This window comes from Dama dama, chromosome 30 (genome assembly GCF_033118175.1).
Source record: "Dama dama isolate Ldn47 chromosome 30, ASM3311817v1, whole genome shotgun sequence".
Classification (NCBI taxonomy): Eukaryota; Metazoa; Chordata; class Mammalia; order Artiodactyla; family Cervidae; genus Dama; species Dama dama.
The window spans coordinates 55859629-56003807 of NC_083710.1; the positions used below are offsets into that span (position 1 = coordinate 55859629).

At 40.5% G+C, this 144179-nt stretch overlaps 2 protein-coding genes and 1 non-coding gene across 3 annotated transcripts; 1 reads left to right on the forward strand and 2 right to left on the reverse strand.

The window, feature by feature from the left end:
• Nucleotides 1–30534: 30534 nt before the first annotated feature.
• POU4F1 (POU class 4 homeobox 1) lies at nt 30535–34883 on the reverse strand. Its single transcript, XM_061133023.1, has 2 exons — nt 34718–34883; nt 30535–34033 (listed from the first exon to the last, which is right to left on the reverse strand). Exons 1-2 carry the CDS (start codon nt 34838–34840, stop codon nt 32891–32893), a joined length of 1266 nt encoding a protein of 421 aa, XP_060989006.1. The 5' UTR covers nt 34841–34883; the 3' UTR covers nt 30535–32890.
• Nucleotides 34884–44457: 9574 nt separating this feature from the next.
• OBI1 (ORC ubiquitin ligase 1) lies at nt 44458–84925 on the reverse strand. The gene is made up of 6 exons (XM_061133887.1): nt 84477–84925; nt 72239–72374; nt 70057–70148; nt 67328–67576; nt 63972–64060; nt 44458–47210 (listed from the first exon to the last, which is right to left on the reverse strand). Exons 1-6 carry the CDS (start codon nt 84546–84548, stop codon nt 45695–45697), a joined length of 2154 nt encoding a protein of 717 aa, XP_060989870.1. The 5' UTR covers nt 84549–84925; the 3' UTR covers nt 44458–45694.
• A 55702-nt stretch (nt 84926–140627) lies between these two features.
• On the forward strand, nt 140628–140734 carry LOC133049803 (U6 spliceosomal RNA). The gene has a single exon (XR_009691482.1). It is a non-coding gene; the product is annotated as a U6 spliceosomal RNA (small nuclear RNA).
• The last annotated feature ends 3445 nt before the right edge of the window (nt 140735–144179 follow it).

Consider the following 144179-nt stretch of genomic DNA (forward strand, 5'->3'; position numbering starts at 1 on the left):
TGGTGATTTTCTAATTTTATCATTCCTTCCACACTTAATACTTACATTTTTTCTAAGAAAGAATTTTCTTGTGCTTTGTCTATTTCCTCCTCTTCTCTAATTCAATGATCATTTTTAATATTTTATTTTTTAGCCTTCATAACATCTCTAACGTAAGTAATATCATCCGTGTTTATAAAACAGTGATGAAACTGAAGCACAATGAATCCAGTAACTTGCTCTAAATAGCTAGTAAGTGGCAGACACAGACGTGGAACTTAGATCTCTGATTCATACTCTTATACAATGGCTAATAAATACATCATAGTTATCTCATAATATATAGCCTCCATTGATATGAGGCATCTGTGTAACCCCTCAGTTACCAAAGACTTTTTTCTCCTGAAGTACCTCTACTGTGGAACTGTGACTAATCCTCTCCTTAGAAAATTCCAAGAGCTGATATATAAATGTTCCCAGTATAGACTGTATTGTTTGGACTATTATAAATGAAAAATAGAAAATAGGTGATGTGCTGGCCAGGAATCGGGATGACATTCCTCACCTACTTCTCCAGTAACTAAAAATCACACTAAAAAAAAATCTGGGAGGCTCTTGGGGAGCAGGGATGGAATATTGGCTCACCCACAGGTTTTAGACTGAGCTCCTTGAAACCAGCTTCCAGATAATTCCCTATTGGCATTGACCTTCACCGGGTTTGGCTGGGGAAAAGATGATTTTTTTCACCATGAAGCTAACTTTGTTTTATTATAATTAAAACTACAAATGTTGGACGTATTTGCACCTGGGAGACAAGTACAGTTTGAATCTCCCTATTTTTTCCCCACCTCCCTTTTCTCTCTTATCATTTCTTCATCCACAAAACAGTTATTAATGAGAACATATGAGATTATGTAAGACAGTACACAGCATGCTGACACTACTTCTCTTTATTTAAATTCCTTTTTTCCTTCCTCCTATTTTTCCTCTGTCTTACTCTATATCTATTACTCCTAACTGGAAAGAAGCAAAAAGCTTATAGCCTCTTGTTAAAAAAAAAAAAAAAAAGTGATTTAAATTTCTTCTTCTACTAACAAGCATTTACTACTAAGATTTAATGATTAGACAGGTAAGGTATAAGGTAAGGATTGTAGAGAAATAAAGTAGTGAAAATTTTCCTAGAAAGTGTCAGAGAAAGCATCCTTTAGAGTGTTGTAAGTGCAAAAATTAAGATCTGCATCTGCACAAGGGCTTGGAGAGTTATTGAGGAAGAAATGTCCTCAACAACATTGCTCAAAGAGCTTTTGAAGGTCTGGGTCTCCCATAAACACTAATTAGGGATGAACAGCTGATTTATTTCCTTGTAACAAGAAAAAAAAATGTATATGATATTCTACTTTAAGTCAATAAAAATCTAAAAGTGGGATTAATATGAACATGAATTTATCTCAGACAGAAGACTTGTAGGAAAAGGTTTCTTGAGAGATGTGTTGGAAAGTGAAAGCAAAGATCCAGAACCCGGAAATAATCTTCATGAATAGAATTTACACAGTCACAGTCCTGGACAGATCAAAGTAGTTCATTCCCAGAATTATTCTTTCAGCTGTCAGTGCCACATTTGCTTCACATCCTTCAGTAGTAAGGGTAGTCATTAGGAGATCTCAAATCAAAATCAACCCATATTTAAACAACAAAGCCCAAAGATGAGTCAACCCCCCTGGGGAGACTTTGAGCCCATTGTAGACAGCTAGTTCCTAAGGTTTAACCAAGTCTCCTCCACAGTGAAGGAGACAGCGCTCTTGCCTGGAGAATCCCATGGACGGAGGAGCCTGGTACACTGCGGTCCATGGGGCCGCTAAGAGTCGGACACAACTGAGTGACTTCACTTTCACTTTTCACTTCCATGCATTGGAGAAGGAAATGGCAACCCACTCCAGTGTTCTTGCCTGGAGAATCCCAGGGACGGGGGAACCTGGTGGCTGCCATCTATGGGGTCGCACAGAGTCGGACACGGCTGAAGCGACTTAGCAGCAGCAGCAGCCTCCACAGTGAACTTGCCTGGGCAACTGTGAGTGAGCCACTTAAGATGTCTCAGTTTCCTCTTTTGTACAGTGAGGACAAAGATGCTGACATTCTTCCCAGACCCACTTTGAAGAACAACTCATTAGCAATCATAAAGTACTTTGAAAATGTAAATGCTGAATTATAATTTTCATCAACAAATTAACCTTGGTGCTTCCCACTCAATCACTGCCTCCTGGGTAACTGATCAAAACTGTTGGCTGACCCAGGTGCTTCTGAGCCCAGAATTCACCCCTACCTCTGCACAAAGCATGGCTCCTCCAGAGACCCACTGGGAGCCCTTCCATGCCCCTGTCACCATGCTGCAGAAGTTTTTCCACCACTGATCAGGACATAAGGACCCCAAATGTGAAGGATATTCAAGCTTGTACTTAACAAACTCTTCAAGGAAATTCTCATAAAGAAAGCAACAGGCCCAGCCCTGGGAAAATGTAAATCATGTTTTCTCTGGGTTTTGAAAGTTTCCAATTATGAAAGCATGAATTTATTAATTTATTTTTAACAAATATTTGCTGAGCACCTAAAATGTGCACATTAGAATGAAATTCTTTATTGCTCAGCCAGTAGAAATCCTCTAGAAATCAAGGTCAATAATCTATGACCCAGTGATCCATGTTAGAAGATTAAATCACAGTCTCAAAGTCAGACAGTCATGTGACACACACATCCAACTCTTAATAAGGGGAAGAGGGTGGAGAAGTGGAGGAGACAGGACAGTGTAAACACCCAAGTCTCCACTGGGTCACTGGGTGCCTGACTTTACCCAGTTCTCAGATCTTTCAAAGCAGTTAATCAAGCACATCTTTGTACAAATGACTACCTTATTCTAGATAAAGCAATCACCAAGTTGTAGATTGGATTTTAACTGGATGTTCTCCAGGATGGGATAACAAGTGTGCCAAGGCCTGTAAAGCAAAATGTACTTTAAGCTGAAACCAAAGGTGCTTCCTTTATCACTTGTTAAGTAAGTTGGGCCATAAACCCAAGAGGAAATAAGTGTGGGGAATATATCCCATTAGTAGGACTTGCATAATTTTACTTGAATATTCATTGGAAGGACTGAAGCTGAAGCTCCAACTCTTTGGCCACCTGACGCGAAGAGCTCACACTCTGGAAAAGATCCTGAAGTGGGAAAGATTGAAGGCAAAAGGAGAAGAGGGTGGCAGGTGAGATGATTAGACAGCATCACCCACTCAATGGACATGAATTTGAGAAAACACTAGGAGATAGTGGCGGACAGAGGAGCCTGGTATACTACATTCCATGGGTCACAAACAGTCAGGCACAAATTAGCAACTGAACAACAACAAAAAATGTTACTACACTTAATTGACAGCTGCAGATAGAGTAAAACATAGACTCCTAGTTTAACTGGTGTTATTCCTTTCACAATTAACCTGAGCCATTCGAATGTTCACGCACTTATCTAAGTCATTCAACATTTTGACACTTATTATTATTCATCAATTTGGAGTGATTACATCTGTCAAGAATTTGTAAAATAGAAACAACCTGTGGAATCTGGACTGAGTGTTAGTATATAGATTCAGGACCCAAGCATACCACTTTCTAACCCCCTGACTAGGAGAGTCACTTAAATTCTCTTAGCTTGAATTTACTCCTCTATAAAATAACAGTAAATGTCCCTCCTAATTTCAGGGCCATTGAGGAATGGAATTAGGTGGCACAATGGAATGATACACATGAAAATGCTTTGTGAACTATAAATCATTCTACCAGTTTAAGGGATTATGATATTGACTATTTCTATAAGATCTTCATGGAACAGGTGAATTTGGAAACCCTTCACTGAATAAATTAAAAAAAAAAAAAAAGATCTGTAGATGCCTGGGTGAGAGAGGAATTTGGGGGAAAATAGATACAGGTATATGTATGGCTGAGTCACTTGGCTGTCCACCTGAAACTATCACATTGTTAACCGGCTATACTTCAGCACAAAATAAAAAGTATTTTTAAAAAGTCTGTAGATAACAGTACAATGACTATCGGTAATTATAAAGACCCATTGGTTATTATGAAGAGGAGAAAAAGAAAATAAGCTTTTCTTCAGATTCTGTCTTTGGTTAAAAAGATAAAACTGGCTTCCCATTTTCGGTGGATTTTCACAGCTATCACATTTATGTTCTTTACAATTAACTTCTAAAATATTCATATTCAAATGGCATGCCATAAAAATAAAGGATTCAGAAAGTTACCATATGTGGCAAGAATAAAGAAAAAAACAAAATATTTCTCCTTATCCTAAGAAGCTTCAGAAGTTTAGGAGATATGGTTAATAAAATTCAATATGCTCTCAGACAGTATATCCTCATGAATAGGATATCACTTTAAAGATAGTTGAACTCCCTGGTATCACCAAAGCCTGCAAAGTATTGTTCCTATCTTTCATGAGATAGAAAATATAGTAAACATACAGGCAGGTGAAATGCAATATAAATTTCCAAAATAGAGCCATGAAACAAGCTTACACATAATAGCAAATATTTGCAATTATTAGTGTAAACAAATTACTATAAGAACAATAAATAACAAAATGAAATTATATGCAATAATTCTTATAACAATGTAAATTTAGTCTTTGCCTCACTTTCTTAAGACGTTTTTATGTTTTTCTAAATATTCTTGAAAGCATTCATGTGCCATCTCTTATTCATTCAGAATGCTGCAATTTCTTATAGTTTTTGTATTATTTTATATAACTGCCTTTATGTATTTGAAGACACATTTGGAAGCCAGTATACATTCAAGTCAGCTCCTCAACCCTGCTATCTCAGAAGACAGGGAAGATAAAAGTTAGAGTCCTTGATGGAATAGAAGGAAAGACAGGGTCAAGCTCTCCTCTCCTTCTCCCACCCCACCCTCTTCTCTCTCTTCTTCTACTTCTCTCTCTCTCTCTCTCTTTAGGACCCTCATCAAAAATATTAGCAGAAGCTGTTAGGGGAAAAACACCTCTAGTTTTCAACCATTTTGCCCAAGCATTTTTTCCATTTAACAGTGTATTCATTATCTATTGCTACATAACAAATCACCCCAAAACTTAGCTTCTTAATATAACAAACATTTAGTATTTTGCATATTTTTGTGGGTTGGGTATCTAGGTATAGTTTAGCTGGGTACCTTAGATTCAAAGTGTCTATGAGGTTACAATCCAGGGATCAACTGGGGTTATTTATGGCCATCCCAAGTCCCAGTTAGGGCTGAAGGATTAGCTTTCCAGCTGCCTTGCATTGTTGGAGCCAGGCTCAACATCCTCATGTGCTTTGGACTAAGGGCCTCAATTCCTTGCAATGCTATGTGGGTATCTCCACAGAGCTACCCACATCCAGACAGCACACTTCCCCTAGGACAAGTAGCCCTAGAGAGGGTACGAGAGAGCACCACAAAAGAGGTCACAATCCTCTTGTAACCTAAGCTCAGAAAAGCCATCCCAACACTTGCCACAATCTATTCAGTAGCAGCAAATCACGAGATCCAGCCAACACTCAAGCAGTTTAAACAGCCCTGCATATCAGGTGTAGCGCATGCTAGAAAGTGCAAAACAATGACAGGTGAGTTTATTTCTACTGTGATGAAACAAAATTGACATGTTTGGCATGACTAACTCCACTTATTAAATGACTTTGATGAATCCAATTCTCCCCAATCCCCCCCAAAAAGCTGATTTTTTAAAGCCATTTTCAGAATCATTTCTCATCAAACCCATAAACAGTAAAAGATGTGCCAGGCACTGGGCTTGGTGCTGACAGCAGAAAGACAGAGAGAGCCTTCATGAGATTTTTAGTTTTGACCTCGATTGTTTAATTCCACACCTTTGAACATTGTTTTTAATCTTTTAGTTATTTGGATTTGGTTTGGTTTTGTTGAAGCAAGGAACAATTACTCCACTAAATGAATATGCACTTACATGCCCTTCCAAAGAGCTCCAAAGTACTGAGCAGTCAATATCTCCCTGGACCTTAACTCTCTATATAAACAAGTGGAGACTCAATTTACTTTTATACAGACCAGCATATGGAAGAATTAGGTTCCTGTCCTACAGCACAAAAGTAAAAACAGATGATGAAATAAAAGAATCCATCCAAACTGAGGGTCTATTCATTTTACTCCTCACTAGGAATTACTGCATTTCTCTGAGCTCAACAAGCTGGTTTAAAATCAGCATTAATTTCACAAACCTACTTATGTAGCTCACTCTTTCCCTTTAACTTCTTTATCCCTTGATTTACCATAATCTCAAAAGCCCTTGTATTCTGTGACTCTGCAGGATTAGCCCCTTCAGCTTTCACCCGCTCTTGCCCTTGCCTGAAAGCACGGAACCATTGTACCACACTGTTCTTCCACATCTCTGCTCTTTCCTTCCAAACACATGGTGCTTTGCGCTATATCTTTGAGACCACCTTGAAAAACCCACGTCAGATGTGCTTTTGCCCTTTGGAAATCTTGTTCTTCCGTGGACTTGTAATCAGCTTGACTTTGATGAAGTCCCTCTTAGCTGACAACAGCCTCTTTCTATACTAAAGGCCCCCGAGCTTCATCTCCACAATATAAACCACATCATGCCTATTCTAACCATTAGAATTTCCACGATCTCCAAGGTTTCTGTCCTTATCTGAAATCAGATAATGGGAGAATCTGCGATGTAATAGTTGGTGAGGCAAGATACCTGAATCCTAAGTCAGAGTTAGTTAGCTCTTTAATTCAAGGAAAATTATAATAACATGGTGTGCTGAAAGCCCACTTACATAAAAGTGATTTCGGGTGTGTTTCCATCATATTTTAGCATGACTAGGTGAAGGTTACTGAGCACATAGTTAAAGAATACTACTCCATTGATATTGTTATTTACTCAGCATTTCCACGGTGATACAAAATGCCATGCGAGGTGCATTTCTGGTGTTTGACACCACATCTGTCTAAGCTTGGGCCACTACTGGTCTAAAATGCATGTGAACAAGTAGGCATAACAAGCATTACGATTTTTGGGGATCTGGAATTCTGAAAAACTTAAAGAGGAAAACATTTCCGAAGACAGGATTATAAACCAAAGATAGTTGCACACCCAATTGAATTTCACAAATATCACTGGGCCCATAAGTTAATACCAGAAAATCTCAATGTGTCATAGCAGTGAGTGGTCATAAGAGCATAATGTGCTGTCACTGACAATCAGGCCATCGGGGACCTGTAGAGAAACTAGATGACTTCATGGCTTCTACTGTGGTTAGCAATACACAGTCAAGAGCAAGGCCGGGCCTCCAGAGGCAGTCTGCAAAAGGAGCAGACAGATGTTCTGAATCTTAGAGTCCAGCAGGAGTAAGTGTATTTAGGTCAAGGAATAAGGTTGAACAAGGAGAGAAAGAGCAGAAATGGAATTTGCTATGTGACCTCTAGAAACATTTTCAATAGAAAAGTGTCTTGATGTGTGCATTCTAAAAGAGAAATGAGATTAGCTCTGAACCACAGTTACACTAACATCAAAAATCTAGATTTAAATGGAATTACATTGGAAATATTGTGGTATTTGAGGGTACTATGGCATAGTCCATAGAAAATAAATTGTTTTAGAAAACAGAATTCAACGCACCAAGGAGCAGCATGGTTTTTTTAGGTGAAGTTTGTTTTATATCAGTTGTTTGGTTAAACTTGCTTAGAAAAATCATTTCAATTTGATATAGCCTTCCTCTTCCAAATAATATCCATGTAAAAATATGGAAACTGACATATTCAGTAAAAGTATGAGTCACATGGGAGTGACTGGGATTTACTTGTGTGTGTGTGTGTGTGTGTGTGTGTGTGTGTGTGTGTGCACTCAGTCACTTAGTCATGTCTGACTCTTTGTGATCCCATGGATCACAGATGGCCCACCAGGTTCCTCTGCCCAGGGAGCTCTCCAGGCAAGAATACTGGAGCCAGTTGCCAGGCCCTCTTCCAGGGCATCCTCCCAACACAGAACTGAACCCACATCTCTTACATCTCCTGCACTGGCAGGGGGGGTTCTTCACCACTGAGACACCTGGGAAGCCCAGTACAACTATATATATATTTGTATCTATTTACATTTAATATCTATTTCATATTTAATCTTTTCACATATATAGACATATAAAATTAAAATTGCTTGATTCTTCAGTGAGACTAAGAAACATGGGTGTAGAATCCTATATGAACTCAGCCTGTATGTATCTTAGATGTACTCTCACTATTCCTACACAGGAGGAAATTGTCATAACAGATGTCTTCAGATAACAGAATTATTTCCTTTTTAAATGTATTTTATTCATTTTATTTTTGGCTGTGCTATTGTGGCAAGTGGGGACTACTCTTCAGTGGGGGTGCATGGGCTCCTTATTGCAGTGGCTTCTCTCATTGCAGAGCATGGGATCTAGGCATTTGGGTTTCAGTAGTTGCAGCACATGGGCTCAGTGGTTGGGTCTTGGGGGCTTAGTTGACCCAGCACATGTGGAATCTTCCCCAACCAGGGACTGAACCCATGTCTCCTGCATTGGCAGGTGGATTCTTAACCACTGGATCACCAGGGAAGTTCAAATAACAGAATTATTTAAGCAATTATGCTGGTAGCTATGTTACCAAATTTCCATCTCTTTCCTTTACCCCAACTTAACACTCTCTTTTGCCCACTATCTGCCTTCCAACCCCTGCCTCAGATACACATAATACTCACTCCAGGCTGGATCACCTCCATAGACTGTGGTTGGGTTCTAAAAAATCCATCAAGTCTATATGATTATTGTATTTCTAGAGTCTACATCATCCCTACCCCTAAACTCTCTCCATCCTTATCATGAAGAAAATGAGAAAATGACATCTGTTGTCCCCACACAGCAGAAGATCCATGCAACTTTTCATGCTTTGATCAACTCATGCTTTTTGCTCAATCTTCCCTCCATTTTTGGGTGGTCCTGAGGATGGTTTGCTGATATTCAGGTACTATCTCCACAGAAGTGGGCCTCCAGTCATGTAGAGGTTTCAGCCTGGACTATTTCTTCCTGTTTCTGAAAAGCACACCAAAGAATAACATTGGTATATCAAAATATCACTGTCTCACAAAGTGACCTGTTGTGAGAAAAATAAAAAATATGTTTACACTCATACACTATGTTTCTAATCCTGTGTTTGGAGCCGTGGAATTCAGGAATATGACAAATAATATATTATTAAAATATAAAATGATGACTTAATAATCAAGAAGGGCTTCCTACTCCTCTTTGTTGTAATGAGAGTAAAAACTTGGCTCTCAGTTGAAATTTTTGGAAAAGTGTGGCTAGTTTAAGGCATGAAATTTTTGTAATTCAGATATAAAACAACAAAATCCTTGAACATTTAAGAAAAAAATGAAAGAAAAAGAAAGAAATTATTCCTATCAAACACCAAAACTGAGTTTTTTCTACTTTTATTGCAACCCCCCAATTGTGGTCCTAGTTTATGCATTCTGTTGACCTAGTTTACAAATTACTTTCTTTTCTTGGTTCAAAAACAAGTCAAAGATAAGTGGGTGCTGCCTCACCCCTGTGGCAGCTGCAGCGTGGGCTGTGGACAAAAATTCAAATTCTGAATCAGTAAGGGGTACAGGTGCTCATTTTTCTCTTGACTTCTGTTTAGGGCTTAGGGTTGTTCATAAGATTCAGTAACACTCTTGTTAGTATAAGTAACTCATAGACTAACATTCATGGTGAATTTTTCTTGCCATTTGGCATATTAGAAAAGACACTTTAATTTAATTGACACAATCAATCCATAAGCAGGTGGTTATATGCCTCTTTGTTCTTAGTTTTCTCTTGGCACTGACAGGGATGGCTAAAGAGAATAAAAGATGACCTCTGCTTCTATTGTGTAATATATGACTGAACAAAAATACAGAACACAAACTGTGACAGACACAAAGTACTCATTCTAACATGCATGCACTAAGCACCCTAATTATAATACCCCATTAAATTCTCCCACCATCCAATGAAGTAGAATACATGATTATCTCCACTTATCTGATGGGAAAAAGTGAAACACAGAGACTCTATATAACTTTCCCAAGGTTATACAGCTAATAAATTGCAGATCCAGGATTCAAACCCACACATTTTGATTCCCCAACCTTTGCTCTTCACTAACATGTTATACTGACCCTTAAAACACCTGAGTATTATAATAATTTACAGAAAAGAAGATAAATGGGGGTTGGAGAGGTTCACAGAGAAAGTGGACTAGCTTGGAACATGGCAAATGAAGAGACACTAGGCAGGCAAAGAGCAAGAATTCTGACAAAGTGAAAGAGCATGAAGCGCCTGTGGGGGAGTAATGAGGCCAATTTGGCCTGGGAGGGTAGGGACAAGGAGAAATCAGATGAGATACGTACAATGGGGAAGTTTATGGAAATCCGGAACACTTTCAGCGATAACTGATTTCCTAGGAGGGTGAAGTTATAATTGGGTTAAAAGCCATTATCTCCAAGATGTATTTTGTTATATTCCAACACAAACACAGCTTCTCTCAAGTGTAGTGATCTCTAATCGGTTCACTATTGGCAAAATTGAAGAGGGGGAAATACCAACTGCGAGGTCAGGATCAATGCAGGCTTATTTTTAGGTAGTATGGGATGGCATCCAAAGAACCAGAGCTTTCAGTACTGATGGACAGTCCATTTTGATTTGGCCTCCGTCTGTGATCTTTGTCTCCTAGACAGGAATCAACCTTGTTTTTAGGCTAAACTGCAGTTACAGCCATCGAGGTGTGGCCTGAAGGAGAAGCAGACTGAAGGAAATTTTCTCAGTGCCATCTTCTGTTTGGAAGATCAATCCTAAAGGAAAATCAGCAGAGAGGCAAGGAACTAAAAACAAAAACAAAACAAAAAAAAAAACCTGTGTCCTGCCTGCACAAAGTAGCAAGGGAGGCAAGGGCAGAGAAACAGAAACACATGTAAATCATCTCTGGGGAAAAGATGGCACTACAGATGAGCTGGGCAAAATCAGGCTGAAGCCGAAGAAGGCAGGGGTGTCTAAATATGTCACCAGAAAGTTAGCAAAGAGGAGGGAGGAAGTAGGCTACTCAGGAACATAGCCAGAATATTGGAAGGAGAACAGGGAGCAATTTCATAACCTCTCAATGTCTCCAACTTCCTACAGTGTTCCAGAGAAGAGAAAATGTGCTTGAGAAGGGTGATTTATTGGGCAATTATCTCTTTCCGCCCTCTGCTCTCTGAATGTGGACAGCAGAGAAGTCGACTGAATTATATTTGTAGAGTTCTCCGGATGGGCTTCCTCTCAAGGACACACAACTTTCCAGTTACTCATGAGGCAACTCTACTTTCTTTCTGCACAACATCTGTAATTTTCATTTTGCCTTTCTCAGCCCATACTCTCTCCCCACTGACTGAGGACTGTTCACTGCACCAAGTCATGAAAATCATTGCATCTACGCCTTGCATGTTTATCCAAAGTCCTGGCTCCCTTTTTGCTTCTCCCCTCGTTCCTTCATGCTGATTCTACTCTGGACTATCTGCTCCCCAGAACATCAAATCCCTCATGTGTGCCACCAGCTTTCCTCCCTTTTCCTCCAGCCATACTTTCTTGGTTTCCCCATCTGCCTCATGGCAAATATCCCACAAAAAAACGAGCTTTTCTGGGCTCTCCTTCCCTAGGAGGTCTCTTCACACCCCAGCATCCTGAGCCTCCACTTACTCTGGTCTGTCCTTGGTTCTTATGACTGTTGTAGTGACCAGAGATGAGCCAAGAAGAGAGGAGCAGAGGGAAAATTGTGCTTTGGGCTCAGTAATTACTCAGATTTCATCTACACAGCCTGAGAGTGCTGAAAATCTGTTTGTATGGAACATGCTACAGTCCCAAGTGTGGAAAGCCAATCTCATTTTTCACCTGCTGTCATGACTAACTGGGAACTTGCAGGCATGGGGTGACTGGTTGGTATCTCAAACATGTGCAAGCAAACCAGTACATGAAGAATGCCAACAGATTCTAGACCATCAGGTCATGGTTTAGTAGAGAAGTTATAGCAGGGAATATGTACCAAAGAGATCAAACCAGTCAATCCTAAGGGAAATAGTCCTGAATATTCATTGGAAGGACTGATGCTAAAGCTGAAACTCCAGTACTTTGGCCACCTGATCCGACTCATTGGAAAAGACCCTGATGCTGAGAAAGATTGAAGGCAGGAAAAGAAGGGGATGGCAGAGGGTAAGATGGTTGAATGGCATCACCAACTCGATGGACATGAGTTTGAGAAAGCTCTGGGAGTGGGTGATGGACAGGGAAGCCTGGCATGCTGCAGTCCATGGGGTCACAAAGAGTTGGACACGATTGAGCAACTGAACTGAACTGATGTACCAGCACTTTAGATCAACTTCAGCACACTGTTTATTTTAAACCTGTGTTCCAGAGCTATCAGGCACTCGATCACTTTACTGTTGTCTGCATCACAAAATGAAAGGAAAACAGTTTGGGGCTGAGTATTTTCAGTGTTACCAGTGACTCAGTACCAGGTACAAGACTCATTTTACTTAAGATTGTAGGTTGAACTCAAACTGGAGTCCTTGAAAAGAAAGACCAGTTCTTTATCCAGTGCATTAAAGAAAGTATTTCTTATTTCTATGAAACACTCAGGAAAGAAAATATTGTGCAACAACTAGAAGAGCACTGCAAATATCAGGGTTACCAAGAGTTACCCAGAAACCTTTAAAATAATTTAAAGTGGTGGTAGAACAAGTAACATACGGTGTCTCTATTGATACAGTAATCCTTACCCCTTGAACCTAACTTGTACTTGTGCTAAGAAGTCAGTAGAACTGTCTCTGGTTGATCTCCCAATGCAATTGCCCATGGTTTAGTTGAGTGGGAGTGGGGCTGATGATTTTCTCATTTATTTATCCACAAAACACTAAAAAATGTGACTCTGATGGAATTACCCTTCTACGAAAAAAGAAAAACTATTTAAAGAAATGACTTTAATAAATGAATCAAGATAATGCTATACCATGAGATTGAAATATATCAGATATGTGGACCAGAACTATGATGTTCTCAAATCTTTGCAGGTACCAAATCAATTCCAAGAAGTCTTGTTTTATTAGAAGCTGGCTTTTTAAAATATTATCCATGTAAGTTCACAGTGAGCAGACAACTACCTTGGAAGTAGGGTTAAGAAAAAATAAAATTCAAAGGTTGAAAAACAACAAAAAGAGCAGCAAACTGCTTTGAATCATTAACAGTACTACGCATGCACACAGAGACACAAAAACAGCTAAAAAGGAAAAGACAAAATTAAACAGTAATGATGATTTATAGCAAGATACTCTGAGACATGACAGAAATCTCAGTACACCAAAAGGAAAATCTTGTTTGCTCAAATTATTTGTTTCTTCTGTCTAATGAATGTAATTCTAATATACAAGTGATAACACTGGCATTTCTTTGAAATGTTGATTCAGTTTAATTATGAAAATCACCAAGGTATTTTCTAGCTGCTGCATCACTCCCTGTACTAAGATTAATCACATCAACATCATTCATTTAATCTTCAAAGAGGAAGCAGTTGTCCACAAAAGCCTTCAAATAGCTTCATTAGTGCAATTTTTCAGTCTCAAACACTTAGCTGGCAGCATGTGATGGAGAGTAAGGTCATTATATTCATCTATTTCCTAATCTAATTTTTTTTAATGTTTCCACATTTAATGTAGATTTGTGTAAGTGTGGAGTCTTTGCCTTCCCATTGTTTGGCAAACAGCTCAAAATATGAAGAAAAATATGGATGGTGATTAACAAAATATTTGGTCCTTGTGGTTTCAATTCATAAAATGTAATGTTCAGGCCCCAAACTGGTACATTTTCCCTTTGGGGGTTTGTTTAATGTGAAAAGGACTGTGCTCAGAAACCCTGTGTTTTCTCATATATTGTAGACAAAGAAAAACTTGCTGCATGAGAGACATTTCTCAGATGAGGAACTAGAGTTAAAACAGTCATTACAAATAGAAATTCTTTGGTGTTTTAAAATGCAAGGTGGATTTTATATTTAAAAACAGAAATAATCAAATGACATAAGTTTATATTACCCACTTATAGCATCCTTCCCCTTGTCGAAAGCAATAAAAATTGTTTCCTGTATTGAAAACCAACAGGCATCAGTGTCCAAGAAAATCACATTGTAACATTTGATGCACTGATGAAATCACAGTACCAGTCACTAAAAAGTACTCAGCTGCAATCAAAACCATTCTCAGAGATATATAGAGCAGAGGCTGGCACCGAAAGGGCTATGGAAGTTGAGTCATTTGCAATTACTGTACCACTTTGAAGGGTTATAAAATGTGTCAGAAAGTAAAATTTGCTGAGCCCCATTACCAAGAAGCAAAACTTGCTAACTGGCGCATTAAACTTTGCATCTTATAAAGGAATGATTTATTTAACTTTTGACTGGTCCACTTGCGGAAATCACTGCTTTGCAATATTCAGTGACTACACAAAGGGGAAAGAAAGAAAGAATCACGCAGAGACATTCTCACGTTAATACCTGGCAAGCATACAATGCCAAATTTTTAAGGTACTATCTGGATCCAAGGGGACAAATAACAGAGTATGTTGGGATTTCAGGCAAAGAGACCGAGGTTTTGAGTCATGGGAACTGTCCACAGCAAGTTGCAATGATATGAGGCCAGGGCACAAATTCTGTTTCCACAAATTATATGAAGACAATTACAATATTTCAAATATCAACAGCTTTTAAATCACTTAAAATAAAATTATAATGAGCTTTGTGGAACTGAATTCTAGTTGATAAAACATAATTTTAAGATAAAATATAAAGATGAGAATAACCTCAGCCTGAAAAGGTCAGTGTTGCCATTTGTCCACTGTGTGTGAAATCACCAGGGTAACATGCAATTATACAAAAGAAGAGCAAGAAACTGCATTATTTACACACAGGTTCAGTATGGTAATCAGGAAAAAAAAAAACTTTGCATTTCTTAACTCATGTATTTATGAAGTTTTATTACCTACCTTATGTAATACTGTGTTAGACATTCTGGGAAATAGAAAGGTGGAAAAGATAAACTGTCTTCTCTTGAGAAGCCTTTAACTATGGTAGAAAAGCAAGAGAGCAAACATGACTTTATGACAGAAGGCCAAGAGACCAAAAAAAGGGAAAATGTGTCTCAGAATTCACAAATAGTTTTCTTCCTGGTCAGAAGATCACAGAAGGCTTCATTGCATGACAACACCTGTGCTTCTGGGGATGTACTCGTCCCTAAGATGTTGAAAAAAACAAGTTTGGGAAGAAGATTACATTTTAGAATTTAAAGTATTCTATCTACCCTTCCAAACATTTAATGCATTTTCTGTCATCTGCAGAGGACGATAAAAGCTCTTTTCTTTTCAGAAGTGTCAAAGGATTTGTATAATAATATATAAATAAATTTATGAAGACTCGATGCTCATTCCAGCTGGTTTTTCTGAAACTGAGCCTAAAATACCCATTTTAATGGTTAATGTCAGATATTTAATGCAATTAATATAAAGTGTGATAAACATAAAAAACAAAAAATTGTAACACGTGCACTTCAACATATTCTGGAAAAAAGAGGATGTGTCTACTTTTCAAATAACAAAATAAGCTTATTTCTTTCATGTAAAATCTGGCAGGAAACAAAATGATCATAATTTAGAGATATTTCAGACCCTGAATCATGCATTTCATAGATTTTATTTTTTTTATTGTTTCTTCTCTCACTCTCTAGATGGAGAGAGACAGAGATATATTCAATGTCTGTCTGGTTGCAGAGGTAGAAATTCAGTGGTGAAGTAAAGTGAATCCCATCTAAATACCTGTAGTAATGTTAAGAACTCAAATATTATATTCAGTAAAGGGCAAAAAACAAAGCAAATAATTAATAGAGTTTACTGAATTCATCTAACTGACAAGCACTTCTGGTATGCTTCTGGTAATTTCCATCATCACCCTAAAAGTAAAGAACCTGTCTTGCAGAGCTAGATAATATTGGGAAATCAACAAACTAAAATAATGGATGTGTTTTCTTGTTTGCAAGCATATAAAGGATAAATACAGGTGGCTCGACAAAATACAAAGGGTTCAGGAACAAAAATAATCATATACAAACTAATACCTGATCTGAGTCCTATTCTGACATCTGGAAAGGGTCTCACTAATATAAGAATGTGCAATGGCTCTTTTAACTTCGAGTAACTGAGACGCCTCTTTCACAGAACTCTAAGGAGCTCAGAATCACCTTTCTGACCATCTTTCCTGTCTTCTATATATCCTCATAAAATATTTACTGTTCTTCTGAATGACCACTCTGATTATCCTTAGACTCCTTTCAGATTCCCTGATGATGTCATGGAAATGTTAAACCCATTATGCTAAGTTAGGACCTCCATCTGCAGTGACCTCTTGGCACGAGCTTCGAGGACAGCATGATATTTTTACATAAAAGTTAGTCTTCATTCAAATCCTCGAGGTCTGATCCTGAAAAGAACACTGACAGCTCAATCAACCCTAATAAATACTTAACAAGGTCCATGGAAAAAAATAATAATACGATTCCTCCAAAAAATCCATTATACATTCACAATTGAGTCATAAAAATGTCTATTAAAAGTACAATTATTTTACCACATTTTTATTGGAAAACAAGCATTTATCCTAATTTACAGATTTAACCCAAAGGTGGTACATGACATTCCTTTTCATTAAGCTATTAGAGGAGTGAGGAGTGATGGTGCCCAGCTCTAATTATCTTTAATGTAGTGTTTCAAATTGATCATGCATAATGCAATTACAAATCATAATTAAATTAATTTGTATTGATTTAAGATTTTATAAGTTGCTAATAACTACAGTGTAGTACATCTATTTCCGCAAGCTAACATTAATATTTTCAAACTGCCAAAGTACTGCCTCCTTTTCACTCCAGTTTTGTTCTCATTAAAAAGTTCACAAATTTATCAGTACTTCATGCAGGTAAAAGCTAACATCAAAACCCTCCTATAGGTAGAAGCCTTGAGTATTTTTAAATCCTCCAAAGGTTTCTCCAAGAAATGATGTCTAATACATCTGCAAGTATAGGGTCACCTGCATTTAAAACTATATCTCTTTCTGAAATATTTTTCCCTCATTAAGATTGAGGGCAGGAGGAGAAGGGGGAGACAGATGGATGGCATCACCGACTCAATGAACATGAGTTTGAGCAAACTCTAGAAGATAGGGAAGGACAGGGAAGCCTGGGGTGCTGCTCTTCATAGGGTCACAAAGCGTCGGACACAACTTAGCAACTGAACAATAACAACAAATCTCCCAACTATCCCACCAGACACGACTACCTTCTTGCACTTAATTCCAGCTTCTGATAGAGTGACTACCTGTGGGAAACCAAAGGAAACCCATGGAAATGCAGAAGTTCCTTCTGTAATATTCCAGGAGACGGAGAAGTACCCACAGAAATGCAGAAGTTCCTTCTATAATATTCCAGGAGACGGAGAAGTATCTGAGAACCAAAGGAGGCCTGACAGAACTTTGTCCAGCAGGAACGCCCAGGGAGCTGGGCCTTCCTAGATACTTACCATGTTTCTCTAGCCTAACCACACACAAGGAATAGAGTTCCCTCAGAATTCCACATCTGAAGGCAAAACAGAGAATCAGCTAGGAGCCAGAGAGCGCCCAGACCACTAGGAACATCTCCTCCTCTGTTTTTCTTCAGAACTGAGGGGAAGTTGGAAGAAGGAGGGAATTGAGACATGACTCCAAAAACCCCATCAGTACATTTTCACTACAGAAAAAAATCTTGAACAAATTTGCCAGTTCAGTCAGCCCAATTTCGTCACATAATAAAAGAAGGATTCCTTTCCCCTCCTCATTCGGGAATTTCATCCAGCAAGACCCACTGGCATAAACCACAGAGACATAATCCAGTCCTTCCATCCTCCACAAGCCTTGGAACTGGGAGTAGGTCGTGTAGATGGTTCCTCTCTCACCAAGCGTGGTCTACAATTGAGGGTGTTTTTGTTTTCTTCCCAGCGTCTTTCTGAATATATTAAATGAGGAGCCTGGTAGGCTACAGTCCACGGGGTCGCAAAGAGTCGGACACGACTGAGCGACTTCACTTTCACTTTCAAGTTCCAATGAGGGGGGAAATGAAGTAATCAATGTTTGGGAGGGCAGGCTTGGAAATGGAAGTGAAATGTTTATGAGAAAGCCTCAGAAATGAATACTGCAGGAAGTTTCCCGGATCGCAGCTGCCTTCTCCTAGGACTGGTCAGTAGCAGGCATCCGCGAAGCTTAGGGAGCGAGCGCAGGATCACTGCCAACTTGAGGCAGGAAAGCCGCTGCTCACTAGCGACCCCTCCAGGTCTCAAGGGGAAACGAGCAGAAGCGGGAGCACTTCCGGGACACTCGCCCCGGGCCAGGCGGGCCCGAGACCGACCCATCCCCGAACCCATCCCCGAGGCTGCTACCGGCCCGGCATGGACTGGGCGCCAGAGCCGGGCGCAGGGAAGCCAGCTCGCGGGCCGCCCGGGCAGGGGAGCGCCGAGATGTTGGAGAGGAGCACCCCTCTCGTCACCACCGTAGAGAAGTTTCGGGGGATCCTGAGCGTAAACTGGGCAGGAGAGGGAAAAGTACTAACAATAAACTCAGGCGGAACCCACGCGGGGTTCCAAGGGAGGGAAAGCCAGGGCAGAGGTTGCAGGGGTTCAGGGACCCTCCCCCTGCACTGGCCGCGCTGGGCTTGAATTCGCTTGTGTATGGGGTCGACCATCAGGACGGTTTCAGATACAAACGACTTTGAACCACATTTCTGCACGTTATCTCCCAGTTATTGTATAATACACACACACACGCAGGCAAGAAAGTAAATAGGGTCGAAAACAAAGAGGGTCCAAAACTTGAGTGAGTTTCCAGGTCCTGCTCCTCTCTCAACCAAGGCACAGCCAGCAATACATACACCCCTCTCTTCCCCGCTGAGCCGGAGGGACAGCGTGCGCAGGACACGCCTCGTGGATAAATGCATGCGTTCGGTTATTCCAGGGTTCCGAGGCCTCAGTTAGCTGGGATGAGTCCCCAGCTGACCAAATCAGTTCTTCGGTCTGATTCTGAAGACGTTCATTTCCAGTCAAGCACTTTGCCGCAACAGATGGGATCCTGGTGGTGACTCATTCTCCCAACACTACACAGAGAAACTCTCCAATGGACCTTTGAGTCTTTGCCAAAGACTTCGGAAAGATTCTCGAGTTGTGAAGGGGCCTGGCAGTAAGATCGGGTAGGAGTGGAACAAATATTTTAAAGTAATCTCCAAACGCATTGCTACGTCGGAGGATAAAATTAATTCAACCAAACGTATCACCTTCTTTTCCTTGACTAATAATGTTCTGAAATGTAGACGTGGACGTCCTAGATTCTAGCTACAGTCTAGCAGTACGCTTGAAACTGCTGCCCTGAGATTGAAGTGCCAGCCATGAATTCTCCTATGTGTGCTCTCTCTGGAATTGAGATAATAAAGCCCTACCCTCCAGGAATTAGAACATTTTCTGGGGGTAAAAAAATCCAACCACATGAGAGCTATTTGAAGATAAGAAAAAATAAGACCCTGATTTTTATAAAGTCTTACAATGGAGAACGAATTTAAGTGTTTGTTTGAAAAAGATGAGTTTGATATTTTGTGGTTTTTTTTTTTTTTTTTTGGCATCGGTATGTGTGACCAGCAGCGCAGGTTGTTAAATTTCCAAGCAGGAATCAGCTTAAAATGCATGGATTCTATTATATGTACAATTTAATCACAAGGTATTTAAAATAGACATTTCCATCTAAAATCCAATCAGAAATCAACACAGTTCCTCCAGGCATTAGATGATCATCTCGATTTTGCATTTGTAAACTGGGAGAAATAAATGTGACTTGTGGATACCAAGAGGTCAAGTACGGCTGCTCAAATATTTTTCTTACAAAATGACGGATTTATTAGACAAATAAGTAGCCCGGCTGATGCAAAACCCCCAGTGATTGAATTTTGACGTTAAGTCAACAACAACTCGAACTACATCAGTGCTTCAAGATTTAGTTATGATGGTAGAGATTACTGAACAAATAAGAGCCCGAAATGAATACAGATTTCTGAGGCTCTGCCCTGGCACCCTCTTCTTGACATTCTCCTCCATATGCTCCCCCTATTCAGACTGTATTATAATTAAAGGACTTGCTTATGCCTAACGATTGGAAAAGAACTTTAAAATAATTAGGCATATTTTTTCTGTTAAAAAAAAAAAAAAAAAAAAAGGACAGGCTTGGGGGAAAAGCCAATTGAGTTTTATTATAAATTCCTTCGTGGCCTGAAAGTCACCCACTATTTTCTAATAGCGAGATGCAGTCTGTGTTTAGTTTTTTGAAAGATCTTATTTTCATTAAGAGTTTTAATAACCTACTCTCCTCTCCTCGCCCCCCGCCCACCCCGTCCTATCTCTTCCTTTAAAACACAGCTTTCCAAAAGATTTGAGAACTTGGGCCACGTTGGTATCCCACTCGTGGATCTGAATCCACCGCTAAATAATTAACCTGCCCCTAGAATTCAGAAGTATTTAGATTTCACCTTTCCTGGGTCAATGGCTACCCTCCTACTCCCCCGCCCCTGGCCTCCACCCCCACCCCCGCAGTGCCTCCCGGGAGCTGGCCACGGTGCTGAAAATCCTGCGTGAATCTTGTGGGAAGGGAAGGCTTGGCTTTTGCTCATGAAAGGGGGGCTTAAATAATTGAGACTATATTTAAGCATAAAGTGGTTCACTTCTCCTCTTTACCTGGAGAAGGGGCTAATCTGCTCATAGTGTGAAAATCTGCCTTTTATTTATTCTACGTGTGACTGTCTTATTGTAGTGGAATTGGTGACTCAATTTCCATTTAAGTCTTGTTGAGTCAGCCAAGAACTCATTCCTTACACCTTCTCCTCTTGTTTCTCAATTTTCGTCTATGTTTTGACTCCCCCTAATCTATGGACCTGCTTATTTTGCAGGGACAAATCTGTATTTGATTTTAAAGCTTCGTGTGATCAAGAGCTTAAGACAATTCTTTCTGTAGCCAGAAATTTGCTTTCTGGGTATCCCGGCAGAGACTGCTAGAGGCAATAAGCTGGTACCAGATCTTTATCCCAGATTTTATTTAAATGCAGTAATAATTGCACTCTGTAAAATAAGTTGTCCATCTGGGGGCTTCTCTCCCAGTTTGTCATGTTCCCCTTCCAGGTATGCATGTACCCATACATAATTTTTTACAGATGTTTTTATCATGCTGGTTTTTAAATCATCCATTGTATTAGCTGTTTTCCTAAGTAAATAAACCTGGAAATACAAAATTGCTAGCCCTGAAGTAGCAATAGAATTCATAAATAGAAAAGAATGTTTCATAATTATTTTGTCACTCTCCAGGACTAGGTAATAAGTTATGCAATTGAAGCTCCACTATAGGGTGGGTGGATGGGGTCAGGTTGTAGTTCTCCATTTTTTCTTTTTTAATACTGAATAGTACCTTCAGTCCAATAATACATCTGTTTACAGTTTGCCTGAACTTGTTTCTGGATTTATATTTCAATATGCTCTTTAGGATGCAAAATTCCTGTCAAATTAAAGAGTGCTCATGTCTTGCCCGCTTCCAGCAAATCACTTGCAGCATCTAATAAATCCAGCTGGCGTTCTTTCTGTAGCCCAATGCTGCCGAAATCATTATTGTCCTGCCTCGTTTCATGTCAGAGGCCTCTTCGCCTCATCTGTCATGAAACCAATTTCACTTTATTTACATCCATTTGCTAGTTTAATTACTGTGCTGATGAATAGCCTGAAGGAATTAAGTTACGAGTCTTTGGAAACCCAATGCGACAGATATATGGGCTACCTTTTAACTACAGGGAAGGAAATGAAGGCTCGTGTGGCATGCACCAAAATTTAAAGATAATAAGTGTTTCTCTGTATGCAACTACTCTTGAGATTCAGGATGATCTGACTTTATGTATTCATCATCTCCTGAGTGAAATACAGTGCTTTAGAACCCCTCATATTTACAGACTGACTGCAGTTCTCTACAAGACAATTTTCTGTTTTAAATGCTTCTTTTTTTCTTTTACTGAAAGAGTTATAGATGATTTTTCAAGCAAACCAAACAACCTAATGGGTGTTTTTAATTAAAGGCACCTAACAATGTTAACGTTTCTCTATAACTGAGGACTTACTTCTATATGAACACAAATAGATGCAGTGGTGAAAATTTAAAAAAAATTAATATATCCAATCTGATACACAGTACAGAGTACTCTATTTACATACTCTAAATAATGTAACAGATATCATTTATATTTTTGTTTACACTGAGTAGTCTCACAAGTATCTTCTTTAATGTATTTTTAAATCATAAAAAAAAACATTTTGCTGCCTCTCTCTTCTCCATGTCCAATATATAGAGTGCTATGAATCTGTTAATGACAGAGGATTTGTGGAATGAGTGAATAATCTTTGTTCTCAATATATATAAATAGTCAATCACTTGCATATAGATATAGACATTTAAACCTAAGCTGCGTAAATTTTTCAGTCATTTCACTATCCTATAAATACTTTAGTATAAGCCTATTATCATGGCAACATTAAAAATCATATTCAAGGGTATTCTTTCTTAAATCATATCAATTACAGGTTGTAAATTTAAAATGGATAATCCAGAAATTGAGTCTTCACATGGGTCATAATTATTGATTATCAAGTTAGAAAATAATGATACCTAAATGAACATCTGATTTTATATTTTTCTCTATCCCTAGGTAACACATGAAAAGAATGGAACTTTTAAATCTAAGTGCCTTTATGTTTTCCTCTTACTGCTGTTTCTGAGAGTTTTGACATTTTAAAATCAGTACTTTCATTTGATTTCCCTAAAAGTTCTAAGTTTGTGGCACATGGCAAACATATTCACTGCTTCAAGAAAAAAAATGTAAATTTTTCTGATAGACTTACTGTCCTTTTTTTATGTATGTCATCTCCATGTTGAGTACCTAAGATTGTGCAAACTTTCTAAAGTATTTATCTAACCAAAATTATTTTAAAGTATTCAAGCGGCAGAGATAATTGTAAATAAACCAGAAGTGAGAAATAAGGGAGTTTTAAATGTTTTCCTATTTCCTCTCCTCCTAAAAGAATTACTTTTTGCACCCTGTAGACTCTGCAATTTCATTTATCATAAAGCCAGCTTAAAAGAAGGGATAAAAATGTAAACAGTTTACATGTACTATCAGAAGAACTAAAGGTGGTGCAAACTACTGTTAGTGCAGATACACACTGATGAATTATATATTCATTACAAATTCTCCAGACACCTCCCTCTCTGGCCCCGCTTCTATCCCCTAAACACTCATTTGCCTCATTCCACCTTTCCTACTACTTTTAATAAAGTTCGTCTACAAAACAAACTTACGTAGCAAAAACAACTTTTTGTATCAAGAGTCTTGCTTATAAAAGTTTTGCAATAGAGGAACTCTAAATAGGACTCTCCAGGTAAAATTAACTTCTATATTAATAGAACCAGATAGTATTCAAGATCTTGTGGTAGGGATTTATGAACCATCTTTAACTTGACAGAAAGGAAATCTGCAGTGGATGAGTCTTTAGTTATTTTTGTTCATTTTTCAACAAGAAACACAAATGATGAGGGGTTTTAAATGCTTTCTCTTTCCCTCTCCCCCCTCCCCCATTACTTTCATTCGCTCCCTTTCCAAGACCCTCTTCTCCCTCTCCAGCTCTTTTTGATTAATAGATCCATGTGGCTAACGGCCTGACATATGGTGTTCGAAGCAGCTTGAGATAGTACCTTAGGCATCCCCTACGGCCATTAACATATTAGGGGCTTATGTGCAGTCAGACAGTCAGACCTCATCTAGAGCCCGCGTGTTCAGAAAGGCTGCACCCCAGAGCTGTTTGATAGAGGGTTGCAATAATGCACCACTCTTCAATTTTAAGGGAGATGCTTCTGGTGCTGAAACACTGGGGCAAAACCAGAAGACAGTTGAGAGATATGACTCCACCACACTCAACAACAGTAAAAAATTGTGCTTAGTACAATACAGTAAAAAAAAAAAAAAATGTTTGTATAGAGATATGCACGTGGAGGCGCAGCTTCAAGCTCACAAACACGCACCAGCTCCTGAGTATTATCAGTAAACAGGCAACATCAGCTGCTTGGATTTATTTTGTTTAAAGATTTATTTTGTTTAAAGTCCTCTTTATACTGGGAATACGAACAATACAATAACACTACAGTTACTAATAGAGATGATTCAAAAGTGAAAACAAAATACAGCATAATGTTAAGGAAAGGAACAACTCTTAATCATGTAGCTTGGTGTTTTCCCCTAGTAGATGAAATTAAGTGCATTTTTACATCTGTAGCCTTGAAATAAGAAAGGGGAAGATAGTGATGAAACCTTGGGTTTTAAAAGGTGTGATTATATTTTAAATACATTTGCAGATCAAATTCCTGGAAAGATTACTATTATTGCTCTACAAAACCTAAAGTTACAAAGTATTGACAATAACTCTGAAAGGTGGAGGAAGCCTCTAGGATGTACATATATGTGAAAACATATATATATACACATAATGTATACACGTGTGTATATATACAATCTTGGCGAGGGAGATGATACTTAAAATCAAAGCAGGCATCCCACTTGAAGCTTATTTAATTCACTTTAACATCGTAACTGAAGCTTGAAATTCCCTTTACTCAACGTTCTTCTCCTTCCAGCCTCCTGCTGATAAACCGCTGTACCCCTTTTGAACTGTACTCTGGATGTTTGCTTGGCAAATAAATGCTGTTCCGCCCTATTAAACCTTTTAGGTAGTTTCATCTTCGGATTTCTCAAATACGGAGCTAATAAGGAGATGCTTTGATGCTGTTTTACTTTCAAACTATAGCCTCGAGGCGTTGAAAAGCGCAAAAGGTAACCGAAAAAGTAAATTGCCACGAGCAAGACGCACCCTCCCTTTCAAAATCGCTCCGACCCTCTGCATCTCACTGCGTGGCAGCCGAAAATCGCCTGTTCCCGTGCAGAACTGCGTCCTGTTGGCAGCCCCCGGGGTTCTGAACCCGTGCCACGTAACCCGGAGGATGAGGAGAGGGGGAAGCACTTTTAAGTTTAAAAGCCCTGGGATCCCTTGAGGGAGGATGAAGACAGGAGGCAGAAAAGGCAAAGCTTCCCCAAAGTTGATTCTAGACAAAAAAATATCAGACGGGAAGTGAAGATTAAGAAAAGGCAACCTGTTTAATCACTCAGTAATCAAACTTTTGCATAAGGCGTGGCGACGGAGCACAAGAGCGTGTTCTTAGGCGCTAAATCTGCTTTCAAATCTCGGGCTCTGATTACACTTTGGAAGGAAGACCCCGGCGCGCGCTAATGCCTTTCACACATTTGATTCCCCTACAAACCCAGGCACGCGCGCGAACACACACACACACACACACACACACACACACACACACACACACACTACCTCTTAGTTGAATATAAGCAAATGAAACAATTGAAACCATATCTGTTTTCTTTAAAACTGGGATGAAAGAGACACCCCCTCAAAGGCGTCATGGTTCCTCTTATTTAGATATCTTCTCAGAAGAAATGAAAGCCCCCGGGAGATACCTCTGCCCAGAGTCAAACGGATCCTACCTGCTTTTTAAAATGCCTGTTTTTTCCATTGCTAACTCATAAAATACATTTTAAGCAGGGTAGCTGAGCTCCAGTCTCAGCCTCAGAGCTCCTTGTCACATTCTGCTTCTCTTTCTTTCCCTTTCTTTCATCACAACGCCTTGGTAAAGTCGCGTAAGTGATCAAAATTAACATAAATCATTATTAGTTATTAGGATTTGCTCTAAATTACACTGTGACTATCGCACCAGCCCCATCTGCCGCCCCTGCTCTCACAGCAATAGATTGCAGATAAAATAAATGTCCTTACCCCATTAGAAGGTTCCTGTCTCTGTAGCCAAAAGCCAAACAAAAGCAATAAATACCGGGCTTTTTCTCTCCACTATTCAGCTGTGACTCTTTTCATCAGCTCTTCTTCTAGAAAAGCTCGATAGCTGCCTGAAAATATTGCATTTTATATCACCAAAGGGCGATTAATATTGCATTAACTGTATTTAACATTTTTTTTTAAGCGCGAGTACTCTACAATGAGTTAGTTTCCGTTAATAAGTACAGGGGGTATCAGAACTACTGCAGATCACTTAAGATATCCGTATAAACACATTATTTGTCTCACACTTTGTATTTTTACATATATGTAATGTTACAGTGTAGCGCGCGGTGTTTGAAGTAGAAGCCGTGCTAATGGTCTGCTTAAAGGATTCAGACACTGACTGGAGACAGCCAGATCCCTGCCTTCATTAAATGTTTATTGTCAACACTTGGCGGGGGCGGGGAGTGGGGGGCGCGGGAAAGACTCTAGCAAGAGAATTTCCAAGGTGGGAAACTGTCAACACTTTGTTTTATTCTGATCATGCCTACAAAAGTTTGCATGCGTTATGCTGCCCTGAAGCCAGGTATCAGAGCTACCAAACTTTGGTTTGCAATTCGATTTACCTAATCAATGCAAGGAATCTGCCTCTCTTTCTCCTGCATCCCTCCTTCGCCACTTCTCTCCAGGCTTCCCTACTTTCCCTTCTCTTTTTCCTATCCTTTTATTTTTCTAAATCGGAGAGAAGCGACCTCCTGGGCACTAGGGTTGGGGGCAGGGGGTGGGAAGCAGACGCTCCTCGCCCCAACCCTGGGGCTCAGGAACTGAACACTGGTCCCTCTACTTGAGCTTTGCCAGCACCTCTCGGGCCCGAAATTTTCATCCTCCGTGTTTCAATCCAGAACTCCACAGAATCCTCCGGGACGAATGCCCAGCGGCCAGCCTTCCTTCCGCGCCCGGTATAAGTTCTTCCCTAATAAGGTCAAATTAGTAGCAGGACTTTGCTGGGTGCATCCTAACAGCAAAACAGAGACCAAGACCTTATTGCTCCCCGTTCTTTTACAAAAATGACCAGTTTTGAAAGTTTTGCGGTGTTTAAGACGTCTGTTGACTTTAAGCAAACGGTGGGGAGGGGGAGTCTTTTTTAATCTCTGTGAGAGACTAGTCCATTCCCCTATTCTCGCAGGACGTCCTCAGAAGCACTTACAGGGTGGGAAAGAATATTCCAGGAGCGCTTAATTACCAGCTGCTGAACTCCGGCACTATTCTCGGAGGTGATTTTTGCCCACGCACTGCGCATGCGCGAGCTCGGCGCACCCGCTGTACGTCCGGAGTGCGCCGGGTCCGCCTGGCGCTCCCAGCGGTCCGCACCCTGCCGGTCACGCCTGCGCACGCGCGCCGGACGCCGGGGACTCGTTCGTTTGACCTGCTCGGGTCATCCGCACGGCCTGGCTGAGTCGCGGCCGGGGCCAGTGGGCGGTGGCTCTCCCGCCGTCCGAGAGGAGCTGCGGCCTCGGGCATCTGGAAGCCTCGGGACCCGAGTGGCGGCCGGCGGCGGAGGGGCGCAGACCCAGCGTACCCAGGGCGCTCGGCCGCGGCTCGCACGCCTCGGGCGCTGGGGTGCCCCGCGCGGAATGTCCCGGTGGAATGGGTGTTTCTAGGGAGAACGGGGACCTTGCCTGGTTCCGGGGAGAGTGGGTCCCCTCCGGGCTGCAAATTCTGACACAATCAGCTCTGCCCGAGGTTTGAAAAGGTCCCCGCCACTCCACCCGCTCCAAAGTCCAGCGGGGAGGCGGGCGAGATGCCTTAGGGGGCTGGAGGGGAGGGAGCAGCATCACGGGGCCGCCTCTGAAATCACTCCCGGAGCGGGAGGAGCGTTTGTCCGCTCGCGTTTCGAGGCCCATCCGGGCCCGCGCCCCCCGGCCCTGCGGAGCCACGGGATTTCGAGGAGTTGGGGGAGGGAGGGCTGCCAGTCTCCCACCAAGCTGACTAGACAATTACGAAAGTTTTTAATTAGCTTCTTGTTATCATTCATTTTATTAATTTCCAGAACTCTCAGGCCATGAATTATTCAAAGGACAAGCCGACCCGAGTGGGACTGCTGGGCGCCCCAGCCGCACGTTCCCGGCTCGGCTCGGGCCTCGCCGCTTGCCCGCTGCCCCGCGAGGGCGGGAGGCGGCCCAGCCCCGCCAACCGCGGTGGCACAGAGGTTTGATCAAATATTAAATAACGTAATTATTACGACAAGACTTATCTCGCAGGTGGGAAAGAGGTCCCCCGTGAGATTTAGAATTCGGCTGCTATTTTTAAAAAATCAATTAAGCTTGCGTTCTCCTTTGAAACCCAACTCGAGAGGACTGGGGCTAAGACTGCAGCGGCAGGAACACCCATCAGCTCACCCACACCAGAGTAATTGTGATCATCACCTTTGTCACCTCGCCGGCCGCCAAGACCATTCGAATGGGGTGGGGAACGCTGCTTTTAGCCAGGTCAAAAGTCACAATTCCAACTTCATAGATTAGAGAATGAAAGCCAATCCAAGTGAAAGACGGGGTGGGATGCTGCGGACAAGACTGGCAGGAAAGACCAGGACGACGGGGCAGGGAGTTGAGGGCGCTAGCTGGCCAGGTGAGACCCAGGGTACCCTGTCCTCCTCTGGCGCAGCCCTGTGTAGGAACGGGGCCGAAGTCATCTTAGTATCACAAGAAATTAAACATCGATACAGTCACGGCAGTGAGTGCCTACGGTTTATTTATGAGAGTGTAATCGAAGTTGAGAGCAATTTCAGAACACGCATTAAACAAAAATCTATTCAAAAGTTAGTTGAAGCGTCTTAAGGGCATCATTACCTAGACCGACAGAAGGAGCGGGCCCCAGAACTAGGACTGGGTAAAAGAGGAAATTTAAAACGAATGGATGACTTAAACGTAGCAGATGCATTTTATGTTTGCTTTTCTTTTACCTTTCCTACTCCACCTCCGCCTGGATTTCCTGAGAGGCTGAAATGCAAACACAGCACAATTTCCCCACTCTCTCCAACTTATTTTGACATTATTTAAAAGATTCCACTCAACGACTGGTGCAGGAATTCGCTTGAAGTTCTGCTCTTCAGAACCAGAAAACTTTGAAAGGTTAACTACCACTGAGTAGCAAGCCTTAGCACCCTCTCCAGGAGGACATTTGTTTGCTTGTTTGTTTCTTCATGTTAAAGGTATCCTTAGAGTTACTTGACAGTTAAAGGTATCTTAGAATAGTCTTATTATTCCTTGGGACAGTACACAGATCCACTTACCAGATAGCAAGACATTTCTTGTTTTGCACAGTTTCCTACTGTTTTGCAGAGGAAACTCTGCAAAGCCTGTATTTTCATGATCTGTTTTATTAACATAATATTGTCTTCTCTTTATTTGGTAAAGATTTTACTTAATACAGAACAAATGCTTAGGTTCTTATTACATACATTGATCATCATTATATAATACAAATATATTTGCAACATTTCCGTTTGGGGCAGACTTTAAAAAAAAAAAAACAGCCTTTGTAAATCTGTTTATTTGTTCATTCCTGTTTTTCCAACAATGAGATCTGGTCACATTTTTCTATAAAATAACATTTTTAAAAAATGCATTTTATTTAAAACTTTGATGACATTTCAAATTAATAACACAAATCAATTTTGATGGAAGAGATCTATTTTTAAAAATACCTCTAATGCTTTTTTTTTTAAAAAAAATTAACTTTAAAATCACAGCTTTTAAAATGTACTCTTCTTTTTTTTTGAACATCAAGCATTTTGTTTCACAGATTTGCCGGTGAAATTAAAAAGATTTGGCTAAGGTGGGATGACTTCAGAAGATATAAGCCTAGCTATTAAGAAACTTGATACATTTGGCATCTGATCTAGTCCCAGGTCACCAATAGGGAATCTCTAATCCCTCCAGAGCAGTAGGTGGCACATTATAGTTCCAAATGAACAGAGGCATTTGACACCATGGCTGGACAGATCAGTGGATGGTTTTTATTTATGTTAACCTCCAGAGAAAAGTTATTTAGTTACAACATCTTCTTAGAAACGGTTTTTTTTTTTTTTTTTTTTTAGGCTAGAACAATACATGTAAACCTCCAAATGCCTTTGCCCCTGAATCCTGATTCAAATATTTTGAAGGTGCCTGGCTATTACCTTCCACCACTCTGAAGTGAGGGCTGTGCTTGAAGAGATTCTGCAGTTAGAAAAGAAAAAAAAAAAAAAAAAAAAACTTTGATAAACACAGACAACTAATATAGAATTCATTTTATTCAAGAGCACCGCTTTCACATGAGTTATCTGAAAGTGAATTCTGATTCAGCAGAAAAATACATCATTCTCATCCTTTCCCCTCTTTTTTCGCCCACCCCCCCCCCCCCAACTTAAACATCCTCCCCTTCCCTGTATTTTTGGTTGAATTGAGTCTCATTTGTTGACTGGCTCTACTGGGACTTGGCCCAGTAGAAACACAAAAATGCACCCAAATCATAAAACTGTTCTTCTTTCAGTTATGTTTTATTTGTAAGTGTACTGGGACATATCTCTCTGTTGTATTTTGGTGCACAAAAGTGGTTCTGATAAGGGAGGAGGGAAAGATAATAGAGCAAAGACAAAACCAAGGAAAAAGCTCAGCAGACATTGATGGACAGGTAGATCAATCCGTGAGGCATTTCAGGATTAACACTGGCAGTTTGTAACCACTGTGTGAGTGTGTGCATTCAAGAAAATATTTACAGTAATCTTCCTTTTTTCCTTTTCCTCTAAATACAAGAATATGACAAGAATGTTGTGTTTTCGGTGAAAACAGGCAGTCGACTGTGAAATCACACTATCCACAAAACGGTCTATCAGAAAGCTAGCCCAGTTTAGTGCTCAGTTTCAAATGCATAGAATGTTTGCGCTGCAAACAATGATATACAACATAATTAAATAAATAATGCCTAACCAGAGTGAGATCTAGTTGTGTTTCTTCCTGCACCTTTCAGATCATGCATGGTTTCAGTCTTGTTTCTTTTTTTATCTGTTCTCAGTTTTTTAGTTCTTACTAAAGGATGGTAATAAACCATCTCCACCCAATCAAGATCAAGGGTGTCTTGTGCACCAAGCAGGCATTTAACCTAACCACCTTCAATTGTTTTCTCTCTTTTTAATCCATAAGCAGTTCATAAAGTACCTTGATTATTACTATGAAATACTATACATGATTTTCTATTTGGGAGACTGATAGTGCAAATTAAAGTTCTTGCTACCCAACATTTATCCCCAGCAATAAATTACTTTTGGATAGTAATAATAATGAAACAGTTGTTCTGCTTCCCCCCCTCCCAACATGCAGACCCTTTTGAAATAAATGGAGGGCTTTAAACCTGTCTTTCTCTCATCTGGGATTTTAGCTGATTTTCTCACAGCCAAGTCCTGCTCCAAGTGAAAGCAGAAACTTCTCACTATTTCAATGATTTCGTGTTCTCCAAAAGAGAAGGAAAGGGGACCTTGAAGAGTAAGATGGGTCTTGATCTGTGGAGAAAACGGGTCAGAGTATCTCTCCTACTGTCTGCCACCCCATCAATCTATTTGAATCAATAGAGAGGAAAAAAAACAAACAGTAGTTTAAAATAAGCCACTTAGGAAAATAAATGAAAGGGCAAGCAAGTTCTATGAGTGGAGGGAAAAGCTTATTTTGAAATGGTCTGTTTTCTAGATCTTAGCAATAAGAGCGCATATAGAAAGAGAAAAACCTGGCTTAAACGGTTTTATTTTCCTAAATAAATATTTATTTCAGAGCCTCTAAAATTCTGCTTTTTAGTCAGCTCTCTCCCTAAAGACCATCACCGACCAATCAGGCCACAGGAGTATATAGGCTGGGTCACTGAAAAACTTGGACTTCACCTAAACAAGCAGCCACTCCCGCCTCCTTCCTTTCAGCTGGGCTCCCACTGCCTTTCTGGCAATGGAGAGCAGTCACCGGAGGAGTCTTATTGAAAAAGAAAAAATAAATCAAAGAGGGTTTGGATGGGGTGTAAGACTTAGAAAATTAAACACAGTGACAGAACAACTAGCTTTGCTACCCAGAATTTCACCTTCGGGTTCGTCTGGTTTTTTTGGTCTTTGACTCAATTCATGTGCTTAAGGTTGGGGCGGTGGTAATAATCGTGCGTGGTGCTCTTTTTTTCTCTTCCTTAAGAGTTGTGGGGGGAGGGGGGTGGAATGAAGCTGCAGAATACGGCTCTCTGGAGTTACATTTCTAAAGTATTTTTTTCTTTGCTTTTGTTCTGTTTTGTTTTAGTTTGTCTTTATTTGTCTAGTTTTTGGTGGTTGGTAGGTTTTTTGTACATTGTTCCTTGGTCCCCAGGAGATTCTGATAAGTGTCTCTGGTCAAAAACAGTCCATTTCCCTACCCTTCCCGTCTTCCCCCCCCCCCCCTCACCCCCAGAACCATCCTGCTCCTCAAACCCCCTTCTCCAGTCTCCTCTTTCCTTCCCCCCACTCCCCCTCCCCCAAATGCTCCCCCTTCACCTCCACCCTACTCTGCCGCTTACACACCGGGCACCCAGTCTTTTAGGCTGGGGAGGGTAAGGACGGGGAGAGCACAGGGGAGGTGGAGAAGGAGCGCTCGAGGAGGGACTCCTCAAATGCAAGCAGGATAACGGCCGCTCTAAATCCGGGGGAGTGGGGGTGATGGTGGTAAGCAGGCTCGGGGAAGGCCCCCCCTCCCGGCGAAATGCCCCTTCGGCTCCCAGCTCTGCCCCGCCCGGTCCCCCCCATCTCCCCCTCAGTAAGTGGCGGAGAATTTCATCCGCTTCTGCTTCTGTCTCTGGTTGCAAAACCACACCCGCACCACGTTCTTTTTGAGGTCCAGTTTCTCAGCGATGGCGGCGATCTTCTCGGATGAGGGCCGGGGCTGCACGGCGAAGTAGGCCTCGAGGGAGCGCTTCTCGGGCGCGGCGATGGAAGTCCGCTTGCGCTTCTTCTCGCCGCCGTTGAAGAGCTCGGGCTTGTTCATTTTCTCGCGCTGCGCGCCCTCGGCCTCCTCCAGCCACGCCTGCAAGATGGGCTTGAGCGCGATCATGTTGTTGTGCGAGAGCGTGAGCGACTCGAACCTGCAGATGGTGCTCTGGCTGAGAGAGCCCACGCCCGGGATCTTGAGGTTGGCCAGCGCCGAGCCCACGTCGGCCTGCGTCACGCCCAGCTTGATGCGCCGCTGCTTGAAGCGCTCGGCGAACGCCTCGAGCTCGCGCGGGTCCGTGTCCGAGTCGCAGATGGACGCCAGGCCCGCCGCGCCCACCACGGCTGCCGCCGCCGACGCCGCCGCCACCTGCCCGGCCGCTGCCGCCGCCGCCGCCGCCGCCGCGCCGTGGTGGGCCGCCGCCGCCACCAGCCCCGGGTGCGGCAGCCCCGACGGCATGTTCATGGCGGCCGCCGCCGCCGGGTGCGACAGGTGGCCCAGGCCGTGCATGTGCGGGTGCGGGTGCGCCGAGCCGCCCAGCAGCCCGCCGCCCGGGCCCCCGCCGCCGCCCCCCGGGCCGCCGCCGCCGCCGCCCCCGGGGCCGCCGCCGCCGCCTCCGGGGCCGCCGCCGCCGCCGCCCCCCGGGCCGCCGCCCCCCGGGCCATCGTGGGCGCCGCCGCCCGCCGCGCTGGCGCCGCCCGCGCCGGCCATGAGCGCGAGCGAGGGCGACGAGATGTGATCCAGCAGGTCGCCGGGCTCGAGCGCCTGGTGGTGGTGGTGGTGGTGATGGTGGTGCGCGAGCGGCACGGTGGACGTGGACGTGCAGGGCACGCTGTTCATCGTGTGGTACGTGGCGTCCGGCTTGAACGGGTGGCTCTTGCCCTGGGACACGGCGATGTCCACGGCCGCCAGCGCCTCGGCCCGCGCCAGCAGCGTTTCGTCTAGGCTGGCGAAGAGGTTGCTCTGCAGCTGCAGGCGACACAAACCAAACCAAAAAACAAAACAAAAAAACAACAACAACACAAAACCAAAAAAAAAAAAGCAAAAACACGGAACAAAACCACACAAGCCGAAAAGCACAGCGAGCCAAAGGCAACACACAAAGCAACCAAAATAATAACAACGGGAGTGGGGATAGTGGAGACCGGGAAAGACAGAATAGGGACACGTTGGGGACGAGATAGGGGGTCAGACGAGAAGGGACGGGCGTGTGCGGAGAGGGGGGCAGATGCAGAGGAGAGAGGGACATGGGGACACATTCCGGGGACGGGCGTGAAAGACGAAAAAGGAGGGGGAAAGAAGAAGAAATGAAGATGTAACTCGCAGCCGGGGACCGTGTCACGCACCCGAACACGCACAGAGACCGCCTTTCCAAGGCATGAAATCAACAGAGAAAGTGGAGGGAAGTCGAGAGACCTGGCCCCAGCGCTCTCCATTCCGATCGCCGGCGCCCGACACGGAGGCGGAGGCGACGGAAACCCGACATTAAGCGCCACGGTACAAAGCCTGCCTCGCAGCGGGATTCTTCTAAAAATCCCCGCCCGCGAATCCCCGCACCGGGATCTGTGCACATATCAGTACCCGACATGCAGCGTCTCGGAGACGGGGAGGGGGCGGGCGCGCGGGCCGGGTCCGCGGGCTTGGGGCGCTTACCGGCGGCGTGGGCAGGCAGGCCCGCCGGATGGCCTCGGAGCTGGAGTGCAGCGACGGGTACTTGTGCTCAGGGAGCGTGGGGTGCATGGCAAAGTGAGGCTGCTTGCTGTTCATGGACATCATCTTGATGGTTTAGCATGTAAATCCACAACTCCGAAAGTCCGCGGCAAAGTGCGCACGCCGGCTCCCCCGGCCTCGCTTCGGAGGCTGCAGCCGCGGCGGCTGGCGGCGCGGAGGCGGCGCAAGCGCCGGGGGCCGCTGCTGCTTCTGCCGCCGCCGCTCTCGCCTCGCGCTCCCTTTGACCGCGCAGATCGCCGCGCACCGGCCTCGCGATCCCACTTCTCCGCGAGCTCTAGCCCCGTGCGCCGACGGGATGCACTCCTCTTACACCTGAGCCCCAGTTCTCGCGGCCGGTCCGGGGAGCTCTCGCGAGAGCTCGCGGGCCAGCCGTGCTGACAGGCATCAGCTGTCTCCGTCTGTCTGATGCGCGCTCTCCCTCTCGGCGGCGCCGTGCGTCTGCGCGCGCGCGCGCTCGCCGGGCCGCGACCGGCGCGTGGGAGCCGCTCTTATAGTGACCACCAGCTAGGACAGCGCAGGTGATGCACCTGTAGCTACCCGGACATGCGCACTGCACGCCTCACCTTTCCCATCGCGGGTCTGGAGAAGATCAAAAGGGCCAGCTATTGTCTGAGGGTAGGCACCTTTTAGGGGGGAGAAAGACAAGATGCTCCCTGGCCCCTAGATGGTTTCCCTCCCTCCTCCGAGCCCGGACCCAGACTGCTAGCCCTGAATATATGCGCATCACTCGGGCACACCTTCTCTCGGGGACGTCTAACAAGCTGTTATATAATGTATACAACTGAGCATTTGTATGTTAAATTATGCCCGCGCGTTCCTCTGTCTACAGTATAAATAACACAGAAATGCAGAAGGTGCTGTCTTTTGCTGCAAGAACCTGTTTCTTTTCATGGTTTATAAATAGGTTCCTGGAGAATAATCGCGGTGACAGACATTTGTTTGAAGCAGTCAGCTGGTATTGATTTCCATATAATTTAATTTCCTCCGCACACTTCGTTGTTGTTGCTGCGACTATAACTGTATCAGGCACCGACAGTGACAGCCACTTAGGAGCCACAAGGATCGTGTGCGTTCTACCAGGGAACGGCTGTTGAAATGAAATTGTGAATTTCTCTTATTGTTTGTCTGCTTTAACCGTGTACAAACCCACATTTCAAACGAGCTCCGGGTGATCTGAGGCTTCTTGTAATCAAAAGGAAAAATAGTTTACAGGGTGTAGTTGGGATCCTTACCTCGCTTCAGCGTACACACACACACACACACACACACACACACACACTCACACACACTTCATGTTGGAAACTCCAGGAAAAGGAAATCGCTTCAGAGAAAAGGGAATAAGATACTGAAGAGAACTTTATTTTCCTTTACATCGTGTTGGACTGTTTGCCTCTTTCTCTATGCATCTATCTATAGATAGATGTATATACACACACACTTTTTTTTTCTTCAATAGGAGACAGAATCAAGCCAGTTTATAGAAAAGCATGATTAAAAAATTAATTCAAATCAATTTAAAAGAACCGGACTCAAGCTCTGTTCCAGCCTTTAATTATTTTTATTTTTTTATTATTATGAAATCAAAACGTAAGAGGGATAAATCAATTAGCCAACCTGCTATATGGCTCTTATGTGGCAGACAGATCAAGGGGCTCCCGGGGGAACCCAGTTCAGGTGCCCGAGTCCCCAGGGACTCAGCGCTTGCCCAGGGTGATAATAACAGCCCAGATGTTATCGCATCTGCGGCGAGAGAGCTGGAGAGTGGCAAGGGGCTGCTTGTGGGAGGCAGAGATCAGATAGATAATCTTTCTGGTCTGTCTCACACCAAGGAGATCTGTATTTCCACCAAAGATTAGATTCATTTCTATAAGCCTAATTTGCGTTCGCGTGGATCTCTGGATAAACGCGAGCGTGTTTAGCGGACCCATTCAGTACTCACATTCCAAAAACAGCCCACAGGCGTCACCAGGGCTTTCCCCCTCTCTTTCTTTTCTTTTCTCGCTACCTTTCTCTCTCCCCCACCCCCTTGCAGCTCTAGAGGGGAGTAAGAAGGATGCTCACTTGCTAGTGTGAGAAGGAACCTTGTTTTCATCCATTACGCTGTCCCCTGGGACTGCTAAATGCAACTTTATCTCTACGGGGAAAGGACGGCGAGCAGGACATCGCTGGAGGGAGCGAGTGAGTCTATGGTAGTCGTCGCACCGGGTGTCCAGGCTTAACTTAATCCTTCCTGACACCTTTGGCGGCGGTTCCTTGAGCTATCCGGCGAGGGAGGGGGTGGGTGGCGGAGGGTGGGGTGGAGGAAAGGCCCCGCAGAGGAGGAGTGCCTAGATCCTGTCTCCCCCTCCCCTCAGGGAAACAGTGGCTTTTAGGGACCCCAAAGAATGCAGGGGAGAAACAGAAATTTAAATAGCTACACTACATGGACTATACGGTTTCGGGCTCCATGGACCTTGCGTTAGGCGGGGGGCGGGGTGGGGTGGGGGGCACCTGAGTCCCCGAAGCCCATCTCAGTTTACCTTCCAATTCTGAGAGGGTACCAACTAACCCACTGGTAAGTCCCTGGCCTGAGGGCAAGAGTTCACCATCTTGTTGAGACTCCTCCTAGTTCACTTGAGTGAACTGGCCCAGTTGGGGGTGGGGGTGGGGGGCAGATCTTTGCCCAGAGTATCTCACTTTTCTCCAGGGTTGGGTACAATTACCAAGTCCCTACCCACCCCTCCCAGTAATGGATTGGAAGCCCATTTAGAGCACATCTGTGTGTACCCTGGCACTTAGGAAAATGCCCCATAGAACAATACATGTGTGTAAGAAGGAAGAGAAGGCAGATGGGGAGGGGCGGGAGCAAAAGGAAGTTCAGCAAGCCAGGGTCATTGGGGTGGGGGGCGGTGAGGAGGGGGGCCAGAGGGAAGATCACTGAAGTGGTCTCCTCTCTACCTAAAAAGGGATGCAGATTCGAACAGAAGGGCCTGCTGTCCCCAGGTAGAGCTGTGTATCTTGATTCCAGACAGCTCTTTCTCCGAAATCATTTATTTCATCCCTCCCTCATTTACTTTCTACCCTACCTTCCTTCCTCAAATACTTGCTGAGCACCCATCTTGGCCAGGGCAAGACACTGGAGATTAAATGAAGTATAAAAGTCAGGTATCTGCCCTCTGGGCAGTCTATGATAGTGAGGTAGCTACAGGTGAAGGGGTGTTTTTTTGTGGTCCAGGGCAAGACCAAGGTGCAAAGAGAGGGAGTTGGTGGGGGATGATGCTTGGGAAAATTAACCTGCCAGCTCCCTGCCAGGCCTCAGTTCCAGGCTAGAGAATGGGAGATGGTGGTGGATCTGCAGGCAGTTCCTTGGATCTTATCAAGCCTTTCCCTAGTGCCCCAGAGCAGTGAAAAGAAAGGGTAGCCAACTGGGGCTGAGTCCACCCATGTCACTGCTTTGTTTTCCAGGTTTGGCCAGTGCAGTAACTGGATGGCCCATGCCTGAACTAGTGATACCCTCATGGGATCAGAGCCCTGGCATAGAATTCTGGGCAGGGTTGTTTTTTTTTTTTTTCCCCTGTTTAATGACCAGCACAGATTCCCTCCTTCCCCATCTCATAGCTTTGCATTTTATCAAGAGGGAGGTAATGAATGCACAGCTATTGATTTCCAAGGAATTTCTGCCCCCAGGGACAGGGAGTCTATCATCTGGATCAGAGACACATTTCTTTCCCTCATTAATTAATTTTCTCCTCCTTCTTTGGCAGGCCCCACTTCACGTTTCCTTTGGCAGCGCCTCTTTCTCCAACTCAGGGAGCAGACGTTGGTCGGTGGGAGTGAACACCGGCGGGAGAGAAGCGGCGCAAGGGAGGGACCAGACGGGGGTGAATGCCCCCGCCTTTGACCACCCCGCCCGCTCCACAGCTGCCACTCTCGGGGCAGCCTTTCTCTCTCCGGAGGAGCGCGGGGACAGCCTGCCCCTACCCACCCCCCACCGCCCCATCCCCGCTGGGGTTGAACCCGATTTATTAATCCACATTCAGAGACGGGGATGGGGGTGGGGGCGGTCCTGAGGGATGTCCACTGAAGTGAGTGGAGATTGTGTGTGTAGAAGTGGAGGAGGTCGGACCCCACGTTCTTGCCCAAACCCGGGGAGCTGGTCCAACCTGCAAGCCTGGGCGGCCCCAGAGGGAGCTCTGCTCCTCGCAGATCCGGGGCGCCCAGTTTCCTCGGGGCTCCTGCCCAGAAACTCGGCCCATTCACTGCGCAGCCGGCGCCCTGCGCGGGGGAAAGTCGCCAGAGCCGGGAGTTGGCCGGCTTCCGAGGCCTCCTGGGTTGTCTTCAGCGATGAGGCTGAACTGGTCAGCAGGGAAGTAGCAGGCCTAGAATTGGGGGTGGGGGGGTGGGGGGGTGGGGATCGGTCGTTGGAGGAGGGAATGCACTTGGGCGTCAGACCCCCTTCCCCTCCGACACCGCCTGTCCGAAGAGTGGGGCGGAGGAGGGACTCCGGCCGGACTTTCGCTTCCCCTCCGGCCGGCGGTGTGAGCGCCAAGGCTGGGCTGCTCTGACCTTGGGCCTCTCCACCCCTCGCGCATTCCGGCCCAGCCCTCCCGCGGGGTAGGACTGGGCTCCTGGCCCGCCCGGCCCGCTCTGCCCGCCAGGCCGTCCTGGGCGGGTGCCCAGTCCTGTGCCATCCCCGAGGCCCAGCCCAGCTCAAGGCGCGAGTCCACAGCCAGGCTCTCGTACGTTTCCCGAAGGCCTCTTCCTTCCTTTTCCACCTCCTCTCCCACCCGCACCCTGGCCGCTTGTCCCGCTCGGTCCCAAAAGGCCGTGGGTGAGTTATTGAGGCCGGTGGTGATCAGCTCCTGTAAAGCTCCGGGCTAGGACCCGCGGCGGAGGTTCTCGAGGAAGCCGATGGATAACCCACTGCTTTCATTCCTCTGGCCGTTTAATTCAAAGGCAACGTCCGTTGGGAACATTGCGACCACCCCACTCCCTGATACACTTGCGACCTGGGTGATGAGGCAGTAAAGTTCACAGCCGGTCATTATTACTCTTGGCCGTTACATTTGTAGATATCTACATTCGTAGATATATACCTCCACCCTAACCCCTCGGTGGACTTAAACCCACCTACCTTGTGAAAGCCCTAAGGATGTTGCATGACCACGTCTCCGTCCTGACAGGGGCCGGCCTCCCCCGCCCGCTAGTTGCCAGAACCAGTTTCGCTGTCCGAGTGACAAGGGTGGGACCGCTAAGCTTGGTCACGGGGCCCCTGGGGTTTAGGTCCCAAAGGAAGCAGAGCTCCCCCGCCCCGGCCCCTTCCGAAAAGGGAGATCGCGCTGGTCAGAGAAGGGGCTTCGAGGTCTCCTGGTTAATTAAGAACAGCAACGAACCCATCAGCTCTACAGCAGACACCCGCTTCCCTGACCCCACGCGACGAGAGGGAAGTTGTGTCGCCTTCCTGTCCCCGGAGAGCCGCCGGCGCAGCGCTCCTACCCGAACGCGCGCTCGCGCGAGCTAAAGGAGACCGGAGGACCCCCAGCCCCCCGCGAGTGCAGTTCCGGGGACGGAGAGACGAGCGCCCATCGCACTCCGTAGGCTAGGCTCTGCCTGCGGGAGCGGGATCCCCAGGAGGGTCCCAACGCCGCGAAGCAGAGCGCTAAGCCGAGTGCGCACGCCGAGGTGCGGAGCTGGGTCCTGCCGCCCGGCTGCAACGCTCGCCCGCGCCGTCGTCAGCCGCCCCTCCTCCCCGCCGCCTGCACAAATCAAAGCCCCTTGCGAGGGACTGGGAAATAGTTGCCTTGTCATGTAACACATTGCCCTGATTTATTATAAAATTTTAACGAAATCATGCATATTTTAACAGCCTTTAATCACTGCATGAAAATTTAATTCATGGACTGTAGCGCGTTTAAATAGATGAAGTGTTAATTCATTAGGATTAATTAATTTGTTAAAGGATTGTGTGCAAGGTTAAGGTGGAAAGAAAACTCTTTGTTGGTTTCGCGTCTTAATCGCCAGGTTTCGCGAGTAGTAATAAAGTGAAAGGAATCCTCAGCCCGGGTCCCTTCTTTGGGTGGAGCCTGAACGGGAGCCTCTGAGAGCGCCCTCAAGAGCGCGGGAAACTCGAGCTGGAGGGGCGCGGGCAGGTCTGTTGTCCCGGGAGCGTTGGGGAGGTAGGGGAGCGTCACTGGCTTCGAGAAACCGGGAAGGAGGGGTTCGCCGGAACCAGAAGAAAGCAAGCGGGATCGCAGCCCAGACAGACGGGCCAGACCTCACCTCCCCGCCCCCAGCACAAAGATGACCCGGTGAGTGAAGCGAGGTCGCGCCTTCTGGCCCTCGGAGCGCCAAGCCTCGGCTTAATGGACAGATGATGGCCCAGCCCTGCCACCTCCTGAGGCTTCCAGCGCCCAGAGAGTCACAGTCTCGCCGGCAGGCCGCCGGTTCTGGCGGCGAGGGCGAGCCTGGGGTCTCAGGGGACGCTCAGAGAGAGGAGGCGGACCACAGCCAAACTTGACAGCGCAGGCTGAAGCAATCGGGAAGCCTTTGTCCATCAGGAGCCCTATTAGGGTTTCTTCAGCACCTCTTCTGAGACGTCTGAGAAATAGGCGCCCACTTGCAGGAGAGCGGATACACACGCAGAAGTAGATGTTCTCTTCTGCATCAAGCTCTTATCCATCCTTAAAGACCCAATACAAGTAGCACTTCGGAAGCCATCAGCTTTCCTCTCTGCTCCAGGCTATCCCCGGTGCAGACACTTTTGTACTCACCAATTTTATAGAAGAATTAAAGTGGGCCAGACCTAGGTCCTCCTTGGTATATGTCTATGTGAAATCCTTGCCCTAGGGTATGGGATCTTTACATCCTCAAATTATGTGTCACACTAGGCGCACACTTCTATACACTTGGTTAATCCAACTAACATTAGAGAGGATCTACTCCCTGTTAAGACAAATCAGACCTAGGAATGTACCTAGTTTCAAGAAGTGGAGCCTCAATCAAAGGTATTCTAGACTGCCTCTGTCACAGCAGACTGAACATCAACCAAGCCTAAGCTTCAGATGGGTTCTTAAAAGAAAACTGCAACTTAATAGATGCTTCCTCTCTGAGTGGGGTTCCGAGAATTAGGCAATAAATGTTCACTATGCACTCTGAGATCGTTGCTTAAAAGGTTTTCTCTCTGCCAAGTATTATTAAAAGGATCGGGTTACATCATGATAGGCAAAGACTGTGGTAGGACTCCCTAGAATAGGAACAGAGACCTTCTTATGAGGCTTCAGGAAACCCTTCTAATCTAATAGGCCAAACTCCATGAAATGAAACTGTTCTCTACAAATATCATCCACAGGTACAAAAATGAGGAAGGGAAATTCTAATGCATGAATTACACTTTGAATAACTGAATACCATTCAAGTATATAGAAACAAGTTCCTGAAACATCGTAAGAATCAAGACCCAAAGTTCTTCCCTTGTTCAGTGGTACCTTTAGAGGTTTCAAACCAGTGTAAATATGAGTTTATAAGAAAACACAGCAGATTTGATATTAAGGGACTATATATCTTAATGTCTGCCGTTTTAAGTCTCAGTTGATCCATTAAAACAGGAAAAAGACATGTAATTTTGAATGAGATGGAGATTTTAAACATTAAAAGATAAACACTAAAGGTCATGTCAAAAAAATAACTAGCATCTTGCCACATTTGCTTAGCTATAGCATTTTAAAGAGATGAGCAGTCAAAAGGTACTGTTTTATAAAGACATGAATTGATGTCTTTTCCCTTTATCACTTGCACATCTTTTTCAAATATAGCCTTAGTGCTATTTTGAAATTCATCTAAATGTCAGAGTTAATGTGAATCTTTATAAACTTAAAAGTGGCACACACACAATTCCCATCCCTGAGCTTCCATTTAGGAGCAGCCTTAGATCCAGGGCACAGGCAGGAGTTAAATGCTACTTGAAAAGAAACATGCTAATACTTCCAATGTAAATCCATGGCTGATTCATATCAATGTATGACAAAACCCACTGGAAAAAAAAATAATAATAATAATAAAAATTAAAAAAAAAAAAAATCCTTGGAAATTTCAAATCCATTCACCCTTTGGCCTGCAAATGTGAGCTCCCATGCATCTGATGCTTGAGGGATGAATGCTACAATCTCTGGAGTCTGAGGCCCAGCTCCAGGACAGGGTTCTAAGTCCATTCTAGCTGTGTGATCACTAATTCTCAATTCACTGATTGGTAAACTGGAGAAAATTCTTGGCTCACAGAGTTTGAAAAGATTACACAATACAGAGGCTAGCAGAGTACCTGGTATCAATAAAAGGTAGCTTTTGTTTTGAGTGTGTATATACAATAGATACACTTTAAATGGGACTGGGCCTCCCTTGTGCCTCAGTGGTACAGAATCCGCTTGTCAATGCGGGAGACTCGGGTTCAATCTGTGGGTCAGGAAGTTCCCCTGGAGAAGAAATGGCAACCTACTCCCGTATTCTTGCCTGAAAAATCCCATGGACAGAGGAGCCTGGTGGGCTACAGTCCATGGGGTTGTAAAAGAGTTGGATATGCCTGAGCAACTAAACAACAATAAAATGAGACTACCATATCTGTCATGATATTTGAGATTATGGTAAAGAGGTTAGGAGTACAAATGTGAAGGATCATTAAAATCAAATCCTGCACAGATTATTTCCTTTAATTGAGTAATGTCAGGTTATTTTAATATGATACATGAGATAGTGTTTTGGAGAAGATAAAGCAGTGTTTCTGAAGCAGCTGGGAAATACTCCAGCCCAAGAGAGACACCCTCACCCCCATTAGGCATTAGTCAATCAGGCTACACACTCTGCATTTCCATGACACAGTGTCAGTTTGTATTGAAAACTAACACACTCATGGTGAAAAAAAAATTACAGACAGAATTAGAGTGAGGTTTACCCCCAAGTTTACTCTATTCAGAAAGATTTTAGATTTCTACATTTAATAGAACTTCAAATGCATATCCAATTGTCAAAGATATTTAAATGGCAGTCTCTATGAAAGTTTATCCACTAACTTAAAGATTATCAGAAAGACAAAGTCATGCACAAATACTTATTGGAAAAAATATGATAGAACAAAAACTACCCTTTACATTAAGCCTTTTGTCGGGGTGGCGGGGGGTGGGGGAGATTCTTATTAGTTCTAAAAGCAGAGGTCATGATTTTTCAACTCATAAAAGTGATTTTTTATACTTCTATGGTTTCATTGAATCTTGAGTCAATTATAAGAAAGGTCAGCAAATTTCTCCGTAAAAGGCCAAATAGTAAATATTTTAGGCTTTGTGGGCCATATGGTCTCTGCTGCAACTATTCAGCTCTGCTCTACCAGTGCTAAAGCAGTCCTATCAGATAAAATGTAAAATGTGTAGCTGTGTTCTAACAAGACTTTGTCTAGAAATATTGAGATTTAAACCTCATATCATTTTCCTGTGTTATGAAATATTCTTTGGATTTTTAAAAACCATTAAAAATGTATAAAACATTTTTGGTTTACAGGCCTTTCACAAAAACAGGCATAGGCCAGAATTGGGACCACTGGCCACAGTTTGCCAACCCCTGTATAATAAGAGAAATACAATAAAAAATGCTAAGTTGTACTGGTCTTTGCAGGCTAATTCAACATGGGACAACATCAAGGATTACAGTGTTTATGACATCCTTTATTCAGTTCACATAGAAAAGCATGCAGTATTAATGTAAAACAATACAGTATTAATGTAAAATGTTCAGTGCACATTAGATAAACAAGTCATTAACATACAAACCATTTTTAAAGGCCTATACGGGCATACCAAACATGTTTAGAATATACTTTTTAAGAACCTAAATTAAAAATTGTGCTTAGCTCACCTATTTTCACCCTCCTCTCAACACTCTTCATGAAAAACAATCTTTTTTTTTGTCCTACATAAAAGATAATCTTTTAGCCAACTGAAACTTCTTTTTCTTAAGTAAGTAAAACAGTGCAAGCAAGACCACTACCATGCATACTGAGTTTCCATAAAGAACAGTAACATGCAAACAAGGACTTTACCACTCCAAAGAAAGCTCCCCTGGGACATAAGTGGATCAAGAACTTGGCAATGAATGCTTTTGCACCTGTCTATCTGAAATAATGAAAAGCTACCATGTTTAATCTTCTCCAAACCCAACTGTTCCCTGCCTTCTTGCTAAAGTAGGCAAATTTCTGACTTTCAACACACACAAAAAGATAAAAGAATGAAAGCTACCGGACAAAAAACAAATATTTTCATACAGAAAATGTACTCTCTCTTACCAGCAACACATTTTCACAAAAACTGGACAAAACACACTGTTAAAAATGCAAACATATATGTAAAATCTAAAAAAAGAGCCAATGAATATTGGACTAAGGTTTGAGTGCTGTTTCTCCATCATGGCCTTGAATAAAAGTTAAGACTATCATTAAACATAAATAAAAAGGGGCAGGAAAAGTAATTTCCACCCTAGGAAGCTTTAAAGAAAAATGTCTTATGAACAGTACATAGACTGCACCAAAGCTTTTATTTAAGAAATCCAAATTCTGAAGATAACTGAGGCTTACTAATAGGTCATTGTATCCGAATAGATAAATCAAGATTCAAGAAAACAAAATATACCCAAAGCAGACACAAAAGGAACCCTCTCCCTAACTTCTCTGGTCAAAAAAGATCCCTAAATGAAAATGAAAAGACTAAACTCTTCAAAATGAACAAAAGTATCCAGGGTACAGGCTAATTCACCATTCTGACTTGACACCTGACTAAAGATTATCAATTCAAAATTGTACAGAGCTTTCATGAGGGGAAAAAAAAGTAACTTTAAAACCTTATATTCCTCTCAGGACAAAAACATAAATGACATCTTTCTAATTTGTCAACTTTTAGTTGCTTTTGATGGGCTGGCATTGGAAAGGCTGCTCTGGATTTTTCTTTTTGCTGACTGATTCACATTTTTATTCCTCTTTTCAGGCACAAAGGAAGTAGACCAAGGAGACTGAAGGTGGTTATGAAGACCAGGCATCTCTGAGGACATCTTAAACAAAGATGAACCAAACCTTTGATCCTCAAATAGCCGGTTTGTACTGCTTAACAAAACACCCTGGGAAAACTCAGTCTGAAACAAACAACTTGGTGGTTTGATTTCATTGGTTCCTGGGTTTGAACTGGAATGGAGTGAAAAATCTTCATTCATTTCTTGGTCAGATGGAGAGAGGAGAAAAAAAGAATTGGGTTTCCATTCATTTCCATTTTCTAACTGATCAGTAGCTAGAGAACCTTTAGAAAGGTTTGGTTTAGTTCTTTCTTCCAACTTATCTGTTTCCTCAAGGAATTCACTGCACTGAGATGACTTTGATAACCCATCCAAGTCCAGCGACTTAAAACCGTTATTACAGGGGCTCTTGCTATTGTCTGACTCTGACATCATTGAATCCAGCTCCGAGATTTTGTCAAGGTAAGCTGCATCCATTGATGCTTCACTGGATGTTCTTGTCCGATTCATTTCAAAAGAGCGGAGAGAATTCAACCTCTTGGATAAACATGAACCTGGTTTCTCACTCAATTTTGAAGAAATTTCTCCAACACAATTTGCTATTGTGTTCTCCTCTGAGCTTTCAAAGTCCAAGCTGGGGGCATAGCTTGTGGAACAACAATCCCAAAACCCTGTCTTTGGGGAAGTGAAACACTCTGATTTCTTTTCACTCTCACTTCTATCATCTTCTGAAGAATCTTTATTACACACATTCGGAGAATCACAGAAATCATCAAACATCAATTTTCTGAGATGGTTTGACTGCTTTTTAGACCCTCCTGCTTTGACCACAGAGCTCTCTCTATTATCTGGCGTATTGAGCTGAAGACAACTAAGGGACAAAGGAGTACAGGAGGCTGGAAGATCATAGAGTTCTTCATCTTTGTAGGGCACACAATCACTTGGCTTATTTCCCCATTCTCTTTCCAGATAGGTATCCATACTTGTGTCTGTCACAGTGAGCATTGTTTCCACTCGCTTCTGATACAGGTCTTGGTTCTTAGAACAGTTTGCTTCTGTTTGGCTGCTGCCTTCCTGCCTGGCAGAACTGCTGGAAGGTTTTGCCAGATGAGAACTGGAGGGGGCTGAGCCGAGCTGCTTCCTGGCACCATCACCTTGGTTCTTGGATGCCACATCCTCCTCGGTGCCTTTGTTCCCCTTGCCGTCTGTAGAAAGTGCTCTCTGACAAATGGCATTCATCGCTTCCTTCTCGTCACTTGAATTCTTCAGCTGTGTAATTTGAGACTCCAGTTCCTCTATATATTTATCACTTCGTTCCAGTGCTTTCTTGAGACGATTGGTTTCACGTTCATATTGCTCTACTTTGGACTGCAGAGCAGCCACTGTAAACCTTCCAAACCTGCAAGGAATGGGAGGATAGTTAACCTCACAGTTTAAGCTTTCTTCTTTCTAAAGTTTAAGAGTGCAAACTGTGTCCACCCGTCCTAATTTCATGTAACAGTGACATTTCAGACTGCTCAATGAACAGGATAAGAGCAAGGACAGATGTAGTATCTTCAAAAGAGGGTTTCCCCATTTATGTAATTATAAGCATATGATAATAAGAGGAAACACCTAACAGGATACTTCTGTGGTCAAATCACACTAGTGCTGACAGTGAGGCAGAAACTTGCTGATGATTTCCTTCCCCAAGAGCTGGCGCTATCAATTCAGCTCATATATGCATGAAGAGTTATACCCTAAAACAATGGCAAAGATTTATGATAACATTTGAACAGTGGTCCACATCTTGAAATATTTACATTCAATCATTTTCCTATTGTACAGCAGTGTTTTACAATACATTTCTTATACAATGTCACCTTGTCAAACATAAAATGCCAATTTGAAATTCAGAAATCTTAGCAGTTCCAGCAGGGAGTGGTTTTAAATACTTATGTGGACCCTTTCAATTACAGCTACCCTTGATCTGAAGTTTTTACTTGGCCTTTCTGAGTACTGGGCTTTAACTCATTTCAGGTCTACTTATTTTTGGCATTTTACAACCGTGTGGGACATCAATCTCATTTCTTCCAACTTTGAGATACAAAGCCAGTGCTTGAGGTTCCAATGTAATACACATAAAAACATTTTCAGATTTTCTGAAAAGTATGAGAAAAAGAACACAACAATAATTCACTCCCCTCACTTGGGATTATCTTGTGTTCACTATTCCCTTAAGAATGGGTACTGGGTTTGGCTCAGAAAGCAGTTTTTGAGCACCTAGTATGGCTGCTGGTATATTTGGAGCTGATGATAAAATGATTGGTAGGACTGTCCAGCTCCAAGGGATGTAAAATATCTACCTTAAATTCTATCTGATCTGACCACCAAGGAAAATTCTATCTTTCAGGAAACTGCTTCATAGGAGTCAATAAGCATGGGTTTTATATTCTAATCCCACGGAAAATAACTTCTCTCCACAAAAGTATTTTAAAAGGCTTTTTATTAGTCATCTTTTCAATGACTTAAATCCATCTTGAAGAATTCAGGGATTGTCTGTTTGGAGCAAGGTACTTAAGAAAAGGTGATTTTTAAAAATTGTTTTAATCTATGGGTTTATATTTCTCTTTTTTTCCCTAATTACAAAAATAATTAAAATTAATAAAATGTACTAAGTATTAAAAAAAAAAAAAAAAGGAGAGGGAGTCAACAGTAACTGTACCTCTTTGAGTCAACCATTGTAAGTTCTATGACTCCCACTCAACACCCATCACCTCCTCCTAAACTAAAGCCCAATTCACTCCCCAACTCTCCCCTAACATGATTCCTGCTCTTGTCACTAAGGGATAAGAATAAGGGCAAAGGTAAATATAGACTCATAAAATCTCAGAATTAGAAAGGACCTTAAAAGACAGGTTGCTGAATATTCATCTATTCCCTGCAATTAACTGAACTCCAAAAAAGAGCATATTCCCTTCAAGTTCTAAAAATCAAGCAGGCACCATGAGTATAACAAAAATAAAAGCAACTACAATAACTAGCCTCCTTGTTTTAAAGATAAAGTTTACAATTACGAGTATTTGGTTAAATCAATGATGGCTGGTTTTCCTTTTTCGCCAAAGAAAAATAATTTTGGTTTGTAAAGGTGGTATTTGACAGAGCAGCAGTTTCTGCAAGAGAATTTTAAAAGGTAGATAAAGATCTTTAAGTTCATTCAGCAAAAATATATGTGGGTTTGGGGACTTCCCTGGTTGTCCAGTGGTTAAGACTGTACTTTCAATGCAGGAGGTGTGGGTTCAATCCCTGGTCAGGGTCCAAAGACCCTGCACAGCTTAGTCAAATCAAAGAGTTAAAAACAAAACAAAACTGTGAGTTCCTGACTTTAACTACTCTGGCATAATCAAACCCACATATTTTTTAACAGATAAAATGTGTAGCATGTTTAGTTAATGCAAACTGCAAAAGTGACAGCTTTAAATTTGCTTACCAAGATAAAACTTCTTTTTATTTCTGCAATTTTTATAATAAAACTATCCTCAGATGAAATATCAATAACCTCAGATATGCAGAAGACACCACACTTACAGCAGAAAGTGAAGAACTAAAGAGCCTCTTGATGAAAGTGAAACAGGAGAGTAAAAAAGTTGGCTTAAAACTCAACATTCAGAAAACTAAGATCATGGCATCCAGTCCCATCACTTCATGGCAAACAGACAGGGAAACAATGGAAGCAGTGACAGACTTTATTTTGGGGGGCTCCCAAATCACTGCAGTCATGAAATTAAAAGACGCTTACTCCTTGGAAGCAAAGTTATGCCCAACCTAGACAGCATATTAAAAAGCAGAGACATAACTTTGCTAACAAAGGTCCATCTAGTCAAAGCTATGGTTTTTCCAGTAGTCATGTACGGATGTGAGAGTTGGACTATAAAGAAAGCTGAGTGCCGAAGAATTGATGCTTTTGATATGTGGTGATGGAGAAGACTCTTCAAAGTCCCTTGGACAGCAAGGAGATCCAACCAGTCCATCCTAAAGGAAATTAGTCCTGAATATTCATTGGAAGGACTAAAGCTGAAACTCCAATACTTTGGCCACCTGATGCAAAGAACTGACTCATTTGAAAAGACTTTGATGCTGGGAAAAATTGAAGGTGGGAGAAGAAGGGGACGACAGAGGATGAGATGGTTGGATGGCATCACTGACTCAATGGACATGAGTTTGAGGAAGCTCCGGGAGTTGGTGATGGACAGGGAAGCCTGACATGCTGTGGGCCATGGGATCACATTGGACACATCTGAGCAACTGAACTGAACTGATCCTCAGATGAGGAAAAAAAAATCAAATCAAATCAAAATTATTTGATTTTAAATCATTATTTAAAATCAAATAATGTTACTAGATATTAAGTCAGCTATTCCCACAGGATGTCCCTGGGGACTCAGTAGTGACAAACAAGGAATGTTTCCCAAAATATTAGCAGCTTCTTATTCTAGGTTTTAGCCTGAAATTCAGATATAATGTCATTTTATGATGCTATATTTGATGATGCCCCTCATTTTTTTATTATTATGTTTTTTTTTTTTTAAGTTAGTTAACAAATGTTCTAAGTTGAAGTCAAAATGATAGCCTAAGTGTAATTTTTGTATTACTTTGGAGAGAAGGCCAAAGTGGCATGAGAACTAACAACAGAGGCCAACAACAAAGCACATCTGAGAGGGACAAGCAAGGAGGAGTCACTGATGGAGCTGCTGTTTTCTAAAAGGTCATTGCCCTCAATTCTCCAAAGTTCTACTTCAGTACTTCATAATACTTTGAATAGTACCTTTTTACCATGCTACTAAGGACCCTGGTCTGGTGGGCAAACCAAAAGATATATATAGTGAAAGTCAATGAATTGATCAACTAAATTAATTGAATCATGTAGTTTATCTGTTTTCTGTCTCTTTCTCATTAGAACATAAGCTCCAGGAAAGCAGGAATCATGGTTAGCTCCCTACAACAATCCTTAGTACACAGTAGTTTCTCATTAAATATTTCTTGAATAAATGTTATTTTCTTACTTTAAGATACATCAATGCTTTACATTAAGACAGAGCCAACACCATAGGATAATCCAAAGGTCCTTGGGCCTCTTTTACATGTATTGTGAGTCACTATATTAGTAAACTAAACGTTCCATATGTCTGACTGTTTATTTCCTTTTTGTCACTGACACCAATCCAAGGAAAGCAACAGAGAATGAGACACACAGTGGAGCTCCTCTTCTTATACAGGCGTGCTGCTCTACACTCCACTGAAAGTAACTTTCCACTTTCACCTTAGGAAGAGAAGGAAAACGCATGAGACTTCTGACATATTTTTGGCTTACCCTAGATACTGATATTAAATTTGGCAAAAGACACTTTACTTGCCCATACAGAAATAGCAATTAGAGATGCATAACTGATGCTATACTTCCATGGAAGAAACCAATGAGGATAAGAGCTTATTTACCTTGGGTTTTAATACTTCCTTATTCTCTAATTCCAGATATTTCCAGAGTACACAGCATTAAATGAATCAATACCAAGGCAAGCTAGAGGGATTTCTAAAATCATATATCATACTTCCTTTTCCTGAGCAAATTTCAAAATGGAGTATTTTTATAAACATTCCATTAGAGACCAAAGGCTTTGATTTTCAAAGTGGCAGTGATGGCCAAAGGCTTCATTATGTCAGAGAAAACAGAAAGCAGTTTGAGAGCTGCATCTGATATCAGAAGTATGTTTTGCTAGAATCTAAGAAGTTTAAGGGATTTTTTCTCTTGCAGTGTTAACTGATGTACACATTCTGGCTGAGGGCTCTCCTGTTCAAAAAACGACATTGGTACAAGAGCGTTCCTGTCCCTACTGGAAGTAAGAGAAATGAAAAGTCCTACTGGTTTGACCTCTGAGGTATTATAACTAGAATAAGGGCATCTCTAATTATGAAAAAGTCCCAAGACCACATTTTCTCATAGCTTATCACACAAGAGGAAAAGAATGTGTTTGAAGGGGTGAGAAGAAGTAAATGTGGTAAAAGAATAAATGCCAGAACCAGGTGTGAAAAGAATGAACCTCTAGAGCTCTGCAGCCATTAATGAGCTGTGAAACTTGAGTGACTGACTTTGCCTCTCTAGTTCTCAATGGCAGCCCGAACAAAATGGATTAATGCAGCAAGCCCAGTAGGTTGCCAAGACCACTAAATTTCAGAGACATCTTCTTGAGGAACAAGAGGGCTCTGGGGAAGTGAGCCCCTCTGCTTCATGTACCTTTGATTTTATGTCTTTTCCTAACTTGGCACCTGAGCTAAGAGCGAAACAAAGTAAAAGTAATCTTTGGATCTGGGCCAGCGTTTGTGATCCAGCCTATCTGTGACCAATCAGGTCATTTCTCTCCAAGTTTGAAAGTGACTGTGCACGCATTACCCACTTCACACACAGACAATAAAACACAGAGTTGTGCTGTGACATGACATTTTACAGAAATGGAAACTCAAAACTGGCCAACAAAGATGAGATGTAGCAAAGAAATCATAAAGTGATTAATGTTACTAGTCAGTCAGTTGAGTTGCTCAGTTGTGTCCGACTCTCTGCGACCCCATGGACTGCAGCACACCAGGCTTCCCTGTCCATCACCAACTCCTGGAACTTGCTCAAACTCATGTCCATTGAGTTGGTGATGCTAGTAGTAAAGTTAGAATCAAACGGAAATATAGAGAAGAATAGCTGACCGTAGGAATGCTGAAAACTGTTGCTATTTAAGAAAACCTAGGGAAGCCAGAGGAACTGGAAAAGGCGAATTTACGCAAACTTAGGAATACGACAATTTGTTGAAGTGTAAGAAAAACTGCTGCCTTTATTATCATAAGCTATATGATAAGAAGGCAAGCACAATTCAATTATCCCTAAGTTTTCAATAAAGAAATGACATTCCAATTCTCAGTGCTTCTAATGTACTATATATAATTCATTGTACTATATAAAGTACTAAATAGATAATCAATTTTACTATTTTTCATCTTTATATACATTTATAGAGATTCAATGTTTTGATAAAATTATTAAAGTTTATAGATCAATCTGATCTTTCTCACTGATATTATTAAGATTGCTTTGCATGGTTTTGGGTTGAATGGTCATTTTTATGGTTTTGCACAACATGGAAAGTGAGGATTACCTGTACTAAAGTAATGCTTGGTATGTGGGAAAACCAAGTAAACTTAAGTGAGTCTTAATAATTGTTTTTTAAAGAACTATTACACATACCTAAGAAAAAATGACCCAGTCATAGAGCAAATTTTATTGAAGCACTGCCTGGCTACATAGCTGCAGTTGCATACCTTCTCATTCCCTGACTTGCAGAGATACCAAGCAAGTATCTTCTTCACTTTAAACATGGAGGAAAGGTAGAGCTTCAGGGGAAAACACTTTCTATTGTTCCCTTCCCTCAGTATTTTCTCATAAAGCATGCATGATATGTGAGCTGGACATTCCTTAAGTCTGCAAATGCCTCTCTTTGATTCAGTTCAGTTCAGTTCAGTCGCTCAACTGTGTCTGACTCTTTGTGACCCCAAGAACTGCAGCACACCAGGCTTCCCTGTCCATCACCAACTCCTGGAGCTTACTTAGACTCATGTCCACAGAGTTGGTGATGGCATCCAACCATCTCATCCTCTGTCGTCCCCTTCTCCTCCTGCCTTCAATCGCTCCCAGCACTGGGGTCTTTTACAATGAGTCAGTTCTTCACATCAGGTGGCCAAAGTGTTGGAGTTTCTCTTTGATTAGACGTAACTTAACTGAGTAGTGTGTAATAGGAGCGCCCTGGGACCTGGGTTAGGGTGTAAGTGGGAAGGAGAGGAGAGGCCCCAGTGCGTGCTTTGCACTGCGCATGTGTGCAGAGGATGGGGAGGGGCGTACTCCAGGAAGAGCATACAGGGGACCAGCACTGAGGCAGCTCAAGACTGTATCTGCTGGTGGGGGCCTTTCTCTTACCCGCTCCCAATGACCTGCCTGTGTGTGACCCGTATCTATTCTCATCTCTCTGTGTGTAACAGCAGGACTGGGGAAAGTGTTCTGTCTTTAACTACAAGAGAAGCTTTGGGAAGTGCCCTAGACATTTTCAGCCACTGCTGAACCCAATGACTTGCCAGGGTTTCTTCAAGAGAGTTTTCTCAGTTTAAAATGGAACACTCAGTTATGAAAATGCTACATTCCTTGAGACTGTGGTAATCATAAAAGTTACTATCTATGGCCAGTCCTGTCACAATAGTTGAGTCCACAAAAATTTATTAAGCCATATGAAGCCTACTGAGAGAGAACTGGAAAAAACCTTCCCTCCTGAGGATCCAAAACAATGTTTCTATTCCCTGGCCCAACATCCTAATAAATAAATAAAAGTGAACTCTGGGGATGGAAATTACCAAAAGTATAACAGGTAAATCTGCAGCAGTGTAAGTGACGACTAGTGACGATGATGGTGACAGTAACAGCAGCAGTCACAACTTACTGAAGTTTACTTGTGTCAAGTACATTGCTATATACTTGATATATATTGTCATGTCACCTTTATGAAGCATAATCTATGTTTCTTATTCTAAGGATGAAAAAAACGAGACACTTAAAGCACTTGTCTCTTGTCCCAGGTTATACAGAAAGGAAGCAGCAGGAAGCCAAGCCTGTCCAAGTCCAAATATCATGTATGAAACCATGAGGTGCCTGGACGTGAGATCCCTGCTTAGGTAACATCAGCACCTATTCATACTCTGATGCAGGAAAAACACTAGCATGTCTACTGAGTGCCAAGTCTAGCACCGTTGTAATATTTATTAACACATACATTTGCTAATAGAAATATGGAGAGGAAATAATAAGATGTAGGAAGACATTCAGATATGTCTGCACAAAGCCAATAAACATTTATCAAACATCTGTCATGTTCTAGACATAAGTTCAAGAGAAATTTTCAAGCTGCCAAAGATCATTTATTAAAATGGCCTTCCTGGAAACGGTAGCACAGATCAACCTGGCAAATGCCAACCCAAAAAGGGTGACTATTTTAACCAGACATATGTAAACTAAATCTGAACTAGAATCATAAATTGGAAGCTCCATCTTTAATTGTTCTGTGTATAAAAAACATACATGATCTTGTCTACCTCATGCACAATCAGCAGGCATTTTCAACTACAAAGAAACAAAGCTACCGATGAAATGAGGAAATTTTTAAATGCAAAAATTTTAGGACCTAAACATCACATAATACTTACTTACATAGAGGTCTAACATAATAAAAAACATAAGCTATGCTATACTGCCTCTTAGTTTTATCCCAAAACAGAATGTGCTCCAATATTTGCAATTTAACAACAACAACAAAAAAAGCCACAGTTTCTCCCTAAAGACAAAGGTCAGCTGTTGCAGCCATTCCTTTTTCCTCCACCTCTCAAAAAATAAAGGCAGTGTCTGGATTTGCAAGCTTTCAAACACAGAACCGAATTTAAAAATAATAGCTCATATTACTAATATGACTTTAAAGAAAGCTTTTTTGTGTATGTTTATTTTATTAAACTAATCATGCATCTGCCATTTCAATTCTACCTAGAAATTCTTAATAGAGAACACTCAAGTGTTGGGCACTATATGTAAATTGAAAAGGAATAAGTTACTGTGAAATAAATTCCATTCTATTTGATAAATATATTTCAGTTCCATACAGGGGAATACCGTATTTTTCTATTCTCTAAGAGCAGCCTTGAAGTTGACATGACATAAATGGCAATCCTAATCTTTCATGGAAGGAGAGAACCTTGAGACATGCTATTTCATATCTTTTTACAGTCCTCAGAGGAATAAAGGATTTCATACCTTTCCCCAAAGTATACTAACCTTAACAACAATAAAATCTCAATAGTATAAGAGAATACAACTGTGGTTGGGGGAAAAAAGCATACTTAAAAATCTCTGGACTAATACGATCTATACATTTGTCACTACAGTTAAATCAATCTCTCTCTCTCAGCATGAGGAACAATATGAAACAAAATAAAACAAAAAACTGTGATCCAGCCACCCTGTAATTATTACTCAGATGACAGTTACTGAAGACTAATATATGCTGAGGGGCGATGAGGAAGAAAACAAAAGGACATTATCCTTGTTCTCAAGCAGCTCCTAATCTTTCTGACAACCTTACCGCTTAGTCATTAGCATGCACTGCAGGCTCCTAAAATATCTTATCAATACAATAAAGACGAGGTGACAGAAAACTGCAGTAACTGTCCACCCCCAATTAGCTGAATATCCAGAGAAGGGCCCCTCGGGCGGCTGAGGGGCCTGAGCACACCCAGCTGTCACAGCCTGGCCCCAGGGTATCATCAGGCTCCCCTGACAGTCTACAAGTTCCCCTTCCGGGAAAACCAAAGGGCATAGCAGAATCAGTCAGCGGATCAGGCTGGGGTCAAATACCAGGAATCATTGTGTTTGTCAGAGCAGAATCACGAGAAACAAAAAAGGCCAGAAAAGGTCAGGAAGAGAGAATAGCCGAGGCCAGCAAGAGCAGAGATGTTGCTGAGGAAGCTGAAGCCAGGCACGGTACTGGTGGTATGTCTCGAGACACAGCTGAGGAAGAGTTTAGACCTGTGAACTAGGAAGGGGCACAGCTCACAGTCAGCATGGAGACAGGTAAGAGCAGGAAAACCTGTCCAACTGAGGAGACTCAGACTCAAAACACAAGCCCTGACACTGTCTCCTCTCTTCCTCTCTCAAACTCTCAGTCTCTAGGACAATTTTGGAAGACTTCAGGAAATCCCTCTGCTCTCCTCATTTGGAGAATGCCGGGAAACCCTATATACCTTAAGCTTCAAGAAAGCTCCAGTCTTAATTCCCTGGGCCGTTCCCTCCACGCAGCAGTGTAAAGCATTAGAGTGTGAGAATGCTCTGTCCTTTTGCTATGTCCCAGAGGAAAATACACATACACACTTTATATAGATACACACTCAGTTCATCATACACACAAAAAAAGTCTTGGGAATTCCCTGGCAGTCCAGTGGTTAGACCTCTGCACTTTCATCGCAGGGGTATGGATTCCATCCCTGGCCAGGGAACTAACTTCCTGCAAGCCATATGACATGGCCAAAAAAAAAGTCTTAATTCCAAGGAGTTGGAAGATTAACTGAGCATGACAGTCAAGGAACTGATCAGTATACAGCATAATCCTTAAAACAATACAAAGAACAATAGGAAATCTTAAGAGAGCCTTATAGACAAAATGACAACTGGGCTCAGTCTCAAAGGATGGGTAGGGATTAATCAAGCTGAATAAAAAAATGAAAGGCTAATGGAGAGGACCAGGGGCAAAGGAAAAGACATGAGCAAAGGTACATGTCACCACATGCAAATCCAGGCCCAGTGAGAAATTCATCATGGCCACAGCAGCGTACATGAAGAAGAAGGCTAAAGAGAGGCTAAGAAGGCTAAGCTAAAGTCCTATTAGTAAAGAGGCTCATGTACTATCCTAAGAAATCCTGCCTTCAATTTATGAACAATGGGAAATCGCCCAAGGTTATTAACAAGAGTGAGATGAGCAAATTTATATTCTAGAATTCAGGCAACATTCAGCACATGCTCCAGAGCTGTGACAGGACAAGAGCAATGAGTCAGAGGGCTATTAAAACTGGCTAAGCACGAAACCATGTGGATCGAAACTAGTGGGAACAAGAAGAAAAGTCATTACATAGGAATTTAATGGATAGGATAGAATATACTGGACAATAAGGAATGGGATGAGAAGAAGTGGTGGAAAACACAGGAAAGGAAGACTGAGGTTGTTATCTTGGGCAACCAGGTAAGTTGTAGAGCCATTAACGAGGACAGAAACAAAGCCAGAGGATAAACAATCTCTAGTGTGGGATGGATAACAGATCCAGTTATTTAGACACAGACCTCTACCAGTTATCTGTGCTACCTGGTGTGCCAAGGACATACAATTATTTCATCTTCAAAGTGGTACATTATACGCATTTTACATAAAGAAAGTAATGGCCCCAACAGGTCAAGTAATTTATCGAATGTTATTTATCTATTTATTTAATTACTCAACAAGTATGTATCACGTGCCTTTCAGGTGCTGGGGTTTTGCAAGTGAAGGAGATGGGCAGCAAGGCTAGAATCAAGTCATATAGGCTTCATTCAGATTTCATGTCACCTCAGAAGAGTTACTTGAGAACAAGCCTTCTGTACTTCAAGTTAGTTGATTTGAAATATTTAAGAATTGCTAACAATGTATTTGCAAACATTAGTGTGGAGTAAATTAAATTTCATGTTGAATATTTTCAAGCATTCACCTCATAAAGCCACCGTTAAATGTTAAAGAAAGGGAAGGAACGAAGGGAGAGAAGGAGGGAGGGAAGCTAGGAAGGAAGCGGCCCTCTGCTTCTGCACCTTCCACTTCCTGACTCAGTCTTAACTGCAGTGATAAAATCATGGCATGGTGAAGCAATACAGCATATGATTATTAGCACAGACTCTGGAGTCAGACTCTCTAGAGCTGAACTCTGGCTTTGTCTACCTTCTAGCACTGTGATTTGGGGGAAGATATTTAAACTTTCTGTACTTCAGTGTTTATCTTGTGAAATGGAGCTAGTAGTAGTACCTATCTAATAGGTGGGTGAGGTTAAATGAGTTAAAACTTGAGATGTACTTATAACAGAGCCCATAGTTAATGCACAACCAATGTTACAGTATTACCTGTCTTCTTAGCCCTTATTACTGTCTGAAATTACCGTGTTTGTTTAGTTGATTGACCTCTTGTTCTGTCTTCTCCATTCTAAACTCCACAAGAGAAAGGTCATAGGGACAACTTCAGAGGTCTGCTTTAGATGGAATGATCAGGAAAAGCCTCTCTGAATCTGATAATAGGAGACAGCCATATAAAGATGTGGACATTCTAGGAGAGGGAAAAATTCTAGCATGTTTTAGAAACAGAAGGCAGCCAGTATGGCTAGAGCAGGATAAGCTACAGGAATGAGATGGAACAGGCAAGCATCGTGACTAGATGGTAAAGTGTCCGGATTGTATTTTAGGAAAACACTGGACAGTTTCAGATAAGAGATTTAACAGTGTGATTTACACTTCATAAAAAAACATTTTGAGTATAGTGAAAATTGAATTGGGTAGGGGAAGGAGAGAGTGGAAGAAGGGAAACTTGAAACCAGGTAGTCTGTCTCCAGAATTAGGCATTTATTTAACTCTTGTGCTGTGCAGTAAATTTAAGGTATAGGATCTTGAGTGAAAGTATAAAATAAACAGAAGGAAACATGAATCTACAGTTTAGGAGAAAAGGCAAGGCCAATGATTTAGATTTTATTTTGTAATCGCTGACATATTAAGAAAATGATTATTAAAGCCATGGGAGCTGATGAGATGGCTCAAGGAACACAAACACAGCAAGAGGGGAAGAACGTACAGCTTATGATTTATGAAGTCTATTCTGTCCTACTCAGAACACTTCTTTTCATGTCCTAATAGAATACTGATCACCACCCAGGAGTATCTGGAGCATTCATCTTCCTCCAGAAGTTGCTGAGGCATGGGTAAAAACGGATCCATAATGATAAGTCTTAGTGTTGCTGGGCAGTAAAAATGATGCTTGCAGAGAAACACTATCAAACCCACAGATCTCACTAAAGATACAATAACATTACCGAATACATACTTATAGAAAGGAAAGCCATTATTAATCCAATTATAACCAAGTTTGATTTAAATGACCTATGGAATTCTATGTATACAAAATTTAGTATATGTACATATATATTTCATACCCTACACTATTAACATAAGTTAGAAGCTAAGGGCATAGGCCAGCTGCTCTGTTTAAGCCTCAAAATAGGTGGCAACATGGCACAAACTCTGCCCAGTGAGACTAGAGCAAAAAGAATGGCACAAGTGAACAGAGTGGCCTTGGAGACGGGGCTTCATACTTTCAAATGCTTTACAAGTCATTAATAAGCTTCCTAATATTTGAAGCTAAAAAATCATTAAGGAACTCCTAACTCTATCACGGACAAATATATCCACACTTCTAGGCACAGTTTAGGAATAGGAGAAACGCAGTTCTACCTTCCTTCAGCTTCTTATTTTTGTTTCTTACTATGTGGAGGTGTGACACTCTTGGGATCCCCCATTAAATGGGAGATGGAGAAGAGGAACAGGAAAAATTACTCAATTTCTTCATTAAATCTTTGGCAAAATGGAAGGGGAATTCTCTCAGGAGCTACGTTTTTATTCATTTACTCAACAGATATATATTCTAGGAGCAGAACTCTATAAAATGCATGGCTATAATAGTGAATAAAACTATAGTCCTCGCTCAGAAAAATATGAAATAAGTAATAGTTGTTGTTCAGTCACTAAGTCATGTCTGACTCTTTGCAATCCCATGGACTGCAGCATTCCAGGCTTCCCCATCCTTTACTATCTCCTTGAGTTTGCTCAGATTCCTGTCCATTGAGTTGGTGATGCTATCTAACCATCTCATCCTCTGTCACCCCCTTCTCCTCCTGCCCTCAGATCTTTCCCAGCATCAGGGTCTTTTCTAATGAGTCGGCTCTTAATATCAGATGGCCAAAGTATTACAGCTTCAGCTTCAGTCCTTCAAATGAATATTCAGGGTTGAATTCACTGGAATAATTACACAAAACTTTAATATTCATTGAAATAAATACACGAAACACTAATTATTAGTAATTGTGATTATGTGTTAAAAAGGGAAAGTACAAGATAGTAAGGGGAACCTAACCAACTTTAGGGGTCAGAAACAGTATTTTGTACAGTTCAAAGTATCTAGGATACTGTCAAGTAAATACATGTTCAGTATTTCTGGGCTGGCTGGAAGAATGGCTTTTCTTCATATACCAGTCTTGCAAACTAAAGGACACTATCACCACCTCTTGAGTTCCAAATATCAAATAAGTCTTAGAAGCCCATGTTAGAGAAAACCGAAAGGGCAGGCAGATGGTTTTCTTCAGGTAAAACAAATTAGAAGAGAGAGACTAACTCAGGAAGTGGCTACATCAAGTCAAGGAAAAAAATTGCATTTTTCTGGACCACCAGTTCAGCTATCAGGACAATGAAGTTTTGACAAAGAACAGAAGAATGGATATTATTGAAATCCAGAAGAGTATGCTTAGTAGGATAGCTGCCACACTGCACAAAAGGGTTTCCAAGCTAAAGTTGAAAAAGGAAAAATATCCAGGTACACATTGAGATTGAATATAATGGAGGGTAAAAGTTAGACTAGAAAAACAATAGGAGCAGAGATAAATGATAATCCAGATTTCATTTTAAAGATTATACCACTGTTTTTAAAAATTATAAAATACATTACTTTTATACAATACTATTTACTTGAAATCAATGTAAATGTCTAAGTTCCCTTTGTTCACACTGGACTGTAGTCTAGTTTTGGGGCAACAGCATGATATTTGCTCGACTGTGCTAAAAGGGGGGCTTCTCAGGTGGCATAGTGATAAAGAACCTGTCTGCCAATGCAGGAGACATGGAGATGCAGGTTCGATCCCTGGGTCAGGAAGATCCCCTGTAGGAGGAAATGGCAACCTGCTCCAGTATTCTTGCCTGAGAATCCCCACAGACAGAGGAGCCTGGTGGGCTACAGTTCATGGGGTCACAGAGAATTGGACACAACTAAGCAACAGAGCACACACACAAGTCCTTAAAAGAAATACCTTCTGCTATGTACTGAATTGTGCTCCCATTCTTCCCCCACTTCCCCACCAAATGCATTTGTTGCAGCCCTAACCCTCAGGATGACTATATTTAGAGACAGGGTCTTTACGAGGTAATTAAAGTTAAATGAGACCATAAAGAGGAGGCCTTAATCCAACAGGACTGGTATCCTCATAAGAAGAGAGACCAGAGTACACACTCTCTCTCTGACATGCAAAGACATAGTGAGAAGGTAGCTGACTGCAAGTCAAAAAGAGACCCCTTGTCAGAAACCCAAACTGCTGAACCTTGACCTGGGATTTCTAGCTTCCAGAACTATAAGCAAATAAATATCCAATGTTTAAGCCACCCTGTCTATAGTATTTGTTATGGCAGCCCAGCTAACAAATGCACCTTCCTAATTTTTTTCCCTCTCTAGTATTTAAATTTTAAAGCTCTCTTTCTGCCTGATTCGTAGAGTATGTCTGAACAACCTGAAAGATACATTAGACACTCAGGCCACGTATGTAAAAAGTACACCTTTGACAACTAACCAAGTAGAGGAGAAAAGTAATCGGTCAAGGCACTTCCTAATCAAGGAAATGAAATGGAATGGATGGCTTCTGTTTGCTCGCATTTACTTTTAAACTCTCGAAATTTCATATTGTTTTCAATACAAGTAAGAGTGTTCCTCAAGTGAACCAGATCTGGATATTTTCAGCTGCGGTCAGCGTCTCTCTGACTTCCACTGGGGTTTGGTGATGCAGAGGTAAACAGATGCCATGCTTCTAATACCTCAGTGCATCGCAAACTGATCTGGAACAGGGGTCAGTTCAGATCGTTTTTAAACCTGTTCCCTTCCCCTGAAGGGAAGCAACGGAAGCTAAAGACAGCAAATCCCAAAGTTACATGAGATTCAGAAGTGTGACTGCTTGTGAGAACAGAGGTGAGGTTTCTTTAGGTGAGATTCTTCAGCTGTTTATCAGGCAGGAATCAAGGATATTTAAAAACAAAACATCCTGGTGGCTAGTGCCAAATCTGAAATCTGGTGGGCAACTTTTCAAGAAATAAAAGCTACGAACAAAATGGCTTTAGTTCCATTCAGCCTGCTGTGGGAAATGGCTAATGGACAAACATTATTATGACTGGCAAGGCGAGCTGCCAATAAATAAGAAGAGCAGAGATTCAAACCACCATATATTAATGGCAACACTTCCTAAACTTATTTCACTAATTCATCAATGTAGGACATTATCTGAAGTGAAAAGAAAAATGAGGTTGGAGAGCACAGGGGAAGGAACTATTTAAAAGTAAAAGCTATGCTTCTTTCTCTATTGGTTAGTTATCTCTGCTTTGAGTAATTATGGTTTACTTCTACCATTTCCTGATACCACAGTTGGTTTTACTGAGGGCAATATTTTCTCCTTTTCAAATGACAAGCAGAGAACTACCTCTGGTAGGATAAATTTCCATTGTTTGTTTATGCCTTTCTTGTCTTTTTCCACTAGGAGAAAATGGCTGGACAGGAAGAAAGTGTGGAGTTCTGATATGCCACTCCTCAGAGGGATGGGGGCCACATTTTCTTTTCACTTGTCTTTTTTTTCCCCCCTAGAAGAGTAACAACCTCAAGTGCTCTCTCTCATGTTTTCTTAATCTTCAAGTCTTAATTCTCAACTGTTTCTCAGCATTTTAAACTAACTGTTCAAAATTGCAATCTCGTATCTTTTGGAATGGAGTGAAAATATCCCCATTATAAAAGAATTCATTTAATTGTACAGTTCAAATCAGTACAAAATTCAACAAATGAAGCCTTAAATTCTATTTCAGATAGGTTTTTTAGGGTAATGGGTAGTGTAACAGCTTTCAGTGTAATGTAACAGATCACAGCTCTGGGGCTAGACTACCTGGGTTTGAATCCTATTTCCACCACTTACTAGCTGTGAAGATTTAGAAAAATTAATTTGATCTCTACACCTCGATTTAATCATCTGTAAATGCAGAAGAGTAGTAGTTCTATGTCACAGATTGCTGTACCTGCTAAAGACAAAGCAATGGGTGAGTTTTAACTATCATTAAGATTATTTCAAAAAATATCCAAAAGGCATCATGTTAGTCTCCCTACTCATTGTTAGGATCATTAAACAGTTATATGTAAAACCAAGTGGAGGCTCACCAGTCTTAAGTCACATAAAACAAACCTCTTGATAATTAGGTAAAGGAAAAGGATAAGAAGGAAATCCTTTCTTCCGACACTAGCGTTAACTGAGACTAAGATTTTACCAATAACCTAAATATACACTTGACATTTACAGGTAAGACATTCTATTTAAACTTACATATTTCAACAAAGAATCCAGTGAAAAACATAATGTAATAGCAGCTTATTCTAAAACATTGACATAACCTGAAACATTGCTCTATGAGCAAAATACATACTTCTGAGGTGATCTGTTATCAACTTCAGCTTTCAGTCGTAAATTCTCCCTCACCAGGCCACTATTTTCCAATTTCAATTTTTTATTTGCCTTAAAAAAAAAAAAGTGTTGAAAATAATTAAAGCACAAGTTAAAAACAAATGTGTAAAAATTATGACATGAGCCATCTGTATTTTTTAGAGCAACAGTATGAGAAAACTGAATACTAGAGCATGTCTTCAGAAACTTAAAATCACCATTGGGAATGACTTGGGAAACAGAACACGATCACGCATTTTTAATCCAAATTCCCCAAGCACTTTGCAAATCTTCTATCCAGGGAAACAAACAGAGCTATGTTAGTTAGCTTAGAGTCGTTAAGGGACTAAACTAACGACATTTTTTTTTTTTCCTTTTTCACATAACTGAATACTCTAAGCATGGTAACAATATACCACATGCAATTATTCACAAAACTAATGGTTAAGTATCTTGCACTATGAGATTGATTTTTGGTTGCTATTTAAAAAGTTTTTAGTGATAACATATCTAATATTGTTAAACTATTTGCTTACTTTCTTCAAAATGGCTTTCCCAAATGCTCTGGCTCACAACTTCTTGGATCAATATTTTCTAATAAATTGTATGGATTCTCTTTTGATTTTTTTTTTTAATCCCAAGTATAATTTCCTTTTTTGAGTTGCATGATACCTAAAAACTGCCTGACAAAATATTTATTGCTAGAAAATCTAGAGGCTCAATATTGATCTAGGGCAGCCACAAAAGTAGAGTGTCTGTTGTAGAATCTTCTTAAAAGTGACTTCTTTTAAATCTGCTAGTCACTGTGTTTCTGAATTCCAACAAAAAATAAGACTCCATAGGCTAGGAACCAATCTCACTAACCTAGCAAGAGAAATTAATTGTCTCACTATTAACATTCAATGTGTCAGAACAACTGTCAACAAAAAGGTTTAAACTAAGAAAATCTGAAAACAGATTTTAAAAATCTGACCAATAATTTCTAGAATTTTTGACTATATTACTTGCCTATCCACACACAAATGCCCCAAGAGGGTGACAAGAGAAGCAGGACAGAGGACACTCTTTTGAACACCAAGCTTAACTCTCTCAGATGTAAACAGGTTCCATTTGGATTCTGAGTACCTGCTTATCTTCATGGATGCAAACCAACCAGGACTGTGGAGAGTTAATTCTTTAAGTGACTGATAAACACCATTACTGCCCCTCTGAAGACATAGGAAAGGTAATATACTTACACACACACACACACACACACACACACACACACTGAATTAAGCCCTCAAGCATAGCACTGTAAGAGAAGGCACTTAGTGAATGCTTTTTGATGATGAATGACAAGCTTAAATTAGAACCTCATTTGATTTCTTTTCCCTATCCCCCTTGACAAGGTCTCTCACCAGTCCTGAGGCTTTCTAAGATGCTCTTTATAGGCTGGCTAACCCTCAATTATCAGAGATATTTTCAAGTTCAGGAGAACTGGATGGGTAAAGTTACAAAGGGGAGAGTTCTGCCTATTTGTTGCACCTAAAAGAGTAATAAAGACTTCAGCTAACTATTATACTTTGCAATCTCAACACTGGCTTCATAATGGTTCAAAACTCACTGTCTTGGAAACATGAGGAAAAAAGTCCATTTCACTCAATCTAGGTAGTCCTTTATTCTGCATCTTCAGAATTCCTATATTCCTGTATTTGTTTTATAGTATGCTGTTATTTTGTAAAGTTTTGCCTCTGTAGTCCATGTTTTTTTAGTTTATGTTCCAGTTTATTGCCTAGTTCTACCTAATTCCTTCACTAGGTATCCAAAATGGGCTTTTCAAGTATCCCAAATAATTGTGAAGTCTCAAGATGGCTTTGGGTATCGAATTTAACACATGATCTTTAAAAGAACAAAGAAAAACTGTATTTTATGTACTTTTCTTTTACATACATCCCTTATACCACTCTTTTTTTTTCCTTATACCACTTTTATAAGCTCAGAGTAGAGTTTTCATACATATCTTCATGCTCTAAGAAGCATTTATTGCCAAATATTTTAATGAAATTCAATAATATAAAAGAGACCATACAGAAATTACTGATAGATCAAGAAGGAAAGTTGATGAGGGCACGGCTGATTGATAACACTGTGACTTCTCAGCTAGCTTTCCTTTTCATGTCCTCTTCCCTTCTCAAACACACACGGAAATGGAGGCCACTATAAACCAGAGAACAATATGCTTCCCCTAGACTTGTAGCAAACTCAGTGCAATTACATCCATAGTTTCTTTTTTCTCTGAAAGCACTATGTTCCCAACTTTCTCTCATCTTGGCCTTCTCTGAGCCCAAATGGCATTTATTTTATACGTGGGTATGCAATTTGACTTAGTATTCACACTAAGTTGTAGATAATTCTCTGCTACTTAATCTCACTGAGTATCAGACAGCCGGTATGTGGCAGCATATCTCTAAAATATCATGTCGAGCATTAATGATTTCAGGAGGTGCAATTCAGTAGTTCAGCACAGTAACAGTATTTTAAGAGAATGCAGATAGGTTGAATAGGGGGCTGTGAACCTGGATACCACAAACCCATCTCTGTTCAGCAAAACAGGCCTCCACTGTGGATAAACCTGAAGCCAAGACAAAAAGGCTAGTCCCTCTAACCAGCACAGCTCTTCATCACTTCATTACCTCTAACGCTGATGCCATGGAATTCATCTCCTTTCCTAGACTGGAAAATCCTAGAGGTTTGCCCTTTTCCTCTATGCTTTCTCTGTCTTCTTGCCTGGATGAAGAATAACTGAAAAAATTAAAACTGCCTCTCAGCCACAATATTCTTTTGCATGGAGTAGTCTAAAGCCATCACTCACAGTTCTCTTGGTATTAGTAAGTCTTTAACTATTTACAATATTAAAACATCAGAGAAAGGGAGTGCTAGAAAAAAGATGGTCCAAACCTTTCATTTTATAGGTAGGGAAACGGACAGTTTTGTCTTTATGCATACATGGCAGTTACTGACATAAGCTTTTAAAAAAAAGGAAGCCAAATCACAAAGAGGGGAAACAAAAACATAACCTTTAAACTGATGTCGTTATTCCACAAGAAGATGTAAATTCATACAGAGGCACTACAAAGTCTCCAATTACAGTCTCCAATTACAAATGGGACCACCTGATATTTCTTGGCAGCTATTAAGATTTAAGGAGAAAAAGTTTTCTTATTGTTTATAAATGCTCATCCAGGGATTTGTCCTTTCTCCCCAAATCATCTAAAGGATGACTCAAAATAGTATGGCTATTTATTCTTTTGAAGGTACTTAAAATACTACAGAATTTTAAACACAACCACAACTTACCTCTTTTAGCTTATCGACATCATCTTTCACTTTTTCATAGATTTCATTAGCTGTTCTAAGCTTTTTCTTCCACTCTGCTACAGTTTCTGGGTCAATTTTACTTGGATTATCTGCAACTGGAAGTTTATCTTCATTTTGGTTGCCCTGCATCAAGGTTAAAGGATCCAGGATAGTCTTGATCTGTGATTCCAAGCTGAGATTTTTACTCTTAAGCTCATCTACTTCTTTCTGCAGACAGTCTATTTCATCCTGAAAAAGCATTGCATAGCCATCAGGTAGACACAGACACTGAACACATACCCATGCTAGACTGAAGTCAACGTGTCTGTAAAATGTACATCCAAAATCCTGTAGATACATAGATTCTTTATGCATCAGAATAACTCTGTAGACAGAAAGTCACATACAGCTGAAATTCTCAAAATGTATTTTGACTGATAAAAATGGGCATCTCTATTGCTTTTAATTCAATGATCATTCATGATTAAAAAAAATGAAAATATCAAATCTTTAATTCCGTTTTAAATATTCAGAAAATATGAAAAGTCACATGAATTCAAGAAAGAAGTAGATTCCTCAGAAAAAAATTCTGAGGCATGTTTAATTCCTTTACTAAGGGGCATTTAAAAATACCATTTTGATAAGGAAATCTGCAGTTTTGGCTGATGTCTCTCTTTTGCTTCATATAGAAGTAAAACTATATACCATGTCCTTTCACTTTCCATGTCAGAATAATACCTGTAATTTTGAACTCTCCTACATTCTAGCTCTTTAACTACTACTGTGACTATTTCAAATATTAGTTTTCCCATGTAGAACCACCTTGAATCCAGCAACGAAACATTTGGGGCTATAACTCTCTTCTGAGATACCATTTATTCATCTATAATGGATATTTCACCTTAAACTAAAATTGTTAGGAATTCTGTTCTCAGAAAATACACTTCAACATTCCAGCAATCTCCTAAAGCATTAATTTGATTAGCAACTAGTGTGATAAATATTCATTACATAAATAAGAATACATTTTAGAGTTAACACAGAATTATTTACTATTTTAAATTACAATATGTTTTGAGTTAAATGGCATCATAAAATGAGAAAAGGGCTTTACTTGTTTGAATAAATTAATGAATAAATAAGTATAAATAAGAAAACACATATGAATGAACATTTATTCAGTCATTTATCTATGCCCTGTTTTATTTCAAAAAATTTTTGAAGCAGCTGAACTGGTTTCCAATTATGTAGTGTAATTTAAAGATATTTTGTGTCAAAGGAAAAGAGCAATATTATCCCCCATTTAGTCAATATAAAATGACAACTGGACTTAATGTTTATTCAAAAGTACGTATATCCATTAGCATGAAGCTAATTTAGAAAAAATTCTATCACGATGTCAAATCACCTGCATGTCAAATCACATACAGAAAACAACTGCATGATCTCACATACATGTGGAATCTAAGAGAGTCAAACACATAAAAGCAGAGTTAAACAGTGGTTACCAAGCATGGAAGGTGGGGGAAATGGGGAGATGGTTCAAGGGGTACAGAGTTGCAGCTAGAGATAGTCTAGAGACCTACTATATAGCAATGATGACTATAGGTAATAATATTGTACGTCTACTGGACACTGCTGAGTAGATTTCAGGTGCCCTCACTGACCCCCCCTCCACACATACACAGTAACTATGTGAGATGGCTATGCTAATTAGTTTGACTGAAGTCATCACTTCACCATGTATATGTCTATCAAAACATGTTGTACACCTTAAATATACACCTTAATTTTTTTAAAACATGTTTTAAAAATTCAACAAACTTTTAAAAAATGTTTTTTAAAACATGCCAAAAAAAAAAACAATTAAGCAATAGCATATCTCAGACCAAAATCTCTTTGTCAGAAGCTGACATAAGTATATTTTCTTTACCAGAACTTATCAGACTTATAATTAGCAGTGAATTTACAAGTAGAAACAAATACAGAATGAAGGTTATAGTACTTGTTTGCATTCATAACACCTCATGGGGTTGGAAGACTGACTTCTACATGAGAGTTTCCTTTATCTCCCAACTTCTTGATGGAGCAACTTAAAAAATGATGTTTCTCACATATATACGGAATTTAGAAAGATGTTAACGATAACCCTATATGCAAAACAGAAAAAGAGACACAGATGTACAGAATAGACTTTTGGACTCTGTGGGAGAAGGCGAGGGTGGGATGTTTCGAGAGAACAGCATCGAAACATGTATATTATCTAGGATGAAACAGATCACCAGCCCAGGTTGGATGCGTGAGACAAGTGCTCGGGCCTGGTGCACTGGGAAGCCTCAGAGGGATCGGGTGGAGAGGGAGGTGGGAGGGGGGATCGGGATGGGGAATATATGTAAATCCATGGCTGATTCATGTCAATGCATGACAAAAACCACTACAATATTGTAAAGTAATTAGCCTCCAACTAATAAAAATAAATAGAAAAATAAAATAAAATATACAGAAAAGAAAAAAAAATGATGTTTCTGTTGAGGACAAATTTAAAATTAAAAGCAAGAAAAAGTTTCCATATTTGAAACAGGAAAGAAAAAAAGAATTCATCAAATAAGATATTTTTAAACTGGCATTTAAGATTTCATTGGATACTTATTCTAAGAAGTCCAGATTGATAGCTCAGTTTTACCTAGAATTCAATGCTGTCATCATTTAACATTTTACTTAGTATTTACCTCATATTCTTTGTGGAGTAATTCAAGTCTAGTTTTCCGAAGATGCTTCCTGACTGTATGGCTTAGCATAGGCTCACTTTCACTTGTTCCTCCTATAGGGACCAAAAAAAAAAAAAAAAAATCTAACCTTTCATTCTGATTTGGGTAGAATGAAAATTAAAATGAACCCTTTCCTTATTGTTCTATATAGTTCTCTAGCCTAATTCCTCTCCTTTTTCTTACATCCACTTGTGCTGCCATCCTTTTCTATACTTCAATTCTGAGAAAAAATAAGTAACACCATCAGAAATACCTTCAGTAAAATATCATGTTATGTTTACTTACCTGTGTATCTTACTAAACTCAATGAAGGCAAAGGCTATATTTTATTAACTCATTTGGACTATTGCAAATTTTGAATACCAGACAACTGTTAATGATAAAATCAGTGATTACATCTAACCAATAAGCTGTATAATTAAAATATTATGTGTTGTATAAATCAATATTATCTATATATAATTATCAAATATATTATCTTTATATAATATATATTATTATAACTAATGTATTCAAATATATAAAGTTACTAGTAACACAACTGAAAAGATGAATGTGTCTTTTCACTGACTAACAACCCAGTTATGATGGATTATAAATCACAGCATTAATTGTATGCCCACAATAACTCACATATACACACTCAAAATGTATTCTTCCTGAGAGCTCTTCACTTATCCTGTGGTTACCTTCTTTGTACTTCTTAGCATCATGATAACAAAGGCATTTACAAATGTTCTTTTTCACGGGACTCCATCCAAATGCAAGGAAGGATGAACCATTTTACTTCAGAGAAATTATGAAATATCACTTAGATACAAATGAATGAAGAAAGAAGGGATGTGAAAAGAAGCTGGGAAAAAACATTCAAATTATTTTAATCAACAAAGCTCATTGTCCGCAAGGAAAGATCTGACTCCTGGTAAAGATCAGTGCAGATAAAAAATTAGAGGCCGAGGGATTAACACTCCAGTTTGTAGCACAGCAGAGAAATATTCCTTTATAAGACTTCAACCAGGTACCCAAGAGAGAAACCTTGGAGCCACCTCTGATTCACTTTCAGATCGTTTAGTTTCAAAGTTCCAGTGGTGGTTCTTTCGTTCTAGCATATATATCTTTCTTTCTATTGTAAAAATTTTATATAAGTCCAATTTTCCCTAATTTGGGACTATTACAAAGATGAAAGGTTTTTCCCCTATGATTCATGCTATCATCAATTCACTTTCCATTTTTCCTAAAACAGAAACAAAAATCATTTTAACAATCTAAAAGAAATAACACTATAAAATCTCTTTAAATGGTTCATTTTCCAAGAATCTTCCAGCTCAAGTTTTATCCCTGCCACCTTCCCCCACCCCACTTTACCTATGTGACTGTAGCACTGAATGCTCTTTTTCATACCCTTAATCCAGATTCACATTCTCCCTCACCTGGGCAAGAGTCTGACCTACTCATGCCCTGTTTCTCCCCTGGAGCCCAAACTATGTACCATCACCTGAGTAATATTCCTAGCACACACTTTGGATTATGCCCACCTTACCCTTCTCACCCACACAGCAACTCCCTGATTTAGTCTGTCACTCAAGATGCTCTGTGCTAAAGTCTTAATTTACCTTTTCAGTCTTATTTCAACAGTCAGACCCAACTAGACTTTCCTGTTTCCCAACTGCAGTGAATGCTGCTCCCTCTACAAGAAATGGCCTCTCTCACCTCCACCAACTGAAAATTTATCTATCCTTAAATCTTAGAGGCCACTGATTCATGAATCCCTTCTCCATGTTCCCAGCTGAACTAGCTTGTTTGAACTCTGTGGGCCTTTTTGTTTGTCTGCTTTTTAAGCTGTTGGCTGAAGTTAGGAACTGGTGCACCCAAATAAATAAATAATTTTTTTTTTTTTAAATCTTCATCCACATGGACAGCCTCTACCAGAATCAAAGTTCCAGAAGGCTTTTCGATTTCTCACAGTGCTTCATGCTCCTCAGTTGCTCCACTTATATAGATTATGCCAAATGATCAATCCACCCAGTATGATACTGGCAAAATAACACCACCAAAAGTTGTCTATTTCAGTCTTCCTCCAAACAGACACTATTTAAACACTGTTTTAAATTAGTTTCTATATGTTTTTACAATAGACCCTTACCAATAATTTCTTTGCAAGGATTTTCAGGAGTGATGGGGACTCTGCAGGCTGGACATTGGCTATTATTCTTCAACCATAAGTCGATACAAACTGAACAAAATACATGGTTGTTGATGCATATGACAGGTTGGCGTACCTTTGAAAAAAGAAACACTACTTTTAGTACAGGGCAACAGTCATAATCAGAATCCCAACAGGTTTAGCTTAGGGCAAACATCGCTTCTCTAGAGTACAGCGGTAGGCGCTTTAAGAGGACATATCTAGTATTCATAAAAACACTGCTTCTGCTACCACAGTGTCTTACACACGTATAACAGTTACTAGCTTAGATATCTGGTCATAGAGATGGAAACTTTTGATACATTAAGAAATGGTTTTGTTTTGTTTCAAATCACACTTACTGCCAAAGAAAAAATGCATTTTGTTCCATTAAGGCTGGGGCAATAATTTTTCTTCAACTATTCTAGTCAAGGATTGTAAAATGTCAGATCTAGAAGGTTCTTTGAAGATTATTTAGTCCAGTCATCCATATGATGCTTGAAATCCTGCCCTCAATTCATTCCACTATATTACAGAACAATAGCAATCAACAATTTAGCACTGACGTCTTCCAAGAATGCCCTCAAAACCAGAGGCACAAAAGTTAAAACAACCCTAAAAGGCATGACATACACTCAAGTGGTTTACAATCTAAATAGCAAACAATGCTGACAGAAATACTGACGGACATCAAATAAATAAATCTTTGACTCAATGTAATCAAGTACAAATACTTTACATTTATAGTGTCTCATATTTCACAATGAGTTTTCCATGCATATCCTCTCTCTCTAATCCTGAAAGATAAACAGTAAATATACTTTACAAATAAGGAAACCAAGGTGAAGAGATCAGGTGGCTTGCTCGGGGTTAACGATGTAAGTGTTTCGTTTTGGCTGTGTGTAGCTGTTGTATCAGAGAGAAAATAGAAGAAAGAAGCTGATTTAGTTTTCTACCTGACTTTATACATTTGTTTACATATTTCTTATAAATCTGTACTTATCTCCCCTTTTAGAATGGAAACTCCGGAAGAGCAATAACTTCCTTCATCTCATTCACTTCTGAATCTCTAGTACCTAGGGACAGCCTAGTACACAGTAGGTACTCTAAAGGTTTGTTGAATAAAGTAATTGCTATTAAGACAGTATTTAAAATTCCACATATTGGGGAACTTGCCAGAGGGAATAATGACTGAATATTCTTCAAACAGCACAAATGTAACAAGATAAAACAAAAATAGAAAAGGACACAGAAACACTTAGGGTTTCACTTTATTTATGTGGTATTTTTACCGTGGGACTCAAAATACTTTATAGCCATTTTCAATATTTTGTTCTAATAATAAAAACACTACCACTGTAGAGTCCATCTGCATTAGGGACTAGAAGATCACGGGAAAGTGGAATGAGGAGAAGGAGAATGAAAGGCAGAACCACCACAAACCACTTTTCACAAACACTGATGCTGCTCTATTTGCCTCAGAAGGATACTGAGTATCTTGCCCACTAATTTGAAAGGGGTCCCAACCCTCAAAGAAACCACAAATGCACAACGATCCATGCCAGGCAGGTAGTCATTTTAAGTCTCCCTGCTCTCTGGGTTTAGTTTGGCTTTTCAAACATTCAGATGCTCCCATGATTCTGAACACTAACAGAAGAAAACTAAACAGAACAGATAACTCTGCACAGATTTAGACTTCCTCTTGGAGAAATACCAATTCTAATTCATTGAGTTCAACTGATTTGATAGGGCTGATTAAAACACAGACAGACAGACTTTCAAACAAAGTAAGACCATGAAGCACAGCACTCCTTCCAAAGCGCTCCTACCAACAACAAGGAGTGAGTCCTCATCTGGGAGGTACTCCTGGTCAGAGTCTCAAAAGGCAGACAAACCTGAACTCTCTCTGAAGGTTAGTTTTTTCTAAAAATTCATCTGTTTCTGAAGTCCAGACCATAACACATTCAAGGGTGTTTTAATCTTATCCCTAAGTCAGGAAATGTTTTCAGAACAAAAAATTCTCAAAGGAAGTACCAGGAAGATACTACTAAGCCTATCCGGTAGCTTCCCCAAACACAGGCACACAGACACACACACATACTCCACATTCCTATAAGGTTCCTGGCTGGATATGTACCCCCAAATTAAGATGGCTAGTTAACAGTTATCTCCTTGGACTTTTAGGGCAGTGAGTTTATTTCTGTTTTTAGTCATTAACTCATCTGAAAATGGATGAAAGTCAAAGGTGAAAACATAAAACTGTGCATATTAAGGGGATTCAAAACACTCTTCCACTCCATATTAGATGGCATTTTCTAATCGGTATTTTCTAAGTAAATGCTCTCATAACAAAGATTAAATATCTCCCCAAACTAAAAACTTCCCTGGTAGCTCAGCTGGTAAAGAATCCATCTGTAATGCAGGAGACCCTGGTTTGATTCCTGGGTCGGGAAGATCTGTTGGAGAAGGGACAGGCTACCCACTCCAGTATTCTTGGGCTTCCCTGGTGGCTCAGCTGGTAAAGAATCCTCCTGCAGTGTGGGAGACTTGGGTTCAATCCCTGGATTGGGAAGAACCCCTGGAGAAGAGAACAGCTACCCAGTATTCTGGCCTGGAGAATTCCAGGGACAGAGGAGCCTAGCAGGCTACATACCATGGGTCGCAAAGAGTCAAGACACAACTGACCAACTTTCACTGCAAAAAAGGCCTCACACATGGTGGAAATCAAGAATTCTGCTTTGGTCTGTTAAGTTTGTGATACCAACCTGGCTTTTAAATGGACAAGGCAAGGTCTGAGGATCACTGGCATAAAAGATGGCATTTAAAGGCATAGCACTGGAGAAGATCCCCTGCATGGGCAGAACAGTATACATTCCAGCACACAGAGGAAGGGGAGGAGCAACTGGAAAGGGGAAATGAGGAGGAGGGGCCTGTGTGGGAGGACAGGAGAACATGGTGTCACACAAGGAAGTTTGTCAAGAGTGGTCACGCATGTCAAATGTTGAAGAGAGACTGAATTTGATGAGGACAGAGAAGTGACTACAGGATTTAACTGCATGGAAGTCACTGTGGTCTGTAATTGACAAGCACTGTTTCCAGTGAATAGTGGGGATGGAAACTTGATTCGAGAGTGCAAGACAAGGAAAAGTGAAGAAATGAAGACAGAGACTACAGGCAGGTCATCTTTCATGTTTTGCTGTAAAGGAGAGAGGACAAAATGTGACCGCAGAAAGGAATGATAATGCGGATGGTACAGTAAAAGAGCAGGTATTAGTTAATGATGCAGGAAGACAGGGAGGGATCAACGTTGTTGTTGTTAACAGCAACGTTGTTAAGCAGTCAAGAGGGGAATGAGATCCAAAGCACAAGCAGGGAGATTGTGGCTCATATGGAGTGAGGAGCTACCTTTCAATTTAACAAAAGGGAAGAAAGACCAAAGCTATAAGAACAAACACAAAGAGGATGGAAGATCTGTTGATGGAAAGATGAGAGAACTCAACTACTTTTACTTTGTCATCAAATAGGAGGTGAGGTTACTAGCGGCAAGTGGGAAGCAGGGAGGAATATCAACTGGAGAAAATAGACTAAAGCAATTATTTTGAAAGGTAAGAAAGTACATTCACTAGGGTCATGCATGGAGCAGGATGGTCAAACGCTGCTGAGTCTGTGGGTGTCAACGATGACATGAAAAGGCTGAAGTAACACTGGAGGAGTCGGTGTGATGAGAAGAGGAGCAGAAAGTGAGATGCTCACAATCAAATCACAGGAGGTGGTCCAGCTGCTTTCCCTAAAGTCTTGTCCTGGGACATCTTACCTGACAAAGTTCTATCTGCTCTCAATTTCATGTATTACACAGTGTCACCATCTTTTCCACAGTAATAGTTCCTGAGAAGCCTCTGCAACTGGATCTCAGTAAGTGGCAGAGCTTAGGCTTCAAAAGAAACCTGGGGCCGACTCCAGCTCTACTACTTATTGAGCTGTTTGCTTTGGATTAGCCCGTTAGTTAAACAATGGCATCAGTTTCCTGTTCTGAAATATATGGTTTAACCTAGTGCACTTTTCATTCAGCTGTTGTTTAAGATTTAATAATATAAACATGTAAGCACAGAGACTTCCACTTAGCAATTCCTCAAGAGAAAAGAAAGAAAAGGAAAAGAAAAGAAAGAAGGGTGGGGGGAGGGAGACAAGGACTATAGTCACATGCCCAGAAGCCAACTCCATGTAGGGATCTTAAAGCTGCCCCGACCACAGTATGCCCAAAGACAAGCCCAGCATCCACACATTCACCCCGCTCCTGTACTCCCTCTTGTCTAAGTTAATGGCATCTCCACCTCACCCCTTGGTCTAGAATACTCAGAGGTGTCTCTGACTCACCCTTTTTACTCACCTTCACCATCCAATCTGGCACCAAATTCTGGTATCATGTATCAGTCTAAAAAGCCAGGGATTTTAAGATATATCCATATCTTATGTATCACCAGGAAAAAAGGATGAAAAATGTAAGATACTGGAGTGGGTAGCCTGTCCCTTCTTCAGGAGATCTTCCCAACACAGGGATCAAACCCAGGTCTCCCGCATCGCAAACGAAACCTTTACCAGCTGATCCACAAAGGAAGCTCTGTAAGATGCCACTGCTTATAAAATACAACCAGACTCCAGAGACGGTATAATGTGGGGAAATAAAGTATATCCCCAAATAGTCAAAATGTGGCAAACCTACCACTAAATGTTCTTTTACTTACTATCTATCCCTTCTTTTTCCATCTTCAACTCAATGAGTTCAGGTTTCCCTTCTCTTACCCCAATTACTGCAATGACCTCCTCCAAGCATCCTTGCTGCCACATGTTCACTCCTGTCCACCTTTCATACTGATGCCAGAGCCCACCCAGCTACAATACAGAGCACTGCTCTCCTGCAAAACAACTTTTTCCCCTACTCACAGTTTTGAGTACAGCATCCAAAGAATAATGCAATCTGTTTCTTAAATGGCCATTTTTTTTGATCCATTTCAATACTGGACAAAACCAATACTTCAACCACATAGATATACACCTGATATTCATCAAAAAGAATATGAAGAACAGAGATTTATTATTTACTGGGCTCTCATTTTTTAGCTTGATATGTTCTGCTGGCCTGCAACTTACCCAATCAAAATAAAATCCTTCCCGTCTTTTGAGATGAAAATCAAAGTTTACCTCCTCTGTGAGGCCTTCACTAATCTTTTTTTAGAATTAATTGGATCCTTATCGAATTCTCATAAGGGCATTTCTTATGCACTGATTTAATGTTCACTGGACTTGAAAAATTGTTTATATCCTGCTTTCCATATTAGATTTTAGGCTCTCTGGGGGCAGGGGCACTGTCCTGCTCATCTTTGTGTCCACCAGCAACAACTTATACAATGTACACTCTAATATTAATTTAAGTGAATTTTGATGTATTAAAATGAAAGGCTAATACTCCTAAAAGCATCTCAAGAAGCAAAAGGTCAACAACCACTACCAAGTTTTGAAAAAGTGAAAGTTTAACCTTTCCATTTAATTTGTCAAAATGATACAGAAGAACAACCACAGGCAGACTACTTGGCTCTGTCAGCTGAAAGCCGCTGGCAATGTCACCCAAAGGAGAGTCGTTTCCACTGTCAATACCTGGTATTATCACCACCACTGTGTTGGATTTTGAAACAGCTGACTAGTTCATTTCTTTGGATCATGTACATATCAGATGAAGATTTCTAGACAAATGTTTAAATTAGGAGAACAGGAACCAATAAATGAGAAAGAACTACTAGAACAAATTACTTGTTATTTATTTGACCATAAACTATAAAAACAAAATACAAAGAATGTAGCCCTCCCTCAACTCCTGTCCACCCATCTCCTCTACTCAGAGGAGTATATATTATAGCATATATGCTATTATATATATATATATAATATATATGCTATTATATATATCTTATATATATAATAGCAAAACACACACAAATAATTTTCTTTAATAAGATCTTCTCAAGATACAAAATAGTCATAATCTGCCTATGTTATTAGACTTTTTATCCTATTTACTCTCAAATGAGATCTGTAGCATTAACATAGTAAGCACTCTTATGAAAAAAACATGCTAGACAACAATGGCAAAGATAAGTGGCATGTACAACTCCAAACTCATCTGGAGTAAGCATGCTGAAGTGATATCCCAGGGTGATGCCCAGTGAAGCTGGTGAGGAGGAGGAAAAGGAGAAAGAGAAGATGAAGGAAGGTGTGAAAAGAAGGCTCTTCTCTCACTGGAATGGACCTGAGGAGGCAGTCCTAGGTACAAGAAATATTAGCCCAATAATACATAATCCTACTATGTAGTGTCTTTCATCTGAAGACGTTTCAGTTTTGAGAGACTTTACCACCAAAATCCCTTTCTTAAAAAGCAAACATCTGGAAGGAGTCATGCCTAAAGGTGCTGTCCATTAATATCCATCCTGTGCTTAGTCACTCAGTTGTGTCTGACTCTTTGTGACTCCATGGACTGTGGTCCACAAGGCTCCCTGTCCCTGTAATTCTCCAGGTAAGAATACTGAAGTGGGTTGCCATTCCCTCCTCCAGGTGATATTCCCAACCCACAGACTGAACCCAGGTCTTCGGCACTGCAGGCAGATTCTTCACTGTCTGAGCCACGGGGGAAGCCAAAATCTATCCTAGACTTTCCTAACAGGAGTTACACATTGGTCTAGGGCAGGGTTTGTCAATTTTGGCACTACTGACATTTTGGAACAAAAAGTTTTGTGTTGTAGAAGGCTGTCCTATGTATTATAGAATGTTTAGCTAGCAGCACCCTGAGGCTCTGTCTACTAGATGTGAGTAGCACCGCTCTGAAGACAATCAGAAGTGTCTCTGGACAATGCTAAAGGTCTCTGTGGAACGAAATGCACTCCCATCCGGTTGAGAACTGCTGGTCTGGGAAATGTACATGAATTTCCCTAACAATCTAATGGGGTTGATAGTATCAAATTAATTTGCAGCCAGTGGAAACTGAGACTCAAGGAAATAATGATACGTGTTCTAAGTGGTAGAGCCAGCATTCGACTACCATTAAACATGCAAATTGAGTGCTCTTTCAATTAAGAAATAGTTCTTTCTTCCTGAGAGCAAGTTTAGTAAATAATAATCAGGGAGTAAGAAATAGACTAAACACACCTGAAAGAATTGAGACACTGGGATCAGCAGGGATTGCAGAAAAGATACCGTATTGATGGAGGTGATGCAAGGGAAAAGGCTGTAAATAAACTTTACCAACTGGTCTGGCAAATACATTTAAAATCAATTTCTCTGCTCTTCAGTCACCTTTACCAGAGACTAGAGCTAACCTTTCTTTTCCCTTCTCTTGCACCAATATCAAAACTTCATGGGTTTCACTGCTGCTGCTAAGTCACATCAGTCGTGTCTGACTCTGTGCGACACCATAGATGGCAGCCCACTAGGCTCCTGTCCCTGGGATTCTCCAGGCAGGAATACTGGAGTGGGTTGCCATTTCCCTCTCCAATGCATAAAAGTGAAGTCGCTCAGTCGTGTCCTACTCTTAGCGACCCCATGGACTGTAGCCTACCAGGCTCCTCCGTCCATGGGATTTCTCAGGCAAGAGTACTGGAATGGGGTGCCATTGCCTTCTCTGATGGGTTTCACTAGAGGAGACCTATTACAGAAAGACTGAAGAACAAAGCTGAGGGATAAATGACTGTAGGAAGAGCCTACCTTCTCAACCTTACAAATTTGGCAATTTTAAAAAACAAAATTCCTGGATTGCTCTTGCTATGTTGCAAGAAATCTTTGGCTCTGGGCCAGAATTTAGGACTAGAACTTTAAAACTGTGTGATCCTGAGAACTAAGCTACTTAATGCCTATTGGTCTGGGTCTCCACTTCGGTCTGGGTTAGAAAGAAAGATAATACACCTCCTCTCTCCCACCTTTATCCCTACCCAAAAGGCTTTAAGGATAAACTGGAATCATATTTGTGAAGTAAATTATATGCCACCTATTATATGCCAAACTTGAAAATTACTAGAATATATCAACACTTTTTTGAACTAATTTTTATTATACTCTATGTGAAAACACAATATTGCTATACTTTTCTGGAAGTGTCTGCATTCTTGAAGCTTATTTTAATCTAGATTAGGAAGAAAAAGCAGAACTTATACTCCACATGGCTTTTTTTCAATGCAAACTACTTGGGATGATTATGTACAAGGCTGGTTCTTAAATACAGTCTTGGGAACTGAGGGACAATCAGGACTCAACCATGGACTTAATGTACTAAGGAGGATGGCTCGCTGGCCAATCAAGCGGCCCTGATGAGCACTGATTAATGAATTTAGTCACCAAGAGTTAGAATGCTAGGTTGCTAAGGTGTTACCTCTAGCCCTATGTTGGCAACCTTTTAAATCAATGATATGCATAGAAAGCAAAGCAAGAAGTCCTCCCTTAAAGAAGGGTTCTTTCCCATAGTATTCCCAGTAGAAAACAATCTAGCCTACTACTGGACACATGGTAAGAAAGCTAATTTCATTTCTGATTATTTTAGCCAGAAAGTTTCCATTTATATTAAGTATAAATCTTAATGTAGTAGAGCTACAAAAAGTTTGATTTACTTCCAAACAAAAATATTTTTAATTATTTAATGATTTGCTCTCATGTCTGTTCACTCCAACACTATTCTGTTCCATCTATATTCCAACCTCAATTTCAAATCCTTTCCAGCCGATTTCAAATACTTCAGTTTATGTATATTTATCTTAGAGGGTGGTGCCTGAATCTGGATTCATACTCAAGTGAGAAATAACTGGATATGCTATGTCACTGTTAAAGGGTATCAGAAGTCTAGTCGCTTGCCACTTCTCTCGAGAAACTCCTTTGTCCTTTGATTAAAACCAACTGCAGTCCACATCTGGCTGTCACTCGTGGCAAAACGCAGAGTCGGTCAATAAAACTATCACGTGCAACAATTTCTTTTCACAGCTTGAATCCTAATTGAAGAGATAAAAGCCTGGAATTATCTAGAGATAAACTGGTCTGTAGAATTCTGGCAGCAGTACCAAAATGTCACTTAACATATCCTGGGCTGGATCATTTCAGCTTGCTGGCCTACTAGCCCAAGGTACGGGAAAAAATTAAAGCCGAATAGGCCAGAAAGTGTTAGGTATGAATTGTCCCACATGGTGTACTTCACCATTCCAGGTCACACAGAGCTCTTACTTACAATATTGGCAAGGTTGCTAAACACTGAACAGAGATAATCCAGCTTTAAGACTAAGGTAGAGCTGGGGGTGGCAAATGGAAAATGTTCAAACTTTTCAATTTTAAGTACATGTGTATTGAAAAGGCAAAGCATTAACCACATACATATTTGGGCTATCTTGACTACTGCTCCCTGCCATTCTTCCTCACCTTCACCCTCATTCCAAGCAGCAACTATCTTATCTCTTCAAATTCAAAGTCTCTCCCACCCCTGTTTTCCTTAAGTAATATGCATCTTTTTCTTTTTTTAACAGTAACTCTTCAGGGATAATGGTCCCTAATTCTGTTGAAAAATAAAAAATGAAGACTTGTTAACTCTGTAAGGGACAAATGGCGAGAGTAGCAAAAGATGAGGCCTAGCCAGGAAGGACTTGAAGGCAGACTCCAGAGGTAGCCAGAAATGTCAGTATCAGGGAGACGGAAGGCTGTCTCCAGCACCCCATAAATACAGGTGTGGAGGGGGGGAGGCTGAGTAGCACAAGCAGATCAGATTTGCTTTAACTACACAAAAGGCAACAGGAATATGGACAACAAAAATCAATGGATGTACTGTGGCAATTTCCAGACCAAATAGGTCCTACTCGTCTGGAAATTTAAATCTTCATCAAGTGAGTGTACTGGCCTCAGGAAGCAACTGGGAAGAGCAGGGACTGAAAAGGTTGGTTTCCTCATTTTTGAGGGTCTGCCTGCCTCAGTGCCCATAACAAAGGTTCACATTTCTTAAATGATAAGTGTCAGGATTCACGCTGTGTAATGTATGTGTTTAGTCACTCAGCCATGTCCGACTCTTTGCGACCCCATGGACTGCAGCCTGTCAGGCTCCTCTGTCCACGGAGATTCTACAGGCAAGAGGTTGTTATGCCATCCTCCAGCGGATCTTTTCAACCCAGGGACTGAACCCAGGTCTCCCGCATTGTAGGTGGATTCTTTACTGTCTGAGCCACCAAGGAAGCCCTAATACTATTATTATTCCCACTGTACAGATAAGGAAACTGCCCTTAGGGACGTTAAGTAACTTGTATAAATTAAGTAACTTGTATAGAATCAGTTAAGTGGAAGACCTGGATTAGAACTTAGTCTGAATACAGTACTCAGGGCGTCAACCAACTGCGCTTTTTTGTCTCCATAGTAGACGTAAGAAAATGTCTATTTACAAATCATTAACCTTTTGTTATTAGATTTAATTCTAGAATACAGCTAACCAGTATAGGAGGGAAAAATTCACCAAAAGTGTCTGCTGTTATGCAAGAGTTCAGCTGAGTTTTTGGATGTAACTTACTGAAGACACAAATGCTAAGAGAGGTTCAAATGCTGGAGACGCTATGCCTTAGTTTCCTTACCTGAAAAATGGGGAAACCAGCCCTACCTTTCTCATAGCACTGGTGACAGTGGTAAATGAAACAATAAAACGCATACAAAAGCATTCTGTAATCTGCAAATCACTACATTCTATTAGTTATCATTTTTGTTAAAACACAGAAAGCATAGGCGTGGAAAATCAACCAGGCAGAAGACATCTTTAACACTGCCTATTAACTAATGGAAACTAGATATAAAGTACACAACTACAACCAAGTGAAAATTATTTCCCAAGGATATTTTATCAGCCTTTTAACAGGCTACTGTTGCGAGTAAATTCACTCAGAAGTTAACTTGTGGAACTTCAGGTCAGGAGCCAAATGTAGACTGCAACAAACAGAAACATCTTCTCCTCCCAGCTACCAAGGTAGGCAGTAGTGCAAAGTGCCAAGCTCAAATAACCCTCCAAAGGCCATTCTTAAGCTCTCCAGTCAGAGCTGATCTAACGATCTCTATATCCCCTCACAGCATCTTTGCTATTTCCTTGGCATTTCATTCTGATGGATATCAAGAGCTATCAGCTTCTCCCAAGCCTGACTTCCTACTACTTCCTGAACTCAGAAAATTCACATAGACTTAAAGCAGACGATTAGATGATCATACTGACTGGCACTCAAATGCTTGCTCCATGAAGTCTGTATTTCTTAACGCTATGCCTGTGGCTGCAGTTTCAGTGTGGGGCGTAAACACATCACATTCACACATATCCCACAAATGTATAAACAATTCACCGTGGCGCGGGGGTGGGGGGGGGGGGGTAAGTTTCTTTTGGACCTACATAGTAAAACAATATATTCTTTTAAAAACCGAACGGGAGGCACAAATGGAAATGAGAGGAGACAAAAGCATGAGAACCTTCAAAACTCCGTTTCTAATTCAGAACTCATAACTTTCTCCACCTGGTTTCACAAACACGGTAGACACCTCTTGCATCACAAGAGAGGGTATTCTACCTCGTGGCTGATCCGTTCTTGGAATTAAAGACCACATCTCCCATTCTAAACGTCATTCGGGGGTACTTACTATTTACTTTTTCAAATTTTGAACCCAGAGCAAAGGCCACTCTCAAGGCCGAGTGAAGTAAAGAAAATTATCTTGAAAATGGAAAAGCCTCCCCAGCCAGCACCGAAGGCCCAAGAACAAAACACTTTAGTTCGTGCAAGGGACGAAGGAACCGTCGCGAGGTTCCCAGAAAACGTGATTTCAGCCGCGATGGGGTGGCACCGGGGGGGCGTGAATTGCGGGGATTCATTTCTGATCAGGCCTCCTTCGACGCCGAGTCACCCGGCTGAGGCCATCCTTCTTCCCCAACCCAGGCCGCTGTCATCCTCCTCCGAAAGGCGCACAGATGACCCCGTGAGTCCCGACGCGTCCCCTCTGTCCCCCGGGGACGCGGCCTCCCTGGCCAGAGGAGAACGCGGGGTCGGCGTCCTCTCCCAGCCGGGCGCCTCGCGCCGCGTTTCCGCCACACACCCAGCCAGCCCTGGGCTCCGGAGGGCCCCTGCACACCCAACCCCGATTAGGAGCCGTGTCAGGAATCACCCATTACCTTCCCCAAGCAGATGTGACATGTGATGGGCAGAGTGAGCGACAATGTAACGTTCTGCACGGTCTGAGCCATGGCAGCGTTCAGAATCCCGCCAACACGGAAGTCCCGCCGACCGCGGCTTCTCTCAGCGACTGAGGCCGCGCGAGGCCGGCTACGGCGGCCGGGCAGGGCCACGACGCGCCAGCCGCGGAAACGAAAACGCGCTTTCCCAACGGGCGGCCGCCGGCGTCTGGTCCCTTCCTCCTTTCCTTCCTTTTTAGTTCGAAAACAAACTTTCCTCGGTTGGGAAGCTGCAAGGATTCCTGAGAACGGGAAGGAAGGCTGGTTACTACGGGCGTCGAGGATCTTGAAAGTGTAAATGAAAGTTTGAATGGTAGCGAAAGGAGAGGAAGGATGCGGAAAGGCGATGTGAAATCCCAGAATCTTTCCCGGAAGATGGGGAGTTGGGGGAGAGTTTTCCGCCTAAAGATTAAACCTGACAGTCTGCAAACGCGGCGCAGTCAAACACGGAAGAGGAAAGACATTGTCTCTACGTTTAAATTTTTCCAAACAACTTCGTGCGCTCAGCTCCCTTTACATTCTTTAATGATGTAATGTCACCTTAAAAACGACACGGGGTGATTATCTCATTTGTTTCAGAAACGTTTTGGGTACATTAATCGCTGCTCTCCGTGAAGACATGCTTTCACTGTTGGTTCTCCTGTAGTTTCTATCTGAAAGAGACTTAACGATCAGAGCCGTGGACTGTGGTTTACACCCACATGTGAGAAAGCTGCTAATAGTGTGAACCATCCACACTCCCCTACAGCAGTCGCACAAGCGTTTAATTCTTCATCTCAGGCGCCTGGCTGGGAATGAAATGTACCACTAGGCTGTTAAGCTCTGAAGAAGAATGTGAGGCTGTAAGTTAGCACTTCCTACCAATGAAAACAAAACTAAAAGTTCCTAAGTAAATCTTGAGTATAAATAACAGATTTGGAGTTTAACTGCAATATAAGTAAGGAAGAGCCAATGTGATCAATTTATGTAAACAAGTGCAACCTGTGAACAAGGAGATTTAGAAACAAAACAGTGTAACTATTTTTAGTACTCTTTTTGCAGGGGAGAGCAGTATAATTACAAGAAGCAATCTCATGGATAAAAGAAAGGGATTCTGCAGCTGGACTGCAAGGTAGAAATCCCAGCCTGAACAAATTCCTGGCTCTATGGGCTTTTATTTGTTTAACTATTGTTTAACCCCTCTGCTTCTTAGCTTCCTCATTGGTAAGGCGTGCGTGTGTGTGTGTGTGTGTGTGTGTGTGTGTGTGTGATGAATGAGGTCAATATGTTTACTATCACCTCTATAAAAAGAACAGATCATAATGAGATTGGAGCAGGCAGTTCCAGTTCAATATCGACTCACAAGTGACAGAATTCTTCCAAACAGCTCAGTAACTTAATTTCCTAAGAATTGGAGACCATCCCCTGTGCTTGGAATTGGCGATCTGGGCAAAATAGTCACATTGTTTGTTTAAACTGGCCACTTTTCCAGAAAGCCTGGGCTAAAAGTCGTCTGGTTTGGCTATTTTCTGGCTGTTTGAAGTCATATTCAATGGGGTCTAGGCTTCACATGTTTTGCTAATGCATCTTTCATATTCCTGGCTGTAGGTTAAGGCTTAAGAAAGAGAAAGATCTAGGTCATTACCTATTGTCATTCAAGGTTTGCCTTTTCCCCATCTTACTGTATTCTTCCTTATCCTGTTGTCACCTTGCTTAAACCTATCATGGTGTTTTAGTACCTATCATTCCCACAGTCTTGAGTGGGATGAAGGGCTGAGATTATTCTGTCTTTCCCACCGATCCCTGGAGACTATGCAGGGAAGATATGTTGAAAATAATCTAAAAAAAAAAATTTTTTTTCCAAAGCTACTATGGAAAGTTCACTTCTTATTAATCATCCTGGTGATTGGTGTTAATACTGTCACAAAAATATATTTAGAAAATAAAAACCTGCCTTTTAAGTAGATGATTAAAGTGAAAATATTCGTCACTCAGTCATGTCTGACTCTGCAACCATGTGGACTGTAGCCCAACAGGCTTCTCTGTCCATGGAATTATCCTGGCAAGAACACTGGAGTGGATAGCCATTCCCTTCTCCAGGGGATCTTCCTGATCCAGGGACTGAACTTGGGTCTCCCACATTGCAGGCAGATTCTTTACATGTGAGCCACCAGGGAAGCCCAGAAGGTTTAAACCTAGACCTTTTCCAACGGCCCTTCCCACGTTAGCCATCATCATCATAGCTTCTGAATGCCCTTCTAGTGCTCTGACCATGTAGCTGTTTCCGTGCTAACTTTATTGCATTTTATATAGTTGTTTATGTGCTTGCCCCCACAACAGTTTCTTGAAGTCTGGGATTGTATTCAATTTATCTCATATCTAGTACTGAGTGACTAGTCCACAAACCATAATATTTTCATTAGCCACAAACTAACTTTATGAGAGACCCAGCTACCTTAAGTATTGTGTTTACCTGTTTTTCACTTCAAAATGGGAAACTGTTTTACATTGTGCTGATTATAAGCATAGTAAGAATCATCTTGAAAATGATGCCATTTGTAAATATATAAAATAATGAGCAAAAGTTCCCCTAGCCTTATGCTTCACCTCTCAATCCTGTGTGGTAATCACTATTAACATTCTGTAGTGTATCTTTACATTTTCTTTCATATATTACTGTGTGTATAAGCACAGATAGGATCACACCATAACATACCTGTTCTGCTCACTAATGCTTTGTAGATAAGTAACGCATACACACACATACACACACACACACACATATATCTGAGTAATACTGTTGGCAATATAGGCTGATTAGGACTTTCTCTAGGTCCAGATTGATTCCAGGTCAATCCCCAGGCTTTGCTTTAAATAATGCAAATGCTTTAAGGCCAGGAACTCATTCTTCCCTCTGCCCCATGAAAGGCATTTCTCTTTTTTGACAAATCATATTCTAAACAGACATTGTATGGCCCAAATCATTAAATAGTGTTGCTATTATGTTAATAGGCAAGAGTACATGGCTCATTAACTTTCTGCTCAATTTCTTTCTCAACTTCTTTATGGCCCCATGAAGCATCCTGTGACCTGAGAAGTTTGATCAGATACAATACCTGGAATGAGCTAAAGCCCCCCAGATCCTTAGAATTATAAATTTTTAGAACTTGGAAGGATCTTTAGGGGTTTATATGCAGGCCTTTCCTTTTACAAATGGGGAAATCAAGACCTAGATAACATAAATTACAGGTAACAGTGGAAGAAAAACTAAGTCCTAGATTGCACTTAGACTGTTTGAGATTGTTGGCTAAATGCCTTAGTGTAAGTGCAAGATGTATTATTATTAATAAAGTAGTTCAGTAATAAAAAGTCAGTCATAATAGAATTTCTTTGCTAAGAAAACCATCAAATAGCCATGGAACACCTTTTACCCCTTGTTTAAATCAGATTCATTTTTATGATAAATTATTTAAAAGCAAGTTAAAAAAAATATAAAATCTTAAGTGCTATTAAAAATTGATTAGGAATGCATTATTCTTTCATTGACCCAGTTCAGATTGTTTTTTAATTTTTTTGGTCAAAGCTAATAAATTTGAGTAGATGTTTCAGACAGACGTTTTGTAATCATTTGGTCATCAGTCAATTAATCACAACTTCATAAATATTGATTTCAGATTACATTTATTTTTCATTCCTGAAGAAGATCTTTTTTCCCCCTTGGTTTTAAATTTATACACCCCCGCTTGGATTGTGGTTAACACTGAGAAAACTCATAAAAGTTGGATTAAAAATTAATCAGAGGTGCTGGCCCAATTGTGTGGATGTCAAGCATGGTGCCATCTTCTCATGGACTGGAAATTCTGAGCTAAAATGTCTCAAGATGGTGTCATGAAAGATGCTTGTTACTACAGCAGACAGAGGAACTTAGGTTTTTCTTCCACAGTGGTTTTTTATTGCTGTCTTCTTGCCATTTTTCTTTTTAGAATAGATGTTGGAAGTTAGCATTCATTCATCTAATGTATTTTTATTTAAAACATTACAGAAGACTAACTCAAAGTTCATCTCATGGAGTTTACATTCTAGTAGAAAAGTTGCAGTTACACTGCATTGGCTTAGAACCAAATCCTGGCCTCTTGAGTAGCATTTGAGGTTTTAATACTGAATTTGCTCATCAAATTTGTATGTAATCACAATATAAATGATCATAGAATAAGTAAACAAATGTAATTCGTTGTTATTCCACCAACATTTAAATACTTTTTATGTGCCAGGCACTGAAGTAAGAGCTGGGTAGACAGCTGTAAATCAGACAGTGTCCCTGCCTGTATTTATTCATTCAACAAATTATTGATTATCAGTGATATGCCAGCCCCTGTACTATTAATGAGTCACTTTATAAATGGGAGTACCGAGTCCAAGTCTTCTATTCTAATGTAAAAATGTCTATTTCGACAGTGATTTCTCTTCTGGGTATTCTCATGGTTGGTTAGCCCCTGGCATTATGATGTAGCAAGTTATAATTTTTAATACTTTTAAATGTTGAAAATTGGGTGGTTGTTTTTAAACCAGGTAATTTTTAAAAGAATATTTTAGTTCCACCTAAGGCTAAGAGGTACTTCACAAATGTTTGTTGAATACTGAAGAATAAATGTAAGAAATATTACCTCCAGGCAAAATAGGAATCACAGGACAGAGAGGTTGTAGAACTTGCCAGAGTAGCAGAATAGGGACCCCAGCTCCAAGATCCTGGCTGGTTTGTCTTTAGGGTGCCCCACAGGGACTCCCCTGGCAGTCCAATGGTTAAGATTCCATGCTTCTGTTACCAAAAGAATGTGGAGTCCAACTGCTTGCCACTCAAAAGCCAATAAACAGTCCAGGTTGGTGGAAAGGAAAGTTTACTTTATTTCAGATGCTGGCAACTGGTGTTGGGGGATGATGAACGCCTGTCCAAAGGCTGACTCCCCCCCACTGACAGAGGGGAACAGCTTTTATAGATGGAAGGAGGGGGCTACAATGCAGAAACAGTGTAGTCACCTCTGACAGCTTCAGATTGATCATCACTGGTCTGACCAGCATCATCTTGATTGTTTTAGGTACAGTTAATCTTCAGTTCCAGGGTCAGTTTATTTCCATTTCTTTGAGGCCAGTTCTCAGAATTGTGGCAGCTTATGTCATGGGTATAGTTTAGTCATCATGTAGTTAACTTCTTCTACCTGGTGTTTCAGTAGCTATAAGATAGTTCATAGTATATGGCTCAGAATATTATCTATAGCCCTTGAGAAGGAACGTAAAGGTCCTTGACTATGCTTAATGACCACATTATCATTATTTGGTCTCCTTTGACTGTTTTCTTTTGTTTCTGTGTTTCTCATTCCTCTGATTAAATTTATTCTTTGAATAAAGTTTTCCACAGATAAACGGCAGGCAATGGATATGGTGGGGTGGAGCTGGGGGTGGGGCAAGGACTATAGGGTCCTGCTCTGTTTTACTTGCACTGCAAGGGGCGCGGATTCCATCCCGGGTCAGGGAACTAAGATCCCACACGCCATATGGCATAGCCGAAAAATAAATACTTTTTAAAAAGAAATTTTAAAAAATACTTTTAAAAAAACTGTTAAAAAAAAAAAAAGATGCCTGACAGATAACAATCTTTTCTTCTTGCCCTTAGTTTAGGTGTGAGCAGTCTTTCCAAGGTGAGATTCTTAGAACTCATAGGAACTCAAAGTTCCTATGGAACTCAAAGCTAGGACGCTGTTCATCCTATTCACTGAAGCCCTACAATTAACTGCATTCCATCTCTGAGTGCCTCTCTAACAAAGACATCCTGCACTTGGCCATAGAGTCCTCAGTAGCTGGCTGGTGTCTTGCCGAGTGGCTTTACCTCTTTTAGGTAAAGCATCAACACCCTCTTTACACACTCAACATTCCCAGTCATTGTTTTAGCAGTTGAATCATTTATTACAAATGTTATTTAAAATATAGCTTCATTTCCCCACATCACCAGCCTCAACTCTTTGATCTATGACTTCTTTGTCTTTTCCCCCTCACTCCATTCATGGAGCTGACCAACTCTATGACCAAATCTGAAGTCTCACCTCTTTCATGATGCTGCGTCTGTCTGTTTCAGCCTCCTTATAATCCTCTTGCCTTTCAGATGCTTGATCACTTATGATCTATATCCACCAGTTTTTGTACCTCATGCATTTATTCTGCCAACTATTATTTCACACCTATAGTGGATCACTTGGAGGGGGGCATGGCAACCCACTCCAGTATTCTTGCCTGGAGAATCCCCATGAACAGAAGAGCCTGCTGGGCTACTATCCATGGGGTTGCAAAGTGTTGGACATGACTGAGCGACTAAGCACACAGCACAGTGAATCAAGCACCGTGACAGATGCTAAAGCTAAGAAGCTGAAAGACAAGAGCAGCCCCATCCTGGTGAAAGTTACTTTCTAATGCAGGAAGTTGTCAATTATACACTGAGTTAATTCCTACAGGAGTTGAGAGGGAGAGCACCCAGCTGAGCCATGTGCAGAGGCATATAAACCTCTGTGGGGCTCTACATGTTTGGAAAAATCTCTTCATAACTAAACTGGAAGCCCCTGAGCATGAGGAATCCTGCATTATCCATATGTGACACAGCACACAGTGGGTCTCAGCAGATAATGGTTTACTGATTGGCTGTCTATCCCCCTTTATGCTCTGTGTGTCTCTATATATTTATATAGCACCATTTTTAAAATGTGTATTTATTTGAGCTGTTGTTCTAAGGATTAGAAAGGACAATTGTATGTGTGTTGTGTGTGTATGTATTCTTACCCAAGAAGGGTGTTTTCAAATCGTCATACAAATGAAACAGTGGGATCTGTCTGGAAGGGCAAGTCTCTGGGCAGGATAGCTGTGCAGTAAACTAGTGCAATGGCCTCTTCTGCTACCCAGCATGTAAATTCAATTTAGAGGAAAAGGTGCAGCCACATCACAGAATGGGCTTCCCAGGTGGTTCAGTGGGTGAAGAATTTGCTGACAATGCGGGATACGCAAACAGCTGTGAGTCCAATCCCCTGGAGGAGGAAATGGCAACCCACTTCAGTGTTCTTGCCTGGAGAATCCCATGGACAGAAGAGTCTGGAGGGCTACGGTCAACAGTGTCGCAAAGAGTCGGACATGATTGAAGTGACTGAGCACGCATGCACATCACAGAATAGGTCATAGATGATATTTTCTCACAAACAGCTGAGAGATCATGGCATAAAAGTGCCTTTCTTTCACTCTTACCCCACCAACTGCTTCCATGGTTGTTACCCTCCCTTAGAGAGTGCTGTCCTCTACTTCCAGAAGCTTGACATGGCCTCCAGAGGGATAGTAGGCTCCTTCCTAGTAGCTAGTTTGATGACCATTCAAAGAAAGCATGAAATTTTATGATCCCTTTAGAACTATCACATACACAAAACAGTTTTGAAATTGTCATTTTTCGTGTATCTGTTCAGTCAGTACTTACCAGACTCACCTTAATCAAATTCATGGACACTGAAACAAGAAGAATGCAGTCATGGAACTACAAAGAGACAAAGCTCTTTCCGATGACTTGTAGCTTGCATGTAGTGATCGTTGCTTCAGGAGGATGAAGAGTCTGGAGGGACCTTGTTCCCAGCTATGGAATCCTGGTGAGATAGTCACCAGAAAGCTATCTTAAAAAAAAAAAAAAAAATCTAATTGGAGGAGAATTGCTTTACAATGTTGTATTGGTTTCTGCTCTATAACAACTTGAATCAGCCATAATTATACATTTATATATCTCCTCCTGAAAAATTTTCTCTGATCTTTGGAATCAGAGGCTGTCCTTACTGGACCAGGTAGGATACACAGACACTGCTGATGAGTCTCTGTGCCTTGGAGTCTTGGCACTGCTGTCCCTCTTTAGTGACTTATTTGTCCTGTTGATGTGCCATTACTACTGATTAGCTGCAGCGGATCTCTGCTTCCAGTCACCTCTGAGGCCCTCTGCCTTCTGAAAGTGGATATGCCAGAGGTGCACATTGAACTTTCAGAGGGTGGCCTGCTCTTTGGGACCGATAACTTATCACCCACAGGTGTAAGAAGTACCTTTTAGGGGTCAAGAGGCTGGACCACTGAACTTTTTGTCTTTTATTTAAGATTCCTCAGTATATTAAAAAATGAAAAAAAAAAAAAACTCCAAAATAGTTATCACAAATGCTGTCATGTATTTTGAATATTGACATTTAACAAATTACTTCCTTTAGCATTGCAGTTGCTAAGTTGTGTCCAACTCTTTGCAACCCCATGGACTGCAGTATTCCAGGCTTCCCTGTCCTTCACCGTCTCCTAACTCATGTCCATTGAGTCAGTGATGCCATCCAACCATCACATCCTCTGTCAGCCATTCTCCTCTTGCACTCAGTCTTTCCCAACATCAGGGTCTTTTCCAATGAGTCGGCTCTTCATATCAGGTAGCCAAAATATTGGAGCTTCAGCTTTAGCACCACTCCTTCCAATGAATATTCAGGGTTTATTTCCTTTCGGATTGACTGGTTTGATCTCCTTGCAGTCCAAAGGGCTCTCAAAAGTCTTCTCCAGCACCACAGTTTGAAAGCATCATTTGTTCATCCTCTGGCATCAATTGTTCATCCTTTAGAATGAAATATACCAAATCCTTCATGGCAAAATAAAATACAGTATAATTAATTTCACATTGACCAAAATAACTAGAAGATTCATCCTATAATCTTAATTCTTGGCATTAAAGGCAGTGTTAACTTGTAAAAGTTTAGTTTGTTTCTGTCTTCAATCCATGGGTCGCATCCCCGTTAGTGGGCCATGAAATCAATCAGTAAGTGAAAAGCAGGGAAACCAAGGTATAAAAATCTCCTTTACCCTCTTAGCCCCCAAACCAGGATGAATTGGCTGAAATTTTTTACCTGGAATTTGTGTTTGTCCCATTTCTAGACCACAAGCCCTTGGTAATTTATACTGATTTTCTTCCCTTTTCCCATTCTGTCATCTTCAGCTCCATCTGTCTTAGTTGCAGCCAACACATCAAAAAACTTTCAATAGAGGAGAACAGAATATAAATACACAAAGCTTTTACTGTGGTAATGGTATTATTTTGTGCTGGGTTGTGATGCAAAGTAGATAGTTCTAACTGTGGTTTATACTAAAAATGTTAAGAGAGTGAACTGTTATCTTGATATACAAATTTAGGCTGAATGATCGATGTTTCTTTTTAATATCAGTGTGTGTAGGATGAAGTCTTTAGATTCTGAGATAACACTGCAAGTCAAAATTTGAGTCATCTGATAAATGAATCTTCTCATCCTTGCCCTGCTAAGCAAGAAGGTCGTTTGCAACCCAAAGGGGCTTTGATGGAAACTTTCTTTTCCTGTTCCCATCCCTGCCTCCTCTTACCCCTCCTCCAAATTTAGTAATCTCTAAATAAATAAGAAATCATCTCAATTGCATTGCTTTAACTTTGCAGAAACTGAGGAGAAGCAAAAGGAAAAGGTCTGACTTTCACCATCATTTCCTTCACAGACATGTAACTCTGACAGAGCTGCAAAGGGTAACCCAATGAGAATGGTGGTCCAGCCCAACAGACATTTCTGGAAAGTGTCTGATGTGTTCCTTACAACCGTGATAGACAGCCCTCCATTCTTCCTGTTTTATAGCTAGAAAATCAAGGTTCAGAGAGGTAGCAAAACTACACAGCTGTTAAATGGTGTAAATAGTTTTTGTCTCATATTTCAGTGGCTGTTCATCTAATGATCATTTGTCAAGGATGTCCAGTGTTCCAGAAAACATGTCTTATACTTGGAGGATGTTAAATTGAATGAGACATGGGATCTGCCCTCTAGGAGCTTGAATCACCCTGGGGTTAAAGATACACTTAAAACTTGATCAAATGTAGTTGGATAAGACAGCCGTAATAACCAGAATAATGGCGCACTTATTCTGAGTCCAGTGGGAGGTCACACCCTTGTGGGGACCTTGAGGAGAAAGTCTTTTCAGCGTAGGGATTAGGGAAGTTTCTCCATCCCCAGGAAAGGACAGTTAGAATATCTAGCAGTCGTAGGGAACAGCAAGGCCCCTCAGAACAATGGGAACTATGAGTGCAGAGGAATTCTCCGTAAGAGAGAATCTTCTTGTTAACAGGATGTGGGGAAAAGGGCAGCAGGGTGCAACCTATCAGAACCCAAGGGGGCCTTCCCTGTCCACATCCTCTGCTGTAGCTCCTCTCCGAAGTACCCAGATAAAAGTATCTCATGCATATTTTGTGAGTTTTTCAGATGCTAAAAAACAACTGCCAAGTGGAGGAAGTCGACTACATGACAATCAGGAGCACATAGCCCTCAGACCTTCTGGCACTTCCCATTGTTACTATTACTATTGACCTCTGTGACAGTGCCCTGTGACCTCATGCATACTTGCATGGTCAGTCGTGTCCCATTCTTTGCAACCCCAGGGACTGTAGTCTGCCAGGCTTCTCTGTGCATAGGATTTCCCAGGCAAGAATATTGGAATGGGTTGCCATTTTCTCCTTCAGGGGAATCTTCCCAACCCAGGGATCCAACTGGTATCTCCTGCATTGGCTGGCTGATTCTTTACCCCTGAGCCACCTGGGAAGCCTGTGGCCTCACCATCAACCAATCAGAGAATTGACCCGGAGCTGATCACATACCCCACACCACCCCCTCCTTATTTGGCCTTTGAAGATGCTTTCCTGAAACCCTTGGAGGAGTCTCGGGGGTTTTTTGAGCATAAATCCTGTGTTCTTCTCAGATGGCCCTGTGATAAACTTTTCTCTGTTCCAAACTCCAACATCTCGGTTTGTTTGCCTTCATTGTTCATCAGGCTCAGGAACTTGTCTTCAGTAACAAGAATTTCTAGCTTGCACGACAAAGGTAAGGAGTGGAATATGCGCTATGACTGAATTTTGTAATTTACTCAATTTTCAGCATTGTGGTCCTTGGTACTCTCTGCCTGGAAGAATGAACACTTTCCAAACTACTAGGTTTGTGTGCATGCTAAGTAAGTCACTTTAGTCGTGTCCGACTCTTTGTGACCCCATGGACTGTAGCCTGCCAAGCTCCTCTGTCCATGAGATTCTCCAGGCAAGAATCCTGGAGTGGGTTGCTATTTCCGCCTCCAGAAGATCTTCCCAATCCAGGGATCCAACCTACATCTCTTACATCTCCTGCTTTAGCAGGCAAGTTCTTTACCACTAATGTTGTCATAAATAAGTTGTGGGCAAAGTTGATGTAATGAAAATCAGGTTTTTAAAAAAATTGTTGCAGGAATTTATTTTAGAAAAGCAGAGTATAACTTGGGACACTTCTATATGCAAACCTCTCCATGAAGGGCTCTTATCTCTTTGTTTCAAATCTATACATAAAGGATTAAAAAACAGATTAGTGAACTAGGACAGTTCAGTTTTAGAAAGTTTATATAGATATGGGAGACCAATGCATTCAGTGGAGAGTGGACAAGTCTTTACCAGAAGATCCAGTCTTTTTGAACGATAACAGGATACTGTTAAAAATAAAATTTAAATTTATCCAAGTTTCAAGGGATATGTCATTATTTTGGCAGTTCTACCATTATTTGGATAGAGGTGCAAGAGGTGAAATACCATCGTACTCTTTAAAGTACAAAAGCACAAGTCTTTGGGAGTCAAAGCACGTGCTAAGTGGAAAATTTTTAAATTATTGCCTAAAGCCTTTTTTTAAGCTGGTGAAAATGTTTTATTAGAATATTCCATGCTTTTTAGGGGAATGTGGAGGCAGTGTTCTAGAAGAAGAAAGCAAGGCAGGAAGGAAATGTATACAAATTCATACTGTGTGTGTGCTATATACACACCCTACCTCATACACACCTCCCTTCACATACCTGTATAACTGACATCTCTCATAGTGAGTTCAAACCACCAGAAAGTTCAGATAATCAGTATCAGTACTACACAATTATAATTGAAATTTTTTATGATGATTCCGTGACTCTGAAGAATCCTGAGATGCCTCTGGGATCCTCAAGGGTATATTAAATTATGTCAAGGTCAATATTCTTGTTAATTATATTTTATTATATTATTTAAATATTGGTTATCCTTCCATGTTACACATTGTTGCTCTTATTTGAGCTAAATAGTTAATTAACTATGTTTTAATTTGCTGTGTGTGAATATTTGTAAAAAAAGGTGCTAACATGCACATTTAATTTCATAACTGGTCTTCAATGGTAGCTGCAAATGTGGTACTCAATAAAACATACCTTTTATATAAAAGACTATAACCTAGATGCCCTTCTACTGCCTTATTTATATAATTGCTTCTACATTAAATTTTTGGGACATTTGGTTGGAAAAAAGGGTTTCATTGGTTTATGAAAAAAATTGACAATGAGTTCTTTTTGTCCTCTCCTTTAGGGCTTAGTTCCCAAGTTTTTGTCCTCTCACTGTGTCTGTCTGTATTTGTTCCAAGTTCTGATCTTCAGTGATAATGCTTGGTTTGAAAGAGCCATCTCTGGGTAATCAACACTTACCAGAATGTGCTCCCTAATTCTCTCTAGATTTGTATTCAGAGTAAGCGAGATTGGGTATTTAGGTTAGAGCACCGGTCCTTTTGCAGCCATCTCCTCATGCCCAGCCCCAATCGATAGGGATGATTTTTAGGATGGTAGTAATGGTCAGCTTACAGGATTCCACTTACTGGATTCCAGTCACTGTTAAGAGCTTTAAGTGCTTCTATTCATTTAATTCTGGGGACAGCCCTATAAGATTGTTACTATTTCACTTTTGAAAAAACTGAGGTGCATTCATTTGTTTAAAAAATGCACATTGAAGTCATACCGTGGACCAGGAGCTCATCCAGGTTTGGGTCCACAGCAATGAATACAATAGACACAAGATCTCTACCTTCTCAGAGATTACAGTCTGGCAGAGGTTCAGAGAGATTTGGAAACCCTGTTTAAGGTAGGACATTTACTACAGGACATCGAGCGTGTGCTCTAACCCCTGCTTCAACATTGTTTTGTCAGCTTTGTAAGTTTCACAGGGAACCTCAATCTATGGTGACTTTGGACTTTAAGTCAACATGTCACAGAATCGAGACTTCCCTGGGAGTCTGGTGGTTAAGAACCCACCTGGCAACGCAGGAGATGTGGGTTTGATTCCTGGCCAGGAAACTAGGATCCCACTTGCCCCGGGGCAACTAAGCCCACGTATTGCAACTACTAAGCCTGTGCACCACAACTAGAGTCTGCAAGCCACAGATCCTGTGTGATGCAGCTAAGACCCAGAGTGTCACAACTGAGACTCGACACAGCCAAATCGATAAAGAAATGTTTTAAAACAGAAAACAAAATTGTCACAGAATCTATTTGGTTCAGCAAGTATTGCTGAGTGCCTGCCAGTCATGGGCTCCTCTGTCCATGGAATTCTCCAGGACAGAATGTTGGAGTGGATAGCCGTTCCTTTCTCTAGGGGATCTTCCCAACCCAGGGACTGAACCCAGGTCTCCCACATTGCAGGCAGATTCTTTATCAGCTGAACCACCAGGGAAGCCCTTAAAAGAAATAGCACAAGTGTTGTGTCTCTGCTGCTATTTAGGGACAAAGTTCCAAACTTCTCTTACCTTATAGGTAGTCAATGAGATACCACCGAGTTAACTTAATTTTTAATGGTTCTATATATCTAAAACTTTAAATACAATGTTTAAAAATGTACACTTTCCAAAAGCATATGCCCCATGTGGACTTTGGAGGCTGTAAGCCTCTTGAAGGGTTTTGCAGTTTTCAAATACTTCATCTGATTAGCTCAGCATAATGGCCCAGCAAACAGGTTGGAAAGATGCTATCACTTTAGTTTTACGTTTGTGGGAACTGAGGCTAAGTGGCTTACCCTTGGGCACAGAACTAGAAAATATGGGGACCAACACTCAAATTCCTCTCTTTGCACAGACTCTGGCCCAGCTGTCTTCATTTGGAGGACAAAATTGAGCTTGTCTTGGAAAGAATTTTTCTTTAACCTCTTACTATACTGAAGACACTATGAACAACAGTAAATGGAATATGGTCCCTATATATTCTTAAAGCACCTGTAGTTCAGCAGTTGGGAAGAATGCTTGTACATAAATAACTCCTAAAAAGGAATAAAATGGCAAGAGTCTTAAGAGAGATTCAAATACACAGCAATAGGAATTGATTGGTGGGAAAGATTAGTTTAAGTTGGCTAAAGAGAAGACTTCCTAGAAAGATGCCATTTGAGTTTGTTGTATCCAGATATATGGAGTAAGGGAAAGATGGGAGTGACAGCATAAACTAAATTATGGGAATGTTGTTATTGTTGTTGTTTAGTCACGAAGTTGTGTCCAACTCTTTTGCTACTCCATGGAACTATAGGCTTCTGCCAGGCTCCTCTGTCCATGGGATTTTCCAGGCAAAAATACTGGAGTGGATTCTCATTTCTTCCTCCCTTCCTGACCCAGGGATCAAACCTGTGTCTCCTGCATTGCAGACAGATTCTTTACCACTGAGCCACCAAGGAAGCCCCATAGAAAAGCACTAAGGAGAAATCCACAGTTCAATTCAGCTGAAGCATAGGTAAGTCACGAAGGGCAGCTATAGACTGGTTGGATGGGCTGAGACCAGTGGTGGAAGGTCCCAGGATTTAGGACTTTGCTTTGTAAGCTCCTGGGAGCCAATGGAAATTTCTGAGCAAGGGAGTATGTGATCAGAGTTATTCTTCAGAGAATCCAACCTATCAACCAATGTATAGAATGGATTGGATTGTGGAATAAAAAAGCAGAATGCTATATGTGCTGAATACAGCCCAGAGTGAGAGAGATGAAGCTCCACAGGCTAGAATATTGAAAGAGTTTCTGGAGCAGGAACGACTTGGTCTGGACTTAAGAGGAATGGCCGAATTTGCTAAGAGAAGTCTTGGTAGATAGCTAGCTGTGAGATTATAGCGTTCACTGTCATCAGGACACTTGCTAGTCCTTCGGGGAATTAAAAGACATGCTCTTTGAGCAACAAAGTGAATAAACAGGAGAGCGCCCTCCAGAGTGAATCCACGGGTTCAGGAAGCTCTGAAATCGATTCAGAAATGCAGAGTTAGGGGCCAGAAATGCCTCCTGGGCTGCATGACCTGATCTTATGACAAGCTTAGGCCAAGAGGAATCCCTAGCACCTCTCTGGGGTCACAAAACTGTAAGTTTGACTCTTAGAGAGAATTTCAACCTTTATGATATTTCCAATAGCATCAGAACTTAAGCAATCATCATTAGATTTATAGAGGTGAGATAGAAGAAATCAGACCAGGTGGCTGGACAAAGCACAGAGGCTCAGCCTGAAGCAATGTAGCTCTGCTGTAAACAGCTGGGAAACAGCTGCCACTGACAGCCCCTGCTGACATGCTGCTGCTAGCGACAGGCATGCTCAGTGCCAGAAGTGACATGAAATCTGCAAGGCTAAGCGCTGTGGCAAGAGGACTCGTAGGCCAGGCCTGAAACAGATATTCAAAGGCAGGCCTCTTTCTGCTGGATGACTTACCCTATTTCTCTTGCCCAGGAAAAATGCCAGCCCATTATCCTTGCTTCAGATGGAGATCAGGAGGCTCCATTTTGAGAGTCTTAGGTCTTATACGCCATTACTATCTACATTGCAACCTTCCTGCAATTGTTAGACTTCAGATTGTGTGTGTTTCAGAAATTGGCAGAGTAGTCCAAGGCCATTCATCATTGTACACTCCTCCCAGCAGTGCATGGGAAGTCCAGTTGCTCCACAACCTCTCCAACGGGTTTTATAAGTTTAGCCATTCTAATAGGTGTGCAGTGTTGTCTGTTATGGTATTAATTTGCATTTCCCTAAAGGATCTTTTCATGTGCTTATTTGCCATCCCGTGTCTTCTTTGGTAAAAAGATCTGCTTAAATCTGGATGCTTTTTTTCTTTTCTGGTTGAAAGAGTCCCTTACATATTCTAGATACAAGTTTGTGGTCAGATATATGCTTTGCAAATAATTTTTTCCCAGTTGGTGGCTTTTCTTTTTATTTCCTTAATTGTATCTTTTAATAGCAAAAGTTGTTAATTTTGATAAAGGCTTGCTTTCTCTTTCCCCCATCACTTTGATTCTTTCAAGTCTAGGAAAGAGGCAGATCTTGGCTGCTGTTTGATACAGGCTGTAGCAAATGGTTCCCAACTTTAGTACAGAAATTCCTCTTTCTATTTGATTCTGATCCCATGGTTTTTGTGGCAAATAGTAGAGAGAGAGAGTAGAGGATCAGGTGAGGTGGAGGTTTTCTGGGAACTATCAATAGGTCTTAAGTCCATTCAAGACTGGCATTCAATATACTCAAGGATTTCAAGGGAGATTCTCTTCTATTCAGTGAAAGCAGATTCCTTGACACATGGCTTCTCAGAGCTCCTTGCATCCCTTGATAAATATGACTTCTGTGAGAAGGAAAGGTTTGATTCTGAGCCTGTGACTTGTGCTGGTAGATATCCTTGAAGGACACCTTGAATGACTACAGTATTGACTATTCCTGTATACTTTTATCATCACCCAGACACTTCAGGGGTGACAAGATTGCTTTTTTGTCTAATACATTTGTTTTTTTTGAAGAGGATAGAAAGTCAAGACTAAGAATAATGACCTTACTTCCTGAAAGACATCTGGAATATCCCGTAAAAAGCGTATTTCGTGTTCCTCTAAAAACTTACTAAATATCAGAACCAGCTAAGTTATAGCAGATATCCGTTTCCATCCCTGTGCTTACTAAATCAAAGTTTCTAGGCTGCTTGTCTTCATGTGATTTTCATTTACACCCCAATTTGAGAACATGGGCAGAAATGTCTTTTCTTTTATATTTGATCAGTCAGTTATATGAATACCAGGCTTTATGTTGGGGCAAAATGACCCTAGGAAGGCAGAATTTTTATCCAATCCATGTCTTTTATGATCAAAATTATGTGCTTCCAAAGAAAGTGTAAGGAAAATAGGAAGACATTCCCATACCTGCCTCTGGGAGAAAAGGAGTTAACTTGCAGGATGCTAACTGATTATTACCTGCTCTAGGCAGGAATGTACCTAAGTCTACTGGCTGCAGGCAACAGAGTCCCTAAGGGGTGTGGGGCAGAGGCTTCTGTGGTTGGGAGGCATTATTTGCTGCCTGTTCTGTGGGGCTGAGAAAAGTGGATGTCATTTTATTGAAGTCAGGAGTGGAGAAGAATGGCAGAAGTCATTTCCTAGAGGTTTGGCATTTGTTTGCAGAGGTATGATACATATTAAAAAGCATGATTTTTAAATTTTTTTTCCAACAAAACTCAAAATTTCTTGTAATTGTTTATGGTAATCGATATGTTAACACAATGCTGAAACAGAAATGGTATTCGTGAAATAAAAAAAAAAAAAAAAAAAAAACCCCAAAAAACTGTGGGCAAATAAGACATCCCTTCATTCACCATATGAGACCATCCAAAGCCAATGGAACTTTGCCCATATTGGGTATATACTGTTCCCCCACCCCCACCTCCTCCTTGCTCCTGTCTATGTATTTCCCCCTAAGTATTATCATCATTCCATCCATCTTTTAATGATAGGCATAAATACCAAGCACTGCTAAACTCATGCCTACCCTTTACCCCTCTTCTTTAGCTTGAAGGTTCTCCACTTCTGGCTACTGTCTCCTTTCAGTTTTTCTTCTCCGTAGGAACTCATTGCTTTGCTCATCTAGGTATGTTTCCTCACTATCATCACAGTGCCAGACATGTATCAACATCTGTTTCACTGTACTTGCATTTTTTTCCCTTTGCCTAAAATGTTTTTCCCTTTCTACAATTTTAATACCACTGAAAATTTAAGATCAGTATAAATTCCATGTCTTTCTCAAGTTCTTACCTGCCGTAGAAGTCTACCATTATTTCTGCCTCTTCTGCTACTCTAAAGATCTGTACCTCTTTGGCATTTTTCACAATTTATATGAACCACTATCTTTTCATGAGTTTTATCTTCTTAACCAAATTGCAAGTTTCCTTTAGGCTGTATGTCTGCCCTCACCTTCTTCACATTCTCCCATTCTCAGAAATCTGGCAATTTTAGTACTTCCTGGAGAAATTCAATATACGAAGAAGAGATTCTAGAGGCTGGAGTAACACAGAATTGTAACTTAATCTGCAATTGAAAGCATATCTGAATTGTACCTGTACTTCTCCTAACTCACCAAATGGTGGTTATCTAAATGGCAGAGTCTCATGTGTATTTTTGAATTCCCAGTTGATAGTAAATGAATATTTATTGAATTAATAATTAGAAAGGACTTCCTTGTGACGTCAAAAAAACAGACAATACCCCACTCCTACATCCCACTGTTCTTTCCTTTTTTAAAAATGTGCTTTTAAAAACTGCAGTATCCATGAATAGAATTGCTTAGAAAGGGATGAAGTGCCTCACACATACCCTGCTGGCTCACACCTCTGTGTCTTTGCCCCTGCTGTGCCCTCTGGAACGCTCCTTCCGTCTTTCTTCACTTGGTCAACCTTAATGCATTCTTCAAGCTCCAGGTCAGACTCTTCTCTAGGAAATCTCATTGGAACCTGCAGAAGGGCTTCACTTCTCTATTTCCGGAACACCCTATCCACACTCTATATCAAGTCTCATAATATATTTTTGAAATGGCCTGTTCACATGCCCATCTCTTTGTTGAACTACACCCTCCTCCAGGTCACCACTGTATAATGATTTGACACAAGTTATTTCTCAGCCTAACCGGAACCCCATCCTTCACCTCGCACAGAGTCTAGTACAATAATTCAATAAATATTCGGTGAACTGGTGGCCAGTGATGCTCAACTGGGGGGAGGATTTTATTCTCCAGAATTTAATAGCAGTGCCTGAAGGTATTTTTGATTGTCATATCTTTGGGGGGGGGGGTGTTGCTAACTGGTATCTAGTGGCAGAGGTTGGGGACGCTGATAACATCTTACAACACGTGGACCAGTCCTTCTAATGCCACCCTCTACTCTCCCAAGTGATTATTGTTGTTCAGTTGCTAAGTTTCATCCAGCTCTTTGCAACCCCATGGACTGCAGCATGCCAGGCCTCCTTGTCCCTCACCATCTCTCAGAATTTGTCCAAATGATTACCTAGTTCAAAACGTCAGGGGTGATGAAGCTGAGAAATCCTGTAGCAGAAGAGGCAGAAATAATGGCTTCAATTGGGATGTGAAAAGTGTTTGCTAAAAGCAATGCTAGACACTATGCCCTCATCTTTGTATTATTTCTTTTTTCTGAGAGACTTTTAGATTTTCATGAACAGTTGGGAATGAACTTATAATCACAGCAACTTGTGATATGAGAGTGGAATGGCTTGGTTTCTAAGTATGATCCATGCTGAAAATTAGAAGTTAAAAGCTTTTGTTCATGCAGGGTTCTAGAGGTTTCCTAAAAACCTCTCTATGCAACTATTTGAATTAGTTTCAGGTGAATTTAAAGATGATCAAAGCTTCATGCATGAAAAATCAATCCCACAGGGATTCAGAATAGCTTCTCCTGGTCATTTATGAACTGAACTGGGGAACTTTTTGAATTTTATGTACTAACTGTAGCCATACTCCCACATAAAACTGCAGGGGGAACTGTACTTACGCAGGAGAGACTGTGGTATGTAGCTGCATGCACACACGGCTTTCAAATGACTTCCACTCACCTACTTAGACCAAAGAGGCTGTCAGTTAATTTAACAAACTATCCCTGTTCCCTGATCTTTGGGCCATAAAAATTGTTCATCTGCTCAGTCACAGGCCATTTAATTTTGGATGCATCGTTGCCAGTTGGTTACAGTAATTAGCATTCCCTATATTGTGGCAGCTTCCCCGAAGCTATGCTAAGTAGGGTTGCACTTTTGTGTAGAAACATAAGCTGGGTTGTGCAAATGAGCCTGGCCACCCATCTTCGAGACAGAAGCCCTAACTACCATCTTCTTGGCTCAGGGTGCCTTCCAGGCCCACCTGCAGACCTTATTTACTGATTATTAATGACAAGAACCGTAGGCAGCTGTGAAAGGCACAGCATGGCAACTCAAAGCTGCAACTCAGAACTATCCTCCGTGGGACTGTAATTTTCTTGAATGACACCTGACTTCATTTTAATTTCTTTCTTTGCCCCAAATGCACTTGTGCTGGAGAAATGCAATAGAAATTCAATGAGCTCCCCGTTTAATAGGCAGACTTGCACCATTTGTTGGTGCATCTGCTAGGTTCCTGGCAGAAGTGGGGCATTTGGAAAGGAAATATACATTTGTGTTTGTTCCAGAGTTGGCACACAACCTGGAAGGCGATGATTCAGCAGAGCCCCTGGTGAGAAACCAAAGAACAAGGTTACCTAGTGGTTTACTAGCTGCCAGTCTATGGAGATCATATATTATATGGGTTTAAAAATCAAATTTGATGGAATACATGTTAATTTTCCAACATTATTGTGCATGCATAAGAGATCAGATTTTTATTCCAATTTTGAGGGACATGGTATTTTGTGGAAAACTCAGAAAACGAATTGGCTTCTTTAGGTATACAAACTGGAATTAGTTCTTTGAAAGGCACACATCTGTATTTTAGTTTGTACATCTACAGAGTTTTGGTTTCCTAGGAAACCACCACGCATGACTTTGTAAGAAGGGTTCACCACACATTGCTTTATATCTATGGTGATTTTATTTCTTTTCCTAATGTGCCAGAAAGTAGTATTTCACCAGTGGAATTCATTGTTGCATGTTTAATTTTCAGATTAATAGGATGAACACCTTGAATGTAATTAAAAATAGGTTATGTTTTCTTCTATTGATGGATGCTAATGCAAATAGGGGGCTTTAGCTCACATTACTTGCCTTCTTGTCTCTTACTGTCAGGCTGAATTGTTCAGATGAATGAAAGCATCTTAAGTTGAAATTTTGGGAGGGTGAGGAACTCATAAATTTTATGATGGATTAGTCATTTCGCTGTCCTATTTAATCACCATATTCTCTAAGTACAGTGAACTCTGCTAATTAAAAAATGATCTACATAGTCTGGGTACAATTAATCTTTATTTGCATATGTTTTGAGGTAAAATAAAGTAAATATTACAAGGAGAAAAAGAGAGCTACTAGAGTATTTGGTGATTGTGTGTGCAGTGGGAAACGGTGAGTGCCATTGATGGGATAGAGACAAGAGAAGCTCTGCTTAGTACAGTTATTTTACTTAACTTTTTAGAATGGAGTCTACAAAGGCTCATCCTCATAAATGTCAGCATAAGCCTGCTGCTGCTGCTGCTGTTAAGTCACTTCAGTCGTGTCCAACTCTATGCGACCCCATAGATGGAAGCCCATCAGGCTCCCCTGTCCCTGGGATTCTGCAGGCAAGAACACTGGAGTGGGTTGCCATTTCCTTCTCCAATGCATGAAAGTGAAAAGTAAAAGAGAAGTTGCTCAGTCGTGTCCGACTCTTAGTGACCCCATGGACTGCAGCCCACCAGGCTCCTCTGTCTGTGGGATTTTTCAGGCAAGAGTACTGGAGTGGGGTGCCATTGCCTTCTCCATCAGCATAAGCATAGGATGTTTGGGGAAAAAAATTGGGCCCAAGTACAATAGTTTCTCATTTCATTTGTTACCAAAAAAATGAAAGAAAGAAAGAAAAAAGGTATGGAAAGCCCAGCAGAATAGCCACAGCAGAAGGAAAGAGCAAAAGGATTTCAGGACCCATTTTAGAAATTCCTTTAGCCTACATCACAAGAGCCACAGCAGGAGGGAAAAGTGGGGCATGTCTGCATTGTCCATGATGTATTTCTATAAGAGCAGGCATCTTTAAAACTCATACCAGGAGAGAAAAGCTAAGGTCTGCTTTCAATGGCCTTCTACTCCTATTCATTTCTTTCAGGTAACAAAAATGATCTTGCTTTCGATAGGGGAGGAGGAAAGAATGCAAATCCTTGTCTGAGAATGTTGGGGTGAATGGCTTTGGAAAAGCTTTATTGACAAGTTCAACCTCAGTTATAAATGAAGGGAAAGGCAAAGTGTTTGTGAAGGCAGTTTTTTTTTTTTTTACTGGGGTCTCCCAGCACGTGATTCTGGTCAATGTCCAGAATGGATCAAGAATGCAGGTATCCAGAGCCACTAAAATCCTGAGCTCCATTTACCACCCTCAATGACTGTGGAGGATGGGGGATTAGAAACTCAGGAAGTGAGCAATTTATTGGGTGATCAGGAAGAATGTTTCTTTTGGCTAAGACTTTTTCTAGGAGAGTCTATGCTACAGGAATAAATGAAGCCCTAAGTTTTTGAAATTTTCACTAAGTTATTTCTAGTATGGGACAAATATACATATTGTATTCAGTTTTATCTGTTAACAAAAACAGTTGCTACCTCTTGGTGATCTCTCAGTGAACTGGATCCAAAATGGTGAGAAAGTAAAATGACGGTGACAGTCATAAAATCATATAACTGAAGAACTGAAAGGGACCTTTAACGTCATCAAAGTACAAAAGGCAATTAGAAACAAGTTTCTTCCCAGGAAACAAGCAAAATACAGTTTTTGCCCCATTCTAGCTTCTATTTAGAACAGTGGCTATGCTGCTTCTTAATTCTTTGTAGGTTTGTTCTGCATTGCTATTGACAGCAGGAAAATAAAGAACAGTTGTTAGATAATTGAAACCCAGGCTTCAAAAATTCTCTGAAGTGGGGAATTCCCTGGTGGTCTAGTGGTTAGGACTCTGTGCTTCCATTGTAGGGGACACGGGTTTGATCCCTGGTCGGGGAACTAAGATTCCACAAGCCACACGGTGAAGCCAAAAAACAAACAAAAGATTCTCTGAAGTGGATAGCTACCCTGTCATTGCAATTGTCCCTGCAGTTCAGAGGTGGGTCTGCACCTGCCTCAGTTTTCCACTTGGATGATACTACATCTTGGAAGTTACCTTTAGGAAACCAAGTATTCTCTAATCATCCTGGATATTCACATCTAGTACCAAGTGGATTTGGAATGGGGAGGGGGGAGGTGTTTATCATTAAGGAATATATTTACACTGATGGTGACATTTTGGCATATTTAAGTTTAAGGGGATATTCAGCCAAAAAAATCATCTGAGGCAGGTGAGATTTACTGACTACAGTGAAATGTCCCTTGGATTTGATTTAATCAGATGTGATGAGGCCAGCAGATCAGGAGACAACTGCCATGAAGGAAGAAGCTCTTACTTCCAGTTCCCTAGAAACAGGAGGCATGGCACACAGGGCCACACGGGGAAGCGCCTGGGTTAGTCAAGAGGCAGAGAGGGGAGGGGAAAGCATGACCACAAGCCTGTATTTTGGTTACTGTGGGAAAGCCGAGCCAGGGCAGCATAAACGCCTTAGGATTGGCTAGTTTGAATAATTTCAGGGGGCTATCCCTGGGCTATAGGGATGATCCCAAGTTTTCTGGCATGATATATTTAGGACAGAGGAAATACTGACTTGGTGTTTGAGAGTTAATAGCCAGGACATGGAAGCAACCTAGATGCCCATCAGCAGATGAATGGATAAGGAAGCTGTGGTACATATACACCATGGAATATTACTCAGCCATTAAAAAGAATTCATTTGAACCAGTCCTAATGAGATGGATGAAGCTGGAGCCCCTTATACAGAGTGAAGTAAGCCAGAAAGATAAAGAACATTACAGCATACTAACATATATATATGGAATTTAGAAAGATGGTAACGATAACCCTATATGCAAAACAGAAAAAGAGACACAGAAATACAGAACAGACTTTTGAACTCTGTGGGAGAATGTGAGGGTGGGATATTTCAAAAGAACAGCATGTATACTATCTATGGTGAAACAGATCACCAGCCCAGGTGGGATGCATGAGACAAGTGCTCCGGCCTGGTGCACTGGGAAGACCCAGAGGAATCGGGTGGAGAGGGAGGTGGGAGCGGGGATCGGGATGGGGAATACGTGTAAATCCATGGCTGATTCATATCAATGTATGACAAAACCCACTGAAATGATGTGAAGTAATTAGCCTCCAACTAATAAAAAAAATAAAATAAAATAAAAAAGGAAAAAAAAATTAAAAAAAAAAAAAAAAAAGAAGTGTTTGAGGTTATGGGTTTTGGATCTGTCGGCTTGCATATCAGAGGCTCACTCCCAGGCAAACTGCTTGCTATCTCTAGGAATTAGCTAACCTTGAGAGGAGCAGGCCCTCCTCTAGTCTACAGGGTCCCCAAGATGCCAAAGCATCACAAACTGTACAAAAAAGCATGATTTATTAACTCTACTTCATTGACTCTACATCAGTCCTAAAGCCCCCATCCCGTAGGACTAACCTGCAATCAAAGGTGAGATCTTGAGGTTGACAGGATGTTGGTCTTCCTTTCCAGAGGGGAAGTGGAGCCATGACAACAGATGGGAGCTTATTTTAAATGTTTGGCTAAATAACCCTCAAGAAAGCATAATAATAATCATAATTACTACCTATTGATCTGTTACTCTGTGCCAGGTCCTATGTTATGCACTTGGCATTTATTATCTATTTCTTTTCTGACAACGTAGGTACTGTTTCCTCCATTGTCATATGAATAAACCAAAAGTTTGGAGCGGCTTAGCAACTTGTCTACAGTTACTTCATCAATAGAAAGCAGAACAGGGCTCCTTAGCCAACTCAGACCACAGAGGTTAAGGTTTGAATCCTTAACCTCTACACTCAGACTCTGAGATTTGATAGGACAGTAAACAAGAAATGACAACAAAGATGAAGAGCCTGACAGAGGTTTGGCAGCATTTAGTTTTGTGGAGCAGACCATTTAAAAATGGGGGAAATGGCCAGTGGGAATTTGCTGAATGGTGCAGGGAGCTCAAATCCAGTGCTCTGTGACAACCTAGAGGGGTGGCATGGGGTGAGAGGTAGGAGGGAAGCTCAAGAGGAAGGGGGCATATATATACCTATGGCTGATTCATGTTGATGTATGAAAGAAAAGAAAGAAAGAGTTAGTCGTTCGGTCATAGCTGACTCTTTGCCATCCCATGGACTGTAGCCTGCTATGTTCCTGTGTCCCTGGGACTCTCCAGGCAGGAATACTGGATTGGATTGCTATTCCCTTCTCCAGGGGATCTTCCTGACCCAGGGATCGAACCCAAGTCTCCTACATTGCCAGCAGATTCTTTACCATCTGAGCCACAGGGAAGCCCATACTGATGTATGGCAGAAACCAATACAGTAGCATAAAGCAGTTATACTCCAATTCAAACTAACTGAATTTAAAACAACAGAAATAAATAAAGAGATAGATACACATAAAAAAACTGAGGCATTGTTATTAAACTATTCCAACAAAAGAAAAAACAGAAGAGACATGTAATCTCAGAATACAAGGAACATGTTTCCATGGAAATAAGTGTAATTTTATGAAAACTCACTGTAGTGTCTTCATTTTTCTCCTGCTACCAAGGATGGCATCTGATGGGCCGGGTCTGGGATCGGTGTTGGGCAGCATAGCTGTACAAAGTAGTGATGAGGGGCTGTGGTAGTCCTTGGCACTTCTCAGGATTTGCTGTCAAGCCCTGCAAGAGGGCATCCCCCAGTGTGGCGAAGGGGACATGAGGCTGGAGAGGTAGATGAGAGTGTTCAGCTCTTTCTAGAAACACCACTTTCAGAAGCTCAGACAAGGCATGCAAGAGACTTAAGGCAACTACAAAGAGAAAGGGATGGATCTTGTTTAAGAGAAAGACAACAGGAAAAATTGTGTTCAAGACAAAATTTAGCCAGGCTGATAGGGACAAAGGTGTGGATGATTGACTAAGAACACGGGAACTTTTTGCAAAGATGCCAGGGGACCAAATGTCCTACATCCTAATTAAGGGCAGAAAGGGGACATTGACTAAAATAGCAGCAGCAGGAAGGTAATAAATCAGATGGAAAAAGCACATGATGGCTGTAAGTTTCCTAAAATACTGGAATTACGTGTACAAAGCTCGGTTCCAACCCTTAGCCTCATTAATTCTTTGCTGTTGACCAATATGAACGATGGGATTCCTTTTTCTGTTCCTTTCATTTCTATTTAGAGCTGAAGTGAATTCTAAGATGGGTCTTTTCCATTTGCCATTGTGCTTTTTTAACTCTGAGAAAATATTTTTGCATTTCTCTTTTAGAGCTATTGTTGGAGAAGGCTACTGAGATGGTACAGTTGCTAGTTGACACTTGAGCTGAACCCAGGCAGTCAGACATTCCTCACCCCTCCTGTGTCCTTGGAATGTACATGCTGCCTGCCATTCCCATAGTGGAGACACAGCCTTGAGAGAGTAAGGTGGTGTTGAGATCCCCTGGGCTGTGCCCATGACTGAACCCTGTTAAGGCCTCTCTATGAACTTTTAAGATACTGGCAGGTGGGTGTGGTGAGCTAGTCATCTTGTAGCCCCCAAGATGAGCCTTGTAAGTAAGTTTCCTTGCCTATTTTAATGGCCACCCACCCATCTGGAGTGGGTTCCCTTTTTCTCCAATTTCTCTTTACCTTCTATGTACAGGGGCCAATTTGCAAACCAACAGCTCTCCAGATTAAAATAAGGGACTTTCTTTTTTTAAAGCTGAGAAAAACAAGGTGGATTGAATTGGGAGATATCCTACTTAGGTCTCAATTTGGCCTTTAGAAATGACAACAATACTATGTCTTTGTATACACAGACTGGTGTTACCTATGACTATGCCCAGGAGTTTATAACTCAGTGATTCAGGACACAACTTGTGGGGGAAGGGGAGGATGAGCTTTGTGATAAGGGTCCATCAAAATCAAACACAGTGTGTGAAAGATAGTCTGGCACTCAGGAGACTTCAGTTCTTATTTTTGCTTTTTTCCTATCAGCTTTGGAAATGTTGGTTTTTCTCTCTATTTACATCTTTGCACTTATCTTGTTATCCTAGCAAGCTATAGTTACTAGAAAAGAAATGGCAGATATGTCTCAGGCTTCCTGCACAATTTGAAGCATGATTTTATGAAGTCACTTTATCTTTATGACAACCTGGCAAGGGAGATATCATTTTATATATTTCATAAATGAGGAATCAGAGACCCAGAAAGCTTAGCTGACTTACCCAAAGCCACACCATAGTGGAGTTGAGACTGAAAACCAAGGCCTTGTTCTGGTACGCTACACAAGAGCTTCTCCAACTGTAACGTGTATATAGGCTACCTGGAGACCTTGTTAAACTGCAGATTCTGGTTCGGTAGGCCTAGACCTGACCTGAAATTCTACTCTTCTAACATGCTCCCAGGTTTTGCAATTGCTCTTGGTCCCTGGATCACACTTTGAGTAGCAAGGTATTACAGACCCATTGTTGACAAATAGACGGAAGGCTTAAGTTGTGTTCTTGAATTTAGGGGAAACTATTCATTCTGTCTTTCACCGTGAAGTACCACATTGGCTATAGGTTTCTGTAAATGTCTTTTTCAAGTTAAGGAAGTTCTTTTCTGCTCATCGTTGCCTGAAAGTTTTTAACATGAAGAGATGTTGAATTTTGTCAAATACTTTTTTATGCATGAATTGATATAAACAATAAATAAATAAAACAAAATGAAGACAAACTCCTAAATACACAGAACAAGTAGATGGATGCCAGGAGAGGGACAGGGGATAAATAAGGAAAGGTAACAAGAGGTGCAAAACTCCAATTACAAAATCAATAAATCATAAGGATATAATTACAGTATAAAAGTATGCTCAATAATACTGTAATAACTAACATAATATTGAACATCTACTATATTTCAGTTTTAAAAAGTCACCAAAAGCAGAGTTTTCCCATATACCAGTTGTCCCCATACATCTTCTCCTATAAACATCTTGCACCACAGTGGTACATATGCTAAAATTTATGACAATATATTAGCACATCATTATTACTCAAAGTCCATGGTTTCTACTAGGGCTCACTGTTAGCTCTGTACATTCTATAAATTTGGACAGATTATCTTTTAAAATGTTATCTTATGTCTTTATGTTTATTAAAAACATCTTTAAAAATATGTTTATCAAATTGGTATTGCTATCTCATATTTTTAATTTTACATTTCAGTTTTTATGTAGGTGATTCTTGTGCACTCTATTGTGTTTGTTTATGATTATTTACTTTGCCCATGATATTAACATGCTTCTTATGTTATTTATTTATAAAAGATTTTTGTATATTAAGGCTTATAAATAAATACAATTTTATTTTGTTAAATATATTAATATACTGAAATCTCTTAATAGTTTCAATAGTCGTTCTGTTGATTTGTAAAGATTCCATGTGGTCATCCTGTCATCTTCAAACAAGGACAGTTTTCTCTTTCCTATTCCTTTCCTTTGCAATATGTGTATACATCTTATTTCTTAATCTAGTCTTCTTGCACTGGCCAAAATTTCCAGAACACTGTTAAAAATAGCAATGACAGTGAGCATCTCCTATTTCTGTCTTTAATTATCAAGGGTCTAGTGTTTGCCATTTAGAATGATCTTTATCATTAGCTCCTAAAATAAATGTTTAACACAAGAATGTTTTTTTCTATTTCTTGGTTACAGTGAGTTATTATTAGCAATAACTGATACCTGATTTCAGTGGGAATAGCACTGATCTTCAATTCTGATAACTTTCGTTATCTAGACACTAAAATGGGACCTCAAACTGTAAAGCTTAATTTTCTAAGCATGTCTTAGAATTCTTCCTGACAGCAGCTGTTGCCTTGGTGTCTCTCTGATAATTTTGTACTCAGCAGTGCATCCAAACCAAAAAAATCAATCTAGACTTTAACTGTTAAAAGTTCTATGGTGACCAGAGGCTCCAGAGAAAACCAAGTCCTTCAGTTATCACAGGCTCCTATGGTTTCCGTCAGTTGGAAGAACCAAGTACTCTTGTTTTTATCTGCATCCTAGGATTAGGAATCCCCCAGTCCAGCCTTTCTACTTTTCAGGACCTATGTACTACCCTTCTCCTCTTCGCTGGTCTACCTGGGAAGTGCTGACATGAATTGTTTTAGAAGTCCCGTGGCCAACTAACTTCTGATTCTTTTTTTTTTAAACTGTAAACTTTTTATTTTGTATTGGGGTATAGCCAATGAACAATGCTGTGCCAGATTCAGGTGAACAGAGAAGGGACTTAACCACACATGTATTCATTCTACCCCAATCTCTGATTTTTATTCACTTGTAATTGAAGTTTTATATAGGAATTGGCAAAAACTGAAGGTGGGGAATCAGGTAAGCCTTTTGATATCTCAATAAGCATGTCTTGTGCCTGGGGGAACAGCCTCTTAGAATTATGGAAATTACAGAAATTGCTTTGCTGAGCAAGGGGTGGCCATGGAGTAGTGATCAGCATAGCTTTCAACCTTTCCGCTGAAGAGGTTTGCTCTCTTTCTTGAAAGATATTATAACAGAGGGGGTAAAAGTAGAGATCTGGATCCTGAAAATATGTATCTGAATCCCGGCTCCCACTTTTAACTCTGGTTTTGTGGTGGTGGTGGTGAAAGTCGCTCAGTCTGTCTGACTCCTTGTGACCCCATGGACTATACAGTCGATGGAATTCTCTAGGCCAGAATACTGGAGTGGATAGCCTTTCCCTTCTCCAGGGGATCTTCCCAACCCAGGGATCAAACCCAGGTCTCCCGTATTGCAGGCAGATTCTTTACCAGCTGAGCCACCAGGGAAGCCCAAGAATACTAGAGTGGGTAGCTTATCTCTTCTCTAGCGGATCTTCCCCACCCAGGATTTGAACCAGGGTCTCCTGAATTGCCGGCAGATTCTTTTACCAACTGAGCTATGAGAAAAGTCCTTTGGTCTTGTTTAAGTTACTTAACTTCTCTAGATCTCATTTTTCCAGGTATAAAATGGGGATTAAAAAATTTTTGTAGGATTCCTTTGTGGAGAAGGCAATGGCACCCCATTCCAGTACTCTTGCCTGGAAAATCCCATGGACGGAGGAGCCTGGTAGGCTGCAGTCCATGGGGTCGTGAAGAGTCAGACACGACTGAGTGACTTCACTTTCACTTTTCACTTTCATGCATTGGAGAAGGAAATGGCAACCCACTCCAGTGTTCTTGCCTGGAGAATCCCAGGGACGGAGGAGCCTGGTAGGCTGCCATCTATGGGGTCGCACAGAGTTGGACACGACTGAAGCGACTTAGCAGCAGCAGCAGGATTCTTTTGAGGGTTAAATGAATATAAATACATACACACACCCACTCCTGTATCTATCTCTCTGTCTCTATCTAGATAGGTAGATATATAGATATACAGTGTTTAGAACAAGCATATGGCACATAGTAAGCTATCATTATTGAGGTGAATCGTGGTGAAAGTGAGGTCGCTCAGTCGTGTCTGACTCTTCATGACCCCGTGGACTGTAGCCCACCAGGCTCCTCCATCCATGGGATTTCCCAGTCCTCTATCATTCTTAATCCAACTCCTTTGACCTTTTAGGAGAAAAATAGCCCCAATTATTAGCATAAACTGTCACTTTTAGATCTCAGTAGTGGTGTGAGTTTTTATGTTTTTAAAAGTACTTTATTGTTTTTAATGGATATAAAATACTCTAGATGTATTTTAGTATTAAAATAGGAGAGACTATTAGAATCTGGTAGGCAGATGTCATTTAAAAACCTGCTTCCAATCTTGGGATGTGGGGATAAAGTAATGAGGATAAAAGATAAGATGGACTTGGTAATTCTATTAATTTGTCATTCATATAAACACAACATTAGGAATTTAAAAGATACTATAATGGATCTATCACCATCTAGTTAATACCTTTGCATGTATGACTACTCTTAACAGCACTTCTTTTTTTTTTTTTTTTAGGGTTCAGACTAAATTTGTGGCATAGTAGACCAAAACACCTGCCTGATACCAAGATAAATAATTTTATGTTAAATTGGATGTAGAATAGAATGATATTGAAGGTCAGATAATACCCCAGTGATAGATTTAATGGTTGGCCATTTTGATCCAGGATCTTTTCAACTACATGCAAGTGTAAATACGTATCACTTGCACATGTCATGGTACATTCGCCAGAATGGGTTACTAGTATGATTAAAGGTAAGGATTCAGGTTGTTGATAGAGGGGATTTATTATCTCATTGTCTGCATTACCAATTTAGTCTAAAGCCTTGCTACTTAAAGCTTGGTTTGCAGGTCAGAAGTCTTGGCAGTTATTAGGGACTGGCCAAAAAAGTGATTATCTCAGACCCCAACCAAGACTTTCTGAATCAAATCGGATTAACAAGACCCCCTAGATGACTCACATGCACATTTCCCTTTAAGAACCACTGGTCTAGCACAGTAGCTCTTGAACTTTTCTATGGAACTGAGTTGTCTAGCAAGTCTGCCCAGGGATCCATACCAAGTAAACCAGAATCTGTGAAGGTCACACCCAAGGTCTCAGCAATTTTGAAAACTCCCCATGTGGTTCCAAACGTGCAGCCAAGTTTGAGATCCAGTGGTCCAGAGCCAACGGAGAAATCTTCAGAGAGAACCCCCTCCCCACCTCTGTGGCTTTATATAAGCCTCCAATTTCAAATTGGAGTTTGGGAACAAGAGTAATGTCTTCATCTGAGCTAGAAGCCTCTGAGACTAGAGAAAGGAGTTTGCATTCTCTATGGGTTCCCCAGAGACTCAAGCCTTCAACTCTATATTCTCCATGACTTTCAAGAGCTCGTAGATACTGTTAGTTAGGGGTAGTGTCTTCTCTAACGTGATTTGTGTTTGACAGTCTCTAGTGAGTGTTACGTGGGGTAGAAGAGTGACTAGCAAGGTAATTACCATAGTGTACAGGGTAACCTGTGTCTCTCACTGTAACTCTTGTTATTTTCATTTATAGTGATGGCAGCCCAGAGTCAGTGAAAGGTGCCGTGGGAGCCATCTACCAGGGGGAACTTCACTCTCAGTAATCAATCTGGAGGCTTTGGCTCAATACTTGGGTGATGGGGCTACATCCTAAAGAGCACCACTGGTGCTGCTTTGAGAAAGACCTATGCCCACAAAGTTCCCTAAGTTAATTTTTTTCCTGCTGGGGAACTGCCTTCATTTGCATTGACTCTCAATGACCTACCTTCAGGCAAGCACCTGCCTGCAGTCAGAGGTGTGGCTTAAAATAGAACTGTGTATTTAATGAATAGCAATTTCCATGGAGGCTCTTGGTGCTATATCATGCGAGCAGCATCTACAAGCTTGTGGCCCTGGCTCAACCAGGCAGTAGGGAGGAGACTGCCTTCGGTTAGGACTAAGTATTCATAGAAGAGGTTGTATGAGTGAAAACAGGGCACCACTCAAAACCTCAGAGACTTTCGACCTAAAACCTCTCTTGTTCATTTCATTAATGTGATTATAGCCTTTTCATTTTTTTCTTTTATATATTCACTCATGACTTGGATCATTAGCACACGCCCTTCCCAACAGAGTAGGCTGACTTAAGGTGAGAGGAAAACAGCAGGAGAATATGAGAAAAGATTCAACTTCCTTGGTAGTCTTATAGCTGGAAAACAGACATAGAAAAATAGAGACAATATCATGAATCAGCTAAGGTATTGTTGATTTGAGTTGTTGCAAATAATTGCCTGGGATGCAGGCAATTTTTAGGTTGTGTGTTTTTTTTTTTTAATTTTTTTTAAATTATTATTATTATTTTTTTTCCAGTGGGTTTTGTCATACATTGATATGAATCAGCCATGGATTTACATGTATTTCCCATCCCGATCCCCCCTCCCACCTCCCTCTCCACCCGATTCCTCTGGGTCTTCCCAGTGCACCAGGCCAGAGCACTTGTCTCATGCATCCCACCTGGGCTGGTGATCTGTTTCACCATAGATAGTATACATGCTGTTCTTTTGAAATATCCCACCCTCACATTCTCCCACAGAGTTCAAAAGTCTGTTCTGTATTTCTGTGTCTCTTTTTCTGTTTTGCATATAGGGTTATCGTTATCACCTTTCTAAATTCCATATATATGTGTTAGTATGCTGTAATGTTCTTTATCTTTCTGGCTTACTTCACTCTGTATAAGGGGCTCCAGCTTCATCCATCTCATTAGGACTGGTTCAAATGAATTCTTTTTAATGGCTGAGTAATATTCCATGGTGTATATGTACCACAGCTTCCTTATCCATTCATCTGCTGATGGGCATCTAGGTTGCTTCCATGTCCTGGCTATTATAAACAGTGCTGCGATGAACATTGGGGTGCACGTGTCTCTTTCAGATCTGGTTTCCTCAGTGTGTATGCCCAGAAGTGGGATCGCTGGGTCATATGGCAGTTCTATTTCCAGTTTCTTAAGAAATCTCCACACTGTTTTCCATAGCGGCTGTACTAGTTTGCATTCCCACCAACAGTGTAAGAGGGTTCCCTTTTCTCCACACCCTCTCCAGCATTTATTGCTTGTAGACTTTTGGATAGCAGCCATCCTGACTGGCGTGTAATGGTACCTCATTGTGGTTTTGATTTGCATTTCTCTAATAATGAGTGATGTTGAGCATCTTTTCATGTGTTTGCAGGCAATTTTTAATGTAGAAAAATGCCCTTAGGGGCTTGGGGAATAAAAACAAACCACCTGAGATATTTAAGTTTAGGAAAACCAGCTATTTAGCCTGCAGAATGGCTACCTTTTCTGCTGTATTTTAATGTATGCAAATGTAGTTTGTATTATGACAATAATCTCATGGCAAGTCCAAATGAAGTCAATGTAGGTGGATCTTTGATGCAATTTTGATTTGAAATTACTGTTAGAATATTATGAGTGCATTGTAGGGGCAGCATACAGATAGGGCTGGGAGAGAATATTGATTTTTTTACACTCACTTTAAAATAAAGTGTTGTATGTCAAATGATGTGATTAGGCAAACTATTAACATTATAAAGCTCTCCATTTAAACCACCTGATGTGAAGAACCAACTCATTGGAAAAGACCCTGGTGCTGGGCAAGATTGACAGCAAAAGAAGGGGACGACAGAGGACGAGATGGTTGAATGGCATCACTGACTCAATGGATCTGAGTTTGAGTAAACTCAGGGAGATAGTGAAGGACAGGGAAGCCTGACGTGTTCATGGGATCACAAAGAGTCAGACACGACTTAGCACCTGAACAATAAAGTTCTCTATAAGGTTTACTTTTTATGTGTTTTAAACAAATCAATATTGAATTCTACTGTTAGCCTACTATATGTTTGTACACTTGGCACTACTTAACTTAGATATAAGGTGAGGAGGGAGAGTTCTTGATCTTATATAGCCAATTCAAAGATTTTTTCATAGAGCCATTAAAATGTATTTCAATATAAGCCATAGATATCTATTGCATCTTCATTTGATCATTAATCCTTTTTGGGTATCTATAGTTGTAATCACATTGTAGAATTCTGGTTTACAGGGTGGTAGCCATGGTTAAAACCTGGACATTCACAGTCTTGCTGAGAAATTTTGATGTCATCACTCAGGGATTATTGAGCATCCATTGTATGCAGAATTCTTTAAGTTTCAGGAATCATAATAGTTATAGAAACCTTGATTCCTAGCATGAGAGGGAAACAGAGGGAACTACTGTTTACATTTAGGTATCTACTCTTTGCGCTTTCCAGGTGGCTCGGTGGTAAAGAATCTGTCTGCCAAGGCAGGAGACACAGGAGATAATGGTTTTGATCCCTGGGTCAGAAAGATCCCCTGGAGAAGGGCATGGCAACCCACTCCAGTATTCTTGCCTGGACAGAGGAGCCTGGTGGGCTACAGTCCATGGGATTGCAAAGAGTAGGACATGACTGAGCGACTGAACACACACACACACCCATTCTTCACCAACCACAGGCTTATTTTCATGTTATTAAAAAAAAAAAAGAAAAGCACACAACAAGCTCCTGAAACAGTTATTATCCCTGTCAACAGATGGAAAAAGTCAGTCATCCAATATCGTACAGATTATTAGTGTTAAACCAGGGTTCAAAGTCTGGTCTCTATTATATAAAAACTTTGCCTTTTCTATTAGAAATAAATAAAGCATATATGGAGGCATTTTGCCATGATAACAGCTTTTCTAGACCAATATATCAATGTTGATGGGATGCTAGAAAAATCAAGACCTAGAGTTAATCCTGGAAGACTTCCTGGAGAGGGTATTGTTCTTTTCAGAGAGCATCTTATACACAAGTATTACCATGGCCCTCCTCTACGTGGTAATGTTATTAATCTGTTGCTATCTTCTGCCTTATAGAATCTTGGTGATAATTTACTAGCATTAAGAAGTATGCCCATCTTCCTGAAATTATTGATGTGAAATAGCTCTCCTATTTCTGGCCATTTCTGTGTAACCATATTTTTCAATTTATATTACAACTTTATAAAGTGTGGACTTTAAAGCAAATTATCTCCCGATAGTCAGTAAGAAATAGATTATTCACTCTTACAGCAGACTGGAAAAGTGCTCAATTGACTTGCATCTATACTAGTCATTCCTTGGTATTATTAGAGCTCCTTCCTTTCTTACAAAATTAGCTACATCAACAACTTCGATAGATTTATATAAGTTGTGTACCTTATGTGATTTCTTACAAATGCTAGTAAACCAACTTCTGGATGATAATTCTTACTGCTTACTGTGTTTACAGATAAGAGAGAAAAATAAGAAAATTTAGGGAGAGGTTAAATTACTCCTGAGTGAGATTTCCTATGCAGTGGTGTCTTCCAAGGAATCAGTTTCAAATTATGCCACTGTTGTTTCAGGCTGGCAGGATTGGACCAGAATTCTATTTAGTAAAATGAGTGGTAACACAATCAATATCACAGGTTGTGTTAGTTCCCTATATTGTTGTAATGTTCGTTTCCTATTAAATTAAATAACCCCATCTTTGGCTTCTATGAAATATTGAGTTTATTAAGGCAAGCTTTCTGTCCCTATTTAGGGGATGGTCTCCAGCTGAGCATGAACTAGAGGATTCTAAAGAAACTGATTGTTTGCCTCCTATAGAATGATTTGGGGGTCTCAGAGCTCTTTGCATGACTATCCACAACTAATCCATAAATCAATACTGATATTATGATCTAAAAATAACTTTATTGTATTTTACATAGTAAAACATAAGCTCCTGATTTTTTCTTTAAAAAATAATATGCTGATCTATCTTTTTTGAATCATGGTGTGGATCCTAATAGCATAAAATTATTTTTAAAATTTGATATTAAATGATCTTCTTTGAGTCCAGTGAGAAATGAGTAGCAAAGATATTGCTTAGAAAAGCCACTAGTTTGATACTGCTGGAAGTGCTATTGAAGCTGCTGTTGGCTAGAGGTGATCATGAAATCACTTAGAGAACTTTTAGATGCAAAGTTAACTCTTAAAAGGACAAGCTCTATTTCTATGGTTTGAAGCCAGGCCATGACACCAAGAGCTCGAAAATCTAGGTTCTGTTCATGATTCATTACTGTCTAATTATCAAAGCAAGTCATTAAGACCCTGTGCCCTGTCCTGTAGGAATGCTTACCTCCTGACTATGTGAATAAGCCAAGTATTAAGAACCTACTGCTTATAATCATCTCTTGGCAAGTTGTGTTTCCTGAAACTTTAATTATATGTGATTTCAAATCTGCCCTTTGAAATTACTGATAGTAATATGCTCATATTTTTCATTAGCAGTTTTTTGTTGTTAAATATTACCTCTGCTTTTAAAATGCATAATTATTCTATACATGGGGAATGGATTATTCTTGCTACAGTTCCAACCTATGGCTTATTGTTTACGATGATATTAAAAGTTTTACTCTTTTCTGCTTCACGATTTTAAGCTTTGATAGAAGCTCACCATTTCTCCTCATCGATACTTACCCTGATTTTTCTTCTTTAAAAAAATATTTTTGGTCTTCTTTTGAAAAAAAAAAATTGTATTTTATGCTTTCTTTATGGGCTTCCCTGTGGCTCAGATGGTAAAGAATCTGCCGGCAATGCAGTTGATGAGGATTTGATCCCTGGGTCGAGAAGATCCCCTGGAGAAGGGAATGGCAACCCACTCCAATATTCTTGCCTGGAGAATCCCATGGACACAGGAGCCTGGCAGGCTACATACAGTCCATGGGATCACAAGGAGTTGGACAGGACTGAGTGACTAACACACTTGCTTTCTGTTCATGTTGGGGTCCTCCCTATGTGGTTCTATTTATTATGAAAAAGGTTTCATCTATCAGTGCCTCATTTTAGAGGAGTAAGACCCTGTAAAGGACATTTACAACTTTAAATATGACTTTATTTTATGATGTTCAAATTATTTTAAATACAAGGCAGGAAATGAGAGGCCCAAGGAGAGTTGTTTTGGAAAGGATGAAAAAGCAAGAGAAAACAAAGGAAAACAGAAGGAGGAGAGAGTGAGAAGACACAAAGAAGCTTTGGAAACTTCCTCTGTCTTTCTAGGGCAAGACCTGGTATCTGTGACACTCTTCTGCTCTGGAGTCCTGTGGGGGAATTTCCATTTTTTTTAAGCAGCCCATTGGGCTCATGAGTGTGTTTGGCCATTGCATATGCTACAGAAGATGGTAGTATATTTAATGGCATGTATCTAGTTAGTTACCAGTTACAATGAAAGGGAACAACCTCTTTCCAGATTCCAACAATTTTGAGATGTTGGAAGAGAGAAGAGCGTGCCTACAGAATGTGCCTGGCACATGGTAGGGTTTAAGAAATGTCCACTGAGTGAGTGAATAACTCAAGGACTGTGAGATGAATAAGGAGTTGTCTGAATCTAGCTGGAGGCTGAGAAAGGCACAGTGCTAGACCATGGAGATGCCAGAGTGAAGTCATACAGAGATTGGCTCTCAATCTAACCTCACCATCAGTTACACTTAAGCCAATGGATTTATGATTAATGTGGTATAAACAGCATGATATAGATTGTAAATGTCTGGTTCAATAAGTTCTGACAATTGCATAGAATTTGGTAAGCACTACTGAAAAAATATATATAATTGTAATCATTCCAGGAAATTCCCACATGTCCCTTTCTGCTCCCAACTCTGCATCCACTTCTGTAGATTAATTTTCTCTCTATCTGGATTTTGTGTAAATGGAATCTGGTTTCCATTTCATAGAGATGTGTGACTTCAGGAACTTAACAATGTTTTTGAAGTCCACCTATGTTGTTTTGTGATTACTAGTCTTTTTAATTGTGAAGTAGTAGTCTATTGCATGGATATACCTCAGTTTTTTTCATTCATTCTCCTGTTGATAAACATTTGGGTTGTTTTCAGATTTGGGCTATTGTGATTAGAGTTGCCATAAACACTGAAAACACCATCCCTAAACCCTGACAACCACCAATCAGTTCTTCATTTTGATCCTTTTGTCATATTAAGAATATTGTATGAGTAAAACCAGGCTTCCCAGGTGGTGCTAGTGGTGATAAATTCATCTGCAATACAGGAGATGCACAGGAGATGCAGGTTCCATCCCTGGATCAGGAAGATCCCCTGGAGTAGGAAATGGCAACCCACTCCAGTATTCTTGCCTGGAAAATTCCACGTAGAGAGGAGCCTGGTGGGCTACAGTCCATGGGGTCACAAAGAGTCAGACATGACTGAGCAACTAAGCAGCAGCATGAGTAAAATCATACAGTATGTGGCCCTTTGGGATCGGCTTTATTCACTCAGCATGATGCTCTGAAGACTCAGTCAGGTGGATGAATGTATCAGTGATGTTCTCTTTTATTGCTGAGTAGTATTCCATGGTTTGGAAGCGCCACACTTTGTTTAGCCATTCACCAGTTGAAGGACCTGGGCTGATTCCAGTTTCTGGTCTTGTTAGTAAAGTTTCTATAAATATGCATGAGCTTCAGTTTTCATTTCTCTGGAATAGATACCCAGGAGTGCAATTGCTGGGTCATACGATAGTTGTGTTTAAGTGTTGTTTTGTAAAAAACTGCCAGACCATTTTTCAGAGCAGCCATGTCATTTTATGTTCCCGCTAGCAATACGTGAAGAGTCCAGTTTCTCCACCTCTTCTCCAGCACATAGTGTTGTCATTATTTTTTATTTTAGGCATGTAAAACTGGAAAAGTGTTCCCAAACCCAATCTAAAAGTATGTGGAGGCTTCTCCACTCCAATACCCTGCTGGTGTCCAAGAACTCAGCTCATTTTTGAAGCTGTCTACCAGAGATAGAATCAGATTCCACAGAAAAAGGCCTCCTTCTAAGTGGCTCAGTGATAAAGAACCTGCCGGCCAATGCAGGAGACACAGGTTTGATCTCTGGGTCAGGATGATCCACTGGAGAAGGGAATGGCTACCCACTTCAGTATTCTTGCCTGGAAAATTCTCTGGACAGAGGAGCCTGGAAAGCCACAGTCCATGGGATTGCAAAGAGTCAGACAAGACTGAGTACACACACACACCCACATGCACACACACACACAGCCCCCTGCCCCACAAGGCCATCCTCCTCTTCAGACATCCGCCGCAGGTCCAAGTTATTACTTCTGTTTCTTGATAGAAATCAGAGGTTCCCACAACCTTCTTTTCAGGTTCATTTAATTTGCTAGAATGGCTCATAGAACTCTGGAAAACCTATTTACTCTCTAGATTACTGAGTTTTTATTAAAAGATATTAAAGGATAGGAACCAGTAGCCAGATGAAGAGATTCACAGGGTGAGGTCTCAAACTAAGGAGAGTCTGTCCTCATGGAGCAGGTGGTATTCAAAAGAGTTCTCAGTATGGAAATTCTCCAAAAAAGGGCCAAAAAACTGTCCTTTGGGGTTTTTATGGAGGCTTTGTTATGTAGTCATGATTGAACAAATCATAAATCAATGCAATTTATTCATCCTCCAGCCCTTCAGGGAATCATGGGCGGGACTGAAAGTGCCATCTTGTGATTTTTCTCAAGGTTGATTCTCCTGCAACCAGACCTCCACCTTTGGATGGGGAACTAAGGACAAGAGACCAGCTATTATCCCATTGTTCTGTTCTGATCACTGGGGAGATTTCAAAGGTTTCCTAAGTTGTGAGCCAGGAACTGTGAATGAAGATTAAATATGTATTTTTCCTATAAATCACAATATCATAGTAATGAAACCTCATTGGGGTTTTAACTTGCACTTCCTTAATGGCTAATGATGTTGAACTTCTTTTTTTTTTTTTTTTCCTGGAGCTTCCATTTTACTTTTTTTTTTTATTAGTTGGAGGCCAATCACTTCACAACATTTCAGTGGGTTTTGTCATACATTGATATGAATCAGCCATGGATTTACACGTATTCCCCATCCCGATCCCCGCTCCCACCTCCCTCTCCACCCGATTCCTCTGGGTCTTCCCAGTGCACCAGGCCCGAGCACTTGTCTCATGCATCCCACCTGGGCTGGTGATCTGTTTCACCATAGATAGTATACATGCTGTTCTTTTGAAATATCCCACCCTCACATTCTCCCACAGAGTGCAAAAGTCTGTTCTGTATTTCTGTGTCTCTTTTTCTGTTTTGCATATAAGGTTATCGTTACCATCTTTCTAAATTCCATATATATGTGTTAGTATGTTGTAATGTTCTTTATCTTTCTGGCTTACTTCACTCTGTATAATGGGCTCCAGTTTCATCCATCTCAATAGGACTGGTTCAAATGAATTCTTTTTAATGGCTGAGTAATATTCCATGGTGTATATGTACCACAGCTTCCTTATCCATTCATCTGCTGATGGGCATCTAGGTTGCTTCCATGTCCTGGCTATTATAAACAGTGCTGCGATGAACATTGGGGTGCACGTGTCTCTTTCAGATCTGGTTTCCTCAGTGTGTATGCCCAGAAGTGGGATCGCTGGGTCATATGGCAGTTCTATTTCCAGTTTCTTAAGAAATCTCCACACTGTTTTCCATAGCGGCTGTACTAGTTTGCATTCCCACCAACAGTGTAAGAGGGTTCCCTTTTCTCCACACCCTCTCCAGCATTTATTGCTTGTAGACTTTTGGATAGCAGCCATCCTGACTGGCGTGTAATGGTACCTCATTGTGGTTTTGATTTGCATTTCTCTAATAATGAGTGATGTTGAGCATCTTTTCATGTGTTTGTTAGCCATCTGTATGTCTTCTTTGGAGAAATGTCTGTTTAGTTCTTTGGCCCATTTTTTGATTGGGTCATTTATTTTTCTGGAATTGAGCTGCAGGAGTTGCTTGTATATTTTTGAGATTAATCCTTTGTCTGTTTCTTCATTTGCTATTATTTTCTCCCAATCTGAGGCCTGTCTTTTCACCTTACTTATAGTTTCCTTTGTAGTGCAAAAGCTTTTAAGTTTCATTAGGTCCCATTTGTTTAGTTTTGCTTTTATTTCCAATATTCTGGGAGGTGGGTCATAGAGGATCTTGCTGTGGTTTATGTCGGAGAGTGTTTTGCCTATGTTCTCCTCTAGGAGTTTTATAGTTTCTGGTCTTACATTTAGATCTTTAATCCATTTTGAGTTTATTTTTGTGTATGGTGTTAGAAAGTGTTCTAGTTTCATTCTTTTACAAGTGGTTGACCAGTTTTCCCAGCACCACTTGTTAAAGAGGTTGTCTTTTTTCCATTGTATATCCTTGCCTCCTTTGTCAAAAATAAGGTGTCCATAGGTTTGTGGATTTATCTCTGGGCTTTCTATTCTGTTCCATTGATCTATATTTCTGTCTTTGTGCCAGTACCATACTGTCTTGATGACTGTGGCTTTGTAGTAGAGTCTGAAGTCAGGCAGGTTGATTCCTCCAGTTCCATTCTTCTTTCTCAAGATTACTTTGGCTATTCGAGGTTTTTTGTATTTCCATACAAATTGTGAAATTCTTTGGTCTAGTTCTGTGAAAAATACCGTTGATAGCTTGATAGGGATTGCATTGAATCTATAGATTGCTTTGGGTAGAATAGCCATTTTGACAATATTGATTCTTCCAATCCATGAACACGGTATGTTTCTCCATCTGTTTGTGTCCTCTTTGATTTCTTTCATCAGTGTTTTATAGTTTTCTATGTATAGGTCTTTTGTTTCTTTAGGTAGATATACTCCTAAGTATTTTATTCTTTTTGTTGCAATGGTGAATGGTATTGTTTCCTTAATTTCTCTTTCTCTTTTTTCATTGTTAGTATATAGGAATGCAAGGGATTTCTGTGTGTTAATTTTATATCCTGCAACTTTACTATATTCATTGATTAGCTCTAGTAATTTTCTGGTAGAGTCTTTAGGGTTTTCTATGTAGAGGATCATGTCATCTGCAAACAGTGAGAGTTTCACTTCTTCTTTTCCTATCTGGATTCCTTTTACTTCTTTTTCTGCTCTGATTGCTGTGGCCAAAACTTCCAACACTATGATGTTGAACTTCTTTTCATGTGTTTCTTTCCCCAAAATATTTTCTCTTCTGTGAACAGTTTGTTCTTGTCTTTTGCTCATTTTTTGATTGGATTATTTGTTTTTTTCTTTTTTAATGTTGAGTTTTGAGGGTTCCTTGTATATTCTAGGTACCAGTTATTCATAGGATTTTTGTTTTGCAAATATATATATATATATATATATATATATATTTTTTTTTTTTGCAGTTTTCAGCTTGTCTTTTTATCCTGTTAACAGGGACTTCCCCAGAGAAAAGGTTTCAATATTGATGAAGTCTAACATAAATTTTTCCTTTCAGGAATCATGCCTTCGTGTTAAGTTTAAGAATACTTTGCCTTAGACCTAGATCCTGAAGAGTTTAGCCTATGTTTTTTTTTTTCCCTTGAGTTTTATTATTTTATATTATACATTTAATCTGGGGTCACTTTTGAGTTAATTTTTGCATAATGTGTAAGATTTAAGTTGAGTTCTTTCTTTTCCTTCACCTATGGATGTCCAATTGTGCTAGCACCATTTGTTAAAAGGCTACCCTTCTTCCATTGAATTGCTTATGCATCTTTGTCAAAAATAAATTGAGAATATCTCCATGGGTCTATTTACAATTTCTCTATTATTTTATTTTGGTGTATGTGTCTATCTCTCTGCCAATACCAAACTGCCTTGACTGTATAGCTATATTATAAGCTTATAATGTAAGCTATGTGGATAGAGTGATTCCTCTTATTTTATTCTTATTTTTCAAGACTTATTAGCTATTCTAGCATCTGTGCTTTCCATGTCTAATACACATTTTAGAACAAGTAAGTTTGCTTACTTGTTGTCTACAAAAACAAAGACAAAATTCTCATGCTGAGATTTTGATAGGCACGTTAAGCTTACAAATCAGTTTGGAGTGAATGGACATCTATTATGTTGAATCTTTCAATCAATGAATATAGTCCATCGGTCCATTTAAATGTCTCCTTTGATATTTGTCATGAGCATTTTAATTTTCTGCATACAGGTTGTATACATGTTTTATTAAGTTTTATTTTATTTGGAGCAACTGTATGAATGGGAATTTTTAGTGAAGTTGCCTTGTTTCTATCCAACCGTTGTATATAAATGTGTGTTAAGTGAAGGAGGAAAATAGCTTGTCTTTTATTTTGTGAAATCCCAACCTGATGGAGAATACTGAGTCTCCCAGAATTCCTAGACTTTATGCTGCATTTCACAACTAAATAAAATTTTGGGGTTGTTATTTTTGAGAAGTGGGTGAATGTGTTCTATGTATATGAAGAAAAGAGCACCTGGTCTTGAGGTGGCCAAAAAGTGGACTGTGGCAGAAATTGTCTCCTAATATTCTGTTATTCCTCTTTACACAGTAATGGACTTTTTGGTTAATCATGCTGGGGCTGCTGCTAAGTCGCTTCAGTCGTGTCCGACTCTGGGCGACCACATAGATGGCAGCCCACCAGGCTCCCCCATCCCTGGGATTCTCCAGGCAAGAACACTGAAGTGGGTTGCCATTTCCTTCTCCAATGCATGAAAGTGAAAAGTGAAAGTGAAGTCGCGTTACTCATGTCCGACTCTGTGTGACCGCATAGACTGTAGCCTACCAGGCTCCTCCATCCATGGGATTTTCCAGGCAAGAGTAGTGGAGTGGGGTGCCATTGCCTTTTCCCTTTGGTTAATCATAAAACCATCCAATTTATGACTTCATTTTTCAGCCTCACTTATACCCGCATGTGGTCATGTGTTTAGGCTCTGGACAAGGGGGTATGAGTGGATGTTATTATGGAGTTATTGAGCTGTACCCTTAAAGAGAAGAAGTGTAGCTATTATGATTTGTCTTCCTTCCTTCCTGCTATCTGGATTGTGAATGTATGGCTGAGCATTTTTTTGATGTGAATGAAGACAACACTCTTTATTCACATTAAGAAGATGTAAACGATTGTAGGGATATTAAACAAAGAAAATAGAAGGAGCTCACGTCCCTGAACTGTGAAGCTACTGTATCGGACAAAATTGTTCATCATCAGTTTGGGGTCTTTATACAGGAAAGAAATTTGCCTTCTAACCTATACTCTGTCGACCAGGAGATAAGCACGGTTAATATTTTAGGGTGGCACTGAGCAGTCAATTCTCTGTGTCAGTATCATTATATGACTGAGATTATATACTCTATTTTTATTCATATTTGCTTACTTTTTCTAAAAAATATGTTGTGACTATCATTATTTGTCAAAAGATGCACATCCATGATTATAGTTTTAAATAATGACTAGTATTCCAGTATGCATCTACTATCATTTAATTAGTCATTTTCTCAATTTTGGACAACTTTTGCTATGATAGCTAGTACTACAATAAGCAACATTTTATGTAAGTATTTGACCACATTTCTGCCTATTTCTCTTGAAAGGATCATTAGAACTAGCTCTTACTTGAGCGAGAGAATAAGCCTCTTAAAATTGATAAATTGCTTCCAGAAAGTTGTACTAATTTATTTGCCTGCAAACTTGTAGGAGAATGTATGTTTTCCTGTCGCCTTGCCAAGATAATTCACATTAAAAAATGGTTTTGGTATTCAGATATGTGAAAATAAATCTTATTTTTATTTCAACAAGGACTTTTAAAATGACTAATGATGTGGAATTATTTTTCTCATTTCTTTTCCATAAATTGGCTATTTGTATTATTAAAAGATAAACTGAGGCACATTGTACCTGTAAAGAGTTTGTTTGAGCAAACATCAACTTGAATAGGGCAGTGTCAAACCGGATATGGTTTGAAGTGCCTCACCAGCAGCAGCTAAGGATGTGAAGACAAGCGAAGGGACCGTTTGATTGGCCATAGCTTAAGCAGTTACTTTTCTGGGAAAACCTCCTTGGCTGTCTGTGATTGGTTGTGCTTGATTTTCAATTTCTTAACCTTGAGGCATTTACAGGAATCAGCTCTGGCTTAGATTGGTTTCACTTTGTTTTACTAGACTGCCACGGTGTTAGAGCTACCTCAGTTAATGGCTTCCTTGTTTAATTACTTCAACAATATATCTCATATTACTGTTGATTCTGAGATAATGTTTTCATTATTCAGTTTCCATGAAGGCTTCACACATTGAGAATTCTCCTGTATAACTTTATGGCATATGTTTTCCTAATTTGTTCTATGTCTTTTAACCTTACTTTCGAGAAATTAAAATTTCAAACAAAAAAGTAAAGACATACCTCAGAGATACTGTGGGTTTATTTTCAGACCATGGCAATGAAGCAAATACCACAATGAAGTGAGTCACATGAATTTCTTGGCTTCCCAGTACAAGTAAAAGTTATGTTTACACTATACTGTAGTTTATTAAATGTTCAGTAACATTATGTCTCAAAATGCAATGTATATACCTTAAATAAAGTCCACAAGGTCCATGGGGTCACAAAGAGTCGGACATGACTGAGCAACTGAACTGAACTGAACCTTAAATAAAAAGTAAGTTATTACTAAAAATGCAAACTATCATCTGAAACTTCAGCAAGTTGTAACTTTTTTGCTAGTGGAGGGTCTGCCTTGATGTTGACAGCTGCTGACTGATCAGGGTGATGGTTGCTGAAGGGATGGCTGGGATGGCTGTGGCAATTTCTTAAAATAAGATGACAATGACATTTGCCATGTTGATTGACTCTTCCTTTCATGAATGATTTCTCGAGCACGCAATGCTCTTTGAGGGTATTTACCCACAATAGGACTTCATTCAAAATTGCAGTCAGGGCTGTTGCTTTATCAATTAATTTTCTGTAATACTCTAAATTTTCTGCTGTCATTTTAACAGTCTTGACAGCATCTTTACCAGTACTTTTCATCTCAAGAAGCCACTTTATTTGCCCCTTCCTAAGAAGCAACTTCTCATCTGTGAAAGTTTTATCATGGGAATTATCATCATGGGAATTGCAGCAATTCAGTCACGTCTTCAGGCTCTACTTCTAATTCTAGTTCTCTTGCTATTTCTACCATATCTGCAATTACCTCCTCCAATGGAGTCCTGAATCCATTAAAGTTACCCATGAGGTTTGGAGTCAATTTCTTCCAATCTCCTGTGGTTGGTGTGATCTTCTATCAAGACCACTAATACTTTCTCCATATCAGCAATAAGACTGTTTCATTCATGTGTTCACTGGAGTAGCACTTTTAATTTCTTTTGAGAACTTTTCCTTTGCATTTTCAACTTGGCTAACTGTTTGGCACATGAGACCCAGCTTTGGCCTATTTCAGCTTTTGATATGCCTTCCTCATTAACTTTAAGTATTTTCTAGCTTTTGATTTGAGGTGAGAGATAAGTGAGTCTTCCTTTCACTTGAACACTTGGAAGTCATTGTAGGGTTATAATTATTCTAGTTTCAATATTGTTGTGTCTTAGGGAATAGGGAAGCCCTGGGAGAAGGAGGGAGATTGGGGAATGGCTGGTTGGTGAAACAGTCAGAATATGTACATTTATAGATTAAGTTTGCTGTCTTATGTGGGTATGGCATCCCAGATCATCAAAAATCATCATAACAAATATAATAATTATGAAAAAGTTTGAAATATTGGGAAAATTACCAAACTATGATACAGGAACTTGAAGTGAACAAGTGCTGTTTGAAAAATGACACTGATAGACTTGCCTGATGCAGGGTTGCCTCAAACCTTCAGTTTATAAAAGATGCAATATCTGTGAAACGCAATAAAAATGAAGGGCAATAAAACAAGGTTTGCCTGTATTTGAAATTTGTTGACATTTTCTAAGTTGTCATTCATTTCTAAGTCCCATTAGTTTCATGGGAAGCACTTCTTCCTTCAGAAATAAGATATTCTTTCACATTTTCTTGTATTTTTAAGTCACTTTATGGTTTGTAGATTTCTGAAAGCAACTGAAAATGTATTTCAGTGTATGGTGTGAGGAATCTAAATAGTTGTTTCTATATACATAGCTTTCTCAGTGACGTAATTTGAATATTTCGTTAGCTTTCCATTATTCTTGCTTGCTCCATCACGTATTAAATTTTTACACATACAAAGGTTTATATGAATTATTTATGTTAATTCATCCATTTCTTCTTTAAGTTGTAACATTATTTTTATTAGCTCCTTTGGCAGTCAGTTGTCTTAACCACTCAGCCACCTCATCAATTGGCTCTTTTAAGTTATATTTGAAAAAAAATTTTTAATGTAAAAAAGCAAAAGAATAATATGAAAGTCATTCAGATTCTCACTACCCAGCATTATTGCTTACCATTTTTCGTGTTTGTATTGATACAGTATTATTTTAGTGATTTTAGCTTTTTAAAAGACATTTTTGACTTTTTAATATTTTATCAGAACTGGTAGGGTAAATTTCACATCAACTCTTTTTTCCCAAAAGTTCCTTACCTATTTTTCTTATTTTCTCTTTTGATGAACTTTAAAATCATTTTATTCTCTTAAAAACTCATTGAGAGTTTTTTCTAGAATCTTGCTGAATCATAAAATGATTTACAAAGAATTAATATTCCCAAACAGAAGAAAGAGGGCTTCCCTGGTGGCTCAGATGGTAAAGAGCCTGCCTGCAATGTGGGAGACCCAGGTTGGATCCCTGAGTTGGGAAGATGTACTGGAGAAGGAAGTGGCAACCCACTCCAGTGTTCTTGCCTGGAGAATTCCATGATGGAGGAGCCTGATGGAATATGGTTCATGGGATCACAAAGAGTTGGACACAACTGAGCCACTAACACTTTCACTTTTTCATTTTCAACCAGAAGAAAAGCATATTATCTTATTTTTTATATCATCTTTCATATTTCTCAATAGACTCTTTGAATCTCACATATTTTGAACTGATTATTTCTGGTAATTAATGATTATTTAAAGTTTTGATATCTTTTTTCCCCTATCTTATCTTCAGATTGGTTATTTCTGGTGTACTTTTGCCTATATATCCTCACATTGGATTTAAGGAACTTTGTTTGGAATTGTTAGTTACCATACCCAAATTATACAGTGAGGTGGGAGAGCAAGATTAGTACCCACGTCTTTTTATTTAAGGTACAGTTCTCTTTCCATTCTATCATATTCTGACATTTGGCAAAGACCTAAAAAATACTGAGAAGAGCTAGAGTACAAAACATTGTGTCGAGTACTGTGGTGGAGAAAAAGATTGTGAGAACTGGCCTTTTCATTCAAGACACATTTTTTGAAAAACAAAAACCTACTGGAAGATACATGCAATTAATTTAAAAACAATGAAAGGGAGCAGTGCATTTGTTTTGCAATAGTGATGGCTCAGTGGACCTCTGTGAATTGAATGCCTGAAAAGCAACGTGAGCTTTTACTAGATTTCCTGTTTTGTTGTTGCCCACTCAGCCCCTTTTTTGGCTGCTGCGCTTTTCACTGCTTATGCTTATTTTTGTTCTGGCTTCTAGCGCCTGTGGCTGCGTATTCACCAATGTTAAATGAACTGTCTGTATCCTCCAGCTGGTTGCACTGCTTTTGGAGGAATGTCTGTGGTTTTATTGCAACAAGTCCTAGAGAAACGTGGTCCAGTTACATAAACTTATTGAATATTATATGAATAACATTGTCACTGCTCTGATGCATGCTGTGCCTCACTCCCAACTCGACTGACAGTAAACAGACATTCCCCCAGACAGAAAAGCTTTCGCAGATGGCTACCTCTGCTCCTCAGCTGCCTGCTGCTCCCTCAGAAAGCTGCCTTGGCTCGACAGCCATGGAAAACTCCAGGATAACCAGGATGCTGCTGAAGAGTCAGCCTGGAAGAGGGTGGACAAGGAATCATTTATGATAGATTAAAATGTCTTTTCATCTATAGGTATAGGAAGGAGGTGGGGGTTAACATCAGGAGCAAAGTTCATCTGACAGCTTTGTTATTTGAAAAAATACAACACTCCAATACTCCTGCCTGGAAAATTATATGGACAGAAGAGCCTGGCGGGATGTAGTCCATGGGGGTCACACGACTGAGCACACACTCATGAAGGGGGCAGAGGGAGATGGGTTAGTAGCAATAAACAGAGGTAGAACTGAAAAAAAAAAAAGCAAATACCCTAGAGCTTATATAAACAAGAGTTGTTCTCTCAAAGATATTCAATCATCTCATTAGTATTGAACGAGTTTCTAACTTTTCTTAAGAGATTTCTTTCAGAACACTGTATTTCACATATTTCCAGTGAAATCTCATCTTATTCCTTTTTATGGTGACTTTGATTTCTTGAAATAGCCAAAATTCACTGGAAATTAAACCTACTGGGCAAAATTGGTAAATAGAATACAGTTCAGTCGCTCAGTCACATCTGACTCTTTGCGACCCCCTGGACCGTAGCACGCCAGGCTACCCTGCCCGTCACCAACTCCCAGAGCTTACTCAAACTCATGTCCATTGAGTCAGTGATGCCATCCAACCATCTCGTCCTCTGTCATCCCCTTCTCCTCCTGACTTCAATCTTTTCCAGCATCAGGGTCTTTTCCAGTGAGTCAACTCTTTGCATCAGGTGGCCAGAGTATTGGAGTTTCAGCTTCAGCATCAGTCCTTCCAATGAATATTCAGGGCTGATTTCCTTTAGCATCGACTGGTTGGATCTCCTTGAATAAACAGAATAAATACCTGGAGTTTTGATGATGATTGAAATGTGACCCTGATGGGACAAAACATTTTTTTTAATTTTAATTTTGAACTGGTCTTAATGACTATGGAGTTAACCATAATGGCAGCTTCATTGGTTTACAAATATTTATAGGTTATCATTCCTTAAGTTGCTTTCTTTTTTAAGGTGAAAACTCATCTGTAGGAATACATTATAGGTTGCCTAGTTAAACGTCAGTCATATTATCTGTATACCTCTTTCATGTCTTGTCAGGAAATTGTGGGATTAACCAGAGCCTCCTTCTGCTGCCAAATTCAGACTGCTTCTCATTTAGTTTGTTTTCTGTCCAGGGGCCTGATAAAACCCATTCATATCATGGTGTAACTCAGTCCCTGATGAAAGAGACAATTTCTGAGTATTAGAATGATTGATTGATTACTTGTTGAGCCCCCTCGGCCATTTTGGGCTCTCCTGGTGGCTCAGCTGGCAAACAATCTGCCTGCAATGCCAATGTAGGAGACCTGGGTTCGATCCCTGGGTTGGGAAGATCCCCTGGAGAAAGGAAAGACTACCCACTCCAGTATTCTGGCCTGGAGAATTCTGTGAACTATATAGTCCATGGGGTCACAAAGAGCTGGACATGACTGAGCAACTTTCACTTTGGCCATTTTAGTGGTTTTCTTTTTCTGGAAAATTGTAGCCATTTTATTTCTTGCTTTGTCATAGTTTGATAAAACCCAAATTTACATTTACTATCTTAGGTGATTTCTATAAAGAACTTAAAGAGACCTTTTAAAGTGACTTGAAGAAAACATTAAAAGGTTTACTCAGCTCAGCTGAAAGCAAAAAGCAATCTGGGCACTTAGATTATGAAATCCAGTTATCCAGCGATAACTGTGGACTAAAAAGATACACAACGTGAGAGTTGCGAGTTTTTAAGTTTTATTTGGGGCAAATTTTATTTGCACCCTTGGAGACAGCACCTCAGATGGCTCTGAGAGACTGCTCCAAAGAGACAGTTGGGGAAGGTCAATACGTAAGATTTTGGTGAAGGGGGAGTTCAGTGCAGTCAAGTGCTTACTTTGCAAAAGATTTTCTGCTCGTCACAAGGAGCTGATGTCACCATGAAGGGATTTAATGCTTTTCTAAAATTTGAAGAGATGCAAAGATTGGGATCATGACATCAGTTCCTGAACATATTTAACTGTCTAAAGACCTGTCCCACCAGTTTCCCTGGAGCACAGTGTGCCTCACTCTCCAACCTGAATTCCCCTCAGGCAGTGTTGAAAGTCAGTAGCTGCAGCAGCATACGCGTAGAGGCAGATGGCAAATGCCATTTTTTTTCGACTCCATGTTATGAATTAGGAAACCAAAGCTTCGTGGCTCAGGATAAATAAGTAGTAGAACTCGGCTTTAAAGTCATGTCTTTCTAATCACAAAGCCCGTTTTATTCTTCTATGCCTACTTGATTCTTTGACCATTATGGTGGCCTTTTTTTTTTTTTTGCTTTTTTTTTTTTACTTTTTGGCTATGCCTGGAGGTATGTGGGATCTTAGTTCTCCAACCAGCGCTGGGACCCGCCCCCCCTGTGTTGAGCCCAGAGTATTAACCACTGGACTACTAGGGAAGTCCCTCCAAATGTAGAAGTGATATGAAACATAAAACACAAAAATAATCTAGGTTTGGGCCCCTGAAAAGCAAATTAATGAAAAGAGACAGCACTGACCTGCTGCATACAACAGCCCATGAAGTGAGTTTATTAAAGAATAAACACATTTCACAGTCATCGTTTTGCGTAATCCAAAATATGTGAGGGAGGTTATCTTTACACAACATTACAGCCTTTGATGTTCCTGTTCACTGTGCCATTTTGACTTTCTGATGCAACATTTACTGTAGAGTCTGTCTCCCTTTGAGGGTTTTCTTTCAGATCAAAAAAGATAAGCTGGAGTAGCATGGATGATTTTGGTACGTGCATTGCTCCTTCTCTGAGGCAGAAATGTTTGCTTTTCTACAGTAAGGTCACTGGGAGACTAGCTCTGCACGTAGAATTTCAAATATAGCCTTTGTACTCCATTTCTCTTGGCTAATTTACATATTGTTGCTGTATCACCTGTGAGTGTTGCAGAGAACAGATATTAAAGTACAGGAGGAAGTTTATGGTTGCCCAATGACAGGAGCTGTTTATAGTAGACAGAAAATTAGATCAAAGTTAGAAGACTTGCTTCTAAAATTCTTGTCCCCTCTCTCACGTAAACCGATTTTGAAAATATCAAGAAAAGTTCTTTCCTTTGCATCATCTTTCATGATAATATTGTCTGTCTCTTTCCTTTCCTTTCCACTTTTCTAAAGCTTATTTTGTGATATCTTGCCACACGTGATTGTTAAATTGCTTATTTGATCACCCATGCCTCCTTAGATCATAAGCTCTCTCTGTCTTGTTGAAAACTGCATGCTTAGCACAGTCAAGCACTTGACACTCATGAACTATTTGTAGAATAAGTGCATTTTTTAAAAATTATTTTTAGTTGGAGGATAATTGCTTTACAATGTTGTGTTGATTTCTGCCACACATCAACATCTATCAGCTGAAAGTTAGTGTTAGTTGCTCAGTCATGTCCAACTCTTTTGCCACTGCATGGAGGATAACCCGATAGTCTCTGCTGTCCATAGAATTCTCCAGGCAAGAATACTCGAGTGGGTTGCTGTTTCCTTCTCCAGGGGATCTTGCTGACCCAGGTATTGAACCTGAGTCTCCTGCATTGCAGGCAGATTCTTTATCGTTGTGTTAATTGAGTGATTGATTTTCTTTTTTTTTTTAACTGGATCACTAATACTTTCCCCTCAGTATTCAACCAGATTATTTTGAATAGTGGTGTCTTTTTCTTGCAATACAAGAATTTGATACGTAAATACATTTTGTGAAAAATATATAAAAAGACTAAGATAAGCTAAGAAATTGGACAGGAAAGGTGTTCTCATGAATGCAGTTATCAGCACCCTTTTCCCTCTATGGTTTCAGGGAGATTGATTCTTCTGCTTGGACTACCCCCTGCAGCTGCTTGTCCATGGGGACCCTGGAAGTATCCAAAATTGTGCAGTCACTAAGTTTGCTGAGAAGCTGTTGCCCATGGAAATCTGAGGGGCAGTGCTGACTTTGGCTGCAGTACAGCTAGAATTTATACAGATTTTACATTGGACTCCAGATGCTGCTCACAACTTCAGAAAGACACAAGTTTAAGAGAAGGGGCCAACCAATATAAAGGATAAACCTACTACTCTTTTTTAAATTAGAAAAATACAAGTCATCCTGAAGACAATGTAGATTCTTAGAAATCCATCTTAATCTGTTTTTATTTAACTTTCCTTTCATATATTTCCACCTTTATTTCAAGTCTCTCTCTCCTTTTTTTTTTTTTTGATTGAAAAGGAAAAAAAAAACACAGAAAACAGAAAATTTTGTTACTTTTAAAATTTTTTCTCTGAAATAATATGAAGTATTATGAAGTATCTGAAATAATATGAAGTAAAAGATTGACATAGATGAGTTAGTCTAAGATGCCTGCGTGCTCAGTTGCTCAATAGTGTTGGACTCTTTGCAACCCCATGGACAGCAGCCAATTCCTCTGTCCATAGGATTTTCCAGTCAAGAGTACTGGAGTGGGTTGCCATTTCCTCTTCCAGTAGCCTAAGATAAGTTCGGTGTATTCCTCAATAGGAATATTATAATATAAGCCCACTTAATTCAATTTGACAAATATTTGTTGGGTTTCTTTATGGGTAATGAAACATGTTCCATATAAATATACTAAGCATTTAAGTAAAACTGAAAATGAGACCAATTGTTCAAACCATATGTAGAAAAAATGAACACAAAAAAATGTAGACAATGTTTTTTTAAAAATTCTAGGTAGAAAACGGAGAGCTTTTTATGGGATCTTCCTTTATTTTTACTTAAAAAAAATTCTCTCATTTAGTGCCTGTAATTCTATTTTTCTTCCAAAGTTTTCCAGCTGATTACATGAGCTGCAAACCCTGTGGACCTGAGATACTTGGAAAGTACCTAGAATGTTAAAATTTCACATAGTTTGGATCTTCCATTTCCTTAGGTAAATGATTTTTCTTGTGTTGCCAATTTCCACTGATGATTCTAGAAAAATTTGAAAAAGAAATCTTCAGAGTTTTTTTTAATCAACTTACAAAACAAAAACAATTTTGCCCAGTGTATTAGAATAGTAGCTTCCTTACAATTTCTTGGAAAGTTAGGTGATCAGAAAGAAAAGTGATAGGAAATACTTTTGTTCACTTTAAGGACAAAAACAAAACAAGCATAACAAACATTCACTATTCTGAGAAAGTAAGAGGACATTACCATTCTTGATATTAACAAGAACGGCTTGTTAATATCATGTGGCATATTTGATATATTTGAGAGGTAAAAGAGCCAAAGACTGAAAAGTTGGAAAGTAGTAACTTTGTACAGATGCATATAACCATCATGAAGTTTGGGGAACACACGGTTAGTCAGACTCAGTTGACTGAGCTTTAAGACTGTCTCATTCTTTGCCTATCATTGCTGGGTTCACCAAAATCTGATCAAGCAGAAATAGTCTTGTGAGTACATGGTTAGCCCAAGCTAGGTAGAATGTCTAGGAACATAGTGGACAAAGAATGAATGTGTTCATACAGTAATGCCTGTGTGGCTGAATTGAGAGTAAGTTTAGTTAGACGAGAATGACTGTATAAAAAAATGAAAGAATAATGCTTGCTTAATCTAAGTTAAGGGGTAAAGGGAGCTGCTACTTATATATTGTGATTTGAAGTCCACTGAATTTTTGCTTAAGGCCGTTAGTTGGAACTTCTTTCAGATTATACTACTGAAACAGCCTAAGGCATTAGAATACAGAACTGGTAAGTTTTAATGTTGTGTCTGAGATCCGAATTAGAGGGTACCATTGGACAAGGCGGGCCTGAACGAAGTATTTCTATGCCAAAGACAATTGGCAGCATATAAGCATAGGGGCCTGTCAAGATAGGCTTCCAAACAAACAGGGGGTGCTACAAGAGATTCTGGGGACAATAGGGGGAACTGCCTTATTTTAATAGTTCTAACTGGAACAAGAAAGTTTAATTCTGCATTGTAGACTCTGCAAATGCTTTAGAACTCATACTGGGTTCAACACATATATGATACACTCTTTTGACAAAACAGCAACATTTTAGTCTGTTTTCTATTTTCCTTTAAAAAATTGGTTGCCAGACAAATATCATGTGATGACAGTTATATATGGAATCTAAAAACATAATACAAATGAGTTTATTTACAAAACAGAAACAGAGTCATCGACTTGAAAAACAAATTTGAGATTACCAAAGAGGAAAGGGAATAGAGGATAAACTAGGAATTTGGGATTGTAGATGCACACCACTATGTATAAAATAGATGAATAACAAGGACCTACTGTTTAGGACAGGGAACTATATTAAATGTCTTGTAATAAAGAATAATGGGAAGGAATCTGAAATACATATATATATGTGTGTGTATATGTATATATACACATATACATACATATATACATATATATAACTGAATCACCTTATTGTACATCTGAAACATTGTAAGTCAATAATACTTTTAAAAAATTTGCTTGCCATTTGCAATAACATGAATAGATCTAATGGGCATTATGCTAAGTGAAATAAGTCAGAGAAAGGCAAATACTATCTGTATGATGTCTTATATGTGGAATGTGGAGTCTAAATATATAAATACATAATAAAAATGTAAATATATATTCTATATAAATATATATTGTTATATTCCACATGCAAAGACTGTATGTATATGAAACCATGCTCATAGACACAGACAACAGGTTGGTGTTTGCCTGAGGTGGGGCATAGTGGGTGGGAGATATGGGTGAATTACTTTTAGTTTTGTTTTTAGCTTAAATACATTAAATTTATTTTAAAAATAAGACATAAAACAAAAGGTTGTCATGGCTTCATATTTTATCATAGGCTAAAACCAATTTATTCTTTTTAAATAGCATCTTGAAAATATAACCAGATGGTTTTAGCAAATGTATATTGACCTTTAAAAAATTGTTTTGGTACCAAGATTGATTTCTTTTTTAATCACGTATTTCTTCTCCACTTTAAGACCTGCTGACTGTGTTCGCTTTGGCAGCACATGTACTAAAATTGGAATGATACAGAGAAGATTAGCATGTCCCCTGTGCAAAGATGTTGCATTTCTTTTCCATGGGGATGGTCTTAATCCTTGTCTCCTGTACAATGTCGCAAACCTCCGTCCATTGTTCATCAGGCACTCTGTTTATCAGATCTAGTCCCTCAAATCTATTTCTCACTTCCACTGTATAATCATAAGGGATGATTTAGGTCATACCTGAATGGTCTAGTGGTTTTCCCTACTTTCTTCAATTTAAGTCTGAATTTGGCAATAAGGAGTTCATGAACTGAGTCACAGTCAGTTCCCAGTCTTGTTTTTGCTGACTGTATAGAGCTTCTCCATCTTTGGCTGCAAAGAATATAATCAGATTTTGGTGATGACCATCTGGTGATGTCCATATGTAGAGTCTTCTCTTTTGTTGTTGGAAGAAGGTGTTTGCTATGACCAGTGCGATCTCTTGGCAAAACTCTATTAGCCTTTGCCCTGCTTCATTCCATACTCCAAGGCCAAATTTGCCTGTAACTCCAGGTGTTTCTTGACTTCCTACTTTTGCATTCCAGTCCCTTATAATGAAAAGGGCATCTTTTTTGGGTGTTAGTTCTAAAAGGTCTTGTAGGTCTTCATAGAGCCATTGAACTTCAGCTTCTTCAGCATTACTGGTTGGGGCATAGGCTTGGGTTACTGTGATATTGAATGGTTTGCCTTGGAAACGAACAGAGATTAGTCATTTTTGAGATTGCATCCAAGTACTGCATTTCTGACTCTCTTGTTGACTATGATGGCTACTCCATTTCTTCTAAGGGATTCTTGCCCACAGTAGTAGATAATGAAGGAGGAGAGTGAAAAAGTTGGCTTAAAGCTCAACATTCAGAAAACTAAGATCATGGCATCTGGTCCCATCACTTCATGGGAAATAGATGGGGAAACAGTGGAAACAGTGTCAGACTTAATTTTGGGGGGCTCCAAAATCACTGCAGATGGTGATTGCAGCCATGAAATTAAAAGACGCTTACTCCTTGGAAGGAAAGTTATGATCAACCTGGATAGCATATTTAAAAGCAGAGACATTACTTTGCCAACAAAGGTGCACCTAGTCAAGGCTATGGTTTTTCCAGCAGTCATGTATGGATGTGAGAGTTGGATGGTAAAGAAAGCTGAACGCTGAAGAATTGATGCTTTTGAACTGTGGTGTTGGAGAAGACTCTTGAGAGTCCCTTGCACTGCGAGGAGATCCAACCAGTCCATCCTAAAGGAGATCAGTCCTGGGTGTTCATTGGAAGGACTGATGTTGAAGCTGAAACTCCAATACTTTGGCAACCTCATGCGAAGAGTTGACTCATTGGAAAAGACCCTAATGCTGGGAAGGATTGGGGGCAGGAGGAGAAGGGGACAACAAAGGATGAGATGGTTGGATGGCATCACCGACTCGATGGACATGGGTTTGGGTAGACTCCGGGAGTTGATGATGGACAGGATGGCCTGGCGTGCTGCAATTCATTGGGTCGCAAAGAGTTGGACATGACTGAGCAACTGAGCTAAACTGAACTGTGCAAAGATGACATGCAAATCCATGAACCATTCATTCCAAGTTAGAAAAAAAAAAAAATTCCTGCTGGCTTTAGAGTTCTGAGCAGCACTAGACCTGTGAGGCTCCTGTCTTCCAACTCTATTCCTAACCATCTTGTCTTTAACAGGAGACTTTCGGAATGTGTAAACAAATGATGAAGTACAAAGAGATTTCTCTGTCTCTCTTTTCTTTTTCAATCTTTCTTTCTCTCTCACCTTAGCTCCTAAACGATAGATCCAATGCTGGGTGTAAGTAGTTACACAAGAAATATTCATTTTTAAATCTTTTCTAGTAAATCATTTCTAATGTATATTTCCTTCCCACTAAACTAGTCCTATCCCTGGAAACTCATTCTGTCATTTACATACTAAACACTCATTGAATGAACATCTACAATGCAGTAAGCATTGTTCTAGAGCTAGGTGGTACATACATGAACAATTCTCTGTTCTCATGGAACTCATAGTCAATGAAGGATATGGACAGGAAATTGGAAATCCTAATTCAGTGTAGTAAATATATGCCTATGCCTGCACAGGGCACTTTATGAACATAGGAAAGAGCCCTGTAACTTAGCGGAAGGAGGGAGGGGATTAGAAAAGAAGGAGGTCATGATTCAGCTGAATTTTTAAAGGATGAGGAAGATTTAGTTATGGTGGAGAAAACTGGACAAGGTGTTTTAGATCAATAGTAGAACTTCAGCAAACGAATGGTGGCAATGGGGGAGGGTCACTTTTAAGGCTGAAGCATTGGCAGAGCATGGGGATTGGGGAAAATCAGAAAGAAGACATCAGCTTGGCTTTTCATGTCAAATGTTCACTGCAGCACTACTTGCAACAGAGAGGACATGGAAGCAACTTAGATGGCCATCGACAGATGAATGGATAAGGAAGTTGTGGTACATATACACAATGGACTATTACTCAGCTATAGAAAGGACCATCTGAGTCAGTTCTAAGGAGGTGGATGAACCTAGAGCCTATTATACAGTGAAGTAAGTCAGAAAGAGAGAGACAAATACCATATATTAATGCATATATATGAAATCTAGAAACATGGTACCGAAGATCCTATGTGTAGGGCAGCAAAGGAGACACAGACATAAAGAACAGACTTTTGGACTCAATGGGAGAAGGAGAGGGTGGGATGACTTGAGAGACTAGCATTGAAACATATGCATGACCATATGTAAAACAGATAGCCAGTGGGAGTTTGATGTATGAAGCAGGGCAACCAAAGCCAGTGCTCTGTGACAACCTGGAGGGATAGGGTGGGGAGGGATGTGGGAAGGGGGTTCATGATGGACAGAACACATATATAACTATGGCCAATTCATATGGATGTATGACAAAAACCATCACAATGTTGTATTTATACTCTAATTTAAATAAATAAAAAGATGCAATAAACATTGGTTGATTTGTTGAATGAAAAAAAAAAAAAAGAGTGAAGACTTTAATCCAAAAACTGGAGGGACTTTAACCCAAACTATTGGACATGGAAGCATTTTAAAGTGAGTGAGTGCAGAGAGGTACTTGCATTTTGGAAAGTCACTCTGGTAAGGTGGAGGAGTGTGTTTGGGTTGGCGTTAGAGGAAGCTCTTCCTTTGAGAAGACTGGCCAGGAGACGTGTAGTAAGCCAGCAGAGATAGGAACCGTTTTTGAGCCCAGACATTAACCATGCATTGTCAATTGTATTAGATGTAAGAGACAGGTGTAAGAGTTATGCAGGAGAAAGATTCTTTCATGCTTGGAGGCTGATGATACTGTGAGGAGAGAATCTGAGAGATGCTAAAGTCAAGCATCATTTCTAGGTTTCTGATTTGGGTAACCGGTGGTGATCTTTACTAATATTCGCCTATGGAAGAAGAGGATTTGGGGGTACAGTGATGAATATGTTGAATTTGAATGTCTGTGGAGTAAAACTGGAGATATCCAGGAGGCAATGTATGTGGAGCTCAGAAGAG

What these genes read in the sequence shown, in the direction of transcription:
- POU4F1 (XM_061133023.1), bottom strand. Translation starts at nt 34,840, where the DNA reads ATGATGTCCATGAACAGCAAGCAGCCTCACTTTGCCATGCACCCCACG. An exon ending in CCTGCCTGCCCACGCCGCCG is followed by an intron (nt 34,034 to 34,717) that starts GTAAGCGCCCCA and finishes TGTCGCCTGCAG; the next exon opens with CTGCAGAGCAACCTCTTCGC.
- OBI1 (XM_061133887.1), bottom strand. Translation starts at nt 84,548, where the DNA reads ATGGCTCAGACCGTGCAGAACGTTACATTGTCGCTCACTCTGCCCATC. An exon ending in TACTCCACAAAGAATATGAG is followed by an intron (nt 67,577 to 70,056) that starts GTAAATACTAAG and finishes ATGCTTTTTCAG; the next exon opens with GATGAAATAGACTGTCTGCA. An exon ending in GATAACAGATCACCTCAGAA is followed by an intron (nt 47,211 to 63,971) that starts GTATGTATTTTG and finishes CATTCCTTGCAG; the next exon opens with GTTTGGAAGGTTTACAGTGG.